The sequence below is a fragment of the Cajanus cajan genome, chromosome 10 (genome assembly GCF_000230855.2).
Source record: "Cajanus cajan strain Asha chromosome 10, NIPB_CcT2T_4, whole genome shotgun sequence".
Classification (NCBI taxonomy): Eukaryota; Viridiplantae; Streptophyta; class Magnoliopsida; order Fabales; family Fabaceae; genus Cajanus; species Cajanus cajan.
The window spans coordinates 15443344-15587522 of record NC_138526.1 but is presented as its reverse complement, the minus strand read 5'-3'; the positions used below and the strand labels follow the sequence as shown (position 1 = coordinate 15587522).

The window sequence follows — 144179 nt, the reverse complement described above, 5'->3', positions numbered from 1 at the left end:
CTTTGACTTACCTCTTCAAACAACTACCCAAGTATTATTTTCACAACAAGCCTCTCATAGTTTCACAACCAAGTATTCTTTTTTCACAACAAGCCTCTTTAAGCTCAACCAAGTATTATTTTACAGACAAGTCTATTTAGGTTCAACCAAGTATTGTTTCATCTCATTTAGACGTTATACAATCAATATAGCGCACTTAGCTTTTTACAAGAAAGAATGAAGTTTATATAGAAATATAATTTATAGAGTGTGTTTCTTCGTGTATATATTTGTACATGTGTATCTTATCTTTCTTGAGCTTTGAATCTTCTTATATAGTAGCTTTGGAGAAGATGATCATTGTAATACTTTGAGTCCAACTTACAAGTTTGTTTCGTCTGTTTTCAACATCTTTCCTTGAGATGGGAGGTAATCGTTAATTCGTTTAATGTAAGCATTAAATACATTTCACCAAATAGTACCTCTTATCTGATCAATAAAGTTACTTACATCTTTCCATACCAAACGAAGCTTTCAGAAGTAATGTTAGTATAGAGCAACAACAACAACGTCTTTATTTATTTTTCTCTGTGATCTTTGTCCTTGGTTCCGATGGAAATCATTATTGTTTTCTTCTATGATGCACGGATATGATACATATCCGATACGCCGATACGTCAAATTTTGAAAATATAGGATACGATACGTTTAGGATACGTATTAAAAAAATTAATTTAATATATATAAAATAGTAATTACAAATAAATATCATTCAAAAATTAAAATTAAGAATACATTTCTTGCTTTTTAAATTTTAAATATTACTAAAAAAATTATAAATCATTTTTTATTGTCAAGAAATAGAAATAGTATCAATTTCATCCCCTCCTTGACCATCATCTGTAAATAAGACAACTTCCATTTCTGGTTCATCAAGAGATAATGACGCCACTTCAAGATTTTCAACACCATCGAAGCTACCCCATGCATCTCCACCAATGTCCCACATTTTAGTACTCTCTTGCATATATTCTTCACTTTTCCTAGACAAGAGTCGCAAATTAGTATGTACATAAACCAAGTCTTCTGCTCTTTTAGGGTTCAACTTATTTCTTTTCAAGGAGTGAATGAAGGAATAAGTATTCCAATTCCTTTCGCAATAAGATGAAGAACTAGGTTGTACAAGAAGCTTTAAAGAAAGCTTTTGAAGGAGAGGGGCAGAAGAACCATGCATTACCCACCAAGATTTAGCATCTAATGTCCATCTATCTTCAATTGAGTCAAAAGAAGCAAAATTATGAGCTTTTGATGAAAAATCAGCATATTCAAGAGAAACCTTTCTTCTTTCTTCAGTTGTTGTGAAAAGATTTTTTAAACATTTATTTCTTTCCATAGAAATTTATTCATCCTCATGTGGGGAAATTCTATTTGGAGCCCCTTGAAGCCATTCATCACTGTAGTACCTGTGAATAAATAAAAAGTTAATAAATAAAAAAATTTAGTAACTATCAAATTATTTATAAATAAATAATGAAAACATAAATATTTAATAGGCTAATTTTACCTAGGATTCAAAGAGTGAGCCATGCAGTGGAGAGGGGTGCAACTCTTAGTCCACCTATCAATTAATATAATAAACAACTTCATAAAATGTTGATGTATCATTTAACTCTTTTCCTTCATATCTATATATAGACGTCTTTACTTTTTCTATCATACTATCCCACATCTCATAGACCAAATGAAGTGTGGGACTATCTGTGTCACAAGCCCTAAGCATACTATAAATAGGCTCGGTGAAATTAAGAATATATGTAATTTTGTCCCACCACACATCATTCAAAATAAATTCTTTTGCAGTTTGGGCCTTACCCACATCATCTTCTCTATAAGAGTTTCATTCTTCACTAATAACCATCGATTGCAAAACACCTTTCAAAAGTTTAAATCACTTTAACATCACTAGAATAGATGCAAAGCGTGTTTCAGCTATAGCAAGCAATTTTAGAGGTGAAAAGTGATTAAAAATTGCCAATCTCATTGAGTGATTCATGATAAAGTTCCTAACAAAAGAAACATCATCAACAACTTGAGTAATCCAATTACATTCAGCATAAGCTACCTCATTCCTTTCAGTATTTTTGGTAGCACATATATTCTTCAATGCAAGGTTCAATGTGTGAACAACACAAGGAGTCTAAAAAAAATTTTTAGGAAAAGAAATTTCAATAATCATTCCAGCACCTTTGCATACAGGAGCATTATCTGTTATAATTTGAACAACATTTTGTTCTCCTACTTCTTTTATAACTTCTATCATCTTATCAGCCATATAATGTTTGTTTTTAATCTCATCAGAAGCATTAATAGCTTTTAAAAATATTGGACCTCCTTTACTTGTAGCCATAAAATTAATTAAAGGTCTTCTTTAGACATCTGTCCATCCATCAGATACTATGCTAACACCTTTTGCATTCCAAGTTGATTTAATAGGTTTAAGTAACCTCTCAACTTGTGCCTTCTCTTGTTGTAAGAGAGTTGTCCTCAAGGCATTGTATCCAGGAGGGAGAAAACCATTAAGCATGTGATTTGCAACAAATGAATAAGAATTCACATAATAGGGATTTTTGGCAAGGTTGAAGGGCAATCCAGAAGAATAAAACATTCTAGCAATGAGAGCTTTGAGATTATCTCTATTTTCTAAATTAAATGCTTTCTCCAAAGGACCAACTTTTCTCTTTTTCAATAAAGAATTCTGATGCATTTTCTCTGTAGGTAATGGGACATTAGGTTTCACATTATTTTCAGCCAATTCAACAATTGATTTCAATTCAACCAAATATTGATCATTTACACTTGCGCACACAGAAATTCCAGTTCCATAAATCCTCAATAAATGAGCTTTAACTCTCGAATAAGAATTTTTATAAACCTTTTGACAAAAATTACAAGACCAACTCTTATTTCCTCCCCCTTCTGAACTTTTATCTAATATGCTAACATAACACCAAAGAGGAGCATGATCATCTTATACGACATCGGCAGAAACGAACTTACTTGAAATTTTAGAATTGTTATTAGAATCAGAACCAGAAGCATTTGTTGTTGACATTATAAATAAATAATTTTTATGCTTCTGCAAAAAAAAAATATATCTATGTTAAATTGTTAATTGTTATATAAATTACACAACTTAAAAATTTTAATCACTCTAAAATATGAATCATAAAAATATAAATTATAAAATATTAAGTAATTTCACAAAAGACACTATAACTTGAAAATATTAAAATAATAAATGAAATATTAACAAATATTTTTTTTTATTTATAATTTTATATTAATATAAAGAAATTATATAAAGATTGAGTATTTAAGTATTTAAATTATTTTAATATTATAATTTCATCTAAATTAGTATATATTAAAAAATTAAAATTAAGAAAGATAATTAAAATTTTAAAAAAAACATGTATGTGAGATTGAAATTTTGCTAGTTTAAAAACTAGAAATTAAAAATTTATTACAATTTTTTATACATTTTAGAGATCCTAAAAAAGAATTAAAAAATTATAATTATTATTAATTTACAGTTTTACATAAAATTAAAAAAAATTTAAATAAATTATAAAATTAAATATAAAAAAATGGTGATTAATTGTCCTAAATGTGTATAATTACTAAAATAATTATCCATTTTTTTTAATATTCATAAAATTAATAATTTTATGCTAACACCTTTTATATTTTTAAATAAATTATAAAATTAAATAAAGGTACAAACAGTACAGTTAAATATAAAAAAGAAAAAAAAGTGAAATGGCAACAGACTCAAAAATATTTTGCTTACATTTTAATTTTTATAATATTATATGCACCTTTTAATTAGTATTTAAGTATTTAACTTATTTTAATATTATAATTTCATCAGAAAGCATATGTCACTGACCACACAACACACTTGTCATTCAAAACTCAAAAGTGAAATATATTTGCACGCCACACAACATCAGAAAGCAATCAAAGCATAAAGCTAAAATAGGAGAAAACTGAAAAGGAGAAAAGGAGAAAAACATAAAGCCAAAATAGTCTCCGGTTTCCCCCAAAAGTCGAGACTAGAGAGTCGGAGACTCGAGGGAGATATTGGTGCAAGGTGCCGCACTTGTTGAGCTTAAGGGAGCCTGAACTTGATGAGGTCAAGATTATCTCTGAAGCTTAAAGGAGTTTTGATGATCAAAAAATGTGTGTCAAGGACAACAACAAACAACAACAACTTAGAAGACAAAAACAAAGTCAAAGAAAGTGCTATGTAATAGGAATTAGTGTATAAATTGTTTTGAATGATTTTATGTGTTGTGTGTGTTGTGTGCATAAGCTAAATCTATATCTAAACTGATTAGAGAGTGTATGATGATGAGTTAAAGGGACTAAAAAGTTATTTTGAGACTTAAAACGAAGTTTTGAAAACTAACTCAAAATAATCGATTATCATTAAATATAATCGATTATTCCAGTAATAGGCAAAATGGGATGCCTTGCTGCAATAATCGATTATCCCAGAAATAACTCTTTGGAATAATCGATTATCCAGCAAAATGATCGAGTATATTGTTCTTGGTTGGTTTCCAGATAACCTGAAGAACAAAATAATCAATTATTCTTTAAATAATCGATTATCTGGCTTTGAAACTTTTATAAATAGTTTGAACTTTTTGAAACTTCAGAACAGAGTTAGAATTGAGAATCAAATTTAGAAAAGCGTTTTTGTGGAGTCTTTGTGACCATCTTGGAGAGTTTTCTTTGTGAATCCAAGAAGAAAAAAGTTTGTGAAAAACTTTGAGAAAGGATCATCATCATCATCACATTCTTGAAAGGGGAAGATTAAGATTTGCTTCTGAATTCCAGGTGAATTCTTTCCTTAATTCTTTGTGAATACTTGTAAAATCTTGAGAATGGTTTCTCAAGTGGTAAGGATTCTTGTAGTGGGTTTCTACAAGGGGTGCTTTCTTGGGGTCAAGAAAGTGGTTATCTTTAGTGTTGAAGTATATGCATGTGTGGCATGCTTGTAAACCTTCTTCATTGAGATAGTGAAACAAATCTTGATCAGGTTCTGATTGAGGACTGGATGTAGGTCACATGTGGAGTGGTTGAACCAGGATAAAAGACTTGTGCAATCTTCTTCTACCTTTATCTTTTACTTTGAGTAATATCTTGATTGTACATTAAAGAAGATGATTCTTGATTAGCATGTGTGTGTGAATATTGATGGTTTAAACTGAATTAAAGCATTACATTTGAACCTCATTATTTTGTAATCAAGAAGGCATATAGAATTCATTCTTCTATAACAAGTCTTTAAAGAAACTTCATTGAAAATTCAGTCTTAGAAAAGTTTAAGTGAAATAAAGATCCTAAATACTCTGAAAATTTTAAAAGGTCATAGAATCCAATTCACCCCCCTCTTGGATTGTGCCATTCTTTTCTAATAGCACTCACTGCGCATCCTCTTTAGGTTTCCATCTCATTGCGCATGACTGGAAGAATAATGGAGAAAAGGAGATTATATGCTTTACCTGGGTCACTCGTGTGTGGTTGTTTTCTAAGTCCGATCCGGTGCCTAAATGCAGCAACGAATCCTATCTGACTTTGGAATGCAAAGTATCTCCCTCTCAAATTTGTGTTTTCTTGCTATTTTATGCTTGATTTCCGAATAATATTTTTGTACTAGAACAAATCTGGAATATATATATATATATATATATATATATATATATATATATATATTTAACAAAATCACTATGGATACGGATGAGATACGTATCTTTCACGTATCAAAACGTATCTGTATCGGATACGTATCCGATATGGATACGGGATAAGATTTCACGTATCCGTGCTTCAGAGGTTTTCTTTAATAGATATGTGAGTTTTAAGATAGTTTTCTAGTTTGATCTGTTAAGGAATAAAACATCCAAATGACTTTTGTTATTAGTCTCAATAAATAATGAACATTTAATGTATATGAGATAGATTGTATTTTTCGTCTGATTATCATTTGATATACATATTTGAAGACATTTTCTCTTGTAAAAATATTTTATTTGTTAACATTAAAATTCCCAAAGTTGAGAGATTCAAGATCGTTTTTTGACTTAATAATGATAAATACTTTTCGATATATAAATTATATCAAATGAAAATAATATTAAATATATTTTTATATTGTTATATAAATGTATTATAATTATTGATAATTTATTTTAAAAATATTAAAATTTAATTCAAAAAAAAAAAAAAGATTAAAAACAGTAGAGTTTAAAAGAAAATTCTCATAAAGGTTCTTATTGAAGAAAAATAGTCAAAATCATTCTTATTAAAGAATAATTTCTAAAAACGATTTCGTTCAAATAACTATTTTAATCTATACTAATTAATAAGGTTGAAAAGTCTTTTTGATGTAGACATTCTATAAATTGTTTTATTCTTAACTTTCAAAACACCATTTTCTTTTTCATATTTTTTTATTTAGTTATTATTATTTTTCTTTCTTTCACTTTTTTATAATTTTATTTTAAAACATCTCACACCCTTTAAATAATCATTTAAAACTACTCATATTATCTAATTATTAATTACTCACACATATTTAACATCAATTATTTTTTTTTTATTTTTTAATTTATATTTTACATCAAATATACATAAACTCGAAATACCATTTTGCTATAGTTTATATAACAAAAATTATTAAAATATAAAAATTATGGTAAAAGTGTATTAAACATAAATTTTTTTTAATCCTTCAAAACCAATTATTTAAATGGTTGAAAAAGTATAACCCGTTATTAAAAGTTTAAAACCAATTATTCTAAATCATATTTAATTTATAAAAATTGATTATGATTAAGTTATAATTAGTTATGATTAAGTTATAATAAATATTTATAAATATGACTATTAAATGATTATGATTAAGTTATTTAAATAACCTAAATATGAGCACTTCTAAGCAAGACTACAAAATAGGCTCTAATGCCAAATGTTAGAAAAATAAAATTTTAATGTATAATTTATAATAGATAAAATATATCTCTTATAATTATCGCTACTAAACTACTAATATATATAAAAAATATTTAGATATTTAACAAAATAGAAAGAATTCTTCTCATCTTAATATTTTCTCAAATCCATTGGACAATAGACTTTTATAGTCAAAACTAAAGACCATCTCCCTTATTATCATAATAGATTAGTTCTTCATTAACAACCACTAAAATATAGTTATTGTGATTCATAATAAATGATTATTATTCTATAATAACACTTTATTATCAACAATTAATTAAATTAATAAAATAATTAAATTAAACATAAATTATATGTGTCACATGTAACACCCCGAATTTTTAAAATAATATTACTAATAATTATTATTTATCTTGTATTTATGAAGGTTATTTCCTTATAATTATTTTGATTAATTAAATGGGTTTGATTGAATCTTTAAAGGTTTTTAATAATAATCATTTATAAAAATTATTTTGTATAATATTATTAATTATGATATTTTATTATAATTATTATTTGAAGAAAATCATGTTTTAATTTGTATTAATATTTTACTTTGATTTGATATATATATATATATATATACATACATTATTTATTTATTTATTAATTAACAATTCTGGATTTTCATAGTCCCGGAACGGACCATTCCAACTCGAGCTGCACGAGTAAAATTTTAACCCAGAACGGGTTGTTCCACTTTGGAAACGGCCGTTCTGGATGTGGTTTTATTGAACAAAATATTGACTCAGAACGGGTCGTTCCACCTTGAAACGGGTCATTCCAAAAATCCCAGAATGGGCCGTTCTGGTTTTGGAACGGGTCGTTCTTGGAGAGGCTTTTGTACGTGTTCTACAGGATCAGAACGGGCCGTTCTGGATTCGGAACAGGCCGTTCTAGCCGCGGCCTGATGCCTATAAATAAAGCGTTTTTAACTCTCTAAAACTCATTTTTTTTCATTTTCTAATCTTTTTCCTCCTTTCTCTCTGAAGACGAAGGGGAACCTAGAGGGGGCGACCAACAAGATTCAGCTCCTACTTATCGAGGTAAGGGGGGAGTGAGAAACCTCGCTCTAGGTGTGAGATTGTATGTTGGGTAGTGGGATTGGCTCCCAATCCTGTGTTTGCTGTATTTTTTGTATGCTAATGTATGAGGGGTTTCTCTCAATTGTATCTGTTTTGCCTATTATTTTTCTTATATGCAATTAATTGTATGATTTAAGATCTCTATGGGTACCTATGGGAAACCCTATGAGAAAGACAAAATATGAATGTTTTCTATTTTGCTATCTGATTGCTCTATTATATTCCTTGTTGAATGTAATGTGTAGGTATGTGATTAATTTTGAGAATAAATATGTTTTGATATGATTTAGAGTGCTCTATGGGTTCCTGCGGGAAATCCTATGAGAAATAGACAAAATATGAATATTTTCTGTTTTGATTTCTGATTATTCTATTATATTGCTTGTTTGATGAGAATTAAAAATATGTATTTAATTTTATAAATAAACGAGTTTTGATATAAATTAAAGTGCTCTATGGAGGCTCTGTGAATATGATGAGATAATGTGAAATGTGATTGAGACATGAGATATGAAATGTGATAATGAAATATGATGATGAAATATGATGATGAAATGTGATGACGAAATGTGATGATGTGAAATGACCATGTGAAATGATAATGTGATATGAGAATGCATAGAGTCTTGATTGACATGCATCATTTGTATAAGTGTTTTAAGGGTACGATATGGAATACACCGCCAGAGAAGGCCCCCTAGTGTAAAAGCTTTGGGGATTAGTCCTTGGGAATAGCTCGGTTTGGAAGTCCTAGTCTCGCCCATTGTGTGCATGAGATGTATCTTGCGCGGCTTAGCTATCCCGACGAGACTCTGGTAGTATATCCTTCTAGTGAGAGTACGCAGAGGGTGTGACCCGGCATGTACTCCTAGACTACTCTTCGTGTATTGCTAGCGGCAATATGCCATGTGATGTTTTACTGGCGCCACATGCATGATAATGTGAATTCCGTGTCCATGCATGTGCATTATTATTATTAAATGATGATAAATTACTATTTGTATGACTTGGATGATTGGATAAGCTATTGTTGTTGATTGACCTATGAGGTAACTGTATTGTTTGTGTTTGGCTATCCGGTATGCGTTCCTACACCGTGAGCCAGAGTGAGATGTTTGTCACTCCCTTCTTTTGTGTTGTTTCTCTTGTTTGATATACAGGAGACCATTAGTAGCATGAGGCTGAGGATGTGGACGATGGAGCTTAGGCTTCTGTGTGGGATTTTGCTCTGATAGGACATGTGACATCGGGACATAGATAGAATTAGAATATGACATTGTTTATGATTTATTAAAGTATATATTTTGGAAAATTAAATTTTTATTCTTTGTAATTTTATTTGCTATTTGGATTAAGGACATGAATGTGAATTCTCTACTCACATGATTATTGGAATTATCGTTTCATTTTTTAAATATGTTTTTTATCCTATAAGATATTTCTTTTTATTATTATATATATATATGTTGGGGTAGAGGGTGTCACATTAAGTGGTATCAGAGTAGGTCGATCCAATCGGGCGTGAGTTATGTACTTATCGTGATTCTGTTGTGTACTCTGACAGTGTTTTATTTGTTGTATACTTTGATGATGCTTTGCTTTGATAATGATGATGATGATATTCTCCTTGTGTTGATATTGTAGAGTTTGATATTGTTAAGTTATTTTGTAATTAGAGGAATGATAGTCATGATAGTGTTAGCCAATACCATTATGACCGCTGTTCTTCATTCTTATGATTGTTTATTTGTTTGATACTTCTTGCTTACGTAAGAAGTAGTGGTTGAGTGATATCGCTTGTGTTGCAAGCATATGTGCGAGTAGTGGTAAACGAGATATTGTGCTAATATTGTAGGAATTATTGAGGCCTTAGATTTGGGTAAGACATTGATTTTTTTTAGTGTATTAAGAGTTTACGATTGGTGGAATTTTTGAAAGCTATAGTTGTAGCGATTGAATCCAAGGATGATGTATGTTGAGAATTGGTGTTTTGGTATTCTTAAGGAGAGATTGAAGTGTTGATGATTTCTAGAGTTTGATGGTTGTATGTTGACCTTTTATGGTTTAGGTAGCATGTGAATTTTATTTTCTAAGCCTTTTGTACTGAATATGTGAGTTGTTTTGGTTTAGGATTATAGTGAAAAGCTTGAATATAAAGTTGAGGTGTGAGTTTGGAAGGGTTGAGGTATTTTTGTGGGCTTAGATATATTGATATACTATTGCTGTTTGGTATGGAGGATATTTTCGCTGCCGTTTTGTTGTGCCAGTATGAGTACCATATTGACAGATTTAGATTTTATGGTCTTCACAAAAGTTGTAGCCTTGGACGTTATCTTTCCAATGAAACTCGAATCAGGTAAAACGGAGGTCTAGAACTCTAGTTATAGCTACTTTGGTGATCAAAGGTCTTGCTGCAAGCGCTGAATATATCTGCTGCAGTTTTTGAAATTCTTAGCTAAGAAGATGATCTTTTTAGAATCTTATGTCTTCATAGGAGTTGTAGCTTATTCTCTTAGCTTTCGTTTGAGATAGGTTTGAGATCATTTGGATGAGTAGAACTCTTTGTGTGTTGTTTTCTTTGATAGTTGTTGAAAGGAGAAGTAGGCTGTACGTAATAATGTTTTCGGGTTAGTAGGCAATGCAAGGATAAAAATTGATTTTGTTAAGATGTTTTGAGGTGTTTTCATGTGGATTGAGAGGTTATTTAAGGTTGTATGATGCTATGTGGTAAGGGTTGTTCATGTACATGCTTATGGATGGTATATTTGAAGGTTTAAAATAGGTATTCTAATATGATTTAATATGCATGTATGTTGATATGTGGATAGATGACCTTAGGGATCAATTGGTGAATGTCGTGTGGTTAGTGAGATTGATCTTAGGGTGTGATATGATCATATTGTAGTTGAGGGTGGAGATATATCTAAGACGGTTGTATGTTAAGTTATCTAAGTATTACTATTTTATTTTATTTTATCTTTATTTTATTTATTGATTTATTGATTTATTTATTTTGATTGTATGAGATAAGTTTTCTAGTTCCTATAAATTCCAGTTGAGGTAAACATGGATATGTCTCAGGTAGAAGTTGTGTTTAAGGGGGGAGACATCTAAGCCAGTTAGTGAGAATAAGAGTTTTATGAGGTTAGCTTATTATTATTGGAGATTTATTGAAGAAATTTCTAAGATAGCATTGCCCTTAACTACATTCACTAGGAGGAGTATTGTCTTTATGTGGGATAGTAAGTGTGAGAGTAAGTTCCGAATTCTTAACGAAAGATTGACTAGTGTTGATATTATTGGATTTTAGTAAGCCTTTTGTGGTATATAGTAGTACTTATAAGATGAATTTGGATGCATTGTTGATGCAAGAAGGAAAGGTAGTAGCTTATGTTTCTATGCAATTGAAAATTCATGAGAGGAACTACCTTATCTATGAGTTAGTGGTTATGATATTATATTAAGATTTGGAGACACTACTTATATGATTCTAAGCTTGAGGTATTGAGTGATTGTTAGAGTCTTAAATATCTTTTGACCAAAGGAGATAGTTGGAATTTCTTAAGGACTAGGATTTTAATCTCAGTTGCTATCTAGGTAAAGGCAATGTGGTGACAGATGCCTTGAATAGGATGATCTTTCGTCTATCGTTTTGATGATTTAAAGGTTAAATTTGATTGAAGAGTTTAAAGATTTAAGCTTGATTTGTGAGCTTACCCTTAGAAGCATTGAATTGAGTATGTCGAAGGTAACTAGTGAATTAATGGATGAGATTAGAGGAGCCTAAGAGTTAGACCCTTTCTTAGTGAACCAAGTGGAGAGGATTGGTAAGGGTATAGATAGCCCATTTCGAGTGAAAGTTGATGGTGTTTTGTGGTCTCGGGATAGAATCTATGTGCCTAATAAATCCGAATTAAGGAAGATGATCTTAGAAGAAGGCAATAAGAGTATTCTTAGTATTCACTTAGGAGCTATTAAGATGGATTAGGACCTTAGGAGGGTGTATGAGAGTGGCGTAGCGGAAGCGTGGTGGTTTAAGGTGAAGAGAGTAGAAGAAGTTGTGAACTCGTGTCTACTATTCCAAAAGTCTAAGGTGGAACATTAGAATGTCAAATGCAAGAGACATATCCATTTTTATTTGCTTCAGGTAATATGGGGGACGAAATTTTTAAAAGGAACGGAGAATTGTAACACCTCGAATTTTTAAAATAATATTACTAATAGTTATTATTTATCTTGTATTTATGAAGGTTATTTCCTTATAATTATTTTGATTAATTAAATGGGTTTGATTGAATCTTTAAAGGTTTTTAATAATAATCATTAATGAAAATTATTTTGTATAATATTATTAATTATGATATTTTGTTATAATTATTATTTGAAGAAAATCATGTTTTAATTTGTATTGATATTTTACTTTGATTTGATACATATATATATATATATATATACGTTATTTATTTATTTATTAATTAACAATTCTTGATTTTCATAGCCCCGGAACAGGCCGTTCCACTTTGGGAACGGGCCGTTCCAACTCGAGCTGCATGAGTAAAATTTTAATCCAGAACGGGCTGTTCCACTTTGGAAACGGGCCGTTCCTGATGTGGTTTTATTGAACAAAATATTGACTCAGAACGGGCCGTTCCACCTTGAAATGGGCCGTTCCGAAAATCCCAGAACGGGCCGTTCTGATTTTGGAATGGGCCGTTCTTGGAGAGGCTTTTGTACGTGTTCTACAGGATCAGAACGGGCCGTTCTAGATTCGGAACAAGTCGTTCTAGCCGCGGCCCGATGCCTATAAATAAAGCGTTTTTCACTCTCTAAAACTCATTTTTTTTTCATTTTCTAATCGTTTTCCTCCGTTCTCTCTGAAGACGAAGGGGAACCTAGAGGGGGCGACCAACAAGATTCGGCTCCTACTTATCGAGGTAAGGGGGGGAGTGAGAAACCTCGCTCTGGGTGTGAGATTGTATGCTGAGTAGTGGGATTGACTCCCAATCCTGTGTTTGCTGTATTTTTTGTATGCTAATGTATGAGGGATTTCTCCCAATTGTATCTGTTTTGCCTATTATTTTTCTTATATGCAATTAATTGTATGATTTGAGATCTCTATGGGTACCTATGGGAAACCCTATGAGAAAGACAAAATATGAATGTTTTCTATTTTGCTATCTGATTGCTCTATTGTATTCCTTGTTGAATGTAATGTGTAGGTATGTGATTAATTTTGAGAATAAATATGTTTTGATATGATTTAGAGTGCTCTATGGGTTCCTGCGGGAAACCCTATGAGAAATAGACAAAATATGAATATTTTCTGTTTTGATTTCTGATTGTTCTGTTATATTGCTTGTTTGATGAGAATTAAAAATATGTATTTAATTTTATAAATAAACGAGTTTTGATATAAATTAAAGTGCTCTATGGAGGCTTTGTGAATATGATGAGATAATGTGAAATGTGATTGAGACATGAGATATGAAATGTGATAATGAAATATGATGATGAAATGTGATGACGAAATATGATGTGAAATGACCATGTGAAATGATAATGTGATATGAGAATGCATAGAGTCTTGATTGACATGCATCATTTGTATAAGTGTTTTAAGGGTACGATATGGAATACACCGCCAGAGAAGACCCCCTAGTGTAAAAGCTTTGGGGATTAGTCCTTGGGGATAACTCGGTTTGGAAGTCATAGTCTCGTCCATTGTGTGCATGGGATGTATCTTGCGCGGCTTAGCTATCCCGACGAGACTCTGGTAGTATATCCTTCTAGTGAGAGTGCGCAGAGGGTGTGACCCGGCATGTACTCCTAGACTACTCTTCGTGTATTGCTAGCGACAATATGCCATGTGATGTTTTACTGGCGCCACATGCATGATAATGTGAAGTCCGTGTCCATGCATGTGCATTCTTATTATTAAATGATGATAAATTACTATTTGTATGACTTGGATGATTGGATAAGCTATTGTTGTTGATTGACCTATGAGGTAACTGTATTGTTTGTGTTTGGCTATCCGGTATGCGTTCCTACACCGTGAGCCAGAGTGAGATGTTTCTCACTCCCTTCTTTTGTGTTGTTTTTCTTGTTTGATATACAGGAGACCATTAGTAGCATGAGGCTAAGGATGTGGACGATGGAGCTTAGGCTTCTATGTGGAATTTTGCTCTGATAGGACATGTGACATTGGGACATAGATAGAATTAGAATATGACATTGTTTAAGATTTATTAAAATATATATTTTGAAAAATTAAATTTTTATTCTTTGTAATTTTATTTGCTATTTGGATTAAGGACATGAATGTGAATTCTCTACTCACATAATTATTGGAATTGTCGTTTCATTTTTTAAATATTTTTTTTATCCAATAAGATTTTATTATTATTATTATTATATATATATGTTGGGGTAGAGGGTGTCACATCACATAATATATTTTAATTTTTTTTATCTAAATCAATTCATATTTATCATAAATTTTTTTATGAATTATATTTTAATATTTAAAATAAATTATCAATAAATAAATATAAAATATATTAACCATAAATAAAATTATAATTTTATATTTAAAATATCTATATATATAAATATTAAATATAATTTATTATAAATTTGAGTTAATAAACATTCAATCTATAACTAAAATAATGTAAAAAAAAAAAAATTAATGATAGGAAAATTGAGAAATTGCTAGTTTGAGCTTAGAAAGCATTTTAAGCTGCGCAGAGACATACATGACTTTACTTGAACGCGCTACAAAATATATATATATACAAGTGTTAAACGAAAGTTTCACCACTTTAGGGTTTTTGAGAGGGTTTAAGCGTTTTTACACTAATGGCTTTCGGTGTCAAGCAAAAGGAAGAAGAAGAAGCACCTTATAGAATGGAAGAAGACGAAGATGAAGAAGAAGAAGAAGAAGAAGAAGGAGAACACGTATGGGACGATTGGGAAGGTGAGGAGGGAGAGCGTGAATCGGAATTCGCTTGTCTCTTCTGTGATTCCCACTACAGTTCGTGCGATTCCTTGTTCGACCATTGCGCCTCCCTTCACCACTTCGATTTCCACACAATTAGAGCCACACTTAACTTGGATTTCTATGCCTCCTTCAAGCTCATCAACTTCATCCGCTCTCAGGTAAGGTTACCGATTTCTTTTATGCTTTTTCTGAGCTAACAAGTTTGCAAAGCAATTTTTTTCTCATGCTGACATCATTTTACTAGCCTAAGAGAGTCCAAATTCAGTTTTGTGAATGTTTCTTGAGGTTGGGATTTCTGGGGCTGAGGAAATGTGATTAAGGGAAATTGTATGTTTTGGATTTTAGATTTTAAAATGGCAATTTATCATGATTTAGGTGGTTGTCGCTTGTTCCTTTCGATGTCAATTCAGGGATTGTTCATGCAGATTTCCCTTTATTTACCTGTTGCTTTTGTTTATGGAAAAAATAGAAGAGGTGACTAACAAGATGCTGTTTTTCCTAGGACTTGTTTGGACAATATTCTCCAGAAGCACTTCTAGGATAGAGAAATAAGAAGGAAAAACGAAATAAGCTTCTCTATAAGCTGAAATTAGGTTATGCATAAGCTAATTTGTATAAGCTTTCTCCTATTAGCTTCTTCAAAATCTTATTTTTAACTCATGCATAAGCTAGTTTTAGCTTATAGAGAAACATTTCAATTTTCCTTCCTATTTTTATTTTTATTTATTTATTTTTAACTTATAAGTGTTTTTGGAGAAACTTATCCAAACAGGTCCTAATCGGCATTGTCACCACTAAATGTAAACATGATGCATTCTCACTTTGTTGGTTCTATCTTTATAATTTTGCTTATCTTTGTTTCCTCTGTTCTGGTAAATTATCTTTCCATGCTACTTAACGATGTGTAACTCTGGACTATATATGTTAAATTTCAATTATGTAGATTTTCTTACATATCTTGCTAACTGGTGTTTTTCTTCTGTATTTTTTTTCTAGGTGGCAGAAAACAGATGCTGGAGTTGTGGGTTAACATTTCAGTGCAAGCGTGACTTGCAGAATCATTTGCATGATGTAGTTGATTTTAACGAGATAAAGACTCTGTGGAATGATGATAAGTATCTACTACCTTTCATGCAAGACGATTCACTGTTGTACAGTTTTGGCGAATGTGATGAGGAAGGTGAAGATGAACAAATTTCTAGTATTGATGAAGATCTTATAAAGGATTTGATGAACATTGAAGAGAGTATCCGTGACGATCAAGATGCTATGAAGACAGTGGTAGTTGATGACAAACATGATGCTTGTAGAAGAAACAATATTGCTTCCATTTCTAATGATCATTTGAACAGGGCTAGTTCTTCAAACAAGGAACTTACTAATGGTGATGGCTCAAGACATGTTTTGTGTAGTGATAAGGATCCAGAAGGAGGGCATTTGATGGGTAATTCTCAAAATCACATTGTAAAGCATATTAAGAAGGTTAATGAAAGTTATTTTGGGTCTTACAGTTCATTTGGCATCCATCGAGAGATGTTAAGTGATAAGGTATAAGACATGCTTCTCATTTGTTGAATTCAAATTTAAGTAAATTGTTGTGTAACTACAATAAATTGACAAACTGAAGCTGTTTAACTGTGCCATCACCATCTTATTAAAGTAATATCTATCTTTATGTAGGAAAGAATGGATGCTTATGGCCAAGCAATTTTGAAGAATCCCTCTCTACTAAATGGTGCGGTGGTTATGGATGTAGGTTGTGGAACTGGAATCCTCAGGTGGGAAATATTCTTGACTTTTGTCAATGTATAATGTCATGCAGTATATACTCTTGCAAAATCCTGGATTTTATATCTTTTATAAAATTTTATATTCATAGAATGAGATATCTTATGATAATTAATGATGGGAAAGATGATGCCTTTTTTGTGAAACTTCAGGAAAAGTAAATTCCTTCAGATTATCAATGTTGTGTATATAACTTGGGAGTGCTAGTCTACTGTCCCATCAACCATAGATTGTGTATGTATGATTTTTACACAGTTGGGGCATGATGAATCTGATTCTTTATGTTGCTATGGCTTTTTTGCATTGGTTTGAGCTTAGATGTGGGTCTCTTTGCTTAATTCATCATATGCTTGCTACCCCTTTTTGGGCTATACTGTGATCTTATGGACTTTGATAAATTACTTAATTTGAAAAGTGTTAAACGTCTCACATTGGCTAGGAATACGGATATAATACTTCTTATAAGACTTAGGCAACCCTCCTCCCTTGAGCTAACTTTTGGTAGTGAGTTAGGCCTGTGAATTTTTAATAGTGGGTAGTGGCAAAGAATTGTCTTGTCTCCTTGTAAAAGTTTCCTGGAAGTGGCTTAGCCTCCTAAGCTTACCTCTTGCCTATGAAATGAAAAACAAACCTTCCCTTTTTTCATCGTTTCACCTTTGAGGGCAAGCGTTGGCGAAGTGGTAAGGTTGCTGCTGGGTGGTCCTGATGTTATGGGTTCAAATCCTAGAAATAACCTCTCCACTTGCGAGGTTAGGACTGTGAACTTGTATCCTCTCCCTATATTGTGCCTGGTGTGAGTCTCATGCTGGGTCACCCTTTTTCTTTATGGGTAAAATTTATTGATGCATGCTTAGTGACCATGTATATAGGATAATGACTAATGAGCACCCTGCATATGCATAAGTTTTTCTCAGTGAAGTAATCAAATGTAAAACTTAGTTATGTTTAAGCATTATATTTGTTTTATTCTTTTTATCAATGAAGATTGAAATCTTAACTTAATGCATGGTAGTCAAGTTATAGAAGCCATTAATCATGTTCCATATGCCTTTCTATGGCTGTTAATAAGTGCATATTCCATATTTAAGCCATTAACTTGTGGGCTCTTTCTGATTATTTTACTGGTTATGATGGCTATTGCTGTTATTAATTGCATATTCCTGTTATTTTTGGTCTCTGCTTACGTATCATTTACCATATCTAATTGTTCTGTCATTTGCAAGTTTATGACATATTTTGTTATTATTTTTTCTTTAGCCTATTTTCAGCAAAAGCTGGGGCTACTAGGGTTATTGCAGTTGAGGCTAGTGCCAAGATGGCAGCAGTGGCATCTCAGGTATAAGTTTCTCACTTGGTAGCTTCTATAATTATCGTTTCAACTACATGTCTAGTTCGATGTTCATTTTTTTTGCTCCATTTTTTTTTAATTTAGGTTGCAAAAGATAATGGTCTTTGGCTGAGTAAAAGCCACAGTGGAGTTGATGGCTTCCAAAATGGCGTCATAGAAGTGGTTCATGGTATGGTTGAGGAGATTGATAAAACAGTTGAACTTCAACCTCACAGTGTTGATGTATTGTTAAGTGAATGGATGGGATATTGCTTGCTGTATGAATCCATGCTTGGTTCAGTGCTTTATGCACGGGACCGGTGGTTGAAGCCTGGTGGTGCCATTCTTCCTGACACAGCAACTATTGTGAGTCTCTCCTCTGTCCACTGCTCAGCTATTATGTTTTCAGAATATTATCCTCTGCACTGTAAGTTTATGTAGTATATATAACTATTCTAGTTCCTCTTCTAGTTTGTTGCAGGATTCGGAAAAGGAGCCACAAGTCTTCCATTTTGGGAAAATGTGTGTGATTTTGACATGTCTTGCATTGGGAAGGAGCTTGTCATAGATGCTGCTCAAATTCCTATAGTTGATGTTGTGGACTCTCAAGACTTAGTTACCAGTTCTTCAATTCTTCAGGTTGGTATTTTTGGCGCATGTGAATATTTTGCAAGACATTATTATAGTAGTGACTTCATTTTTTCATTTTGGTAATCAAGTCTTCAATGATTTTGCAATTACTGTAAGGAAGGATATTGTCAGTTCTAATCTTTGGTTATAGTTTCTAACTGGTTATCTTGCAATTATGAGGTAGCTGAAGTGTTCCTTTATGAACTGTATGTAATTGTATCAAAATCCAATATTACTTGTATATAATGATTTGTTTTCGTTAAATGGTGAAAATTATTTTATTGAACAATAGATATCGATTTTTGAAAATTATTTTATTGAACATGAAATAGTAGCATATTGCCCCTTCCATTCCTTCTAAAATAAAAAGCCATTTTTTTTATGAGTAAATGTAAATGCATATAATCAAATGAAAATAAAAAGTATCATGCATTTATAGGGTCCTATTTAGATAAACTTTTCTTGAAGCATTTTTAGGAGAGAAAAATAGAAAGAAAAAAAAAGTCTTTGTAAATTAAAATTAGTTTATGCACAAACTAATTTATAAAAGCTCTCTTATTAGCTTTTCCAAAATCTTTATTTTAACTTATGCATAAGCTAGTTTTAACTAATGAAAAAGTTTATTTTATTTTCCTATTTTTTCTTCTTTATGTGTTTCTAGGGTAGTTTATCTATACAGACCCTAGAAATATTACTCATTTTTATGTGATTCTTTACTTGTGTGGTCTTAACTAGTATAAATGTGCTATGCCAAGCAATATCTGTTTTATGGGAAGGATGGGGTAATTCTCCAGGATATTTTTTAAAATAAATTCACAGCCCAGTTTATAGTTGCACACTGACTATTGATGTGCTTGTCTCCAGACCTTTGATTTGGCAACCATGAAGCCCAATGAAGTGGATTTCACTGCAACTGCTACTTTGGAACTGAAACCGAGTGCTTCACGGAACAAAGTGACACAGTTAAATTCCAAAACATGCTGCTGGTGCTATGGCGTTGTCCTATGGTTTGAAACTGGATTTACAAGCAGATTCTGCCGTGAAACACCGGCTGTGTTATCCACATCCCCTTACACACCAAAAACACACTGGTCACAAACAATCTTAACCTTTCGAGAACCTATTGCAATGGGACCTGGAAAAGAAAATGGGGGTAAACTGGAAGCAATCGGCACTGACGTGTATCCTGCTGTGAAGATTGATTTACGTGTCAGCATTGTCCGCTCTACTGAGCATCGCAGCATTGACATTTCCTTAGAAGCTGCTGGTGTTGGTCATGATGGTCACAAACGCAGTTGGCCTGCTCAGATTTTTACTCTGCAGTAGGAAGCATCATGCTATTGTAGCAAAGAATATTGTGCAACAGTTTCTCTTGTTGACAACAGTTAAAATCAATTTTCAAATGTTAGTTATAATTGCTAAAATGTAGGTTTCTTGCTCGTCGTTGAATGCCAGACTCTGCCCTGTCTAATTAAACAGGGAATGTATTTCTTCAATTCATATTTATGCATTTCACAAAAACATATGTGCAGTACCATGTGTTTTTATGTACTATTTTCTGATTAAAATTGGATTTTCATTTTAAGGGTTAAAGTTGGTATCTGGGTTTGTTATGACAAATTAACGGTTAATGGTCTCACTATTTAAAATTATTTAAATATATAAATATTATATTAAAGTCATATCTTTGAATATCATGAGTCAGTAAAACATTGTGCAAGAGGATTTAGACTTAACGGTGGGACTTGTCAACTAGGTCAACTATGTAACCTTGTGTAAAATATTTTTGTCACACTTGGGAAAATGTCTGGTCAATAAAACTTAACATTGATTAAAAAATGTTTTTAAATATATTAACAATCATAACATCATATATTTAGTAGTTGGTGCTTTTAAATATATTAACAATCTTTACATCGTATATTCAATAGTTGGTTTAACTTATTAGACTAATAAATATATTTTGATAAGGAAAGGAATTAAAATTCTTCAATAAATTTATTATGTTTATTGTGGTTAGAGTAATATAATTTTGTTCAAAATGATTAGTGATAATTAACTAATAATTTCACCCTCAATAATAAAATTGAATATATTTTTTTTTTTAAGAAAGTTTATAAAATTATGTTTCTTTTATTAGGATATGATAATTTAATTGGGTCCGCATTTAAAATAATTAGCTTGGTTAAATTTATATTATATTAAATTTATTACATAATGTAAGTGTAAAAATATATTTTTTTCTCGATGAATTCTATCATTCATAAACATAAATATATATAAGATTTGTATCCTATATACCTAATAAGCTTGAAGAATGAAAAACAAAAAATAATATAGAAAATTAATACTAGTTACATGCAGAGATTTCTTTTAAGACAACTATATTTGTTATAAGGGTTAAATATACTTATTTATTTAGGGACAAGGGTTAGCCAATATTCATTGTCATTTAAGTTTTATTTTCATTCTTAGGATTGGTTTGTATTTACTAAAGAGCAATAATTTTTGTTGCAAAGTTTAATTTGTATTTATTAAAAAGTTTATTTATTATTTTAGTGGCCTCAAACTTTGGTGAAATCATTATAGATAATTATTCAATGTCGAGTTGTTTCATATAATGTTTTAAAGAACATTTTAAAAAAGGAAATATATTACCATTTAAAGAAAATACCTGAGTGAAAATTTCAAGATGTATACGACATTTAGTTTTACTACTTTTACTCTATTTTTATTGCTAGTTTCCTCTACTAGAGCTTAATTTAAGATTCTTGAAGTAAGAAAGTATGGTATAATATTTGGCGAAGATATAACTTAGGTAATATTATATTATAGTTACAAAACATCGACAATTAATTCTTTGTATATAAGTTGAAATACAATTAATTCGAGCACAATTAATTCTTTATGTAAGTTGAAATGTAACTATCTAACAATATCCTTACACATTTTGTTTATAATTCTCTCATTTGAATTTTGAGTTTGATATATTTTTAGGCTTTGCCATTAATTTGCTTGGAAAAAAATTTGTGCATCCACTAGTCCAAGAAATTTTTTGATTCCTAATGGTACATACAAGTTGAAACAAGTGAATCTTAAAGGTCCATGTAAATCTCCTATCGAGGTTCAAGTTGATGGGACAATTTAAGCACTTGCGAACCCCACTACTCTTAATGACAATGTTCAGTGGATAAATTTTGGGTATACAAACTTCTTCACCTTATTAGGTTTAGGAACTTTTGATGGCATGGGTGAAGTTGCTTGGAAACAAAATGATTGTGCAAAAAACAAGAACTGCGAAATGCTTTCCCTGCTAAATAACATATATGTTAATTTATCTATTTCTTTTATTATTAATAATATTTCTCATCATGTATTGGAAAATCTAGTTACTTGTATATTTTTTCTCAAAATTTTGATTTCAAATTCCTTAAAAATCCAATTATCAAGGAATAACGTCAAAATATACCAAAAGTTTTCATATCAATGTGAAGAAGTTTGTATACCCAAAACTTATCCACTGAGCATTATCGATAAGAGTGGTATAGGGCTTGTAGGTGCTTCAATTGTCCCATCAACTTGAACCTCAATAGGAACTTTACATGGACCTTTGATGGCATTGGTGAAGTTTCTTGGAAACAAAATGATTGTGCAAAAAACAAGAATTGTAAAATGCTTCCCATGGTAAATGAAATATATGTTAATTTATTTAATTTTTTTTTTTACTATTAATAGTGTTTCTTGTCATGTATTGACAAATCAAGTTTCTTTTATATTTTTCCATAGAATTTTGGTTTCAACTTCCTTAACAATTCAATTATCCAAGGAATAACTTCAAAGGATAGAAAAAGTTTTCATGTCAATGTTTTGGGATGCAAAAATGTCACTTTTATAAACTTCTCTATAACTGCTCCATCAACAAGTCCTAACACGGATGGAATTCACATTGGAAGATCAAGTGAAATTAACATAACCAACTCCTTCATTAGTACCTGTGATGATTGCATTTCACTGGGAGATGGTAGCAAACACATAACTATATTAAATGTAACTTGTGGGCTAGGACATGACATTAGTGTTGGAAGTCTTGGAAAATATCCAAACGAGGAACCTGTAGAAAGTTTAACCGTTCAAAATTGTACATTAAACAACACAAATAATGGTTTAAGGATAAAAACCTAGCCTGGTACTCCAATAACTTCTCTTGTGTCAGATTTTCATTTTGAGGATATTATAATGGTTAATGTTACAAATCCAGTGATTATAGATCAAGAGTATTGTCCATGGAATCAATGCAATAAGCAGGTATTTACATAAATAAAAACGTTCTTTCTATTGATTAACTTTTAAATTAATACAAACTTTTTTTTTGGTAGTTTTGAAATACCAACTAATAAATGTTTGATGTGCTAACATATATTTTTTTTTTCCAATATGTTTTCAATGGCTATAGACTCCTTCAAAAATAAAGATAAGCAATGTCACCTTCAAGGATATCAAGGGGACTTCAGGAACTCAAAATAGTGTTACACTTATTTGTAGTAATGGTGTACCATGTGAAGACGTGAAACTTAGTAACATTGATATGACATTTAATGGGATTCCTACAATTGCTATTTGTACTATTGTTTAACCCACAATTGTAGGGAATGCACCAACTTGTAAAACTTAAACATCTAGAAGAACCATTGATTAACACTTATACGATATATAATATGTTAGTTTATAATCTTATAGAGTTAAAAAAAAAGTTGTTTATATTTATTTAACTTTGTAACTTGAGTGTGACACCCTTTAACCCTTAAGACATTTAACATGAAAATGCATTTTTTTTAAAAGATTAAAGAAAACAAATTTCTTTACAAAAACTTTAAAAGGGTTTACATGTCTTAATCTTATTGAATAAAACTTTAAGTTCATAACATAGACACAAACGAGCCTTTATAAAACCTCAAGAAAATAAAAGCATGATAAAATTAACTTTAAGTTCCAACATAAAAATAAACACAATGATGAGTTTGCTTAGTGTATTCAGAACATCAATTAAAGCAAACTCAAGATCGATTTAGAATGATTCTTAAAAGACGAATCATTATTAATATGACACAAATATCATAATGAAGCTTTAGAAGCAAGAACTCAAAATAGCTTAGAAGGAAAAATTATGAAGTTTATGTGTATAATATCTTGAGTTCTAGGAATTCAATTTGTTATAAAAGATGGCTTATCCAAGAGTAAGGGGGTGAATTGGATGTTAAAAAATTTATTTATGAATCTTATTGGTTTAATAACTTTTTTAAGACTTTCCAATGAAGTATATTGATATATATATATATATATATATATATATATGTATATATATGCATGCATGTATGTATGTATGTATGTACGTATGTATGCATATAAGATATGTTGTTGAGATATCTTATACATTCAATATTAGATTCTAATAGTTTTATAAGCAATGTTCATGGTTCATGTCATACAACATTAAACATATAATCATATTTGCAAGAATGTAAAGACAAGTGTGGGGATAGAGAATAATGCACAACAAATTTATATGAGTTCAACAACATTCACTTATGACCTACATCTAGTCCCCAATCAATTTGATTGAGACTTTCCACTAATCTTTAATGTCAGAAGTTTTACAATCACAATATCACATGCAATACACTTCTGCACAATTAAAGAAACTACTTCTTGCACTCTAGGAAACACTAACTTGTAGCACCTCCACTACAATATTTCCTTTTCCTAAGAAACCTACATAAAAAAAACTAGTTACAGAGATTAAATAATGAATCCACCTAATGTACAAAACATTTAAGAGTAAGTGAATCAAACTAATGTAGCTTAGCCTATATCGTCATGAACATGATGATCAATTCAACTCTTGAATTCTTTCTTGAGATTCCCACCAAGGGTATCAAACCTCTTCTTGCAAAGAGAAATGTTTTTCAGAGAGTATTTTCAAAAGTAATATCACAAAGATTTTAGTTCTTTGAGTTCTAAATGTGAAAAATGATATATAGAGTTTTCTAACAGAAATAAAGGATTGTTTCCATGGATAATAAATTATTTTGTTCTTCGCAGATCTGAAAATCAACGAATAATAGTTTAATCAATTCTTTAAAGTAATAATCAGTTATTCTAGAAAGTTGTTTATGAAATAATCAATTATTTTGCTAAATAATCTATTATTACAATAAAGTTTTATAAGTTACTGAGAAATAGAGCAAATAATCGATTATTACTTAGGATAATTGATTATTTTAAGTGAAAACTTAATATCTCAATTTTTCATATTAGTTCTTTTTTGAAATCATTTTAATTTTTTTTCATCATCAAACATCACCTAGATATATATTTAAAACTAAGTTACCTACAAAGAACAAAGCACACAAGTAACAAAACATAAACATAAGATATAATTTGCATGTTTATCATTCAAAAGGATTATATTTGTAATTATCAAAACTAAATGCAACATGTCTTCATCTTGAGCTTGGTCAACAAATTTGACGAGATCTTGGTGGCTATGAAAATCTAGAAGAAAAATCTACATTCTTCATGAAGTGTTAAGTCAAAAGACGATCTTGGATCCCTCAAACTTTCAAGTTTTAATGTTAACAAATAAAATGTTTTTCTAAGAGAAAATGTTTTTGTAAAATACTCATCGGATGAAATGTAAGACGCAATTTAATTAGACAGTTAATGTGTCATCAAATGAAGCATATAGTCTAACTTCATAATGTCATAAATGCATATCATTTATAATGACTAATGCCTACTTATTGCATGTTTAACTCCTTAACAGATCAAACTAAGAAAGCTCTTTGGAACTCACAAATCTGTTAAAGTGAATGAAGCATGCTTTACACCAAAACCAAGGACAAATAGTCCATGAAATCATTGAGAAAATTGGCATAAGTTGATGTAAAACCTGCTCCTCGTTGCCACATGCTATAGATAATCCATTTGGTACCTTAAAGATGATAAGTAGTCTTCTTGATTAGATAAGAAGTGACAATTTAGTAAAATTCATTTAATACATCAACAGACACTTCTTACCTCAAAAAACCTAAAGTGAAGATAGATGAATCAAGCTTGTGAGGAATCTTCAAGATTTTGCAATGGTCATCTTCATCTTGGCTACTATATAAGAAGTTTCATGAATATAAAGAAAGTAGAGCCACATATATAGAAGAATAACTCTTGTAATTCATTCATTTTTGTATAAAAACTTCTATTCTTAATTGATTGTATCACATCTTATGTGTAAGACAAAACAACATATGTAAAAATTTATCCAAATATAATTATTGTTATAAGGTTTAACCTAGAGAGACTTGTTTACGAAAGAATACTTGTTTGAGCCTGGCGAGACTTGTCTACAAAATAATACATGTTTGAGCCTAAAAAGGCTTGATTGTAAAAGAATTATTGTTTGAGACTGAATAAGCTTGATTGTAAAAGAATACTTAGTGTTGAGGCTTGGAGAAGTCTTGTGTGAAAAGAATACTTAGGTAGATTGCTTGAAGAGGCAATTCAAAGAACACTTAGGTTTGAACTAGAAGTGGCTTGGTGAAAGAATACTTATGCTATAACTAGGTGCATGATAAGAGGATGCAACCTTGGTGCCCTCCTCTTGGGCCTAAGCTTGCCAAGTCGAAAAATCAATCCAATGCTTACCAAAAACATGTCTAGGCCTAGTTTCCAACCCTAATAAAATACCCTAGTTACAAAATAAAATGCTATAATCCAAGGCACCCCAAAATATAAGGGTAAAATGGGAAATACAAGTAAAAAATAAATCCTATGACTAAGACACCCCAAAATACAAGGGTAAAATGGGAAATACAAGTAAAATTCCAAAATACAAGGGTAAAAATGGGAAATTAAAGACAAGGGCAAAATAGGAATAAAAATAAATTTTATGCTAACAAGACTTAGGAGAATGATCAATATTTTATAGCCATAAGGATCATGCATGCTAGAATTTGTTGCTCATTGTTGATGAATATAGTCATGCATGCTAGTTTAACTAATTGTCTAAAACAATGTTTTGGTTGATTTTGTCTAATGTAGGGGATTATTTTGGGTTTGATGTGTGCGTTAATTTGACTATATTGTGGGGTTAGCTTTGGGGCTATTCTATGTAGCTATTTTGGTGCTTAATTATGGGATTGTTTTTGGTGCTTATAATGCAACAAATTTGGTGGTTATTTGTGTTTTTTTGTACTTATAATAGAGGTGTTCGGGTACATAGTAATGAGTTATTTTGGGACTCATTTGAGAGTTCTTTAGTAGTTATAATGAACTTTTATATTGCTCTTTTAGAAAATGTTTGATAAATTTAACATAATGTACATAATTAAATAAATCCATAACATAATTTGGATTTATTTAACATAGAAATGTTTATTTTAGTTATCGATAATTTTAGGTTAATTTAGTTATGCATAAATTTAGATTATTTTAGGTACCCATATAAACATAATATAAACATAGATTATTTTTGGTACCCGTAAAAAAAATTTATTTAAATAAATTTTAAATTTATTATTGAGATAATTTAATTATATGTTTTAATTATATTATAGTTGTTAGGATTGATCAATAGTTAGTGAACCTCAATTTTCTGTTTTAGATTGAATATAATGCTTACACAATGTATAATCATTATATTGAATCTTAAGTTGTCCATTTGGACAATTGGGAAAGATATATAAATTTTTACATAAGTCTAATTTTAAATTTGATAAAATTTTGGTTGATTACATTTCTTGTTGTTCTTTGGGTGCATACTTGATTATTGTGAATTTGTGGTCATCACTTTTATTTTGTGTACTTAGAGGGCAATGTGAAATGCTACCAAACTTTTTTGAAATATAATGTATGAGACTTTACCTTTATGTATTAATTAAGTATAAATAGTTATGCTTCTAATTGTGGTAGGGCCACACCTTATATTAAAAGTGTTGTTTACACTATTTATGTCAAATGAACACAATAATGGATTAGAGCTAGATGGAATGTTTACACACAACTATTGAATATGAGAATGTAGTGGAAAAGTTTCTTCAATTTGTATAAAAGAATGTTACAAAAAATGATAGAAGATTCTGCTATCCTTGTGTGAATTGTTTTAATTTGCAAAGGCATTCAATAAAGACTTTATGTTTATGAGAGCATGTTTTGTGTGATGGGTTCCTTAGAAGTTATATAGTATGGACATGACATGGTGAATTGTTAAAGATGGATGATTGACTAGAGAGGGCATGATCCGTGATGTTGGGGCTGATTCTTTTAAATGCACGCAGTTGTATGATTGTTTGTGTAGTGATGCATAGAAACCATTGTTGAGGAAGGACGTCAAGATATTTTAACGATTTTAATTGGTCATCGATAACATCTGAGTCATGTTCATATGATTGGATGAGGTAAAGGCATTCGTCCTGTCTTTAGACCTCTTTTAGCTAAGGGTGTTAGTAGATCACATATTAGTGATGATGACTTGATACACCTTAAAGATGAACTTCAATGAAAGAAGAAACATGTATATAGACATGAAGGTAGAGCAATTAGTAGACCTCAAAGCAAATATTGCATCGATAGGTCATACTGCACGACCTCCTCCTCCTCCAAAGATTTTCCCTTTTACTAATGTTGTTAGCATGAAGAGGAGTTATGTTGCCCCTAATGCATCGAGGGAAGAGGTTGCTGATGAGGTACAATTGGAGGTGAACATTAGACATAAAGGACACCCCAGAGTAGTTGGTGGCCATAACTAAGGTGCACATGTTGGGGTCAACCATCCACCACCAAGCAATTCCAAATGATGTGGTACGGGTGAAGGTTGTCAATGTTAGAAAGCATGATACTCGAGTCTTTGTGCCCATTTTGGAGGTTCAAGTAGTGGGGTAGGCCTTGAGTACCTTTATTATATGGCCAAGTAGGCTAACTAGGGCCTACGTGCCTAAGGTAATCAATGTTTTAATTTACTAAATTCTAAATGATGTCTTTAATTGTGTTTTATTAAGTTAATATTTTATATTCTATGATGTTTAGGTTGATTCTAGAAAAAGAAAAATGGTTGCTGCTAAAATTGAAGCACCCCTAAGCTTTCTCCTATCTATCATTTGGCTTTGATAACATTGGATCTCAAGAAGTGTGACATAGAGATAACAATGCCTTCCGAGGTCATTATTAGGAAGGAGCCTATTCTGTTCTTTTTATGCCAGCACAATGTCATGGACATTGTTTCTAGTGGTGACCTCTTTTCATATCAGTGATGTAATTATGAAAGTTGTAAGTATTAATCGTAATTGTTTTATGCTAATATATTCAATTACACATTCCTAACATTATGTTGATTTTTTACAATTTATGGTGTCTTCATCATGTCTTTGTCAAGATGCAAAATGATTTTTATTATAGTTTCATTGACCTGGTTGTCATCTAATATGTTAGGAATAAAGACACTAAGGTGAAAGAGTATTTGCTAGATCAATTTAGGTTAAGAGGCAAGGAGGTTTACTTAACACTTATTTGAATAGGTAATTATAAATTTAAATTTTATTTGAATTTTAAAGTAACTTACAAAAAATAGGGTTCATTGGCAACTACTTGTTATAATTTTGAGGCAATTTCTTATAGTTCTATTGTGTTCATTACACAATAAAACTACTAAGATTTGGCTATTATACATTGAATTAACTGAGTATCTAATTTGAATACATATTCCTTTTTATTTAATTAAATAAATAATTATTTCATTCTTTAATTATTTTTGGTTTATCATTCATTGTCATAGGTCTTTGGATGTAAGCTTGATCTTATGAGGATTTCTCTGGTAGCTCGAAAGAAGCTTTAACCTATTGCCCTAAAAGTAAGTCAAATGTCAACCTAATATTTATAGTTGAATTAAAATATATTCTAACTATATTTCATATTCACTAAATTGTAATGCCCACATAAAGCGAGTAATCACGAGTGCAACTATTTCATGATAAAGTACATGTTCACCATTATTACCAGTAACATTAGGAACTCATGAAAGGAGGTAATACATATTTAAACTAATTAAATTACTTTATATAATTATTAAATTGTAAAATGATCAACAAATTTTTAATTTAACTCTATTTTGAAATTGTAGGTATTCAAATTCAACTCTATTTGACGATGAAAACTTGGAGGATATTAAGAAGCAATATTTTATTTATTTTATGGATCTTGCTCTAATTAGCGTAACATTGAGGCTAATGAAAAATTTATGTTTTATTTACTTCTTTTATCATAATCATATTTTTTTAGAGTTAAAGTTTACCTTATTATGTTTTGTTTCCTTTAATGGCTTGTAAAGGCTAATTTGTGGCTAAGTTTACATATATACATACATACACACACATATATATATATATATATATATATTATTAGAGTTTTATTATTCAGTTAATTAAGACGTGTGAACCCTTTTACAATGTGAATAAAAGAATTTCTTTATTTAATAATTTTTAAATAAACATATTTTCATGATAATATCACACTAAACGTTTTGTAGTCAAAGAGTGTTATAAGAAATAATAAATCTAAATTAGTGATTGGTTTTATGTAAAAAAAAAAAAAACCATTGGTCAATTTTCAATAGTCAATTAATGTCATTTAATTTTATATCAACATTATTTATTATTTCTTCTTATATTTATTTCTTTTATTAATTAACATTTGACATTCATTTCATTTATTATTTTTCACACATTTATGATAAACATTAAAGTATTTAAAGTTCAATTAAGACCAAAATATATTAATTGAAACTGATAAATGAATACATTATCTCAAACTTTAAAAATGATTAAAATTTTGTTTTGAAAATGACAGATAAGAACTATAGGAAGACAACGTTTGCTAAATTAAAATTGAATTATGATGATTACAGTTCGATAAATGAGAAATGTTAAGGAAAACAAACAGAGACTAAAATTCATGTTTCTCATAAATTACAACCCCCGACCAATACCTTGTCACTGTGTTTCTTGTCCCTCTCACCCATACCATGTTTTCTAACATGCTCATTCTCTCTTCTTCACACCCATTTTCTCTATTTTAAACACACCGAGATTATCATTTTCTAGTAACTAGCTATTTCTGGAAATCCAAATCACTAAAATACATTGAGTTTGTCATTTCTATTTTGAAACACAGTTCATACTTACAAATGGAAGAACCCACAAGCAAGAAGGAAAAGGTTATTAACAACAATATCAATATACCTTATGATGTTGCACTGAGTATTCTATCAAGGTTGCCCGTGAAATCTTTGAAGCGATTTGGGTGTGTGCACACTTCGTGGTCAAATTTGATAGAAAACCCTAAATTTTTGAGTATGTATTTACAAAACTGGTCTTCCAAAGATGACGATGGTTCACCAATTCTCTTATGGCAACAAGTCCCGGAAGGTCTTCCAAATCTTCTTTTGATTTCTGGTGAGAGGTTTGAGAAAAAGGTAAAATTTGATTGGCCACCTCCTTGTCTAGAGGAGGATGTCGAATTTATTACAATTCTTGATTATTGCGACAATGGTACAATTGGTCTTATTCGTAGCAAAGGTAGTTATGGTGATGAAAATGTTGTGTTGTGGAACCCCATAACTAAGGAACTTAGGGTCATTCCTTCTAGATTGTCCCAAGTGCAAGGTACAAGCTTTTCATTTATGGTTCATACTCCTGGGTTTTGGTACGATAATGTCAATGATGATTATAAGTTGCTTCAGCATGCTGCTTGCTTTTTAGATGATTTAAAAGAAACAAAGTACTTTTGGCAAATCTATAGCCTGAAAAGCAACTCTTGGAAAAAACTTGATCTTGATACAATTTGTGCTTCTAAGATATGCAAACCAATGGGTCCTATGGTGAACTTGAATGGGTCATTACATTGGTGGGGCACCAAGCACCATGACATAGCAACAAAAGAAGACCTGTTGATATCATTTGACAAGAGCAATGAGATGTTCCACATAACACCAATAGATTGCCCTACAAACTCTTATTATGTGAATAGATACTTGGCGGTGTTCAATGGGTCCATTGCAGTGATTTCTAACTATTTCAAGACTAATATCCTAGACATATCAATTTTGGGGGAGATTGCTGTCAAGGAGTCATGGACCAAACTTTTGACCATTACACCCTTACCCTGTTTTGAGTTGCCAATTTTTGTTGGAAACAAGGGTATTATATTCTTCATAAAAGAGGATGGTGAGTTGGGCTGCTTTGATTTTAGAACCCAATTGTCTAAGGAGATTGGTATTAGAGGAGTAAATTATAATTCTAAAATTTTAATTTATAGTGAAAGCTTTGTTCCTTTTGAAGGAATAAAGTATTAGTTTATGCGAAAAATTGTTTTTCTATGGAGTAATTGTATGTCAGTGTTTGAAGCTTGGGGTCATCGTTGTATGTGTTGCAAGAATGACTTGCCTAAAGTAAATTTTATTTTGCTTTACTGAAATTTATTTAGTAAATTTTCTAATTATTCCTTTTTATCTATGTTTATTTCCTAAAATCGTGTTACTTTTTATGAGTAGGATTGTAGGTTCAAGTAAGTTATTGATGCCCATTGGCAATTTGGCATTATTACATTATGATATTCAGGACATACGGGTTTTGCTTGCTGATTCAAACAAGATATTGTCACAAAGATTTAGTTATGCATTCTAGTATAGAAAATTGAGACTATGTTTCTACTTTAAGATGTGATTGTGCACTGTCCACACTAAAAAAGAAAAGGTTTATCATTTGCAGTTTAATTATGACGATTATATAAAACCTTGCAAAAATATTTCATTTTCTTAAGAATTGCGTAGTCGTCAAAATTTATACATGTCCAACACTTATGATCCAACGATACTAAAAATAAGTCAAGTTGAGACGAGCTCGGTTCAACTCAACTGATTCTATAACATTTGGCTTAGGTCACACATGACTTATTTTGATAAGAACTTATTTTTTCAGCTTGAATTCAACTTGGTTCAAGCTCGCTAGTAGCTTGATTCAATTTTGTTAGTTTAAATCATATGAACAAGAGTTATTTTTTAATCTTATACATTTAAAATTTCAATTAAATAATATATTTTAGATAAAATGATTGTTTAACTTTTTTAAATGACAAAGCGTAACTTTTAGCTTTACAAAGTTACAAGGTGTGACTCCAAAGAAACATATTTATAACCAAGTTTGATAGGTTCTAGACTGGGACTCTTATGCCCAACTCTCAAAGTCAATCCTTTTCTAGAGATTATGGATCCATATTGATGACTTTTCTTACCTTCGTTGTTTTATGGACTAGAGGTTGTTTACCTTAGGGACTTGAACACTACAAGAAAAACGCAAATTTTTGACAGACATAATCCGTCGAAAAGAAGGAAAATCCATCGAAAATTCTCTATTTCTGACGGATGCAAATTTGTAGAAAAAAAATCTATCGAAAAAAATTTAATCCGTCAGAAATTTTCGATGGATATATCCGTCGAAAATTGTTTGAAAATCTTTATATGATTTCAACAGATAAATCCGTCGAAACATTTTTTGTTTAATTTTAATAAATTTATTGTAACAATTCTCATATTTGGCCTCTCAAGGATTCTATTTCACGACACTTCACTTTTCAACATGTTTTACCCTTACTGCACAGTTTCTAGGAAACTTCCCAGAAGGTCACCAATCCCTATATTACTCCAAGTCAAGCACGCCTAATTGTGGAGTTCTGATGAGATAAGCTATAGAAAGGCAGATGCTTGTTGTCAGTATAGGTAGTACAAATTAATTCATTCAAGTCATCCTCAACTATACAATCTCATACTTATACTATCTTTGGATCCATCTCATTTCGGTGTATCCGGAACGTTATAAAAATATAATAATTATATTACCAATAATAATAATTATATTATATTTAATTAATCTTTATTTATATATATACTTACTTTTATAATTAACAATCTACTTATTTCTATTTAAAATTAATATTATGATAGAATTTAAATTATTTATTATAAATTTAAAAGTTTAAATAATAATTTATATATTTTAAAATGAGAAGGGTTATAATAAGACTGATGTAACTTTTACTAAGTATTACACTGTTCAATAACTTTATATTAAATGTGAATTTGGTAAATCCAACCGTTAGATTGAAAGTTCATACCATTTTATATGTTTATATCAAATTTTGTTAAAATTGAACAACAACGTGAAGGTAATCAAAATGTTCATATTTTAGTATATTTTGAAATGTATATATTACGTCAATTTTGTTTTACAAGAATGAAGTATCAAATCATCTTGAATTAATATAAAATTTTGTATATATGATTTAAGAGTAAAAAACTTTCAATCTAACGGTTGAATTTATAAAATTCATATTTAATATAAAGTTATTGAGCAGTGTAATACTTAGTAAAAGTTACATCGGTGTTAGTATAACCCTTCTCTTTTAAAATATTATTTTTATAAATTAAATTTTAACATTTTAAATAAATTATTAATTAACTTAATATATTTATTCATCTTAAATCTAAGATATAAAATTCAAAAAATATATTTATCCTTGTTTTATTTTCTAATTATCAACCATTAATAAAATACTAATTTAAAATCTTATCTAATTATATCATAATATTTTCATATCAAATTTAAAACCAGATATTAGTTAGACAAAAATATTAAGATCATATAATAAATTATCAATAAGACTCTAGTTAAATAATTTAAAATAATTAATTTTTTAACTATATTGTTTGCAAATAATTTATTCCAAAGCTAATCAATTTTTTCTATTAATTATTAGTAAAATTTAATAACTTTTAATTTAATAATTGGATCGATGAAATTCAACATACACCATGAGTTATTGAGCGGAGTAACTTTACTAAGAGTTACTTTGTGAGTCATTTGATTCCTCCTCCTCCTCTCTATCTCTCTCTCTCTCTCTCTCTCTCTCTATATATATATATATATATATATTTAAAATTTTAATGATGATCTTTTTTAATATATGATTGTCGATTTTCGTCAAAAATTCTTACATTTTTTATAAATATAAATTTGTCAAAAATATTCCATCAGTAATATAACTTTTCCTATGAATTTTTTTCCATAAGAAATATAAATTTTCCGATAGATGTATATTTGTCAAAAATTACCGACGGATAAATCCGTCAGAAATATAAATATAAATTTTTTGACGGATTTGTATCTGTCGGAAATTATCGACGGATAAATCTGTTGGAAATATAAATTTTTCGAAAGATTTATATCCGTAAGAAATTATCCGTCAGAAATATAAATTTGTCAACAGATTTTTTTTCCGTCGGTAAAATCCGTCAAAAATATAAATTGTTCGACAGATTTGTACCTGTCAAAAATTATCCATCAGTAATTTTCATTTTTCTTATAGTAAAAGTTATGAGTATGACTAGGCCTAGGAGGCACTTAATCCTCCAAATTTTCAAGGGCCATTAGGAATGCAATGAACACCAGACAACATTCGATGCTCTTCTATTTCGACCCTACCTTCGGTTGATTTGTTTCCATGGGGTAGGCTATTAAAAAAATAAAACTACTTCATCTTGCATAAAATAAAATAAAAAAATCTTAATTCATAATCATGAAGTTTTAAAATATTCACTTCTTTTATTATTATTAACTTATAACTAGGTTCTGAAGATTTTTTCAAATTTAAATAAAAAAATCATATATAAATTATATATTCATATGTCTAGTTGATTCATAAACCAAATAAGTCAAACTATCTACAACTTATGCTTGATTCATATTTATCAAATTCAATATATCTTTAGTTTAAGTTCAATTCATTTAATTCATGAACTAAATTCAACGAATTAATATCGAATTTTAAACTATTTTTGAGTTAGTTCGATTCATTGTTACCGCAATCCAATGGCCTAAACAAAAAGTACACTTAAATCAAAATCCTTAAATGTATTGGAACTTCCTTATTCAAGCGGCATCGGTGCATCACTCCCACGCTCTTCCTCTTTGAAATCTCTCATGAACATTTGAATAATAAACCTTTGCTCCTCCTTGTCTATTGTGTTAACATTTCTCTGTACTCCTTCTCCCTAAGGTCTCTGATCTCTCTCGGCTACTCCACTGCTCCTTCATTTATATGTTGTGTTTGCTCTCTAAACACAAGGAATTTGGTTATTTATCTGAACGCTTCTCTTTCGTATCTCTAGACTCTCATATTAATTGTCTAAACATATTTGCTTGCGTGTTCAATTTCCTCAATATTAGGGACTCATAGTTGGTTTCTTTCATCGATTTCTGAATTAGATAGGTTATGTAGCATTTACTGCTTTCAAAAGGAGTTTATTTTGCGTAGAGTTGAGTTTATTTAGGTTTATGCTATATTTGGCTAATTTTCTTATCACTTATTTTGTTTTGAAGACATGAAGTGAACAACACAAGTCGGGGCTCTAAAGAAGAATCCTCAGAGGACAATTTCTGAATTACGAGACAATTAATTACCCTTGATTCCATATACGAGAAGATTTTTCTATCCTTAATGGTACCCTAGAAGTTGTTATATCGATGCATTTTCCAGGTACTTTGAAAGTAAAGTATTTTTCCTCTAATCTGACCTTGATTGCAATCCCTGTGAATTTTAAGTCAATTACTTAAATCAGTGTGATGGAAACACTTTGTATCTAAAAATAAAATAAAGTACTAAAAAAATGTTGATTGAATTGCTGTCATTGTTTGTCCTTGAACCTCAAAGTCTTGATTTTAAGTCTTAGATTTGATAATTTTTTTTTAATTATTTTAACATTTTTTAATAATAAAAAGTATAATAATCAACTAAATGTGGAGATTAAGATATAATTATTAAAAGGGATATTTCTTTATATATTAGTATAGCTAATTTGGTTAGTATAGCTATTTTGTTCATTACAATATCAATACCAATATGATAGCTTCGCTAGAACGCCCCCCACGCCAAGGGGAATCCTTGAGTGGATTAGAAAGGTGGGGAGTGAGATCTTCCTTGGTGGAGTTAGTGTAGGGCAAGTGAAACATATTTTGAATGTTTTGGTTATGGAGAATATGGTGGAGTCATTCGCTATAATAAAATTTATTATTAGTGAGAATTATTTAATAATAATAAATTAATTATTCCTATTTTATTATTTAATAAAAATATTAATGACTAATATATAATAGTTACTAAAAATATATTTACATTACATCAAAATTTACTATTAGCGATGATTATTTATTAAAAAAAACTTAAGTTCTACATTAACTAGAGATAAGATAATTAAAGGTATATAAATGGATGATAATTCTTATCTTATAAGTTGGTTTTGTAAGATTGAGTTAGATCCATAATTCACTATTCTAAATTTGTAAGAAAAATCCTGGTAAAAAAAAAAATCAAAGTCTCTCATTGACTATAGATAAGACTATATAAGGAGAACAACTCTCACCCTAAAAGTTCCTCATCTCTTAGGAGAGAGTATATAAGTAAGAAATCATTTCTTAAAGAAAAACTCGAGTCTCACATCAACTAAAAATAAGGATATTAAAGAACATATAAGTAGAGAACAACTCTTATCTTACAAGTCTCACATTTATTAGAGATAAGATAATTAAAAAGTATATAAGTTATGAATCATTCCTTAAACTTTTAGTAACAATAGCAAAAAAATATTAAATGACAGTAAAAAAAATGCCACAAAACATACACATTTTTCTTGGCCAGTATAAGAATTTTTACCAACATTAGAACAATTGTTATTGTATATAATAACTAATGTGAAAATGTTGATAAATGATTTTGCAACTATTTTTATTATTATTAAAAATAATATTAAATATCACTAAACTTCATTTTGTTGTAGTGAATATTGAATTCATCTTTTCTAAAATCGAACAGTTTCATCACATAAAACTCAGACAGTATAGATTAGAGGAATTGTCCTACTAATTTTTGTTATACTTTTATTTATATAGATTTCTAGCATAAATATTGTTGCCTTATACTTTGCATAAAAATCAAGCTATAAAAATGGTAGGCCAGTACACTAGTGAAAATTAATATTTCACGTCCTGTTTTAAAGTAGGTTGTTTGTTGTAAATCGAGATGCGGTGGCATACTTAATTATAATTATTGTCAACCTTTTCAAATTAGTCCTTTAACAACAAACTTAAAATACAATATTGTAAGTTGGTTATTTTTATAACCAATGTTAAAATACATACATTGATTATTTTTGCAACCCACATAAAATTCATTTTTCTATGCAAAGACACAACTTCAACACTTTCTTCCTCTTTCTAGGAATTAATTTTCGGAAGGCTGGCAAAGAATTACTAGTTTAATAACTAACCAAAAGTGTCGATGTTGATAATTAATAATTATTTTATTAGCAGCTGAAATTAATCTTATGTAATATAGTTGAAAAGATAATAATTGTTTAAATTACTAAATATACTTACATGCATTCAAGGATACAATGTATGTGACACAACTAGCAAGTGGTAGCTTAAGTTGTTATGTATGCTGAGGAATGGCTCTACATCTAACGTGTGAAGACTAGCCTCTATATTAAATAATATATACCAGTTTAGTCTCCTGATTCAGAAATGTGAAGTAACGGTAGAGCAATTAAGCCAATATATTTAATGCAGTTAGGTTTCATTAAAAAGAGAAGTTTGATGTTGAAATCCAAGCCCCTATTCATTATGTGGATCCAACAAAAGATAATAAAATAAAATAAAATAAAAAAAGAAGGCTTTTTGAGTTTTGTCTTGAGGGACAACTAAACATAAACTCCTCCATCAAGCACAGATTATATATAAAATAAATAGTTGAAATGACATCCCATTATGTTGGTGGGTGGTGCTTACACATAGGATTATAGAGTGAGGCATAGCAATGGATGAAAGATTGCATATATGGCTTGGCTCTATTTACATTAGAAAAACAGTGATTTATTTACAACAAATTCAATTCTATAATATAATCGGAGTTTATTTTACGTACTATTGATGCTGCTTTGTTCTTTTGGTTTCTACTTTCATTTCTTTCTTAGTTGCACTGATTGATTTGGATCATGTTCATGTCCTCTAAGAAATCGATTTAATGCTTCTTATCTCGTTCGATCATCTCTCCTGTTCTATCTCATAGTTATGGTGAAAATATACCTTTTAAAAATATATACCATAAATAAATAAGTTACTTAGTTAATAGCCTAGAATTCAGAATCTAGATCAATATCATATCCAACTATAGATACGATAGTTTGATGTTTTATACGATAGTTTGATGTTTTATGAGAATATTCTGAGATATTAAATTTGAAGAGTGGTTTTCTAGCTAGACTAGTTAAGGAATATGAATCCCAAAAAAATCATTTTCTTAACAAAATGTCAAGTGGTCTTCAGGATTTTGTACAAGTTTTATGTTAGGAACCAAGAATTAGGAAAGAAAAAGAAAAGAAATATTTTATTGAATATGTTGAAAAGAATAAAAAATATAGGAGAGAAATATCTCCTCCAAGAATTTTCCCTTTACAAAGAGCTAATGCTCAATTTACAAAAATGTGAACAAATTTAAATCTTCTTCTCTAGCAAGTAACCTATTTATAGATGTGTTAGCCTAGTCCATGATATCTTTCTAACTAATAACTATTTTGATTTCCTTTATTCTATATCTTAACAATACCACCCCCTTGAAATTAACTTTGACCTGAAGGTTGGAATCTAGAAACCAAAAAACAAATGGCATCAAAACACAGTATAGTTGGGACTAAAGTGAAACAACACCCTTAAAATACTACTTTTTCTTAGGTTTGGGCAATTGGACCCACTTTGTAGAATTCCAAATCTACCCCTTCCTCTTTCGCATCCTCCAGGGTCAAATCACTTACTCTAAAAGAATGTATCTCTTTGTTGTCTACGCATGATGGACCAACAACGAACCCTTTGGCCACTGCATACAAACCCATGTCTGGCAACTTCGATGGTAGTAGAGATGAGGGTGGACTTCGTATAACTTAAATCACAATTGCTGCCCTGGTACTTTCCTTTTGCCTAGGCTCCATTGTCCTGTTGTCATCCATAGATGCAACGATGTTTAATGACGAAGGCTCGCCTAGAAAATGGTCTTCCCCACCACATGTTGTTCTTGATTATTGAAACTTCTCTATTTAGTACAAGAAAACATTGAAATTGTTTTAGAAAATAAGTGTCGACTAATAGCTGACGTAAATATTGTCAAAAAAGTTGATACTATTTTAAGATATATCGTCGAGTTTTTTGACACTAAATTTAAATTGAGTTTAGTGTCAGAAAAGTTGAGACTATTCTTTAAATATAGTATCAACTTTTCAAACACTAACTTAATTTAAATTAGTGTCGGAAAAGCCGATGCTATATGTAAAGAATAGCCGAAACTAACCTAAATTAAGTTTAGTGTCGAAAAAGCTAACAATATTTATTTAGATATAGTGCCGGCTTTTCCGATGCTAATTTAAATTAAGTTTGTGTCAGAAAAGCTGACGCTATGTGTAAAGAATAACATTAGTTTTTTCAACACTAAATTCAATTTAAATTTAGCGTCAGAAAAGCTGACGCTATATCTAAAGAATAACGTTGACTTTTCTTACACTATACATGCTTTGAGAAAGATAAAGATAATTTTTGCAATCTTATATACGCATAATGTGTCATGGTGCAGTTGGTTATCAAGTTAACTTAGCACATTGAGGTTCCAGGATCGAGTCTCGACAATGCTAAAAAATAAAAATGAATGAATGATAAGTTAGAAAAAGAAGATGAAGAAAAAATAAAATAAGTTATGTCAACATAGTGTCAGCTTAACCGACAATAAAAAATTAAAATAAATAAAATTGTAATCAACGACTTAGTCGACGCAAAAATTTTTTTATCAACTTATTTAGAGTCAGCTAAAAATCAACGAGTGATTGACAATAAATATAATGTTATGTCGAGTTTTATTATTTAGAGTCAACTTTTGGTCAACTCTAAAATGAAACATTTTTGTAGCGATTTCTGTTTTCTAACTTCAAGAATTGCAACGGGTTATCGTTACACCTTAGACTGCTACCCTTCATGTTAATTCTAGGTTCTATGTTTCCATCAAAGGTGGCTAACTCCGCTTGTTTTTTCCAAGAATGCACTAGGTCACCTCTACAATCTGACTCACTACCTTTGATATTTTCTGCATTTTTCTTGAATCTGTCTAGAACTAGGTTGCTGGTGCCAATGTCTTCTGTCAAGTCCTGTTTTTACAATAGGTGATCAAGATCCTCCTGAAGCTTATCCTTTTCTCCTAGTTTTGTTGTGATCTCATTAACGAGTTTCTTGATCTCTGAAACCTCATCAAGTCTCTTCTTAATCTCCAATTTTTCGCCACCACAATTCTTGATCTTCAAACTTTTTTTCCCTTTTCTTTTCTTGCTCCAAGAATCTTTTGATCAATAATGTGGAGAATGAATCCCAATCAAAATCTGGGTTCTTTTGGCTCCAAAAGTAGAATCACCGCATTGTCACTCCTTCCATGCTCATGAAAGCATATATATTGCAATTTATGGAAAGGATGAATTTCTTGCACTTCAAAGAATTTCTCAGCCTTAGCAATCCACTCCAATGGGTCTGTACCCATAAAGACGGGCAACTTCCCCTTGGCCCAAATATATACATTAGAAAAACAGTGATTTGTTTACAACAAATTCAATTCTATAATATAATCAGAGTTTATTTTACTATTCATGCTGCTTTGTTCTTTTGGTTTCTACTTTCATTTCTTTCTTAGTTGCACTGATTGATTTGGATCATGTTCATGGCGTCTAAGAAATCGATTTAATGCTTCTTAACTCGTTCGATCATCTCTCCTGTTCTATCTCTCATACGTATGGTGAAAATATACTTTTTAAAATTATATAGCATAAATTAATAACTTAGTTATTTAATAGGCTTTACATATTCAGAATTCAGATCTAGATCAATAGCATATCCAACTATAGATCCGGTAGTTTGATCTTTTATGAGAATACTCAGAGATGTTAAATTTGAAGAGTGGTTTTCTAGCTAGACTAGTTAAGGAATATGAATCCCAAAAAAATCATTTTCTTAACAGAATGTCAAGTGGTCTTTAGGTTTTTTGTACAAGTTTTATTAATCATAATTCTGATTATATTTGAATTCATTGATTGCTTCTTTCTACTCTGAACTGCATTATTTGTCTTGTCCATACAAATAATGGTACACTAATTTATATTTTCCAGGAGTTGTGTCAAGGCTAAGTTCTAATTTTTTAAAACTATTCTATACACAAAAGTTTTGGCTTATGAAATTACTTAGAGTGGATGAATTACCTTTCAACAAAATGATTTAATATATATATATATATATATATATATATATATATATATATATTACCAGCCTCGAATTTAAAATTAATACAGTCAGACTGGTGATGCACAATGAGACAATATTATAAGCGTATAAATGTGTTCCTAGCTAATTTTTGGCAATTGGTTGTGGCATGCATGTAGCAGAAAGAACACTGCACCAGAAGAGTTAATAGATAGTGCTATTTAAAAAACATTTAAATAAATAAGCACTTCAAATGAAGAATATTATGTCAGAAGAGTATATATATAGATAACGTTATTTAGAAAGCTTTTAAATAAATAAGTGTTCTAAACCAAGACATGTACATGTCTGAGGGCACATTCGTAATCTTCTGGGGTGTGAGAGGACCGAACGAGAGCTTCAAGTGGATTCTTCAGAGGGGGGAGGTACCTGCAAAAGGCACTCCGACGCTCAAGTCAGGACAAGCACGATTTTCTAGGGTAATAAATAAACAGTGACATACCTCGTTACGCGTGACCTATTTATAATACCTGACATAGGCCTGAGCATAGTGGGTCTTTTCTGACACTTACCAAATTAAGTAATACGATGTTAATCAGGGTTACACCTTAATCATGTTTCGTCTCTTATTAATCTGGATCGTTGTTCCAATTACTCTAATGACTTTCAGCCGGGCCGATACAGGATGGCCGAGACGTTGTGTTCGGCATCTGGCCGAGCCGATATGTGAGGCAGATGTGGATCTCGGTCCTGTGCCGAGCTGGAATGACATCTGGCTTGCGTCAATATCTGATAGGATATGACGTGCCGGTCCACGTGGCCGACCCACGTGGCCGATAGGATCCTTCCGGTACACAAGCCCCCCAGCCTTGAGGAGTGTAACGACGCAAAGGGTAAAATTGTCTTGACAGTCGTGACGGTTGGTTTGAAGTGTGCAGTTATAATTGCCAAGTATTAATTGTAGGAATGTGAAAAGTTGTAACTGTTGGGTAATGAACGTGGGAATATGAAAAGTTATAACTGTTGGGTTGGTAACGGTTACTTAATAATGAGAAGAATTTGAAGAGTTGGGGCTCGTGAGTCGTTGGATCAATTTGATCTGACAGTTCACGTGCAAGCAGCAGTTACGATTAGCGTTTATGGAAAGTGCTATAAATAGGAGGTAGTGGGGACCAAATGCTAGTGTGTTTACTTGGTTGTTTTGTGCGATTGCTCCGAGCTGACGCAAAGATTAACCTTGAGTACAAGTTATTGTCCGAGGCCGACTTCAAATTAAGGTACGTTTCGATGACTTCTTTAGATATAGATGTAGGGGATAGGGTTTCCGTGGCCGGCTCTACTGGGAGTAATAGGGATGCTTCTGTTGGCACGAGTTCACGTGAGCCTTCTCGCCAAGGGGGAGCTTTGGACTCGGCGACACAGAATTCGGTTAGCGTAGAAATTGTGGAAGGGTTTGAGCAGTCACGAAGTGTGGAGGAGGCTTTTTCTCTTGAGATGATTGAGGGCCGACCCAATACTCGCCGAGCCGGTCCGGCTTCATGTCGGTTCGACCCTATAGAAGTTCCTGGTTATAGGTGGGTGCATGGAGAAGTAGGTAGTGTATTTTCGTGATATATTGACAAGAACTCGATTGGTTTGCTGTTCGACTCGGAGAACTTTGTTACCCTTCCAGATGACGAAGTGCCATCTGGTTTTTTCTTCGAACCGTGTCGGAATGATGGATCATGGGAGTCGAATTTCATTTTTCTTGGCAGAGGGGAATGTAAATATCACTTCTTTTTTGTGTACGACTATTTGTTTCGGGATTTAGGGGTGACCCTACCTTTTGATAAATTTTTCATGGGTGTGTTTCGTCTGCTCAACGTCGCGCCGACACAGTTGCATCCGAACAGCTGGGCCGCGATGCAAGGGTTTCGGCAGTTGTGCCTGGCACTTTGTATGGAACCAACTCCCCATCTCTTCTTTTATTTCTACTCGTCTCGACCTACTAAAAAAGCGAAGTGGCTATCGTTAGCAGCTAAAGTTCTTGCGCCTGAGTGTGATGCACATATTCCTTCGTGAATTTCTCGTACAACGTAGTCGGCCTGTAGCTGGTTGAGGCATTTTAACAAGGGCGTGGAGGACCCCCGTCGGTATAGTTCACCGGTAATGACAGAGTACCGTGCCGCTTGAGTTTGGATTTTCTAGGCTTCCATCGGGTCAGACGGTTCAGAACCGTTAACGATGTAATTTATGATGTTGGTCATCCATGAACTTGTCGGTCCCTCGATCGACACGCACTCTTGTGGAATACTTGACGTAGGTAGTTCCAAGTGGATGGTTGACCGAAGTTGTCCTGGTTTTCGGCTACTGGCCAATCGAGCTAGCTGGTCAGCTGTCTCATTGTTACACCGTGGTGTGTGTCGGAGTTGTACATCCTAAAATTGATCCTTCATCCCCTTGAACATATGGTAGTACTTCAGCAGGTTCACGTCCTTGACTTGAAAGTTGTCATTGAACTGTTCGGCCACCACTTTCGAGTCGGTCCAACACATGATTTTTGTGGCACCCATCTCAGTGGCCAACCGCATGCTGGCAAGCAAAGCTTCATACTCTGCTTGATTGTTTGACGTTTTGAAGCCGAAGCATAGTGATTGCTCGAGGGTGATACCAGATGGGATTTCCAAAATTATGACGGCACCACTTCCTTGCTGATTGGACGATCCGTCGACATGCATGGTCCAAGCATTATCTTCAAAATGGCCAAGTGGCGAAAGTTCATTGATGAAATCGGCCAAACTTTGTGCTTTTATGGCTCCCCGAGGTTCGAAACGGATGTCGAATTCGGAAAGCTCAATCGACCATGCCATCATTTTGCCGGCAAGTTCTGGCTTTCGTAGAACTTTGGCGATTGGGCAATCTGTTCGGACCACTACGGTGTGGCTCTAGAAGTACTGCCGAAGGCGCCTTGCCGCGTATATCAACCCTAGTGCTACCTTCTCCAACAGTTGGTATCGGCACTCGGCATCTTGAAGCACTCGGCTGATAAAATATATGGGTTGTTGTTGGCCATCTTGTTCCTGTATCAAACTGACGCTTATGGCTTCTCCCGAAACCACCAAGTACAAGATTAGTTCTCGGCCGGGTGTCGGCTTGGTCAACACTGGGGGAGTGCCAAGGCATTTCTTGAAAATTTGAAAAGATGTTTCGCATTCATCCGTCCATTGAAACCGATTTGCTTTTTTCAAGAGGCCAAGGATCGACCTGGAAGTTTCGGCCATACATGGTAGGAAACGAGACAACGCTGTTAATCGGCCAGCCAGCTTTTGGACCTCTTTTAAGTTTGACGGGTTCCTCATGTCAATAATAGCTTGACATTTGTCCGGGTTAGCCTCGATGCCCCGGCTTGAAAGCATGAAGCCCAAGAACTTGCCGCCCGAGACACCGAACACACATTTGTCCGGGTTGAGTCTCATTTGGTGCTTCCGAAGTGCGTGGAAGACCTCGTCCAGGTCGGTGACATGAGAAGGTAAGCTGGCCGATTTGACCACAATGTCGTCTACATAAACCTCCATATTCTTCCCAATCTGACCACTGAAGATCTTGTCCATGAGCCGTTGGTATGTGGCTCCGGCATTCTTTAAGCCAAAAGGCATCACTTGGCAGCAATAATTGGAGGATTCCGTGACGAACGCCGTTTTGTCTTCGTCTCGAGGGTGCATACGGATTTGATTATAACCCGAGTATGCGTCGAGAAAGGTTAAGAACTTGTGTCCGGCTGCTCCATCAACCAACCGATCTATGTTTGACAACGGATATGCATCCTTTGGACATGCTTTGTTTAAGTCTGTGTAATCAATACACATTCGCCACTTCCCATTTGCTTTCTTAACCATGACGATGTTGGCCAACTATGTTGTGTACTGTATCTCACGAATAAAACCCGCTTCTAATAACTTGGATACCTCCGCTTCAACTGCCTTCTTTCTCTCTTCCCCCATCTTTCTTTTTTGTTGGGCAACCGGTTTGGCCTCTCGGCACACAAAGAGTTTATGACATAGGAAATTGGGGTCAATACCTGGCATGTCAGCCGGCCGCCATGAGAATGAGTCTTTGTTTCTTCTAACAACTTGTTCGATTTCATGCCTTTCCATCTCGGACAGGTTAGAACCCAAGTAAGTTACATGTTGGTTGGTCGACCCGATGACAATCAGGTGTCGATCCTCGATCGGCTCGACCCTCTCGTCCTGCTCCATTCGAGGGTCGAAGTCCACAATCACATCACGCTCTTGTGCTACTGCGTGTACAAGTTTTACTCCATGAGGCTTGGCCGTTTCGAGGCAGGGTAGCTGAAGGCTGGAGAAGTAGCATTCCCTCGCCGCTTTTTGATCGACATGGATTGTGACAATTCGTCCTGAATCCGAAGGGAATTTCATGGCTAAGTGGGGAGTCGACACAATTGCACCCAGTTTGTTGAGGGAAGGTCTGCCGAGGAGGATGTTGTACGACGTGTTGGCATGTACGACGACGTATTTGATTGAAATGTCTCGGGCTTCGGCCTCGTCGAAGCAGAAGTGGGTCAATAACTTGATGTATCCTTTTGTTTGTACACGCTCACCAGAAAATCTGACCAAGGGCTCATTATACGGGACTAACTCGGTCTCTGGGATGCTGAGCTGTTTGAATGTGTTCCAGTAGAGAATGTCTGTCGAGCTTCCCTGGTCGACCAACATCTTCCGAACGATGCAATTGTGTATCTCGACACTGATGACCATGGGTTCGTCTTGATCTGGGTCGATACCTTGAAAATCAGCTTCAGTGAAAGTGATAGCCGGCATCTTTCGTCGAGGGTGTTTGACAGCGTGTATGGCTGGGACGGCCTGCAAGTGTCTCTTCTGCGCCGAGGATGTGGAGCCTCCACCTGCAAATCCGCCAGCAATTGTATTGATAACCCTTCGGGGCTGGGTCATCGTCTCCTCTTCTTGTCGCCCCCTCGATCGGCTGCGTTCCCTGTAGTATCGCCTGTCGGACCTTTCTCGGTCAGGCTGGTCTCAGTGGATTCGATGGTCATCGTGTCGGGAAGGTTGAGGCCGATCAACAAAACGCTGAAGTTGTCCCTGTTTAATCAGGTCCTCAATCTTGTCTTTTAAGGTGGCACATTCCTCAGTCGAGTGGCCCCGGTTTCGGTGATACTTGCAAGACTTGGTCGTGTCGGCTCGCGGAGGGGTCGAGGCTCTCTTCGGAACTGCTAAAACTTCTGAGGCGAGTGCTTGGTCTAGTACGGCTGATCGATTAGTGTTTAGAGGAGTGTAATGAGAGTACCTTGGTCCTCGAATAGGTTTGTCTCTCGGGGCGAGATCCTTCGGACGATTACGATAGGAGTTCTCAGCCGGCTTCTCGACCTTGGTTGATACTTCCGCCCTGGCTTGATTGCGGAATTCTTTGAGTTCTTCCATCTGCATGTATTTATCGGCGCGGCGTCGCAAGTCATCCATGTCAGACGGGGGTTTCTTGCAGATACTGTTAGCAAACGGTCCCAGCTTTAGGGCTGTAGTCAAATGATGGAGGGCGACGACCGGATTGAGGTCTCGGATTTCGAGAGCCGCTTTGTTGAATCGACTCATGAAAGCCCGAAGGGATTCCTTCTTTTCTTGTCTTATGCTTACCAGCGCGAGGGAGGTCAAATGGTGGGGTCGGCTGGTAGCAAACTGGATGGTGAACTGGGATGCGAGGGTGTTGAAAGAGTTTATTGAGTTGGCCAGGAGACGAGTGAATCAACTCAATGCTCTTCCTTTTAGAGATGTTGGGAAGATACGACATAGGGCGGCATCATCGGTGGTGCTTAGAGTAACCTGGGTGAGAAAAATGTCGACGTGCTCGTCGGGGTCGGTGGTCCCGTCATACTTATCTATTGGGAAGGACTTCCAATGCTCAAGCAGGGAGGACTGCGTGATGTTTGAGGGGAAATGGTTTCGGTGTGCTCCGGTCAATGGGATGTCTGCGGGTCGGCCGGTTACCTGAGCAGCCGAGGCGTGGTTCCTTGGGGCGATAGTGGAAGTGTGGGGGAGAGAAGTGTGATGTCCGAGCGAGTGGAACGACCCCTGGGTGTGGGTCGGCTCGGAGGGTTTCCACGTGGGATCTCTATTTTGGTTTTTCAGGGCGACGTTCTCTTCCCTCAGGGCGGCCATCTCACGAGCGTCTTTCTCTCGTTGTTGCTTCATGGCGGCCATTTCCTCCTTCAGTTGACGTAGCATCTCGGCCATGTTGGTCTCGTCAACCGTCTCGGCATTGTCTGCTTCAGATTGGTGCTCATCTTCGGATCGGTGGTCTTCAGTGTGTGTTCTCCTTGTCTTTGCCATAACGTCTCTTCGTGGTAGTGCTCAGTCCGTTTCTTCCAAAAGCTATCGGTTCGGTCCCACGGTGGGCGCCAAAATGTACCTGTCTGAGGGCACACTCGTAATCTTCTGGGGTGTGAGAGGACCGAACGAGAGCTTCAGGTGGATTCTTCAGAGGGGAAAGGTACCTGCAAAAGGCACTCAGACGCTCAAGTCAGGACAAGCACGATTTTCTAGGGTAATAAATGAACAGTGACATACCTCGTTACACGTGACATCGGCCTGAGCATAGTGGGCCTTTTCTGACACTTACCAAATTAGGTAATACGATGTTAATCAGGCTTACACCTTAATCATGTTTTTTCTCTTATTAATCGGGATCGCTGTTCCAATTACTCTAATGACTTTCAGCCGGGCCGATACAGGATGGCCGAGACGTTGTGTTCGGCATCTGGCCGAGCCGATATGAGACAGATGTGGATCTCGGTCCTGTACCGAGCCGGAATGACATCTGGCTTGCGTCAATATCTGATAGGACATGACGTGCCGGTCCACGTGGCCGACCCACGTGGCCGATGGGATCCTTCCGGTACAAGACACAAAATAATAAGAGACCGTTTGGTCAAGTGAACGTCATAGAAACATTACCTATAAAAAGCATTTTAGTAATTAAGCGATGTCTTAAGTCGATTTATATTTTTAAATACAAAAAATAAAATTAGTATAATATTTATGTAAAAGGGTCCTTTTAGTGTAAACCGATAGATTGTGCTTGAATAGTCGAGGGGTATGTATTGGATCATCAATAGAATGTGCTTAAATTAGAAAAATGTTATCTTTTATTTATTTGTTTTTTAGATTAATATATATATATATATATATATATATATATATATATATATAATAATCAGTGGCGAAACATCAATAAAAAATTTGGGGGTGTTAAATTAATTTTTTTATATATAAATTAAATTTTTTATTAATTAAAAAATAACAAGATCTTTTATTTTTTCTACTCAAAATAAACATGCATGATAATAAAATATAAAAAAAATATTATCATTCACTAATCATTTCATAAAATGAATATATATATATATATATATATATATATATGAATATATATACCAAAAAAATATTTTAAAAAAAGTTTGGGGGAGCCATAAAAGGTCCGTCATTGATAATAGTGCTAACTTAAGGATAAAGAGCTCTTGTTTAGTTTATGGTTTATATTTATTTCTTAAATGGGATTGTGGAATGAAATTGTTGAATTTATTTGTTCTGTCATTATCGTTGTGTTGCTTTTTCTTCGTCTAAATTATTGTTGTTGCTATCCAAATCTTCCTAAGTGGTCATCAAATTTTTCTTGGCCTTCTTTCTATTGGTCCATCATTTTTATAAGGACATTTAATTTTCATAGGCTTCTTGCACTCATAGCATATTGCCTCTTTTTTGTCATCCTGAATAGGCTTTCTAAGTTTGTCCTTCTTCTTGTGGAATCTTCTTATACATCCTTTCTTTTTCAACATGTTCTTAAATGTTTTAGACATAAGAGATATCTCATCATCTTTCAATTTTTCAAAACTATCATCTAAGCCGTTAAGCTTAGATTCTACTTTTAGAACTTTCCTTTTTTTCTCTCTTCTCTTACTTGATTCACCAGCTCTTAAAATAATAGATTCATTTCTCTTTAAATGTTCTCTATTGTTAATATGAACCTCATGAACTCTTAGTGCACCCAACAGTTCATCAAGAGTAAGAGTTTTGAGGTCACGAGCCTTTGATATCGCGGTGGCCTTAGGTTCCCAAATATTTGGAAGACTATATAAGATTATTCTAAGCTTTAGTGAACTCAGTTCCCAGAGATTTTAGCCATTAAGAATTGTTTGGAATCTTTCAAACATTTCATCAATGATTTTGTTTTCTTTTATAGAGAACAACTCATAGTGCCTCTAAAGAGTAGTGACTCATCTAAGCCTAACATCTTCAATACCTTCACGAGTTACCCTAATAGCTTCCCGCATCTCCTTATCAATCTTGCAACTATAGAATTTGTTATTTTTTTCTAGATACGGAGCAAGCCAAGTTGTATATCTTACTTTTGTGTTGAGTTGCAAGGTGTTGTAGTCATCCTACATGTACTCGCTTTTTGCTTTCTTTGCTTCAACATCATCTCTTGTGATTGTTATCTAAAGTTGATATTGGGTGGACTTAATGAACATTTCCATTCTGTCCTTCTAATATGGGTAGTCTTCTCCGTTAAAGGTTAGAGGCCTTATAAGAAAATATCCTTCTAGTAGGTATTAAGCTTCACTGCTTTCCATCTTAGAATCATTTCCCTTAACACTATTAAATGCTTAACCCTGTCAAATGGTGAGCTTTGATACCAAACTATGGAGAAAAGAGAGACATAAGAATGAGGGTTGAATAGTGTCACTCAAAAGCTCACATTTTCATGAAATAGTGAATAGTAATAACATTGTAATAAGAAGTGTAGACAAAAAGGTAAATAGTAAGAACACAAGGTATTTTCATACTAGTTTATCTCAACCATCAAGACTACGTTTAGTTCTTGATCGAACTAAATCAAGTTCCACTATCTTATCCAAGATACAAGTATTCTTTACCAAGTCATTTTTGGCTCAATCTTATGTGTTCTTTGACTTGTCTCTTCAAACAATTATCCAAGTATTATTTTACACAAAGCCTCTCCAAACTTCAAAATTAAGTATTCTTTTACAGATAAGCTTCTCTAGGCTCAAACTTGAGTATTCTTTTACAAAAACAAAAAACCTTTCCAAGATCAAAGTTAAAAAGGTTTATAGAGTTGCTTCATTTTCCTTTCAAAATGTGATACAACAAAAGTGCAAAGACTTTTTACAAAGAATTTTCAATTGATTGTTTCTATTTTTTTCATTGTGACTTTTTCTAAAATTCAAACTTTCTTTTATAGGGATTCAATAAAGATGATCATTACAAATCCTAGAGCTTTTCTCTCATGGCTTGCTTCATCTATCTTCATAATTTGCTTCTTGAGGAGAGAAATGTTTGTTGGTGTAATGAATGTTTGCATTAAGTACTTGTACCAAATTTTCACTTCTTATCTAATCATAAAAGCTACTTATCACCTTTTGGGTACCAAGTGGGTAGAACTATGCGTGTGTCAGGATGTGGTAGTGATGAAATAACTTTTAACTGCAACTTTTCATGTTTGTAGGGATCTACTTGTCCTTTTCTGACACAAAGCATGCCTTCTTTTTCTTTTTGTAAAATGTTGGTACCAATGAAGTATTTTTAAATTCGATTTGTTAAGGAAGCTTTCAAACATAGCCAATTCCTTGTTTAGAGATCATAAATGCTAAAGATTTAATACATATATCTTTCTATTACTAAGGGTTCATCTTAGTTAGTAAGAGAATCATCATAATGCAACTTTCATCTTATACAAATATTTGTCTTACTGATGAGTTGCATCTTAGTAGAAGATTTGTCCTAGTCATTTTGAAAACTTATTCTTTTGATCAAAAACCTTTTTGTTTGGTAACAACAAAACTTAAAACTGGAAGGATCTAAGACTGTCTTTTGATCCAACATTATACTATTTACAAGTTCTATAAGGGATGAGAAACCTACGGAGTTGAGGAATATCCTTTTCAAGAGGGAGGGAATGATAGAAGAGGCATGACCAATCTTGTATTTCTTTTTGGGCCTAGGAGGTACAATTTAACTTGAGCCTTAGAGTAACATTTGAATTGATTGAAATAAGTCATGTGATCGACCATGTAGTGGGCACACATGGACTTGTCCAAAACAAGAAAAACCAAATTTCTGACAGATATGGATCCGTCGGAAAATTTATATTTTTCGACAAAATTTTTTGACGAAATTATATTTTCGTCGAAAATTTCTGATATAATTTTTCGTCAGAAATTTTCTGTCAGAAAATAAAAAGTCGTCGAAAATTTTCGACAAAAACTTTTCGACGGAAAATTTTCGACGAAATATTCTGTCCAAAATTTCTAACGAATTTATATTTTCGTCAAAAATTTTTGACGGAAATATAATTCTGTCAAAAATTTCTTATTTTTAATTTCTTATTTTGATTTTATTTTTAATTCTTATTTTCATTTTCTAAAATTGAAATTTTTATTTTTAATTCTTATTTTTTATGTAATCATTTTTAACTACTTTTTATTTTTTAAAAAAAAAAGATAAACAATTATCTTAGGTGTCACCTACAATAATTACGTACTATTATTGTATTGATATTTAACACCTCAATTTTTTTTTTGTTTTTTAAAATAAATATTATTTATCTACCTTAAAATAATCAAAATAGTGAATTTATATTTTAGAGGGATGAAAATAAAAAAAATATATTTTACTCATTTTACAAGTAGGAAACAATCTTTATAAATCTTACATGGATGAAAAATAAAGAAAAAAATTTACAAAGACCAAAATCAAAATCACCCATCTTATAAGGACCAAAATATATCTAAACCTTCTAAAATTAATATTTTCGATCTTAACAATTATTTTAAATAAATAATATTTATTTTTAACTATTTATAAACTACTTAGAGATGTTAGTATATTGCCTTTAAAACTATAGTAAGCAAATTCAATTGTGAATATTTTCATATTTGTGTGTTTCATGAGTTTTTTATTAAATAATTAGTGCATATATTAGTTTATTTAACATAAATAGTAGTTTTATATTTTAGAAGAAAAAAGATAAATTTTTTATTTTATAGAAGTAATAAGCTTAAAATTACATATATATATATATATATATATATAATATAGGAGGTTATAATTATACCGGTGTAACTTTTACTAAGTATTACGTCACTCAATAACTTTATATTAAATGTAAATTTTGTAAATCCAACCGTTAAATTGAAAGTTCATATCACTTTATACATGTATATCAAATTTTGTTAAAATTGAACAACAACTAGAAGGTAATCAAAGTGTTCATATTTTAGTGTATTTTGAAATGAATATATTACATCAATTTTGTTTTATAAAAATGAAGTATCAAATCATCTTGGATTAAAATTTTGTATATATAATTTAAGAGATATGAACTTTCAATCTAACGTTTGGATTTACCAAATTCACATTTAATATAAAGTTATTGAACGATGTAATACTTAGTAAAAGTCACATTTAATATATATACACACACATATATATATAGGGGGTTATAATTACACCAATGTAAATTTTACTAAGTATTACACCGTTCAATAACTTTATATTAAATGTGAATTTTTTAAATCCAACCGTTAAAATTAAAAAATGCTTTACTTTTAAATCATATATACAAAATGTTATATTAATCGAAGATGAATTCTTATAAAACAAAATTAAATTTGTCAGAAAATTTATATTTTCGATAAGAAAAATTTTGTAGAAAAACCTATATTATTGATGGAATATTTCAGACAAATTTATATTTGTCGAAAATGTAAGAACTGGTTTTAAATTTGATATGAAAATATTATATGATATAATTAGATAAGATTTTAAGTTAGTATTTTATTAATGGTTGGTAATTAAAAAATAAAACAAGGATAAATACATTTTTTGAATTTTATATGTTTGATTTAAGATAAGTTACAGAATAACTCTTGGTAAAGTTATTCCCCCCAATAACTCATGGTGTATTGAATTTCATCGATCCAATTAATTGTTAAATTAAAAGTTATTAAATTTTACTAATAATTAATATATAAAAAATTAATTATCTTTGGATTAAGTTATTGCTAATTAACAATATAATTGAAACATTAATTATTTTAAATTATTTAACTAAAATCTTATTGAAAATTTACTATATGATCTTAATATTTTTGTATAACTAATATATGGTTTTAAATTTGATATGAGAATATTATGATATAATTAGATAATATTTTAAGGTAGTATTTTATTAATGGTTGATAATTAGAAAATAAAACAAGGATAAATACATTTTTTGAATTTTATATGTTTAATTTAAGGTAAATAAATATATTAAATTAATTAATAATTTATTTAAAATGTTAAAATTTAATTTATAAGTATGTAATAAATAAATATTTATAATTTTATAAATTATATTATCATTATAAATTATAAAATTAAATAATTTAAATTATAATTTTAAATAGAAATAAGTAGATGTTAATTATAAAAGTAAGTACATATAAATAAAAAATAATTAAATATATTATTATTATTATTATTATTATTATTCATAAAATAAAATTATTAGATATTATTATTATAGTACAAGTATGAGATTATATATTTAAGGATGACTTAAATGAATTAATTTATACAAGTTACACTGACAACATATATATATACATTTCGGTAGCTTACTCATTAGAATTTCATAGCATAGTTTTAAAAACCGGACCGGTCATCAAACTGGTTAGGGTACTGGATCAGTGGGTCAAAGGTTAAACTGGTGGGTCACTAATTGAACCGCATGACTCAGTTTTTATTAATTTTTAAAAAAAAATATTCATGTTAAATATATTTTATACTTATAAATTTTAATAAATTCATATCTTATTTTAAATTTCAATTTTTATCTTATTTAAAATTATCTTTATTTTTATTTTGTATAAAAAAAATACATAAAAAAGTGCATGTTAAACTGTATATTAATACAAATTAAAAATATAAATAATATGTATATATATAATATGCTTAATTACAATTGATATTACAAAATAATATATGTAATATCTACATAGATATTATATTATTAAATATATAATTTAGAATTAATAATATATTATAAAAGTTATTTAAGTTGCATATATTATAGACAAATATATTAGAATAAGTAGTTATTATTATGCTTAATAAGACTCTTTGCTCTTTCATTAACAAATTCAATTCTCATTGTTATTTTTGTGGTTTGTGGTCTTTTAAAAAAATTATAAAAAAAAAATTATGGTTCAATCCGCTTTAAAACGGGTCGAATGCATAACCGATCCAACTTAAGATTTGAACCAGCTGGACCACCGGTTCCCGGTTCAACCGGTCTGACTGGCCAGTCCGATCCAGGTTTCTAAACACTGCTTCATAATTAAACGTGCTTGACTTGGAGTAGTACAGGGATGGGTGATCTTTTGGAAAGTTTCCCAGAAATTGCGCAAGTAAGGATAAAACATGCTAAATAGTGAAATGTCGTGAAATAGAACCTTTAAAAGGCCAAATATGAGGATTGTTACATTAATAAATTTATTAAAATTAAAAAATATAATTTTTGACGGATTAAATTATTTCTGACGGATTTTTTTTCCGACGCCACTTTTTCTGACAAATTTAAATCCGTCGGGAAATCCGTTAGAAATTTACTTGTTTCCGTAAAAAATTAGCATTTTTCTTTAGTTAAATCAAACTCAAATGCAACTTACATAGCATGCAAATTAATTAAGTTATAACTTCATTAGATCTAGAAGCACATGGATGCACATGGTTAAACCTAAGATTGGCCAGATTTGAATTTCAAATTCAAATTAGGCACCTAGCCTATAACCAAGGTTAGACTATCATGGTTCAAATTGAACCTAGGTTAGTCTAGCTTACTTCATAAGTTTCCATTGTCTATATAAGCCTAAATCCTTGATGTATGCGTCACTTTTAAAGCTTATGGGAATTATATTTCTTAATTCTCTCTCAAATTCTCTCAAAGGTCTCTTAGGAGAATTCTCTCCTTAATCATTTTCATCAAGGAAACTCTCCTTGTGGCAAGTGCATCTACTTCTTACTTATCTCTTATTCCTTGAAGAGTGGGCACCTTATCCCTTGTCTCTCCACCATTTTCAACTTCAATTTAAAGGGGCATTTAGTATGGGAGAAATTTTTTCATACTAAGAATCATGATTCCTAGGAATTACAAATCTTGAGTATCATGATTCTTGGAAATAACTAAAATATGTTTGATTACTCATAAAAGTTCCTTGGAATATTCATATATGATTCCTAGGAATTAAAGATTTTCATGTTTGATTGCAATAATATATTCCTAGGTTTATAAATATTTTTTACAAAAATATCTTTTATTAAAAGAAACTCATTATATATATATATATATATATATTTAAAATTTATTAAAATTATTTAAATACAGAATTCAACAAAAAAATAAAAAAAATACTACATTATAATTAAGAAAAATAAAAATATATTATTTTATTTCATCCAAATAAAATAAAATAAAATAATTTTTTTAACAAATACCATTAAAATGTAGAAACAAAATAGATTTTAATAATATTATTAAAATTAACAAGATCAATAAATAATAATATACAAGAAAGAAACATAGGGAAATAGAGATATGGGAGAGAGAGAGAGAGAGAAGGGAGGGGGAGAGCAAGAAAGAGGGAGAGGGGCGGTGAGAGCGATAGAGGCAAAGAGTGAGAAAGAGAAATAGAAGGAGAGAGAGGGGAGAGGGAGAGAGAGAGGAAAAGAGAGGGGGAGTGAGAGAGAGAGAGAGAGAAAGAAAGAGAGGGAGAAATATAAATAAGAGAGAGAGAGAGAGAGAAAGAAATATTTTTTGTTTTAAAAAGGATACTATGATCTTTTTATATAGATAAAACTTTCCCTCTAACTTGGGAAAATTGGATTATCATCCCTCCTATGGGAATGCTTTTGTGGAAAAATGGGACAGAAAATTATATTCTTGAGAATCTCTCTTTTTTAAAATAGTCATCAAACATGGGAAACTAAAATTATCATTTTAAGATTCTCAAGAATGTAAAAATATTTCGTGTATCAAACAACTCATAAGTGTCACGAATCCATGGAAAGCAACTTGAGAATTTCATCAAATTATATCCTATCTCATTCATGGTTAGTAAATTTTGATGACGAAATTCCTTAAAGGAGAAGAGTATTGTAATGTTTTCATTTCTTTCGTTCTACTATTATTCTAATATTTATGATTATTAATATATAATATTATATATATATATATATATATATTTTGAATGTAGATTAGAAGAATTAATTTTTTAAGGGTCTTAAATAATATATAAAATATTATAATAATAATAAATGCTATGTATATTTAATAAAATTTTAAAATAAATAAATAGATAATCCACAAGTTGTATACTGTACTTAATGTTTACGCAAAATTGAAAATTACATGGGAAAGGTATTGATTTTTTATTATTTAAGTACAACTAACTACAAAAATTCTAAAACAAAGTTCCTACTTTCTTGCCTATAATATATGAAAATTGATTGAATGAATTGAAACCCTCTCAATCTCCTAAATGTCGTAACCCGAAAAATTATGAATCTTATGACTAATGATTTGGACTACAATTTTTAAAAATCTCATTAATCGATGAATGTCTAGACACTAGACTAATCCTCAAATAATAGTTTTGAAAATAGGTTCTTGGAGTCGTTACCGATATTTTACTCAAAACGTTGGAAAGAAAAAGTTTTTGAAAATTCAATAATGGCCTTAATAACCAATATCGAGTTCGGGAGTTGATTACGTGTATGGAAGGTATTGAACACCCTCACAACACCCTAAATCGATACCCTATGACAAAGTTAGCATAATGATAAATAATATTTTAAATATCTTATCCCCTTTATTGATGGTTGTTTATATGCATGAAATAAAAATTACACAAACTACCCTAAGACGTCTATATGGTTGTTCCTTTTATTTAGAACGATATTTATTAAAATGAGAAGATAGAGGAGAGAGAAGAGTATTGACTAAAATACCTCTTAATCGAGCTTTATTGGACCTTCAAATGAGGATATTTCTTAGGTACTTTTTGGCTATCTTTCACACTACAGTATGTCTCACAAATCTCAAGAAATACAAGGAGATGGAGAGAGAGAACTTTCGAGTTATCTAGGACTTCGTAGATAATATTTCTGGCCCTTTGAGCAGTGTCTGATGCTGTTATTTATAGACATCAAAATTGACCAAAACGGCCTGTTCTGGACTAAACTATTAAGAGTAGAATTTGAATCTAGAATGACCCGTTCTAGATTTGAATTTTACTCATAACAACCTGTGTTGGAACATTCAGTTCTGGACTGGGAATGACCCATTCCAAACTAGGGTTTCTAAGCCTTTTTAGTAGTTTGAAATAGCCCCTTCTAGATTCAGAACAGTCCATTTCGGACTATTAAATCACCTTTATTGAGCTTTGGGTATTCTGATGTCATATCATATTATTTATAGACTTTCGGGAACTCCTTTTCTTCATGCTAGAAGTTTATTCTTTTGTTTGTGAGTTCAAACGAAATTAGGTGTCTACACTTAATAAGTAATCTTAGGCCTTCTACTTAAAGCAAAAACATCTTTTATATATATATATATATATATTATTGTGAAGAAGGTGGTCGATGTTAACACCATAAAAACCACCGCGGGGGCGTTGAGCTTTAAGAATATAAACAAAGGCTATTTTTGGGAGGCCGTGGTGACTTTTTTGTACGTCGACATTCTCCATGGCTCGCTTCGCCGGCTTCACCAACGAGAAGGGGAATTTCGAGGGGCAATACTTTGCCTTCATGTCCGACGCCACGTCCATCGTGGTGGGCTCGCTGCTCGGGACCTCTCCGGTGACGGCGTTTATTGAATCCTCGATGGGGATACGCGAGGGCGGGAGGGACCGGGTTGACGGTGCTGACAGTGGCTGCGTATTTCCTTCTGCCATTTTTCTTCATGACGCTGCTGGCGTCTATTCCGGCATCGGCGGTGGGGCCACCATTGATTCTGGTGAGGGTTTTGATGATGAGATCGATAGTGGAATTAAAGAAGAAGAAGAGAAAGAATATCTAATATGCATTTACTTCACATGTCATCAATATTTAATATTATTTATAAAATTTGGATGAAAGTCCTGTATTGATATCTATTTTTAAATAATTTAGAATCAAATTAATATTAAAAAATTAAAGTAGGATTAAATCTTCAAAAATAATAACTATCGTAAAACGTCTTCATATCGAAAATAAGCATTTAACCTTTTATTTACTATCTTAAGTATTTAACTGTTAGTATTCATATTTACCATCAATTTATTAGGAAGCGCTAAATCTTCGAAAATAATAGCTATCGTAAAACGTCTTCTAATAATAAAAGGAAGAAGAAAATAATAATAAGAAAAACAGAAACGAAAAGGGAAAGAGAGAAGAAAAGTACTGTAAGTAGCTTCAAGTGAAGGATTCTTCTTCTGCACCATTTCTCAGAGATATGTAACACATGTTCAAACACGATACGAAGATACGATATGGACACAAATATCAAGATATGATAAAATCAAAAAATATAAGATGACATAATATATAATATATAATATAAATAATATGATAAATAAAATTATATATTAATATAACAATAATTTATTAAATTTTAAAAATAAATAAATTATTAAGAGATATCACATTCTATAATAAGAATTTTTTTTTAAAAAATTTTGAATACTACTTTCATTATTTCTATTTATATTAAAAAAATTTCTTTTCTATCACGTGTAGGTTAAGAAGAGATGAGAACAATTCTCTTCCTTGTTTCTATTTTTATCAAAAAAATTTTTAATCTCAAATCTTTCCTTCTTTATTTTTATTTTTATCTAGATTTTTCCTTTTACGAAAAATATATCTCAAATTCTCTATTTTTTATTTTAGTATTTATTAAGATTTATTTTTAAAAAAAATCTTAAATCCTCCCTTCTTTATTTTTATTTTTTAATTAAGATTTATTGTTTTTTTTTAAAAAAGATTTTGAATTCGAGTATTAAATATTATATAAGATTGAGATGTATTCATGCAAATAATAAAGACAAGTGAATTTTTATAGATATTCACGATGAAAACTGTCTAATTTTAATACACATGATTCGTCAAAAATGTCTGAGGCGTGTCCATTTCTAAAAAGTGTACACCTGTCCCATACAATATCCATGCAACATAGTATCCAAGAATGATATATACTACTGAGCCACATTGGTTCGTTATTCTATTACCTATTTGTAAATTATGGTTATCATTATTTAAATTCTGATATCCGTTTAAATTTTATTTAAATTCTGTTATTATTTAAATTTCAATATGCAGATTTAAATTATGTCATCCATTTAAATCTATAATTTAAATTTTTTCATTATTTATTGTTCCAAGTAATTGTTAGACGAAAAGTCTCATTAATGTTACAGTTTTTATTTTAAAAAAATGTTTTAAATTTACGGAAAATGTAAATTAAATTAATTAACTTCCTTTTTTTTTATTTCGACAGAATTTAACCAGCTTCTTCAATAATTGTGAATTAGATAATTTGAGTTTTCTAAAAAAATTCAAGGAAATAGTAGGTTGGTTCTATCTAAACATATTAAAACTTCTTTGCAGTTATATGGTTGATTGAATTGGGATAGCAAATAAATCAACTGCAGTGAAGTGGTGAAGATATATATATATATATATATATATATATATATATATATATATATATATATATATATATATATATATATATATATATAGGAGGATTCAAACGACACCGGTGTAACTTTTGTAACGACCCGACTGGTCACTACGCCCGGCATAGCACACTAGAAACACCAGACAGATAGAACAAGTATATGAATATATGATCTAGAATATATAGATATACAAGGTTCCAGTCTGACTAGAGTTAAAGTGCACTAAAGAAAAATACAACCAAATGCTACTATCCCACGTAGCCACAAGCAAAACAACATCGCCAAGCAAAACAGCTGCAAGGTCCACCAACCTCACCACAAGACGCACATCTATTCCTGCCCTGCTCCCATACATAGTATGATCATCGCAGTCCAAAAACATGGAAAACAACAAAAGGGTAAGCTAGTGAAATTAAAATTCAGCATACAATTATATAAATGTCAATATAAATAACAACAGATACAGTTATCAGCACACTTGTAAAGCTTATACCACTCAACAATATCAGCACCGCAATACGGCAATATCAGCATTGCTTAGTAGCAACAACAGCACCACTCTAGTGGCTATAACGGCACCGCAAAGCGGCAACAACAGCACTGCCTTAGCGGTTAGAATCAGCACCACATGTGTGGCTAACAACAGCACCGACTTAGCGGCTATAATATCACCCAACCCAGCATATCTCAGCATAGTACAGCACAACACAACACAGCAATTCAACAAAATTATTACTTTCTACAATTCAGCCCAACGGTCTATAATTCCGCTATACTATATAATTTCTCTTATTAATCCATTGATTCCAGCTCAACAATACACCTCTAATACAACTAACATATTTATCTCAGCTTTATCCCCTAATCATCACAACATATTCATCAAATTCGCTTGGTTCAGCATATAACATCATTGATTAACAATTTCGGCACAACTCAACAGTCAACATCCTATAGATCATCATCTCCTTGCGCGCCCGGCGCACTCGAGGTTGCGCCCAGCGCGACTCAACCCGAGAGCACCAAGGCTCTCCCGCGCCTGGCGCAATTCCAAATTGCGCCTAGCGCCTGTCTGGCAGAGACTCAAGGAGTCTCGTGCGCCCAGCGGAGCCTAACCCGCGCCCAGCGTGGGGAAGGCAGAGACCTACCAGGGTCTCGCGCCCAGTGCAATTCACAATTGCGCCCGGCATGCCCTTGGCAGAGACTCCCAAGGAGCCTCCGCGCCCAGCGAGTCCAAAAGTGCGCCTAGCGCAGTCCAAGTATCCCAAAAACATGTTACTCTTGATATCGCGCCCAGCGCAGCTCGAGTCACGCCCGACGCGGGCCAACCAGAGACCCCCATTTGCAAGCTCGCCCAGCGCACACAGCCTTGCGCCCGGCGGGCTTGCCTAAACAGAGTCTCCTGGTGGTCGCGCGCCCGGCGCGAAGAACAGCGCCCAGTGCGAACTCATCAGTAACTTCCCCAAGTTCGAAAAATTACTCAAAACCTGCAAATCTTAACAGCAAACAAGCATGCAATCCAGCCAAAATGTCACATTCCCATCAAACATCAAGAAAAATACCTCATTTTCCACATGCAACCACAATCCAAGAATTTCCTCAAAATTTCTCAAAAATCCCGAAAACCCCAAAATCTTAACTTTAGAAGTTCTCAACCAAAATCATCAGTTCTCAGCCGGTTAAATGAGTCCCCAGACCCCCTTTTAACCAAACCACAGCATAAAACTAACTTCCCTTACCTTGAATCCAGAAATTTGAGCTCCGGGCACTTGAATGAAGAAGGAGAACGAAAGGGAGTTTGAACAAAGAGGAAGAACAAGCTTGGGGACTCAGCTCTCGGACAAGGAATCAGTTCTCCTACCGCTTGCACCTAGAGTCACCAAGATTCACCACAAGGAATTTTGAGAGAAAAGAAATGAGTAAGGGTTGAGGAGAAGAAAAATAAGTGAAGGAGGAGGTGAGTGGGAGAGAGAGGACGGGGTCTCACATCCTCCCCAACAACGCGAGTTTTCGTCCCCGAAAACAGACTTACTTGGGAAAAGAAACGGATACTGATCTCGGCACTGCTGCTCAACTTTTCAAGTAGCCTCACCAGTAGTTGCATCCCACAACAACTTTACCAGAGGAATGGATTTGCCTCTCAGCTCCTTCAGCTTATGATCAACCACCGCCACCGGCAACTTCTCAAATGTCAGATTTCCCTTCACTTGAACATCATCCAGCTCCACCACATGACTCGGGTCATGAATGTACTTCCTCAGTTGAGACACATGAAATACATCGTGTAGGTTTGAAAGAGACGGTGGCAAAGCCAACCGATAAGCGACCGGACCCACACGCTGTATTATCTGATAGGGACCCACGAATCTTGGTGTTAACTTCCGAGCCTTCAGCGCTCTACCCACACCAGAAGTCGGAGTCACCTTCAGAAACACATGTTCCCCCTCAGCAAACTCCAAAGGCTTACGCCTTTTGTCAGCATATGATTTCTGCCTACTCTGGGCAGTCCTCATTTTCTCCTGAATCATCTTCACCTTCTCAGTAGTCTGTAGGATCAACTCCGGTCCCACAACCACTGACTCACCATCCTGATACCAGCACAGAGGAGTCCTACATCTCCTGCCATATAAGGCTTCAAACGGCGCCATCCCAATACTAGCATGGAAACTGTTGTTGTAAGTAAACTCCACAAGCGGTAATACTTCCTCCCAACTACCCAAGTGATCTAACATACAAGCCCTCAGCAGATCCTCCAAGGACTGGATTGTCCTCTCCGACTGACCATCCGTCTGCGGATGATAAGCAGAACTCAGCTTCAGCTTTGTGCCTAAAGCTTGGTGTAGACTCTGCCAGAATCTGGAAGTGAACCTCGGATCTCGGTCGGAAATAATACTGGAAGGCACCCCGTGCAACCGTACTATCTCCCTCACATACAATTGTGTCAGCTTCTCTAAGGACCACTTCATGTTGACAGGCAAGAAATGCGCACACTTGGTCAACCGATCAACAATTACCCAGATAGCATCACTATTCCTAGCGGACCTAGGCAACCCCACAATGAAATCCATAGTAATGTTATCCCACTTCCATTCCGGAATTTCCATCAGCTGCATTAACCCACTCGGCTGCTGATGCTCAACCTTTGCCTTCTGACAGGTCAAACAGACCACCACATACTTAGCTATCTCCCTCTTCATACCAGACCACCAGAAAGTCTTCTTGAGGTCTTGGTACATCTTAGTCATACCTGGGTGTATGCTAAGTCTACTTTTGTGGCCCTCCTCCAGCACAGCTCTCTTCAGCTCAGCATCCTGAGGTAGGCAAATCCTGCCCCTAAACCTCAAGATCCCATCTTCTCCCAGCTCAAAACCAGCAGCTTTCTCGGTGCCCAATAAACCAAGAAGTCTCACCAATTCCTCATCCTGCAACTGCTTGAGTCCAACCTGCCTCAAGAACTCATTAGTTATGGTAACTGCCCCACAACTAATGTGATCCTGAGCTAACTTCACACAGAGATTCAAATCTCTGAACTTCTCAACCAGCTCCAGCTCCCTCACCATCATGTTCGACATGTGGATGGATTTCCTACTTAGTGCATCTGCCACCACATTGGCCTTGCCCGGATGATACATCAACTGAAAATCATAATCCTTCAGAAACTCCATCCACCGCCTCTGCCTCATGTTCAGCTCTTTCTGATCAAATAAGTACTTCAGACTCTTGTGATCACTAAAAACGTTGAACCGAGCACCATATAAATAATGCCTCCAAATTTTCAAGGCAAACACCACAGCTGCTAACTCTAAGTCATGAGTGGGGTAGTTCCTCTCATGAATCTTCAGTTGCCTTGAAGCATATGCCACCACTCTCCCGTTTTGCATCAGCACACACCCCAGACCCTGATGAGAAGCATCACAGTACACGTCAAAAGGCTCACCAGAATCCGGTAACACCAACACAGGAGAAGTAGTCAACCTTCTCTTCAACTCCTCAAAGCTCCGCTCACAGGCATCTGTCCAAATAAACGGCTGCTCCTTCCTCGTCAACTGGGTCAGAGGCGCTACTATCCTAGAGAACCCTTCAATGAACCTCCGATAGTAACCCGCTAAGCCCACAAAGCTTCGTATATCCGTGACAGTCCTCGGGCGCTCCCACTGCAATACCGACTCCACCTTAGCCGGATCAACAGCAATCCCCTCAGCTGAAATCACGTGGCCCAAGAACTTCACCTCATCCAACCAGAACTCACATTTTGAAAGCTTAGCATACAATTGCTTCGCTTTCAAAATCTCCAACACTGTCCTCAAGTGCTCTCCATGTTCCTCCGGGGTCCTTGAATAGATTAAGATATCATCAATAAACACTACCACGAATTTATCCAAGAACGGCCGAAAGATCCTGTTCATGTAGTCCATGAACACTACGGGGGCGTTGGTCACACCGAACGGCATCACAACATATTCATAGTGACCATACCTAGTCCTGAAAGCAGTCTTCGGTATGTCACCCTCCTTCACCCTAATCTGGTGATATCCTGACCTCAAGTAAATCTTAGAAAACACCGACGCGCCCCTCAGCTGATCCATTAAGTCATCTATCCGGGGAAGTGGATATTTGTTCTTAATGGTCAATTTGTTCAGCTGCCGGTAATCAACACACAGTCGACTACCCCCATCCTTCTTCTTTACCAACAACACAGGGGCACCCCACGGCGAAACACTCGGTCGCACCAACTGCTTTTCCAATAAGTCCTCCAACTGACCTTTCAGCTCAGCCAGCTCAGCAGGAGCCATCCTATAGGGAGCTACTGACACTGGTTCCGCACTTGGAACCAAGTCAATGCTGAACTCCATCTCCCTAACAGGAGGCAACCCAGGCACCTCGTCAGGGAACACCTCGGCATACTCCCTCACCACATCGATACCAGCTAAGATCCTCTCGGTCTCCACACTCGTGGCAGCAAGCAGAAGATAGCACTCCGCCCCATCCCTCAGCAAGGACTCAGCTTGGACAGCTGAGATCAACAGCTCATCCTCCTCTTGAGGAAAGATTAACCGCCTATTGGCACAGTCTATAAGGATGCGATTGGCAGACAACCAATCCATCCCTAAGATTATGTCAATATCCACCAAAGGTAAACAAATCAAGTTCACCTTGTACTTCTTCTCATTCACCACAACTGGACAACCCACGCATAATTCAGAAGCGATCACAGAAGTAGAAGCGGGCGTCGACACAAGTAGTCTCAACCCCAACTCACACACAGGCACACCCAACAAAGCAGCACATGCATATGATATAAATGAATGCGTAGCACCAGAGTCAAATAGAATCATCACATCCTTACCAGCGGCCTTGCCCTTCCCCTTCACAAGATCAGAAGAAGTCGAAGCCTCAGCACCCGTCAAAGCAAATACCCTACCAGCAGTAGTAGGTCTGTCACCCCTCTGTGTATCAGCTCTCTGTGCACTACTCCTCTGAGTATCAACCCTCTGTACATTACTCCTCTGAGTGCTCCTCTCTGGTCTATCCCTCGTAGGACAATTTTCCGATTCGTGGCCCATTTGATGACATCTGAAGCAATGGCTCTCCGTGTGCGGACAGTCGCTGATAAAGTGGGGCCCAGCACACCTAAAACATCTCAGAGTAGCACCTCCACTCTGTCTACCTCCACTAGCAGCACTGGAAGATCGCCTAGAAACAGAACCCCCTTGCTGTGGTTGGGGCCTGTCATATGGTTTCCTTTGACTCTCACCCTTCTTGGACCCAGATGGTCCCCCAATAGTCCTCACCGCACGGTTGCCACCTTCCAACTGCTCAACTACCTTCGCCTTCTCCACTAAGGCTGGGAACTCCGTGATGGCCATAGGCACCACCATCCTCTTCAGCTCATATTTAAATCCATCTGCAAATTTCCTGCATTTCCAAGCCTCAGGCATACCCTACGAATAAAAACGGGCTAGGTGCTCGAATTTTATCGCATACTCTGATACTGTCATCCCACTCTGATGCAATCGCATAAACTCTGCCTCCTTGGCATGCCTCACGCTTTTCGGGAAGAACTTCTCCATAAACACTGTCCGGAAGCACTCCCAATCAACTGTAACTCCCCTAGCAGCAAGCATCTGATAGGTGCCTCTCCACCAATGTTCAGCCTCCCCAACAAGCATGTATACAGCGTATGCTAACCTCCTCTCTGGAGGACATCCCAGTACTGTAAAGATCTTCTCTAATTCACGGATCCAGCGGTCAGCCACTTCTGGATCCGCATCTCCTGCAAACTGTGGAGGATTACACTTTCGGAACTCAGCAAGATCCCGGCTCTCCTGTGGCCCTGTAGGTCTTGCTGCACCAGCTGCAACTCTCTCAGCCTCCATCCTAGCAAAATAGGCATTTTGCTGTTGCATAGCCATGGCCAACATCTCTAGGGCACGGGCTATCTGCTCATTTGTCCTAGTCATCTTCTACAAAGGTAACAACATCTTTAGTAAACAATAACTAAACCACACAAAATCAACAGCACAACAAATCACCACAACAATTTCAGCACAGCAATTTTCAGCACAGCAGACATCACAACAAAACAACACAGCACAGAGCTAACACAGCAAAAAGCCTAAAGGGACCACCCCCAAAGAGTGTCCACTAGACTCGAACTGCTTTGATACCACTAAAGTGTAACGACCCGACTGGTCACTACGCCCGGCATAGCACACTAGAAACACTAGACAGATAGAACAAGTATATGAATATAGGATCTAGAATATATAGATATACAAGGTTCCATTCTGACTAGAGTTAAAGTGTACTAAAGAAAAATACAACCAAATGCTACTATCCCACGTAGCCACAAGCAAAACAACATCGCCAAGCAAAACAGCTGCAAGGTCCACCAACCTCACCACAAGACGCACATCTATTCCTGCCCTGCTCCCATACATAGTATGATCATCGCAGTCCAAAAACATGGAAAACAACAAAAGGGTAAGCTAGTGAAATTAAAATTCAGCATACAATTATATAAATGTCAATATAAATAACAACAGATACAATTATCAACACACTTGTACAGCTTATACCACTCAACAATATCAGCACCGCAATACGGCAATATCAGCATTGCTTAGCAGCAACAACAGCACCACTCTAGTGGCTATAACGGCACCGCAACAACAGCACCACTCTAGTGGCTATAACGGCACCGCAAAGCGGCAACAACAGCACCGCCTTAGCGGTTAGAATCAGCACCACATGTGTGGCTAACAACAGCACCGACTTAGCGGCTATAATATCACCCAACCCAGCATATCTCAGCATAGTACAACACAGCACAGCACAGCAATTCAACAAAATTATTACTTTCTACAATTCAGCCCAACGGTCTATAATTCTGCTATACTATATAATTTCTCTTATTAATCCATTGATTCCAGCTCAACAATACACCTCTAATACAACTAACATATTTATCTCAGCTTTATCCCCTAATCATCACAACATATTCATCAAATTCGCTTGGTTCAGCATATAACATCATTGATTAACAATTTCGGCACAACTCAACAGTCAACATCCTATAGATCATCATCTCCTTGCGCGCCCGGCGCACTCGAGGTTGCGCCCAGCGCGACTCAACCCGAGAGCACCAAGGCTCTCCCGCGCCTGGCGCAATTCCAAATTGCGCCTAGCGCCTGTCTGGCAGAGACTCAAGGAGTCTCGTGCGCCCAGCGGAGCCTAACCCGCGCCCAGCGTTGGGAAGGCAGAGACCTACCAGGGTCTCGCGCCCAGCGCAATTCACAATTGCGCCCGGCATGCCCTTGGCAGAGACTCCCAAGGAGCCTCCGCGCCCAGCGAGTCCAAAAGTGCGCCTAGCGCAGTCCAAGTATCCCAAAAACATGTTACTCTTGATATCGCGCCTAGCGCAGCTCGAGTCACGCCCGACGCGGGCCAACCAGAGACCCCCATTTGCAAGCTCGCCCAGCGCACACAGCCTTGCGCCCGGCGGGCTTGCCTAAACAGAGTCTCCTGGTGGTCGCGCGCCCGGCGCGAAGAACAGCGCCCAGCGCGAACTCATCAGTAACTTCCCCAAGTTCGAAAAATTACTCAAAACCTGCAAATCTTAACAGCAAACAAGCATGCAATCCAGCCAAAATGTCACATTCCCATCAAACATCAAGAAAAATACCTCATTTTCCACATGCAACCACAATCCAAGAATTTCCTCAAAATTTCTCAAAAATCCCGAAAACCCCAAAATCTTAACTTTAGAAGTTCTCAACCAAAATCATCAGTTCTCAGCCGGTTAAATGAGTCCCCAGACCCCCTTTTAACCAAACCACAGCATAAAACTAACTTCCCTTACCTTGAATCCAGAAATTTGAGCTCCGGGCACTTGAATGAAGAAGGAGAACGAAAGGGAGTTTGAACAAAGAGGAAGAACAAGCTTGGGGACTCAGCTCTCGGACAAGGAATCAGTTCTCCTACCGCTTGCACCTAGAGTCACCAAGATTCACCACAAGGAATTTTGAGAGAAAAGAAATGAGTAAGGGTTGAGGAGAAGAAAAATAAGTGAAGGAGGAGGTGAGTGGGAGAGAGAGGACGGGGTCTCACAACTTTTACTAAGTGTTACACCGCTCAATAACTTTATATTAATTTTGAATTTTAAAAATCCAACCGTTAGATTGAAAGTTCATATCTCTTAGATCATATATACAAAATTTTATATTAATCCAAGATGATTTGATACTTTATTTTCATAAAAGAAAATTGACGTAATATATTCATTTCAAAATACACTAAAATATCAACACTTTGATCACCTTCAAAATACACTAAAATCATCTTGGATTAGTATAAAATTTTGTATATATGATCTAAGAGATATGAACTTTCAATCTAACAGTTGGATTTTCAAAATTCAAAATTAATATAAAGTTATTGAGCGGTGTAACACTTAGTAAAAGTTACATCGGTGTCGTTTGAACCCTCCTTATATATATATATATATATATATATATATATATATATATATATATATATATATATATATATATATATTTCATAAAATAGCTTTTAAGTTTCTCATTTTATTTTTTAATTCTTATTTTATAATAAATAAATATATATTGGTTGAAAATGTGTAAATGAATTATAAATTATGCAATTTAAATTTTTTACATACATATTAATTAAGAACACTAATAAATACCACTTTTTGATACAACTTTATAAAAATAGTTTCACTTTTTTTATAAATACATTATTTTTAATTGTTGTAAATGAAAATTTTATAAAGACGTAAATTAGGGGAAAAAAATAATACTACATTTTAAGACTTTTCAAATATTAAAACTATTAATATTGTAGGTCTAAGGAAGTATGTAAAAAAATAAAAGTATAATGGTAAAATATTTTTCTAGTTTTTCAAAATGTATGTCATTATGCTTTAGTTCCTAAAAAAGTAAAACTTCAAAAGGAGTCTTCAAAGTTTAAATGCTACTCACTTTAATCCAAACTTCAAAAATATTATGACTTAAAATATAATATTAATATATATTTAAGGACTAAAGTGATAATAAATAATTAATTTTAAGAACTTAAATGAAACAGTTAAAATTTTTAAAAATTTATTCATAATCTTTTTTTATTTAAAAAAATTAAAGTGTTAATGATATGCAATTTTAAGGATCTAAATGATCCTATATTATGTTGAAATTTGTAAATAATAAATAAATTTGAAACAATGCTCTCCGAAAAAAAAATTACAATTAAAAAGAAACGGTAGGTTATTTTTTGTTGACCTTTTGCTTTTGCTTTTTTTTTTTTTTTTTTTTTTTTTTTTTTTTTTTTATATCTTCTTCGGTGTCTTGAAAGCAGGATATTTCTTCGCAAATTCTATAACGGAGTTGATACGAAATCGTATACAAAGTGGACGGTGAGCTGGTGGGCATTTAATTGACTTCTCTTTAACTTTTGATCGGTTCTCACTATCAATTATGGGGCCACACTCTATGTAACACTCAGGTTTGGGAGGGGTTTCCAGATTATTTTTAAAATAGTGAAGTTAAAGTGAGAGATACATTACAACACAAATAGCTTTTAGTAATATTTAAAAAATGTTACTTAATTATGTATAAATGTTACTAATTTGCATTAACAACATATTATCAAATGTTGTATATAGTCCATGTTGCTAAAGATTTTTAATAATATTTTTATATAATTAGGTAACATTTTTCAAATGTTAGCAAAGTAGTATTTTTGTAACATTTTAATGATGTTACTAATATTTTGTTAATTTATAAAATAATAATTAATTTTAATTTAAATATATTACTATTAATTATTATATTTTTATGCCTTTTAAAGGCCTAGGATTGTTAGTTACTTTTTAGGGGAAGACATACTTAATTAGTCACTACTAATTATATATAAAATATCAAATTTCATTTATCTTAGGTATAACTATATGGTTATATATACTCTTTATGAGTCATTAATTTATTCGATGTGGGACTTTAGTTATGGATAATAATTAGAGATAAGAGAAATATACTTTTTTCTACTTGATGTGGGATTTTGATTTTTGAAGCAATTATAGTAACATTTTTCAAAAAAAATGTTGCAAAATAACCTATGTAAATTTTTTTACTCGATATGGGACTTTGACTTTGAAAACAATTAGAAAGAATAATATTAAAATAAAAATGTTACTTTATCTATAATGACATTTTTTTAAAAAGTGTTGCAAAATAACCTATTTGTTTAATATTTAGTAACATTTTAACAAATATAAACAAGAAAATGTTGCTAAAGAATTAAAATCTAGTAGTGATAGATTGTTTGTTCCTTATTCTTAAGATCTTTTTTTTCTTCTCCTTTCTTTGTATAGTTGGTGAGTAGTTGTGAGTAGAGATGATAAGTATAATCTCGTATTTGTGGGTAATGTCTAAATCTACCCCATCTTTATTGACGGGTACCCGATTTGACCAAACATGGGTACGTGTACGAGTAATACATGATTCATTTAATCAAATACAGGGATAGGGATGAGTATATACATACCTACTTAAAATTTATAAATATTTAATTTTTTTTAGAATTTACTTAAAATTATTTGTAATTTCTTACTCTATTTTTAATTTATGTCAAATAAATTTTAATTAATGTAATTTTGTAATTATTATTTTATGTAGAATTTTTTTTTAATTTTTTTTGCAAAAAAAATATTTAATTAATTTTTGGATGTGTACAAATATATCTGATACTCGACAACTACAAGGATGTGGACACAAGTTTCATACTCGTAAGGTCTGGGGACATGGATGGGTATAGAGCATGATAATAGAGACGGGGACAAAGAAATGCATACCTGTCCTACCCCGTTGCCATCCCTGGTTGTGAAAGTCCTTCCTCAAGGTGTGTTATGGAGCCAAACTCCGATCTGTGCGTAGTTTCTTCTTCCCTATTTCCCTCTTGGCTGATATTGTTTCTCCTAAGATATAAGAAAAGATAGAACTCGAATCATTGTTATATTTTGAGTTACATGTGGTTGAATCATCATCAAAGATGTGATTGTTGGCTGAGTTGGTTGAATTTAAGTAGATTACATTTGCAAATAGGGTTGTGAATGTTCTTGAATGAGTTGGGCAAAAAAATGGGTGATCTTGACATCCTTGATCATTGCATGTGGTATTTTATGAATTTTTTGAGTTGCATGTATGAATCTAATACTGGAAAGGAGTTTTAGATGGTGTTTAGGAAGAAAATTTATGAAAGACAAGTGAGAAACGAAGGAAAAATCATGAATATGCAAAAAAAAAAAAAAAATCTACAGTTCGCACTGTGGCAATTATTGAGCATTACAATTGTGGGAAAAATAGGGTCTAGCCAAGATCCAGTGTTGCAACCATAGTTGAGCATTGCAGCCATGGGGAAAACTGGGCTGGCAGGGATCCAACACTATAGCCACAGTTGAGTGTTGCAGTCATGGAAAAAATTAGGTTGGTAGAAATTCAACACTAAAGCATCGAATTGAGCATTATAGTGGTAGGGGTAAATGATCAAATTTGGTAGTGGGGTTTTCATAAAAGTTGTATCCTTGGATGTTAGGTTGCCAATAACTTTGGAATAACCTAAACAAGAGGTCTAGAACTCTAATTATGACATTTTTAGTAAGTAAAGATCAATCTGTCAACATTTAGACAAATTGTTGTAGCTTTTATGATTTTCAACATGGTAGATGATGAAATTAGAACATAAGAACTTCAAATTTGTAGATAATATTTTCTTTCATATGAGATAAAGATGAGTTTGATTTGATTAGTAGAACTCCAATTATGTTGTGCTATGTGGAATTTGTCGTTGTATGCTAATTGATGATTACATGTTGAAAATGATGTGTTAATTCTCTTATAGCATATGGTAATATGTGATGTCCTAAGTTATTATGTGATGAATTGTTGATATGGATGATAATGTATGAGAATGTTTAAAGTTGTTTACGTGGTGATTGAAGTTGTTATGTTGAGATTACTATACATGTTTGAAGTTGTACTAGTTGTTGGAAGTTGTGTTTTAAGTTATTCAATTGTTAAGTTGTTTGTCTATTTTCAGTTTCTTGTCAAGATATTGCTTCTATTGATGTATGATTAAAGTTGTAAAGCTACCTTGATATTAAGTTAATATATTGCTTTGATGTTTTAAGTTGTCTTACGGTTGTAAGATAGATGCTAACAATTGTTAAAGTTGAAAGTTATAAAGTTGTATATTGTATAAAGTGGTAAACTTGTGGGCATGTGGTTGAGACACGTGTCTAAGTTGAGACACATAGATGCTAGACGTGAATTAAGTTATTTTGAAAGTTGTTTCCTCTAGGGTTTATGTGGTTTTGGTATGGAAGTAGTCAAACGATATCTTAGTTAAATGATCAACCGAGTAAAGTACAAAGTTGAAGGTTAAAATCCTTAACCTAGTATCGGAGGGTTATGGTATTTGGAGGGTAGTCGGTGGTTTAATCCCATGAGTTACTTAGTTAAGCTAACTAATGCCATGGTAGGCCCATACCCTAACTATTCTACCTTTGACATAGTACCATACTTCCTTGTTAAGTGGCAAAGCCTGAGAAATCAAAATAAGTTGTCTATACTTGGCTTTCTTATGAGGTTTAACGTTGTCCAATACTTGAACTGACTGAGATACGTCTAACATTGTGATTCGATAGGGACAAGCCACTTAAACTGTTCACCTTAGTTGTAGAAGATACCTTTAATTGAAATGCATGACAATGCATATTGTTGCTGTGTAGAAAATATTTTGTTGTTGTGATGATTAACTGCTTTGAGATCACTGTTGTGATGATGAATTGATATTATATTGTTGTAAACTAAATTATTGTACTGGTATGTGTTGTGTATTGTGATGTATTGCGTTGTTGGTATTATGGATGAGATGGTGATGTGAAGATGTAACTAGAGTTGTTGATGTTGTGTATTAAATATATGTTGTTTCTTTTTACTCTAGCTTATTCTTGTATGTTTTCATGTGGTTTGGACTGTGATGATCATACATTGCATGAGAGTAGAGCAGGGATAGGTGTGTGATGCTGTTGTTGTGGTGGCCGTCAAGAGGAAGGCGAAATTGGATATATTTTTGTACTACAACAAGGTAGTGCTATGAGTAGAAGTTACTTGTTAGATAGTTGTAGGTGTACAATTTACCTTGTTGTTGGATCAATGTATTTATATCATATATTTTTATATAGTTGTTTTACATGTGTGGTATATAGTACATGACCTGATATTAGTGAACTTACACTTTTGAGGTTTTTAGTAGATATTCATTCAAGTAGTTGTGCCATTAGTGTAAGGACCATCACAAATCGTTATACTCTAAAAATAAAAAATAAAAATCTTTTGCATTTTATTTGACAGGAAAAATGGAAATTAATTAACTCCATACAAGCAACTATCTTTATTTTTCCTTACTTTCTCCGAAGGAAGAAAAGATTTACATTTACTCGGTGTTGTGTATAGAACAGACAACAGAGTAATATAATTGTAAAATATGCAATAAATGTTCCAACTTTGGTTCTCAATTATTCCATGGAACAATAATGGAGATTAGGGTGAATTCTCTGAAGGACCACTTATATAAGTGGTGTATGGGTGTACCATGAAAAATTACCATTAGATGCATCTAAGTGTACTGGTTATCATGCACCCTATCATACAAGATCTAAATTTCTGAATTTTTTATTAAATTTTTTTTTAAAAAAAATTTCCCAAAAATTCGAACTGTCACACATTAGTTTTCACCATAAGAACGGGCCGTCCTAAAATCAGAACGACCCATTCCCGATGAAAAAAATAACACATACAAAATATACCAGAACAATCCGTTCCAGATTAAAAAAAAACATGAAAAGTTGAATCAGAACGGGCCGTTCTACATTTGGAACGGACCGTTCCATCAACCAGAACGGCCCGTTCCAGTTTCAAAAATAACAAATGACCAGTTAAACCAGAACAGGTCGTTCTGAATTCGGAACGGGCCGTTCTAACTACATATTTGTCATACAAACTTTTTTTTAAGCAAAATAATATATTTTTTTTCATTCTACTAAATTACATTTAAAATTTAACTATAGTATTTCAATTGATAATGTCTTTTATTAGGATTAGAGGTTTATATTAATTATATGCGTAAATTTCTAATTCTAATTAGAAAATAACAGCTTCTGAGTTTAGTGAGCCCAATGGGTTTAGTGGGCCTAGGGTTCTCTTTAGTTGGGCTTTACATGGATGACCACCTTTCTCATATATTTGATATTATAGGAGTTTATATTATTTGGTCTTGTATTATGGGCCTTAGTATAATACTTTTTAGGTTTTAAGTTTATTGGGCCTAGTTTTGGGCTTCATGGGCCTTTAGGCTTTTGATTGCTTCTGAGCTTAGTGAGCCCAATGGGTTTGGTGGGCCTAGGGTTCTCTTTACTTGGGCTTTACATGGATGGTCATCTTTCTCATATATTTGGTAGTATAGGAGTTTTTATTGTTTGGTCTTGTATTATGGGCCTTAGTATAAAACTTTTTAGGTTTTAAGCTTATTGGGCCTAATTTTGGGCTTCATGAGCTGTTGAGCTTTTGATTGCTTCTGAGCTCAGTGAGCCCAATGGGTTTGGTGAGCCTAAGGTTCTCTTTACTTGGGCTTTACATGGATGACCACCTTTCTCATATATTTGGTAGTATAGGAGTTTATATTGTTTGGTCTTGTATTATGGGCCTTAGTATAAGACTTTTTGGGTTTTAAGCTTATTGGGCCTAGTTTTGAACTTCATGGGCCTTTGGGCTTTTGACTGCTTCTGAGCTCAATGATCCCAATGGGTTTGGTGGGCCTAGGTTCCTCTTTACTTGGACTTTACATGGATCACGACCTTTCTTATATATTTGGTAGAATATGAGTTTATATTGTTTAGTCTTGTATTATAGGTCTTAGTATAAGACTTTTTGGGTTTTAAGCTTATTGGGCCTAGTTTTGGGCTTCATGGGCCTTTGGGCTTTTGACTGCTTCTGAGCTCAGTGAGCCCAATGGGTTTGGTGGGCCTAGGGTTCTCTTTACTTGGACTTTACATGGATGACCACCTTTCTCATATATTTGGTAGTATAGGATTTTTTATTGTTTGATCTTGTATTATGGGCCTTAGTATAAGACTTTTTGGGTTTTAAGCTTATTGGGTCTAGTTTTGGCTTCATGGGCCTTTGGGCTTTTGATTGCTTCTGAGCTCAGTGAGCCCAATGGGTTTGGTGGGCCTAGGGTTCTCTTTACTTGGACTTTATATGGATGATCACCTTTCTCATATATTTGGTAGTATAGGAGTTTATATTGTTTGGTCTTGTATTATGGACTTTAGTATAAGACTTTTTGGGTTTTAAGCTTATTGGGCCTAGTTTTGGACTTCATGGGCCTTTGGGCTTTTGACTACTTCTGAGCTTAGTGAGCCCAATGGGTTTGGTGGGTCTAGGGTTCTCTTTACTTGGGCTTTACATGGATGACCACCTTTCTTATATTTTTGGTAGTATAGGAGTTTATATTGTTTGGTCTTGTATTATGTGCCTCACTATAAGACTTTTTTGGGTTTTAAGCTTATTAGGCCTAGTTTTGGACTTCATTCATAGGATGCTTGATGTCATTGAGGAAGGGGCTTCATATCTCACTCACAATTAGCACCAAACTACCCGCACCTAATGTCATTGAGGCAAAGAGTCTCCTATTCTCTCGTGTCTGGTAAGACAAAACTCACGCCCGACCCTAATTAGGCAGAGGGCCTTTGTCTAAGTTATGTTTAACGCCACATACATTAGCTCCCAATGCAAATCCAAACAAAAAATGAGTATCTCTCCTCACACTAGGTGACATTTAATCAATGCCTAATGTTTGTGACATTGGCAACAAAACCACGAAAGTCTATGCACCTTAAAAGTAATTAAACTAATATAAATCAAATTTAAAAATATTTGGTAACATCATTTTTTTAAGAGTAAAATGTCGAGATATAAAACTAAAACTGACAAATTTTTGCAATGATTTAAATGAGAGAAAATTATATTTATAATAAAATTTTGTTTGTTGTTATTTTCTAATTAGAATTAGAAATTTACTCATATAATTAATGTAAACCTCTAATTCTAATAGGAAAACATTATCAATTGAAAAAATATACTTAAATTTTAAATGTAATTTATTAGAATAAAAAAAATTATTTTGCTAAAAAAATTCTTATGACAAGTATGTAGTTAAAACGACCCGTTTTGAATTCAGAACGGCCCGTTCTGAATTCAGAACGGCCCGTTCTGGTTTAACTAGTCATGTGTTATTTTTGAATCTGGAACGGACTGTTCTGATTTCGGAACGGATCGTTCTGATTTCAGAATGGGCCGTTCTGATTCATTCGTCATGTGTTTTTTTTCATCTGTAACGACCCGTTCTGATCCGTTATTCATGTGTTTTTGTTTTATCTAGAACGACCCATTCTGAAATCAGAACGGCACATTTCGAACGTAAATAGCAGTTGCGTCAGTGCATCATAACACTTGTTTTTTTGGATAATTTAAAAATAATAATTTCAATAAAAAATTTGAAAATTTTGATCCTATGTGTGAAGGTGTATAATATACTATTACTCATTAAATAATAATCTCAACCTTTATTATCTTTTATATTATATCTATGATGATTATTGATAGAGTACCTATACACCACCACTTATAAAAGTGGGCTATCAGAGACATCACCAAAGATTAGTTGATTTCACAAAAGCAACTTTATTTGGTTGGCTTTTTCCCTTCTTGTCCAAACGATAAGACATTTAGATGACGTACATCACAGACTTGGTGGTTATTATAAAGAATTCTTAACTAGTAACCATGGTTAGCAGCTGGCATAAAAGTTACAAAGAAGAATAAACTAGTTCCACACTATTTTTATTGTTAACCTATTCTGCTCTGTAGCACCATATTGAATCCTTAGGCGACTAACATATGGCCTCTGTGGCAAAAGTTTTGCGCTCAGCTGCTGTGGAGGTGCTATTGGACAAGATCGTTTTCCATGTGACTCATATTGTCACTGCAATGGGGCGGGGTAGGTACATGTTTCATGATACTCGTTCCTGCTCTTGCGAGTCAAATCCATTCCCGCTTCTGTATCCGTACTCGTCGAGTATGTAATTTTTATCTTCATCTTCGTTCCCATCGGGTATCGGGTATACCCATACCCGTACCCGTACCCGTCAAAATTTTAATTTTTTATTTTCTTTTAAAAATATAATATTTTTAAATTATTTTTTTAATTATATTATAATTATAATTAGGTTATTTCTCTATCTCATATTTTTAAATTATTTTTTTAATTATATTAAATTATTCTTTAATATAATTAAATTGAAAGTAGGTATTAAATTAAAAATGGGAACAAGGACGGGGTATAGGGACGAGTATAGAACGGGTAAGTACATTGTGACACCCTTACTACCCCAACATATATATATTAATAATAAAACTTATAAGTAAATTTTCCAATTTTGGTAAAAGGGTTCACATGAGAATCTTCAAAATTATCCTTCAATAACCACAATAATAAAAATGAAACGCAAGAGTTTTCAAATTATTTTTAAAAATAATAATTACAATTCCAAATCCATATAAAAACTTATGTTTTAAAAATCCTTTGCCCCGATGTCACAATATAAGAGCATCCAGACAATTCAACCGTTAGCATTCTAGATACTACTCGTAGCCAGATCTTTTTCACCTAAAACATCCACAATTTGTACGGTGAGAAAAGAAAACATTCATATATAAAGTACATACAAACACACAATAATATAATCTCATTACATAAGGAAATATTTACAAACATTTCTATATATCATAATTTATCAATCATTCATCATCTTCACATCTCAATTACATCAATCCACACAAATCCTATAATTAACTCTATGTCAAGGCCACGCCACAACTGACATAAGTGATACGGGTTAATTGCCTCACTCATCCCACACCAAGCCAGGGTCACGCCCTCCCTGTAGCATCACTTACCCAGGGGCCATGCCATCCCTAGTCATTGATGTGAAGAACCACAATCACATCACAATCCACACAATCTCTTGCAATTAACCCTATGTCAAGGCTGCCATATTTGACATAAGTGATACGTGTTAACTGTCTTACTCATCCCACACCATGCTAGGGTCACGCCCTCCCTGTAGCATCACTTACCCAGGGGCCGTGCCATCCCTAGTCATTAGTGTGAGGAACCACAATCATATTCACATCCATACAACATCTCATCTCATAGCTCAATTCCATACACACATCAAATAGGTCCAAAATAATGGGTTTCATACATATCAAACAATTCACATCTAAATTATCAATTTTTATCAAATAATATAACAATGATATCCATAAATTAATATAATAATCAATAAAATTAGCAATTTAATATAATTTCAACATAAACAGTAAAACTCCAATTGTTCCAAAACCTAGCTCACATGCACTTTTCTACAATTTCGTTCTCTCTCCCGGATCATCATTCTTACAAATTAAATATATATTTCTAATCCTCAACACATACGAAATCTAATGGTATAATTAATTCCTCAAACAGAAATAATCTAATTTTTCCAAAACCTAACTTACAGGCACTTTTCTATAATTTCGTTCTCTCTCCTAGAGTATCATTTTTACAAACAAATCATATAATCATAGTCCTAAATACATACAGAATCACATAAGACCAATAATTCTCCAAACAGAAATAATTATAAAATTGCTCATAATCCTAAGGGTTCTTCTTCTACCCAATTCCCTCATGTAACTCCACATATAAATAATCCCTTTTTCCTCGGTACCTGGATATGTAGAAGCTGAATCTAGATATGTAGAAACTGAATCTACACTAGATCTGGTTGGTCTCCCTCGTTGGGTTCCCCTCGGTCTGAAGCAGAAAGTAGAGGAAAGAAGAGAGAGAGCAGAAGAAAAGAAATCAGAAAATGAAAGGTGTGCTTTTTGGGAGTGGCAAACAGCTCTATTTATAGGCATTCTACGCCAGAACGGCCCGTTCCGGACCCATAAACCATGGGTAAAAATCACATCCAGAACGGGTCATAATTTTGGGAACGCCCCGCTCCAAGCCCGTTCCCATTTAGGGTTAATGGCATATTTACTAGTTTGGAACGGCCCGTTCCATCCTGAGAACGGTCCGTTCTGGGCTATTAACTCACATACAATTTGCTAGTTTGGAACGGCCCGTTCCAATTCCGGAACAGCCCGTTCCAAGCTACTAAATCACTCCTATCACCTTTATAAAATTACCAAAATACTCTCAATTAAAATAAATAAATAAAAAGTGAAATAAAAACTGGGGTGTTACAATTCTCCCCTCCTTTAAGAAATTTCGTCCTCGAAATTACCTGAAGCAAAGAAAAATGGATATGAAGCTTTCATCTTCTCCTCTAACTCCCAAGTAGCACTTTCAGGTGTAGCTCCTCCCCAAATAACTTTCACCAAACGAATTTCCTTACCCCTAAGTTGTTTCACCATTCGATCCTCGACTCTCACTGGGGTAGCTTCCACAATTAGGTTCTCCTTAATGTAACGACCCGCCATGGTCTCTACACTTAGTGGAATCGTACTACTACTAGTGAACTAAGAAAATATTAAGTTGGATAGCTCATACATACAAGTATAGATAAGAATAAAATAACTAAATTTCTTAAAAACAAAATAAAACGCCATATATGTACAGTCATCCCAAAAATAATATTTCCTAGTGCCAGTCAAGCACAAACAAAACCGTTACCTAAAATGGTAACCCTAACACGAGGATCAAACTCCCCGTCTTACAGCGGACACCTCAACTCCAAGCTAGCCCTGACCTGCTCCCATACCAAGTATGATCATCGCAGTTCCACCACATGGAAAACAGAAGGGTAAGTTAGAATCACAAATCAATCATACAAGTATAGAACAATAATCCATACTACACAATCAATCAACTATCAATCATATTCATAGAGTTACACCATACACTCTATCCAATACTACTCATGCATAAAGTACAATCCACCAATCATGAAGTCAAACACCACACTTCATCATATTAATAATCATGCAATAAATGCATCTCATGACAGATATCAATGCATATCAATCATCTAATGCGTCGTCACGCATGCACCTAGGAGATCTCCATAACAATAGAGCTGTATAAGTGACATTCCATCCTACCGAAACCACCCCAACCGTTTTCACGCCCAATGCGCCCGCTCGGTCACAGCTAAACAGGATATATAATCCTCACTCGGGTTTACTCGGATGATGTCACTTACACACTTGGAAGTCCAGATCCACCGTTAGGTATAACATAGCTAGGTACGGGCTTACCACGACCTTGGCATGCATTAACCAAGTGAATTGTGGATTTCGCCCACCGACTATCTACAAGGATCCACGCACCTTCCCGAGTACTTTGTTAAGGGAATAACCCTCAACCTCATACCCCGCTCCAACACTAGCTAAGGACTTAGAGGAGACTCACCCAACCTAGTGGCCTATCTGAGCACCACTCTCCCAAATTCAGTGGCCTCCCAGAGCACCACTCTCATATATCAGTGGCCTATCCAAGTACCACTCTCAAGAGACTCTATGTGAGCTCTTCCAGTTCGAAAATATTTTTCCTCTCCTCAAGTCCTAGGCTAGACTCATGCCATAAGGCATCACATGCAATCATGCATCATACATCATATATGGTCTGCCCATATATATCATACATACATGATCCAAATCTTCAACTTTAAACATGCATAAGCATCAATTATTTATAAACATATTCACGCTCGGCGTAGCCTGAGCTCGCCCAGCCTATTTTCAACCTAAGAGTCCTAAGACTCATCCATGCCCAGCGCGTTCAACTCACGCTCGGTGTCCTTGAAATAGAGACTCCTAAGAATATCCATACTTGACACAACCAAATCATGTCTGGCCTAACAACTAACCCGAGAGCCCTAAGCTCTTCCACGCCTGGCGCGCTCAACCTGCGCCTAGCCGACTCCTAGTCAGCGAGTTCTGTGAAGTCCCACATCGGTTAGGAAGGAGAACGAAGCATGCCATATATATGGGTGTGGATACCTTCCTTGTGTGGAGGCCTTTTGGGGTGGCATGCGTGCCATTGCCAGAAGCAAAACCGTGAGGGCTGCGGCCAAAGCGGACAATATCCACATGCGGGTTGCTGGGCTGTTACATTTGGTATCAGAGCCGGGACCCAGGCAGGTGTGCCAGCGAGGGCGCTGGGCTCCCCGAGGGGGGGTGGATTGTGAAGTCCCACATCGGCTAGTAAGGTGAACGAAGCATGCCATATATATGGGTGTGGATACCTTACTCTTGAGGACGCGTTTTGGGGTGGTGTTGGCCATTCCCGAGAACAAAGCCGTGAGGCCGTGGGCCAAAGCGGACAATATCCTCATGCGGGTTGCGCGGGCTGTTACAAGTTCAAAACTCACATCTAAACTAACAAATCCAACCACATGCAAACACAAAACACAATGCATAGGCTCCATACAACATATAACAAACTCAAAATCAAAATGCACCTCAAATTCACCAAAAACCCCATTTTTTTCCCAAGACCGCGAAAAATGAGTCAATTCTCCGATCCAGCCATGGATCTTCAACTTTCATGCATCAATTGAGTTTCTAAACTCACATGCAACCTACACAACAAACATTCTAGCTTCCCTTACCTGAAAATCGGCTCAAAAAGCCAACAATTGTAACGAAATAAAATTCCTTTCCAAAGCTCAACCCAGAACTTCAATCCTCCCAAAGCAAGCTTTCTAATCTGAATTTGAAGAAAAGTCAGAAAGAGTTAGTGATCTAGAGGAGAAAAGGAGTCAAACAGAGAAATTTGGGAGAGAAAGGAGCTCACTGACCCAGAGACCTTCTCTCTAAAACTTCTCTCTAAAAACTTACATTTTCCTGAAGGCCCCCAACCCCTATTTATAGACTTTCGGATTGCCCCAGAACGGCCCGTTCTCCCTCCGGAACGGCCCGTTCTCCCTCCGGAACAACTCGTTCTCCTTCCAGAACGGCCCTTTCTCCTTCCCAGAATGGCCCGTTCTCAACTGCATTGTATAGTTCAATTCAGTAGTTTGGAACGGCCCGTTCCAGTTTGGGAACGGCCCGTTCTGGGCTACTGAATCAGTTTTTTTTTAACTATGTTACAATACTCCCCAACAAACAGGAATTTTCGTCCCCGAAAATAGGTATACCTGAAAAGAGGAATGGGTACTGTTCCGTGAACTAACTCTCCACCTCCCAGGTAACCTCACTAGTAGTTGCATCCCAAACAATCCTCATCAAGCTGATGGACTTGCCACGAAGCTTCTTCAACTTGTGATCAACCACAACTACCAGTCTCTTCTCATAGGTCAAGTTCTCTCTAACTTGCACCTCATCCAACTCTACCACATGACTCGGGTCTCTGATGTATGTAGTTCCTCAACTGTGAAACGTGAAACACATGCTCTCCCTCTTCAAATTCTAGAGGTCTCCTCCTCCTATCAACATAGGACTTTCATTAACTCTAGGTAGCCCTCAACCTTTCCTGAATCGATCTCACCATCTCAATAGTTTAAAGAACTAACTCTGGACCAACCACTATTGACTCACCCTCCTGATACCAACATAATGGAGTCCTACACCTCCTACCATATAAAGCCTCAAAAGGAGCCATGCTAATACTCAAATGATAACTGTTATTATAAGTAAACTTTACCAATGGTAACACCTCCTTCCAGCTACCCAGATGATCCAACATACAAGCTCTCAAGAGATCCTCCATTGACTGAATTGTCCTCTCCGACTGACCATCTGTCTATGGATGTTAAACGGAGCTCAACCTCAACCTTGTCCCCAAAGCCTGATGCAGAGTCTGCCAACCTGGAAGTAAACCTTGGATCTCTGTCAGAGATAATACTAGAAGACACTCCATGCAACCGTACTATCTCTCTAATATACAACTGTGCAAGCCTCTCCAAAGACCACCTCTTGTTGATAGGAAGAAAGTGCGCACACTTTGTCAACTTATCAACAATCACCCAGATAGAGTCACTGTTCCTAGCTGTCCTAGGCAACCCAACCACAAAGTCCTTAGTGACACTATCACACTTCCACTCGAGAATCTCCATCAACATTAAGCTCAAAACCAGCTGCCCTCTCGGTACAACGCAATCCCAAAATCCTCAACAACTTTGGATTCTATAATTGCTTAATTCCCACCTGTCTCAAGAACTCATTAGTTATGGTGATCATACCACAACAAATTTGATCTTCAACAACCTCCACCTCTAGTCTCAAATCTCTGAACTACTCAATCAGCTCCAACTCCCTAATCAACATAACTGACACATGAATGGATTTCCTACTCAATACATCTGTTACCACACTCGCCTTCCCAAGATAATACATCAACTAGAAATCAAAGTCCTTTAGGTATTCCATCCACCTTTTTTTGCCTCATATTCAACTCCTTCTGATCACTAAATACACTGAATCTCGCACCATACAAATAGTGCCTCCACGACTTCAAGGCAAACACCACAGCTGCAAGCTCCAAATCATGAGTAGGATAATTTCTCTCATGAGTCTTAAGTTGCCTCGAAGCATACACTACTACTCTCCCTTCCTGCATCAACATATAGTCTAACCCCTGGTGAGAAGCATCACAGAACACATCAAAATACTCACCAGTGTTAGGTAACACCAAAATTGGAAAAGTAGTCAATCACCCCTGCAATTCCTGAAAACTCTGCTCACAAGCGTCCATCCAAACAAAAAGCTGATCCTTCCAAGTCAGTTAAGTCAAAGGCCTTACTATTCGAGAGAAACCTTCTATGAATCTCTGATAGTAACCTGTTAACCCAACAAAACTCCTAATCTCCGCAACAGTCCTCGGACGCTCCCACTAAATCACAGCCTCTACCTTGGCTGGATCCACTACAATCCCCTTTGTCGATATCACATGCCCCAAAAACCTCACCTCAGACAACCAAAACTCACCCTTGGACAGCTTGGCATATAACTAGCTCTCTCTCAGCACCTCTAAAACCAACCTTAGATGCTCACGGTGATCCTCCAAAGATCTAGAATACACCAATATATCATCAATGAAGACCACCACAAACCTGTCCAATAATGACCTAAAAATCTTGTTCATGTAATCCATGAACACTATTGGAGCATTAGTGACACTGAAACACATCACTACGTACTCACAGTGACCATACCTAGTCCTGAAAGCAGTCTTCGATATGTCACTTTCCTTCACCCAGATCTGATGGTATCTGGATCTCAAATCAATCATCAAAACATTGAAGCTCCCCTCAACTGATCCATCAAATCATCAATCCTCGGAAGTCGATACTTATTCTTTATCGTCAACTTATTCTGTTGCCAATAATCAACACACAAATGGTCCCACCATCCTTCTTTTTCACTAACAATACTAGGGCACCCCAAGAAGAAATACTAGGCCTCACAACCTGTTTCTCCAACAAATCCTCATTCTATCTCTTCAGCCCTACCAACTCAGCTAAAGTCATCCTATAGGGAGCCACTAATACAGATCTTACACCTAGTACCAGATCAATGCTAAACACAACATCACGCATAGGTGACAATCCCGACACATCATCTAGGAACACCTCAAGAAACTCACTGACAATCTCAATTCCAGTGATGGCCCTCTCCGTTTCAACACTCAAGGAGGCAAACAACATGAAGCACTCAGCTCCATCTCTCATCAACTACTTAGCCTGACCCACTGACAACACCACCCAATCCTCCAACTGAGGAAGTACCAAATCTCTTCGAGCATAATCTATAAGAATGTGATGGGCAGATAACCAATCCATCCCTAAGATTATGTCAATATCCACCATGGGTAACACAATCAGGTTCACTCGGAACCTCCTACCAAACACCTCTATCGGGCATCTCACACACATCTCCAACGTCACCATAGAAGCTGAAGCTGGAGTAGACACAGATAAATCAACATGCAATGAAAATACTGACAAACCAAATCTCCCTACACAATCAACAGAAATAAAAGAATTTGTGGCACCAGAATAAAACAAAAATAAAACATCCTCACCTGCTGCCTTCCTTTTCCCCTTCACCAAGTCTGATGAAGTGGAAGCCTCTGCACCTGACAAGGCAAACACTCTCCCTGTAGCTGTAGGCGTGGGTGGCCTCGGGGCACTCCCAAATGAAGTCAGCGGTGTCTAACAATCTCTAGAGATGTGGCCTGGCCTACCACATCTGAAGCAAACATTCCCCGGATGGGAACAATCTCTGCCCACATGTGCTCCTCCACATCTGTAGCACCGCACCGACTGTGCTCCACCCTGAGGAGTAGTTGGGCGAGGTCCCTTACTAACAGCTACTCTTTGAGACTGCACAAGTCTATCATAGGGTCCCCTCTGCTGGCCTCCCTTCCTGGACCCAGATGATCCCTCTTGAACTCTAGCAGCCTTACCACTACTACCACCACCTTCCAATCTCTCAACAGTCTTTGCTTTCTCAACCAAAGCAGGAAACTCCACTATGGACATAGGGACTATGACTCTCTTCAGTTCATGCCTCAACCCCTCTGCAAACTTCCTACATCTCCAAGCCTCAGATATGGCCTGAGAGTAGAAACGAGCTAAATGCTCAAACCTCATGGCATACTCAAAAATAGACAAGCTCCCTTGATGTAGTCTCATGAACTCCGCCTCCTTAGCGTATCTAACGCTGTCCGGGAAATACTTCTCTAAAAAGACCCTCCTGAAGCAATCCCAATCAATAAGTACACCCCTGCTCTCTAGCATCTGCCTAGTGCCTCTCCACCAGTACTCAGCCTCGCCTCCCATCATGTATACTGCATAAGCCAACTTCCTCTCCTCCGAAGATCCCAGAACACTGAAGATCTTCTCCATCTCACTCAACCACTGATCTGCCACATCAGGATCTGCATCCCCCTTGAACTGAGGAGGCTGACATCCCCTGAACTCTGCTAAATCTCTCTCATCCTGAGAGACCACTGGTCTAGCTGCCTCAGCCACAGCTCTAGCTGCCTCAGCCGCAGCTCTACCTGCCTTCATCTGAGCAAAGTGAGCACTCTGTTGTTGCATCGCCATGGCCATCATCTCTATGGCCCTAGCAATCTGGTCATACTGAGGCCTCACCATACTACAGGAATTCAAACATCTTTCTTTAATAAGGTAATATCACAACAAATCACTAAAAACCAACACATATCAGAGATATGACACAACAGAAACCTAGAAGGATCACTCCCCATAGAGTATCCCAAAAGACTCAACCAGCTCTGATACCATAAAAGTGTAACGACCCGCCATGGTCTCTACACTTGGTGGAATCGCACTACTACTAGTGAACTAAGAAAATATTAAGTTGGATAACTCACACATACATGTATAGATAAGAATAAAATAACTAAATTTCTTAAATACAAAATAAAATGCCATATATGTACAATCATCCCAAAAATAATATTTCCTAGTGCCGGTCAAGCACAAACAAAATCGTTACCTAAAATGGTAACCCTAACACAAGGATCAAACTCCCCGTCTTACAGCGGACACCTCAACTCCAAGCTAGCCCTGACCTGCTCCCATACCAAGTATGATCATCGCAGTTCCACCACATGAAAAACAGAAGGGTAAGCTAGAATCACAAATATATCATACAAGTATAGAACAATAATCTATACTACACAATCAATCAACTATCAATCATATTCATAGAGTCACACCATACACTCTATCCAATACTACTCATTCATAAAGTACAATCTACCAATCATGAAGTCAAACACCACACTTCATCATATTAATAATCATGCAATAAATGCATCTCATGAAAGATATCAATGCATATCAATCATCTAATGTGTCGTCACGTATGCACCTAGGAGATCTCCATAACAATAGAGTTGTATAAGTGACATTCCATCCTATCGAAACCACCCCAACCATTTTCATGCCTAATGCGCCCGCTCGGTCACAGCTAAACAGGATTTATAATCCTCACTCGGGTTTACTCGGATGATGTCACTAACACACTTGGAAGTCCAGATCCACCGTCAAGTATAGCACAGTTGGCTACGGGCTTACCACGACCTTGGCATGCATTAACCAAGTCAATTGTGGAGTTCGCCCACCGACTATCCGCAAGGATCCATGCACCTTCTCGAGTACTTGGTTAAGGGAATAACCCTCAACCTCATACCCCGCTCCAACACTTGCTAAGGACTTAGAGGAGACTCACCCAACCTAGTGGCCTATCTGAGCACCACTCTCCCAAATTCAGTGGCCTCCCAGAGCACCACTCTCATATATCAGTGGCCTATCCAAGTACCACTCTCAAGAGACTCTATGTGAGCTCTTCCAGTTCGAAAATATTTTTCCTCTCCTCAAGTCCTAGGCTAGACTCATGCCATAAGGCATCACATGCAATCACGCATCATACATCATATATGGTCTGCCCACCATAATGATCAACAATCATACACATGTCATAAGACATCACATGCAATAATGCATCATACATCATACATGGTCTACCACCATTATGATCAATAAACATACCATATGAACATATACACATGTCATATCATATTCAAACATTCATATATATCATCACTATGCATACATATGAATCACACCTCACCATACATCATATATCATACATACATGATCCAAATCGTCAACTTTAAACATGCATAAGCATCAATTATTTATAAACATATTCACGTTCGGCGTAGCCTGAGCTCGCCTAGCCTATTCCCAACCTAAGAGTCCTAAGACTCATCCATACCCAGCGCGTTCAACTCACACTCGGTGTCCTTGAAATAGAGACTCCTAAGAATATCCATGTCTGACGCAACCAAATCATGTCTGGCCCAACAACTAACCCGAGAGCCCCAAGCTCTTCCACACCTGGCGCGCTCAACCTGCGCCTAGCCTACTGCTAGTCAGAGAGTTCAAAACTCACATCTAAACTAATAAATCCAACCATATGCAAACACAAAACACAATGCATAGGCTCCATACAACATAGAACAAACTCAAAATCAACATGCACCTCAAATTCACCAAAAACCCCATTTTTTCCCAAGACCGCGAAAAATGAGTCAATTCTCCGATCCAGCCATGGATCCTCAACTTTCATGCATCAATTGAGTTTCTAAACTCACATGCAACCTACACAACAAACATTCTAGCTTCCGTTACCTGAAGATCGGCTCAAAAAGCCAACAATTGTGACGAAATAGAATTCATTTCCAAAGCTCAACCCAGAACTTCAATCCTCCCAAAGTAAGCTTTCTAATCTGAATTTCAAGAAAAGTCAGAAGGAGTTGGTGATCTAGAGGAGAAAAGGAGTCAAACAGAGAAATTTGGGAGAGAAAGGAGCTCACTGACCCAGAGACCTTCTCTCTAAAACTTCTCTCTAAAAACTCATATTTTCCTGAATGCCCCCAACCCCTATTTATAGACTTTTGGATTGCGCCAGAACGGCCCGTACCGTGTTCAGAATAGCCCGTTCCGAACTCCCAAATCACGCACAAAATCCATGCCCAGAGCGGCCTGTTCTGAAATCAGAACGGCCTGTTCCGGGACTCATCCGGAATAGCCCGTTCTCCCTCCGGAACGGCCCGTTCTCCCTCTGGAACGACCCGTTCTCCTTCTAGAACAGCTCGTTCTCCTTCCCAGAACGGCCCGTTCTCAACTACATTGTATAGTTCAATTCAGTAGTTTGGAACGGCCCGTTCCAGTTTAGGAACGGCCCGTTCCAGTTTAGGAACGGCCCGTTCTGGGCTACTAAATCATTTTTTTTTTATTTTAACTATGGTACACTTAAACTCAAGATGATTTGACTCAATCACATGCGAAGGATCATGGATGTATTTCCAAAGTTCGGAAATGTGGAAAGCATCATGGAGATTTGCCAAATTAGGAGGCAAAGCAATTTGGTAGGCAACACTACCGACTCGTTTTAGAATTTGGAAAGGACCAATAAATTAAGGAGTAAGTTTTTTGGATTTCAATGCCCTGCCAACCCCAGTCCACGGAGTGACTTTCAAGAACACATGGTCACCTTCTTCAAATTCCAAGTCCTTTCTTCTCCTGTCAGCATAACTTTTCTGTCTACTCTAAGCTGTTCTCATCCTCTCTTGTATCAATCTAACCTTATCAGTGGTTTGTTGCACAATCTCAGGTCCTAAGATAACATTATCACTAGGTTCGCACCAACACAAAAGGGTCCTACACCTCCTACCATACAAGGCTTCATAAGGTGCCATACCTATACTAGAGTGGTAACTATTATTATAGGTAAACTCTATCAAAGGTAAAAAACTATCCCAACTACCCCCTTGGTCCAACACACAGGCTCTAAGCAAATCCTCTAAAGATTGAATAGTCCTCTCAGTCTGACCATCAGTTTGAGGGTGGTAAGCTGAACTAAGTCTAAGTTGGGTCCCCAAAGCTCATTGTAGGCTCACCCAAAACCTAGAGGTGAATCTAGGGTCTCTGTCTGACACTATACTAGATGGTATCCCATGCAATCTCACAATCTCATCAATATACAGTCCAGCCAATCTCTCTAGAGAATACCTAATGTTAATAGGTAAGAAATGTGCACTCTTAGTCAACCTATCAACTATAACCCAAATGGAATCATGCCCTCTCCTAGTCCTAGGCAAAGCAACTACAAAATCCATAGAAATGCTATCCCATTTCCACTCGGGTATACTCAAAGGCTGAAGTAGTCCTGAAGGTTTCTGATATTCTATCTTAGCCTTCTAACACACTAAACAGGCACTCACAAATTCAGCTATATCTTTCTTCATCCTAGGCCACCAAAATATCTTCCTAAGGTCTTGATACATCTTAGTTTCCCTTGGGTGAAAACTAAGCTTGCTCCTATGACCTTCCTCTAGGATCAAACATCTAAGTGTAGGGTCACTGGGCACGCACACTCGGTCTTTAAATCTTAATACTCCATCTACACCCAAGGTAAATTCTCTTCCAATACCTTGTCCTATAACATCACGTATAGCCACTAGAAATGAATCCACTAACTGTGTTTCTCCAATTTCCCTCAACAACTCACTAGTCACCAGAGTCATACCTAGTCTCGCACTACTAGGGGTCACCTCACAAGTCAAACTCAAGTCTCTAAATTGAGTCAAAAGGTCCATCGCCCTAATCATAAGAGAAGACAAATGCAAATATTTCCTACTCAATGCATCAGCCACGACATTAGCTTTACCCGGATGATAACTAAGATCAAAATCATAGTCCTTAAGGAACTCTAACCATCTCCTTTGCCTCATATTTAATTCCTTTTAGTCAAATAAATACCTAAGACTCTTATGATCACTAAACACCTCAAATTTTGAACCATACAAATAATGTCTCCAAATCTTAAGTGTGAATACCACAACTGCTAATTCAAGATCATGGGTGGGGTAATTCTTCTCATGTATTTTCAATTGCCTAGATGCATAAGATACGACCTTTCCCTCTTGCATTAACACTCCACCCAAACCCACCTTAGAAGCGTCACAATAAACCACAAAAGTCTTACTAAGGTCAGGCAACACTAAAACAGGTGCACTAGTCAAATTTTCCTTAAGGGCTCGGAAACTATTCTCACATTTACTATCCCATACAAACACAACTCCTTTCCTAGTTAAACTTGTCAAGGGTAATGCTAACTTAGAGAATCCCTCTATGAATCTTCTGTAGTATCCAGCTAATCCAAGGAAGCTCCTAATATCACTAATTGACTTAGGTGTCTCCCATTTAAGCACCGCCTCAACTTTAGATGGATCTACTGCTATACCCCCACTTGAAATCACATGTCCTAAGAAACTCACCTCCTCTAGCCAAAAGTCACACTTAGACAACTTGGCATAAAGTTGTCTCTCCCTGACAATTTGAAGTACTACCTTTAAGTGTTCCTTATGCTCCTCTTTAGTCTTGGAATAAACTAGTATGTCATCTATGAAAACAACTACAAACTTATCCAAATACAGATGAAAAATTTGGTTCATGTAATCCATAAAAATTGAAGGAGCATTTGTCACACCAAAAGGCATTACTAGATACTCATAGTTTCCATAACGAGTTCTAAATGTTGTCTTAGGTACATCCTCACTCTTAACTCTAATCTGATGGTACCCCGATCTAAGATGAATTTTACTAAATACATAAGCACCTGCCAACTGGTCCATAAGATCATCTATCCTAGGCAATGGATATTTATTCTTAATGATCACCTTATTCAACTGGCGATAATCTACATACAATCTCATGCTACCATCCTTCTTCTTAACTAATAGTACGGGTGCTCCCCAAGGTGATACACTAGGCCTCACAAACCCCTTCTCCAACAAGTCTTCTATTTGTTTCTTAAGCTCCACTAACTCTACGGGTGACATCCTATAAGGTGCAACAGAAATAGGTCTTGTTCCTGGTACTAAGTCTATGAAAAACTCTACTTCTCTTGTAGGTGGTAAGCTAGACATATCATCAGAGAAGACATCTGAAAAATCACACACAACAGGCAGTTCATTCACCAAAATATTACTCTCAGAATTTAAAGAAGCTAACAACATGTACACTTGGGCATCCTCTTGTAAAGATACCTTAACTTGGTTGGCAGTCAAATAATCCTTACTCACTTTTTCAACAGGCTCACCAAAGACAATAGATTTATCAGGATAATTCAAAAGGACATGATTAGAAGATAACCAGTCCATACCCATAATAACATCTAGCTGACTTAGAGGCAAACAAATTAAGTCAACCATAAAATCTCTTCCATCCATAATCAAAGGACACTTTAAACAAACATCAGAAGTAGACACTGAACCACTAGTTGGTGTCTCTACTATTAATTCAAAAGACAAGGAAGAAATAGGTAATTTTAATTTGGACACACACGCATGTGATATAAAAGAGTGAGTCGCACCAAAGTCATACAAAACAATTAGAGGAGTTCCATTGATGAAACACATACCCTGGATTAAGCCTTTGGATTGAGTGGCTTCAGCACCACTCAAGGCAAACACACTTCCTGTCGCTCTAGGTTTACTAGCGCTCCCTCCAACCTCTGTTGTTCCTTTCTTGTTATTGGGGCATTCATTAGCTTTGTGTCCCTTCGCTTGACATTTGAAGCATGTTATAACTCTTTGCGTTCGACACTCAACTGCCCTATGACCTGGCTGCCCACATTTGAAACAGTTGTTGTGTGGAACAGAACCCACACTTCCCCCACTTGAAGTTTGGCTAGCCGTTGGAGCTTGGCTCCTTTGTTGCACAAAATCTTGATTATTCACTTTAGAACTCGAATTCCCGGCAGACTTGGTGTAAGTTTACCCTTACTAGATGACCCAAACTTATTATTGCTCATGGGTCCTCCACTCTTATAATGAGTTACCCTAGCACGGTTATCCTCATCACGTACTCGACACTTGTTTACCAATTCGTGATAGTGAGTGATCCCTTGATAATTGAAAACTTGTTTAATCTCAGGTCGAAGACCACTCATAAACTTTACACATTTTTCCTCCTCATTGCCCACACCATCATACATAGGGCAGAATCTAACCAAGTCTTCAAACTTAGTCACATAATCAGCCACAGAATCTTCTCCTTGCTTCAATTCAAGAAATTCCACCTCTTTCTTATGTCTTACATCTTGGGGAAAGTATTTCTCCAAGAATAGCTGCTTGAAATTCTCCCAGTTCACTTGGGTACCTGCAGCTATCATTCTTTGCAAAGCACCTTGCCACCAGATGCCAGCCACTCCAGAAAGCATGAAGGCAGCCAAAGTCACCTTCTGTATCAAAGGACATCCCACAGCTTGGAATATCTTTTCAACTTCAAATATCCAGTCAGCAGCTCCATCAGGATTATAACCCCCACGGAATCTTGGCAGATTATTTCGCTGGGATCTCTCTAACCAATCTATCTCTGGTCGTTGGTTCAAATTACCAAGAGCCTGAGCCATCGCTTATAGAGCATCAGCGATTGCACGATCGTTCCTACCTCCTGCCACTACTTTTCTGGCCTCCAGAAAAGTTAACAATTATACTATAAGTAAACAACTAACTTAATCAATCATAATACTAACATATCAACAAATTCCAGAATCAAATCATTCCATCAATTATCTAGCAAACAAGCATAGTAGACTCATAACTCACGGCCGATTGGATCGACCTGCTCTGATACCACTAAATGTGACACCCTTACTACCCCAACATATATATAGTAATAATAAAACATAAATAAATTTTCCAATTTCGGTAAAAGGGTTCACATGAGAATCTTCAAAATTATCCTTTAATAACCACAATAATAAAAATGAAACGCAAGAGTTTTCAAATTATTTTTAAAAATAAATTACAATTCCAAATCCATATAAAAACCTATGTTCTAAAAATCCTTTGCCCCGATGTCACAATATTAGAGCATCCCGACAATTCAACCGTTAGCATTCTAGATACCACTCGTAGTCAGATCTTCCTCACCTAAAACATCCACAATTTGTACGGTGAGAAAAGAAAACATCCATATGTAAAGTATATACAAACACACAATAATATAATCTCATTACATAAGGAAATATTTACAAACATTTCTATATATCATAATTTATCAATCATTCATCATCTTCACATCTCAATTACATCAATCCACAAAAATCTTACAATTAACATTATGCCAAGGCCATGCCACAACTGACATAAGTGATACGGGTTAATTGCCTCACTCATCCCACACCATGCTAGGGTCACGCCCTCCCTGTAGCATCACTTACCCAGGGGCCATGCCATCCCTAGTCATTGATGTGAGGAACCACAATCACATCACAATCCACACAATCTCTTGCAATTAACCCTATGTCAAGGCTGCCATATTTGACATAAGTGATACGTGTTAACTGTCTTACTCATCCCACACCATGCTAGGGTCACGCCCTCCCTGTAGCATCACTTACCCAGGGGCCGTGCCATCCCTAGTCATTAGTGTGAGGAACCACAATCATATTCACATCCATACAACATCTCATCTCATAGCTCAATTCCATACACACATCAAATAGGTCCAAAATAATGGGTTTCATACATATCAAGCAATTCACATCTAAATTATCAATTTTTATCAAATAATATAACAATGATATCCATAAATTAATATAATAATCAATAGAATTAGCAATTTAATATAATTTCAACATAAACAATAAAACTCCAATTATTCCAAAACCTAGCTCACAGACACTTTTCTACAATTTTGTTCTCTCTCCTGGATCATCATTCTTACAAATTAAATATATATTTCTAATCCTCAACACATACGGAATCTAATGGTATAATTAATTCCTCAAACAGAAATAATATAATTTTTCCAAAACCTAACTTACAGATACTTTTCTATAATTTCGTTCTCTCTCCTAGAGCATCATTTTTACAAACAAATCATATAATCATAGTCCTAAATACATACAGAATCACATAAGACCAATAATTCTCCAAACAGAAATAATTATAAAATTGCTCATAATCCTAAGGGTTCTTCTTCTACCCAATTCCCTCATGTAACTCCACATATAAATAATCTCTTTTTCCCCCGTACCTGGATATGTAGAAGCTGAATCTAGATATGTAGAAGTTGAATCTACACCAGATCTGGTTGGTCTCCCTCGCTGGGTTCCTCTCGGTGTGAAGCAGAAAGTAGAGGAAAGAAGAGAGAGAGAAGAAGAAAAGAAATTAGAAAATGAGAGGTGTGCTTTTTGGGAGTAGCAAACAGCTCTATTTATAGGCATTCTACGCCGGAACGACCCGTTCCAAATCCAGAACAGCCCGTTCCGGACCCTTAAACCATGGGTAAAAATCACATCCAGAACGACCCGTTCCCAAACCAGAACGGCCCGTTCTGGTGTGCATTAATTACTCACAACGACCATAATTTTGGGAACGCCCCGCTCCAAGCCTGTTCGCATTTAGGGTTAATGGCATATTTAATAGTCCGGAACGGCCCGTTCCATCCTGAGAACGACCCGTTCTAGGCTATTAACTCACATACAATTTGGTAGTTTGGAACGGCCCGTTCCAATTCCGGAACTGCCCGTTCCAAGCTACTAAATCACATACCTTTTGGTAGTTTGGAACGGCCCGTTCCAATTCCGGAACAGCCCGTTCCAAGCTACTAAATCACCCCTATCACCTTTATAAGATTACCAAAATACCCTCAATTAAAATAAATAAATAAAAAGTGAAATAAAAACTGGGGTGTTACATACATACCCGTACTCGTACACGTACCCGATTTAATATATCGGGTTTTACCCGTACCCGTACCTGGTCAAACCGGGTATTTCCCATCAAAGTCGGGACGGGTTTGGGTATTACCCGTAGATACAGGTTTATTTGTCGTCCCTAGTCACTCTTATAACTCATTCGTTTATTAACATTTTTAATGTAACTAGATATTGATCCATATTTAAAAATTAAAAATAAATATTATATTAAATATTAAAATTAAATAATTGTAGAAAAGTTATTAAATTTATGGATAAAAATATATTAATTACTCAAAATCATATTAATTGTAAAAATTGTTTTTTAATTATATTTATATATGATATAATTTAGAGTTTTTATATAATGAATGAAAAATTATTTGAAATTGAAGTATAATAAGAAATTATGCATGAGTTTTCAAATTTAAATATATATTAAAAGTATACATTTAAATAATATTTTAAATTTATTAGTTAATTTAAATATATGTATAGGTACCAAATATTGAAGAAAATAATAAGAAAATTAAAATTTGTATCGAAATTTTAATTACAAATATTAATTTATGCAATCAAGTCATAAAAAATAATTGATAGTCATAATAAAATATTTTTATATATTACAATTACAACAACAAATAATTTTAAAATGTAATCAATTATAACGATTATAATTTGTAGTTTATACATTCATGTCATAATTGATAGTCATAATGAATGTTGTTATAATTTATAATTAATAAAATAATTTAAATTGTAATTAATATGAAATTATTGTCGATGATTAATTTGTAATTAAGAGATATTTATTATAATTGTTTATGCGTATATTGGTTATAACTTAATTTAGCAAATAATGGAAAAATAATTTATTTTATTTTTACTTGAAATTTTATTTTATTTTTAATTTTTTTTCATCACTTTGTGCAATTTCATCTAATCTCTTTAGTATTGTACATTTTTTTCAAAGAAAAGAGACGTTTAGAAGAATTTAAAAGAGGCTAAAATAACAATAGAGATTAGATAAAGACAAAAATTAAAATATGATTTATAATTAGAATGAAGAAAAATAAGAGGTAACAATTTAAGTACCAACTACAAGGAGTGAATGAAATATTAAAAGGAGTGAATATTACCAACAATTACAACAAAGTGCAATGACATTCAAATTATTTTTTATTTTGTTCAATTAAAATTATATAACAAAAATTTATGAAGATTCTAAAATAGAATTTGAATAATTCTAAAAATATAGATTCAAAAAGTAATTCTAAAACTCTTCTAAACAAAGAAAAATATACAATTAAAATAATGGAGGAAATTTGTAAAGATTAAGAAAAATTTAGTTCCATAATTTTCCCAAAGTTTGGGGTTCTTAGGCTAAAATGTTACGATTTTGTATTTTTTAAAAATAGTAGGTGGCCTAATTAGCTCTTGGGGTAAAATTACAAATTGGATATGATTGTCTTATCTTTCTAATAAAATTAAGATTAACTTGATATCATATATATATATATATATATATATATATATATATATATATATATATATATATATATATATATATATATATATATATTATAGATAGAACATTTGGATCACACGATGTCTTAAAAGGTTAAGTTGTGAAAATGTAGTTTGTGAATGAAGATGATCAATAACTTCACCTTTTAAGTGTTTGATTTTATGAATGATTTGAAGTACTTATATCAATGTTAGGAAGGATGAATTATGGTATAAAAAAATTGTTAATAGGTTATGATGCAAGTTGATTGTTCATGACTTGAGGTATTTTACAGATAACGATGTCTAAAGACTTCATGTGTGATAATGATAAAGTTGCTAGACTAGTTAAGTTACTAATTTAAATTCTTAATGACATCAATTTCAGTGACTAGGGTTTAGGTGCTAACAAATGATTAAACGATCTAATAATGATTCTTACTTGAGGTGTATTGGATGATGTTGTGTAATCATTATATTACTTAATAATTGGTCGTAGTATGTGAGTATGCCATTGATATGACATATTGTGAGCTTTATGAACTGATTGATGTGCTTTGACATTGATGCATTAATTTAATGTGTATGGATCTTTTCATGGTCGTATGATGAGAAGTCTAAGCGAGGCTTAGCCATGATAAGATATGATATGATCAATTGTGTGATGCGTTATGGTATAAGACTATGTGAATGTAATGCATAGAGTTTTTTTAATATCATATGCATAAAATTGTTTTAAAGGGTACGACATAAAGTATATCGCTAGGGAAGGTCCCTTGTGTAAAAGCTTGGGAACTAACCTTGGGGATAACTCAGTTTGGAAGTCCTAGTCTTGCCCTCGTGAGCATGAGATGTATCTTGTGCAGCATAGCTATCCTGACTAAATCCTGACAGCATGTCCTTCTAGTGAGAGTGCATAGAGGGTGTTGTAACACCCTCTGATTTGACCTCTTAGTGGCTCCACTCCATGACACTTCATGTAACTTCTCGTTGGTCAGAACCCTTTAACGGTTAGAACCTTCCATGAGTAACCCTTTTTGAGATTCCCATCCACTTTTAGGATCAACGATTGACCCCACAAACCAATATAAGACTTTACAACATGCTTTGTCCTCACTCACATACTTTTTGGGAAACTTCCCAGAAAGTTACTCATCCCTAAATTACTCCAAGCCAAACACGCTTAACTATGAAGTTCTTATGAGATAAGCTACCAAAAAGTAGATGCATCTTGTTGGTATAAGTAGTACAAATTAATTCCTTTAAGCCATCCTCAACTATGCAATCTCATACTTGTATAATCTCTGGATCTCTCTCATTCTGGTGTGTCTAGGTTGTTACAAGCCCATTAGTTTTCGCTTGGTTCACCCCTGAACCACACCGGACTAGAAGAGAGGACTTGCTTTAACACCATTTGCAACACCCCTCAGATTTGAGCTCTCAACAGCTTCACTCTATGACACTTCACATGATGACACTTCACATGATGACACTTCAAGCAACTCCCTATTGGTCAAAACCTTTCATCGATTAGAATCCTCCATGGGTAGCCCTTTTTGAGATGGTCATCCACTTTTAAGATCAATGACTGACCCCACAAACTAACATAAGACTTTCTAGCATGCTTTGTCCTCACTCGCACACTTTCTAGAAAATTTCCTAGAAGGTTACCCATCCCTAAATTACTCCAAGCCAAGCATGCTTAACTATGAAGCTCTTATGGGATAAGCTACCAAAAAGTAGATGCATCTTGTTGGTATAAGTAGTACAAATTAATTCCTTTAAGTCATCCTCAACTATACAATATCATACTTGTACAATCTTTAGATCCCTCTCATTTTGGTGTGTTCGAGCTGTTACAGGTGTGACCCATCATGTACTCTTAGACTACTCTATGTGTCATGCTAGCGGTAATGCATGTGTGATATATGTGATAATTTTTATTGGTGCCACATGCATGATAACATGTAGTTCATGTCCATTGCATAATGCATCTTAATGCTATGTGTTATTTAGTTGTTCTATTGTGAATGAACGGAATATGTTATATGATCAATATGTTTATGTTTTAGTGATATATGTATTATTTGTGTTTGTTTGCCTAGCTACGACTTACATTGTGAGACAGAATGAGATGTTTCTCACTTCCCTTTTCTTGTGTTGCTCTTCTTATATGTTGTTACATGTGATCTTCAGCATGATGTTGAGGATGTTGGTGACGAGGCTTAGTCCTCAAAGAAGGGTTATGCTCTGATAGGACACGTGACACCGAGAAATTAGTTAGGACTAGTTAGGATTAATTTGATTTATGTTATTTAATTTGAGTAGTTTCATTTTAATTCTTTTATAATTTACTATTTCTGCTAAGTCTAATTTATGTTAAAATGTGATTCTCTCTGCCTGTATGATTTTGAGCTTATCTATTATATTGTAGGTTATTCAGTTATTCAATATATTATGTGTTATGACATGCAGGATAGAGGTTGTCACAACCTCATCCATCAATAATCCATAGTTCAAATCCATAAGAGATTTGCGCAGCGTTACCTAATCCATCAAGATCTGAGTGCAGGATTGTGTCATCCACCAAGAATCTCATATACAATGCTATCTCATCCATATAATAAGTTATGAAGATATTTAGAAATAAGTCATTAGTAAAATTGAAAGAGAAAGAAAATAATATAATAGAAATGGATGACCTCTTATCCTTATCGAGCATGATTTTGACACAAAGAGGTTGATGTCAGCGTCATATTTTGTCGAGGCAAAGACAGTGGAGAAAAGGATATCATAGGCATCATATTGTAGAGGAAGTGGTCGTTGAGGAAGAGGTGGAGCATGACAACACCAATGGTAGGGTTGTCAATATGCCCGAAAGAGAAAGAAAAAAAAGTAACACTACAAGAAAAATACAAAATAGCGACCGAAATTAGCGACCGAATTTTATCGGTCGCTGTTTAGCGATTGAATTAGCGACCGATTAAAATAGCGACCGATTTAGCGACCGAAATTTATCAGTCGCTGTTTAGCGACCGATTTAGCGACTGAAATTTTTCAGTCGCTGTTTTGCGACCGAATTAGCGACGGATTAAAGTGGTAGCGAGAAAATCGGTCACTAAATCGGTCGCTATTTACTTGTGTTTCATGAAAATATAATTTGCGACGGAATTAGCGACCAATTTTAAAAATAATTATCAAAGAATTGCGACCGAATTAAATTCGGTCGCTAATACTGAACTTTTGAATTTTTTAGCGACCGATTAAATTTCGGTAGCTAAATTTTTTTTATTAAATTTTGAACCAATGTGACTTTCCCACATTTTTCAACTAAAATTACAAAGCTAGGATTCGATCCTAGGTTGTGGGGGTTATGAGCCAGCAGCCATACCGTTATACCAACTTGATTTCTTAGTATTCTTGGGAAAGTAATATGTATATAATACAGAAGCTTATAATTTTTATTATCTTATAATTTAATATTGGATTTCTTTTGATTATAAAACATAGTAAATAAAATCTAAAATTTGTATTAGTTTCTTTGATAAAAATATTTAATTAATTTTAATATATAATAAATTTAATATCAAAATATTTATTTGGATTTGAGTTATAATTATTATAATCTTTTTGATTTAATATTAGATATCTTTTGATTATAAAATATAATAAATAAAATCAAAAATATGTAGCAATATCTTTATACAAATATTTAATATCAAAATATTTATTATAATTTTAATTATGATTTTTATAATCTTTTGATTTAATACTGGGTTTCTTTTGATTATAATATTTTAATGTGTTTTATTTGAAATACCAGTTAAAATATTTTATTATCTTTTTATTTTAATTTATTATAAAATAATTAGAATATTTAATTTAGTATTATTAAAAAATAACCATTATAAGATTTAGTTTATTTAATTTCATTATTTATTATAATACTTTTAGTCATTGTATTGATAAAAAAAATATTTTTAATTAAAATATATTTAAAAATTTTAGTTAATTTATTATCATTCACTTACTTTATTAAAAAGTGATAAAATATAATTTATTTTCAATTAATTTAATAAATAAAAACTTTAAAATATATATTTAAAATGTGTAACAATTCCTTAAATATAAATATTGAATTAATTTTAATATATACTAAATTTAATATTAGAAAATTTATTATGATTTTAGTTATATTTTTTATTATCTTTTAATTTAATATTGGATTTCTTTTGATTATAAAATATAGTAAATAAAATATAAAATCTGTATCAGTTTCTTTGATAAAAATATTTAATTAATTTTAATATATAATAAATTTAATATCAAATTATTTATTATGATTTGAGTTATAATTATTATAATATTTTAAATTAATATTAGATATCTTTTGATTATAAAACATAATAAATAAAATCTAAAATCTGTAATAATTTCTTTGATACAAATATTTAATATCAGAATATTTATTATAATTTTAGTTATGATTTTTATACTCTTTTGATTTAATGCTGGATTTCTTTTGATTATAATATTTTAATATATACTAAATTTAATATTAGAAAATTTATAAATATTTTAGTTATAATTTTTATTATCTTTTGATTTAATATTGGATTTTTTTTTATTATGAAAGATATTTACCTAGATTTGAGTTATGATTGTTATAATCTTTTGATTTAATATTGGATTTTATTTATTATAAAACATAATAAATAAAATCTAAAATCTAGAGCAATTTCTTTGATACAATTATACAAATATATAATTAATTTTAATATATAATAAATTTAATATCAGGATATTTATTATAATTTTAGTTATGATTTATATAATATTTTGATTTAATATTAAATTTCTTTTGATTATAATATTTTAATATATTTTATTTAAAATATCAGTTAACATATTTTATTATATTTTCATTTTTATTTATTATAAAATAATTAGAATATTTAATTTAGAATTATGAAAAAAATAATCATTATAAGATTTAATTTATTTAATTTCATTATTTATTATGATACTTTTTGGATAATATTTTATAGATATGTGGTTGATTTTGAGAATGATTTGATATGTATTAAAGTGCTCTATGGATTCTTACGGGAACCTATTTATGAGAAAGAGATAAAATAAGAATGTTTTGATCATGTTTACGGGAAACCTGTTTAATGATAACGAGAAAAAACATATTTTTATCACGTAAATTAAAAAATACTCGTAGTAATATATTTGAAAATAAATTTATTAATTTTTTTAAAAAGTTAAATTTATTAATATCATTAATATATAATAGACTTTTATTAGGATAGTCTAAAATTTGCTTATATTTTTTAGGGTTTTAAGTGAAGTAGGAATGGTCTAGGCTCCCCCTCGCATGCCCCCTTCTCCCTCCAAACCCCCTGGCCCCCAATCCATGCCGCAGGATCCCCAGAGCGGTGCTTGGGAGTACTTCTTCCCCTCCATCGAGAACATCGCTGGCCCCACCCTCAATGTCGCCGAAGAAGATGCCCTCCCCAAGGTTCAGGCCAAGGTCTTCCATGAAAAGCCCGCCAGGGTTGTTCACGAGGACCAGGTTATCACGCCTCAGAAGGATCTTCGTGTTCCTCAGCCTCAGCCTCAGCCTGAGCCTGAGCCCAAGCCCGAGCCTGAGCCCGAGCCTGTTCCTGTGCCTGAGGAAATGATGGAGACCCCGTTGCCCAAGGGCACCAAGATCAAGCAACAGACGCCGAGTTCTATGAAGCATTCCGTCAATCTGCAACAGATATTTGCTGATCTCGATGATCATTTTCTCAAGGTTCCAAGAGTGCTCATGTTGTTTCCAAGTTGCTTGAGGCTACGCGCTTGCACTATCACTCCAATTTTGCGGATAATAGAGGTACTCTCCATACCTTTGTTGTTATATTAATCTGTTGTAGAGAAACTAAGTCTTTTTGTTCTACCATTATAAATCTTTCAATATGTAGTTATATTCTGAGAAAGCAAATGATTAGTTAGTTGGAGTGCTTCTTAAATAAGTTTCTCTAGATCGAGAAGGTGAACCTCTATTTGCTTTTATATTGCTGCTTCTTGTGTGATTCTGAATGGTGAACCTGACTGTGGTTTAACGTTAGAGAAATCTAGGCAACAACATCCATATTACTGCTCTTGTTTGCTATAGTTGTTGATGTGCTTAATCAGATGGCCTCAGGTATTCAATTCATTGATGTTTTCAAAATTAAAATTATGTAGATGCATGCTTGCACAGTTGAAAACTCAACTGTTTAGCTTCACGTATAGTGCGCTAGCACTACATCCATGATCTCACTCTCTCACAGAGATAATGAAAGAGAAGACAATATGGTCGACTGGCTTAACCAATGAGTCTACAGCTGTTGTTGACATAATGAATCCTAATCAGTTCACACTCTGGTTAGTTGCTAATTAATTAAATTAAATCTCAAGTAGTAACTATGGTTTTTTTATTAGATGTTAAAAGAACCTTCCCATTTGTAGGGTCATTAACAAATTTTGGCTCTGATTGTACCCTTGATTTGTGTGCGTGTATCTTTGCTTTTGGTTCCCTGTCATCATCAATTTTGGTGTTTGCTAATGTATTAATTTCTAAATCTGTGGCAGTGGTAAATATGCACGTAGTAGTAACAGATTTAGGTATCTGCATTATTGTTCTAATAATAATAAAAATAACCATTTGGAGTTTTTAATGTTTTGGGCTAGATTTTGCTATTAGCTAGTTGCCTAATTGAATATGAAACATAATATTCAAAAAACATATTTGTTTACTCGCAATGAATACTATATTAGTCCAACAGTTTTGTATGTTGGTGCTGGCTCAATGATTTATCTTTCATAGAGAAATTATATTTCATTAAATTATTTCTATATTAAAGAAAAGAGAATTGTGTGATAAGCGATAATAACTGATGGAATAGGAGAAAAAATATGATGTAACTCTTTTATGTATGATACTCCTCTTGAAAGTGACATTTGGATTTGGAATATCAAACGGCTAGCGCTTAACTATGAAGGCAGGGGAATTTAACTCTATTTGTTTTCATTTTCTACAATATAGTATTCAAATGCCTTTTCCTAAACTATTACTTATCAAACTTCCTGTAGGTGCCTATCATAATGCACAATGAGAGTGAACAAGCAAGGGAATGGAGTCAAGTTTTTAGTGAAGATACAAAAAAGCAATCGATTCCAGTCATAGCAGCTTGGCAATTGAATGAAAGAATGTAGTATTTTGTTTCCTACTTTCATCGTTTGTTATTACTGCTTCACAACCTTATGTACAACATATAATCTATAAGTTATACTTGTAATGATTTCAGGTACGGGGAACTACAGGGTCTCAATAAGCAAGAAACAGCAGACAGATATGGGAAAGAACAAGTACATGAGTGGCGAAGAAGTTATGACACACCTCCCCCAAATGGTGAAAGTTTGGAAATGTGTGCTGAAAGAGCAGTTGCCTATTTTAGAGACCAAGTAGGTGGTTTAGTCTTTTGTATCAAGGTTCCTTTTTATGAAAATTTAGAAAGACCATATAAGTTCTATCATTAAAAAAATTAATCGGTGTTATGTGTGTTAAAATTTGACATTATTGCATTTAATATAAAAGACTATTTTTTCTGGCACTGGATTAATATAAAAAAAATTAATTACTATAAAATGTTTAAGATAGTGCTTTATGTGCATTGAGTTTGCCTGGACCAATATGCATTATGTGTGTTGGAGTCACTGTTGAATTGCATTGAGTTATGTTCGCTCACTTATCACAAAAAAATTGTTACCTTTGAATTTGTTCACCAATAGTTGTATTTTGATACCTGGATGTTCATGACATAATTCAATATAATATAATCGACTTTCTTTTTTGTATTGGAAATGTTGCAATAATTATTTTATAATCAAAAGGAATGCATAGTCTCTTGGAATATGCTCCTGTTCTTTTCTGTAACAAGTAATTTGCTTTATTCTAAAGCTGCATCAATTTTACTGTTTTATAATTTGAAATGTTTTTTCAGAAGAATTTAATTTTGATTTGTTGTCAATTTAAGTAAAACAGGTGCCACTACATGTACACTGTTATTAGGATTGGGCTAGTTGTGAATAGCTTGGATAGTTTGTACGAGGTGCTACATCATTTTGGTTAAAATGGGCTACCACATGATATATGTATAAATCCCATTGCCACCAAGAAGGTGCTACGTCATTTTGGTAAATATGAGTTTTCATTTATAGTAAAAGCTTTTTAGTGTTTTTGAAATAGTCGGAGCTTAAGATATATATATATATATATATATATATATATATATATATATATATATATATATATATATATATACTTTTTGTTGTATGATGGAATTTGGTATTATTTTTTCCCCCAAGAAAAAGTAAATAATAACATCTGAAGGTGTTGTGACTTTGTTTACACAGAAAGTTCTTTAAGTGAAGATCACTATGGAGGAAGAGAAACCAACAAGACTCGTTCTACTGAACAACATATGGGTTCAGATGTAAGATTATTTCTCTTTACTTTTTATTTCCTTTCATTTTTAATGGTTTCATTAATTGCTTTAGAAACAACATTTAAAGTGTGATTATGCTATCCTAGGGAAATAATTTATTTGTGAAACAAAATCCAAACTTGTTTACCTGCCAAAAGGATTGGCAAGATGAGGGAAAGGAAGAATCTAAAGAACTTTTTCTTTAGATTATTGTGTTACTTTTAAGTGTCTGTTGCCTTTTGTTTTTCCTGAAATGATATGAAGAACATGGGAATACAATTTAGTTTTTATAGAAATTGTCAAAATTTGCTTTTATCAATCTGTGCTATTAATAAATGTTCAATATTTTCATTGCTGAAATTTCCTTTTTACATTTAGGAATTTTCATTAATAAAATTGTCATTAATTTTAAAGTTTGCTGCATATATCTAATTTTGATATATCAATTTTGAAGGTTCCTGCTTCTCCATCTGGATATGACAGGGAAGATCATAGGAGTGAGAGGAGGCATCGCAGGGATGATTCAAGAAGTGATAGTGGAAGAGTGCGTCAACGGAACTACTATGAGAGTAAAAAATCTTATTCAGAAAGGGATTCACATAGTAGGTATGACTGTGAACATAGTATAAGTGAATATGGTAGAAAGCGGGACAGATATGAAGGTTCCAGGAGAACACCTGGTATATAATTGTTAATTTTCTGTTTCTTGTAATTTTTATGGAATTAATCCAAGTATAGATGCTAGGGAATGTCATGGATTTATCTTTACTTGAAATACTATAAACCTTTTGCTATGTTTTTCCAATTATATAGAATTGACATTTAATATATTATTATATTAAAAATATAATTTTGCAATTAACCTCTACATTGGGAAAACTAGCTATTCTTATGATCCAGGAATTACCAATTTTTGTATATGCAGGCAGGTATAAATTTATAATTAAAAAAGAATTTAAAAATACTGGTATATTTTAGCGACCGAAATAGCAACCGAAATTATTTGTAGCTATTTCAAATAATTATTTTGTATATGAGAAAGAGGTGGAGTGTGACAGCAACAGCGGTAGGACTGTCAATTTGCTTGGGAGGTACACGAGATGCTAGGTTTTCTAAAGTGGATTTGTAGCTAGGTTTTTAGAAGTGAATTTGTAGCAAGATTTACATAGATGGAAATATATTAGAAAAGGGAGAAATCTTAGAATGACATGTCAACATTTTCGCTAACATGACAACAACTAAAGTTTATTTTAAAATGACGTGTTGTCGTAATATAAAGTAGCTCATCTTTTATGTTATAAATAGATAGATAGGTAGATTCTTGAGTCTAAATTGTAGCCCCAAATTTCTACTTTCCAACCTAACAAATAGAACCTTATTTGGTTAATTGCATAGAGAGCATTCATCTAAAAACCTAGATGCGTTTGTACCATAATTTTTAGAATCAAGCAAATCACATCAAATCTCTAAATCATACACTCAAATCCCACAAAATTCATACATAACAACCCTAACCCTCAAAATGCACAATCTTAATATCAATTTAATCAATCTAAACCAATGTCAATCATAACATACACCAGTAATACAATTTCATTCAATTTCATACTCAAGAAACTCCCTCAAAAAGATAACCTAAGAGACTTATTAGGGTTTGCCTTTCTACCCTTATCCTTCATAAATGTTAAGAACTTGATCATTTCCCTCCCCCTACTTGGGGTGATGAGTCGTCTCCTCTAGTTCTCCCCTTGTGACTATTAGGGTTTTGGAAACATGCATAAACTAACTTAACCCTATTTAACCTCTTGTATTTGAATTAGCCTCCAAGTTAAACCCAAAATCTAATACAAATGTTTTTTTATGAGATCACTTATTTTATTAATAAAGTATATTTATTTTTATTACTCATTATTCTAATTAATTATTTATTTATTAAAAAATAAGATGTTATATTTTGTATTTATAGTGACACATTTTTATAAATCTTAGACATATTACGAAAATCAAAATTATATAATTAAACAAAGAATACTGCAAGTTTATTAATGTTCTAGGGAGAGAAAAGAAAATTACTTTTTAAAATTCACTGTAGCAATTGTAATGATGAGAGAAAATCTTTATTATGTTTAAATATCATGTTTGAAGTTTTAAAAGCATAACTGATGCTCATTTAAAAAAAAAATTAATCTCATTATACTAGATAATACATTTCTACCTTAAATAAGGAAATAATATCGTAATTGTTTTTGTTAATTAAAAATTATTAAAAACGGAGAATTCTTAAAAATTTATTGGAAATGGGTTGTATACTTAAGAGGTAAGAGATACAGAAATAAGAAAATAAGAAAATGCGAGATGAAATAGGGAGAAGCGGATGAAAATGGGAAAAAAAAGATATAAAAAGAAAAAGAAAATGAAGGAGTTATAAGAAATACAATTATATAAATTTTTTAGTGAAAAGTTACATATCCGTACTGTGTATATATATATATTTTTACTTTAGGGAGCGTAACCTTATATTATATATAGTTATTTAGTATACGTAATTTTGTTTTGGAAATAAATTGAATATTAGATGATAACATTGGGGAAAAGAAAAACTGAATAAAAAATGCACTATATCTTTTTAAGATTCGTTAAAAACTATTTATTATTAATTAATGTAATAAAAGTATTGATTTTAATGAAATTATTTGTATGCTTTTGTATAACACTATGTCATCATGGGTCATGACTCGTGACTCGGTAGGTTATTTCTCATTGGTAGACATGTTCTATACAAATATAATCATTATATTAAGAAACTAATTTATTTAACCCTTGTTTAGTCCTTGTTTAGTCACATAAAAGGAGATCTCGACTGATTGAATTTGGAGTTTGGCTAGATACTAGATTCATGAAAGGAGATACTGAGTCATACAAGATCATTGAAGAATTTGGATGTAGGATGACTGGGATTTTAAAGGAATGGTATGCCAACGTAGGACCAGTTGGTCAGAACACATTTCATGAACTAGGAAACACAGCTACAGTCCTAGGTGCACTCCATGAAGAATTCATAGGAGATGGAGCTCTTACAGACAGAAAAATCAGACAACAATTCTTAGAGATGAAATGTTGTTCACTCAAGATGAAAGATCTTGATAAGCATTATCTAAGAATTCTTAAAAGATTCTATCTTCTTAATGGTCTTAATGATCCAAGCTTGAAAAGAACTTATGTCAGTTCACTTCCTGTAGAAATCCAGCCAGAGTTAGCCAGAATGGCTACTGCCATGAATAAAGAATTTACAGGTTTAACGATGGGTCGAATCCACCAGATGACCCAAGAAGTTGTAGACAAGCTTTGCCGACAACATGAATACTTCTCAAACATGCTGAAAGATAAAAGGAAGTATGCCAAAGCTTGTAGAAAACCCTTCTTGAAGATCAAATGCAAAGACAAAGACAGATGCCACTGTTCAAAGAAAACATTCAAGGGCAAGAAGTTCAAGTCTCACTACAAGAAGAAGAAGTATAAAAAACCTTATAGGTTTTTTAAGAAGAAAGAAACTCGTGCAAAAAAACCAGGTCAAAGATGTTACATCTATGGCAAAGAAGGACATTTTGCTAAGTCTTGTCCAAACATAGCTCAAAAAGCCATAAAGATGATTACATCTTTACATCTAAATGACAAGGATGAAGTAGAATCCCTCTACTCAGAACAAAGCTCTGCAGACGAAGATACTGCGTTTGCACTACAAGATTCTTTCTCAGACTATTCCAGTAGTGATACAGATGAGGAAGAACCAGTCCCAATCTTTGCTGTTGATCAATTCGATAGCTTGACAGCTGTTGTTCCTTCACATCCCAATGTGGAAATCGAGGTACTACCATCTAAATATGAGAAGCCTATTAAAGTTATAGGTTTTGTTGATACAGGAGCACAAAAGACTATGATGAACCCATAAATCCTATCATCTCATTTCTGGAGAAAGGAGACTACCTACTTCATAGCAGCTGACGGAAAAACCTTCAAAACAGATGTTATTTCTCGAGCACCAATAGGTATTCGACTCTTCAAAGATTGTATAATTTGGTCCAAAGTCATTGAAACTCAATTGCCCAACAAAGATATTCTGATTGGAATGGATGTCTTCAGTCAAGCACAAAGACTATTCATCCAACTAACTGGGCTCAAATTTAAAGGAGAATTTAAACCTTTCGTGCCAACCAACAAGCTGTATTCTCTCTCAGAAGCCCCACCAGAATTGAAGAAAATCAAGATACAGTTAAAGTCTTTATGTGCTGATAGTCATGAGAATTTTTCTCATCCGAATCCACTTTGGAAAAATCCTGATTTCTTCATACAACTGTCATTCAAGCTGAATGAAGATGTGAACCCTACAAAGGCAACTCATCTAGGAATGTCTCCATCTGATGTCAGATTAGCCAGGCATAAATGCCAAGAATTGCTCAAACAAGGTCTAATAGAGCACACAAAATCAAACTGGGCATGTCAAGCCTTCTATGTTGAAAAAAGATCAGAAGTACTTAGAGGAAAGAAAAGATTAGTCATTGACTATAAACCTCTCAATCATTTCTTGAGGGATGACATATTCCCTCTCCCAAAAACATCCTCCTTGCCAATCTTGTTAAAAGAATCCAACATCTTCTCCAAGTTTGATCTCAAATCTGGATTCTGGCAATTAGGAAATGAACCTAGCGAAAGACACAAGATAGCTTTTTGCATACCCAATGCACAGTATCAATGGACTGTCTTACCTTTCGGGTTGAAGGTAGCACCTTCGCTATTCCAAAGAGCTATAATAAAGATACTTGAACCTCTCCTTGATAATGCTATCATCTACATTGATGATATACTCTTGTTTTCCAAGGATATGGAAAGTCACAAGAAACTCTTGAACCAATTTTTGGAAAGAGAAAATATGCATGGGATCATGTTTTCAAAAAAGAAGATACAACTAGCCCAACAGGAAATTGACTTCTTGGGAATGAAAATCTCTCAAGGGACTTATCAACCTCAACCCCATATTGTCGAGGAGTTATTCAACTTTCCAGAAGAAAATCTAACTATCAAACAGGTTCAACAATTTCTTAGAATCATAAACTACATTCGGGATTTTATCACCAAGGTTGCCAGATACACGAGTCCTCTCTCAAAAATGTTGAAGAAAGATCCCCCTCCATGGGGACCAGAACAAACCCAGGTTGTTCAAGAACTAAAAAAGATTGCACATGATCCTCTTGCCTTAAAAATTCCAGGAGATGGAAAAAAGATTCTCCAAACTGATGCAAGTGACCATTACTGGGGTGTTGTCTTCATTGAAGAAGTGCAAAGAAAGAAATTCTATTGTGGGCATGCTAGTGGACAATTCAAAGAATCAGAAAAGCATTATCACACCACCTACAAGGAAGCCCTGGCCGTGAAAAATGGAATCAAAAAGTTTGACTTCCATTTGCGAGGACACCAGTTTGAAGTCCAGATGGATAATTCCTCATTCCCCAAAATTCTAGATTTCAAGAACAAACTACCACCAGAACCTCAAATCTTAAGATTAAAAGATTGGTTTTCCAGGTATGATTTCATTGTTAAACACATCAAAGGAATACACAACCTCATTCCTAATTTTCTTTCGAGACCACAAAAGCCAGTCTTAGTCATATCATCCTCCTATAGCTTTCCACTGATTTTCATGGTAAAACCTCTACCTGATATAGCAAAAACAAGAAAGTTATATCCTCCTGGTTTTGAACCAAAAAGTTCTAAAGAAATTATCCAATTTGCTAAAGCTCATTATTTTTATTATCTTCATGAAACTTTAAGGTTTAAAACAGTTCCTCCATCCATGTTTGATCCTACAGAAGAACATCCCGGAATCTTTGAATTATTCTGTGAAATTGGGTGGGATTTGTGTGAACTAAATCTTTGGGCCATATGGTGTAAAACTGTCCAAAATCCAATTGCAATTGCCCTAAAGACACAATTAGCTTATAATATTCTAATAAATCCAGATAAGACTAATTTTTTATTCTGGACTTTATTAGAATGGTTTTCACCTCTCCCATGGTGGAGAAGTGAGTTAAAAAAGGTTCTTGACTTCCAAAGAAATCAAATGGGACAGACCAAAAAACAATGTGAGTCCTTAACCTCCATAGCCATTGTCAGCCGTCCTTATTTCCAGAAACCAACAGGACAATTGTGGTCAAAAAATGAAGCATATTTCTGGGGAACTTTTGAAACATATCCTCCAGATCAAAGTTACAAGGCACAGTTAATCAACCATCTCAAGGAAGTAAAAATCCAACAAGAGCGCCAAGGAAAAGCCAGTTCATCACATAGTCATCTAATCCTTTCTCAAACAAGCCATCAAGGCATCAATACTTTCATGAGCAGACTGAATACTACGTTCCTGATGAACAGTTCCAGACAGCTAATGATTTAGGAGAAAACGACGAAGATCTTTACTATGCTGAATTGATGATAAACAGCTGTTTTGATTCAGATGCATCAGATCCGAATCTCTCTCCTAGTCACGAACCCATCATCAAAAGAGGATAGGAATCTACTTTTCGTACAAGATGCCTTCCATCTGCATTATGTCGGTCACTAGTTGTGTAATAAGTGTGTATGTTAATTTGTATTTTGTGTGAATCAGACCCATGTAGATCCCTCTTTTTATTCATTCTTATCGTCTTAGTCAGACTAGCTTGTCTGTTTGTATGAGTCACACCCCACGAGGGGCCTTTTCTGCATGCACCTTTTAGTTAGCTAATGAGAATTGGCCCATGTGTAAAATGTCTATTGTTTGTAAGTCACACGAGAACCCCTTCGAGTCTATATAAGGAGGCACTCTCTCAGTTTGTAAAAAAGTCAAGTTTGCAATAAAAAACTTCTTGTGTGTTTATTACTCATGGATTGCTAAACCTCTCTTCCTCTCTTTCAAAAACTCTTGATCCTATTATAGTATTATGTTCTCAGTAGCATATGTCTAAGCAAGTATGCTCTATACTCGCCTCTTTATGAGGATCTTGTATAATAGAACGCTTTGAAATCTTGATCCAGTATTTTTTAGTCCTTAGGATTTATGATAAGTTTGTTTGATATAAGACAGAGGCTGAAAATAGTAGGCAAGGGATGCCGAACAAGTAAGCGAGTTTCTTATATTAGGCAACTGGCTCATTTGTCTCTAAGGCTCCCGACATGTTGACCACTCCTTTGATGAAATGGAAAATTTCTAAATTGTTGAAAAATATTAGTTAATATTAGCCTTGAAATGGAGGTCTGCCTTCAACTTTTTTTTTTTTTTTTAGTAATCTAAGAGCATGACACTAAATTTAGATGTTCAACTCTTGACATCAATATAAAAATTATAGATAATTTTCAACTTTTAAATAAAATTAAGATTAATTTGATAGCATAAATATAATTTGAGATATAGCTAGTGTTTGGATCATATCAGATCATGGAAGATTAAGTTACGAAAAATACTTTGTAAGTGGTGATCATATTTACTCTTTAAGTGTTGAATCTTGTAAATGGTTCAAAATACCTATAAATTGTGATGTAAATTGATTATTAGTGACTTAAAGTTTTTAAAAGATAGTGATGCCTAAAGAATTAATGTGTGATACACCAATAACCTTTTGAGATTAGTTAAGTTATTAATTTAAATGTTTAGTTTGATATTGATTTCCAATGACTATGGTTGAGGTATTAATATATGGTGAGATGAGTTTATAATTGTGAGTTTGAGATAATTTGATTACGTTTAGCTTAGGGATATAACCCTTGTCTTTAATAACATCATGAAAGTGATTAGGATAATGATTTTATAATGACTCTATTTTAGGTGTTATTAGATGATGTTGTGGACATTGTTTTGTTTGAACGGTTAACATATGACTCTTGTTAGCTACAAAATGTTATGTTTGTCCATGGACTATATGATAAACAAGCAATGTGAAATCTAAGTTGAGGCTTAGCAAGGTTAAAAGTCTAGGCATGAATGCCTAGTAATGATACATTAATTGTGAAATACGAATGGTGTGTAATTGTGATGATGATATGATGTAAATTGTGCATTGGGTCTTGTGTGACATGCATTATATGCATAAAGCATTTTGTGTAAAGGGTGTGTTGCAAAATATGCTACCAAGGAAAGCCCCTTGGTGTTATCTTGGGGATACATGACCTTAGGGATAATGGGATTTAGGAGTCCCAGTTTTGTCCATTTGTACGCATCGGGTGAATTTTGCATGACATCATTGTCTCGATGCGCCCTAGCCTTTCTCCCCCTAGTGTAGAATGCCATGATGGGTTTACCTCAAAATGTTTTCCTAGGCTACTATATGTGAGCCTTTGAGAAATGTTGGTGTGTTTCACTGGTGCCTCATTTCATTCGTATGATTTATGAATATCGTGATAATGGTTTTATTGTTAATTTATTGTTTGCCTTGTAACGATTATATATTCATATATACATGTTTATGCTTATTTGTTTGTGTGTAACTATCTAACACTATCTCACATCGACAGTCAGAGTGAAATGTTTCTTGCTCTCTTGTTGATTTTTTATTTATTTATTTATTTATGTGATTATTTTGCAAGAGAGGAACAGAATGACGATAATGCCCTTTGTGACATCCAAAATCATTACTATTAGATTTAGATTTTTAACATTTAATTTATTTAAATGTATTAATTCTGAAAAAAAATATAATTAATAATAAAATTTCTGAAAAACATGTATAAACGTAACGATATTTAAATAAGTGCATATTAAAACATGTAACTAGAATTATTTCAATTACACTTCCCAAAATATTTTGATAGATTGAATTTTTATAAAAAAAAATATAATTAAAGGAGTATGATAAATTAAAAGATATATAATCTTATATGCAAGAACCTAAGGTGAGTCATATCTTTATACATATAAAGTTTGTTGTATACATCGATATCTGTTTTTCAAAAAGAAGTAGAAGATGCAGCCCTTTATAAAATATAAGGTAAATACACTAATTATATCACTAGTATTAGAAAACAGAGTATAGAAAATTTTTCACCCCAAATATACATCCAAAAAAGAAATAACCTATACTCATAGTATTCTACTCAGAATAAAAGAAAGATGGAAAACCTATGGAGACTAACCCTCCCAGAACAAACTATCATAGTACTCTCGATCCTTTGAAGTCATATCGTTGAGGTCAAAAGTCCCCTCATCAGCATATACTTCAACACTAGTATCTTATTGAAAAAAGTTGGTTGGGTAGGTGTTCGATAAGCATCGTGATCAAAGAGTTCTTGAAGAAACCTCAATGCATTTGCAAGTCTCTCTATGCCATAGTAAACTTAGTAGTATCGTACATGATGAATCCTCAAACTAGGTGTCTACCCAAAAGGCATCATGTAAGTCACATTTACCTTTATAGTAATCTAAGGTTGGGTTTGTTCTCCTAAGGTATTTACTAAGAACTTATAATAACTAAAATGTACATGATTTCTAGCTTTACGAGCTTCCTCATATTTGTGACAAAACTCAACAAGATGAAGGGTCCTTTGGGGTGTCGTCATCTCCCGAAATATGGGTTGTAAGGGTGAGTTTTCCCCACTCTTCAAACTCCATAAACACAATAACAAGCATACAATAATATATTTTAAAATAAACAAATACATTACCACTCAATAATCTCTAATAGGTTTATCAACAATTTACTATCAACTATCATAAAAGGTTCATCAACACATTAATCTTACGCCACATGTGGATAATCGTCAGCTGGTCAATTCTCCATACAGATACAATGTCAGTGCATATGACCCCTTAGCTATAAGTACAGTTCGCATTAGCATTAGAAGTGAAACGTGAGGTCTGTGATTTCTAACACGTCAAATGTGTACACCAAATGCCGGTTAGATTCACCACTTTCCAACTTCCCCAGTCAAAAGACCTCTTTTCCTGTACCCCAGTGTATCTCTGTAATTATCCACACATCCACCTAATGTTTCCTTATATTATAACCCAAACTTTAATTTATTGTTTAATACATAATTCCCTATTTCATAATAATCATTAAACCAATTGAAAGAAAACAATACAAAACATTTCTAGCATACTAATATTCAAAAGAAACTAAAATATAAGAAGAGCCACACAAACATACAAACAACATAATAGTTGTAAATTCATATATTTCAAATAATTTAGATCAACCAAGCAATGATTCTGTATTACAATATCATTCTAACCAATATGTCGAAGGTCAGACACCTTCGAAATCAGCTAAACTGCACAATCTAATATATTCAAGAATTAAATTCGCACACCGCGGTTAGATTGTCGAAGTTCACACTCACGATCTTATCAATTTGAAAAAAATCCTAGGTTCCAAAGTAAATACTTCATATCACAATCATAAATTTTATATTATAAAACAATATATATCATGGTTCTTCAAACTACACAAAGCATAGAAAATTCATAAATTAACTGTTTTATCGATTAATACATATTATTTCAAGTCTTCTATTAAAAACAATTAAAATAAACATTCATATTTTTGCAAAGGTTATCCATGTTCTAAATTCATTTTTAAGGTCAAAATAAATAAATTAAATCATTTTAGAAACTAACTATAGAAAACAAAACAAGTGCATCAAAAGTGCCAAAACTTGATTATAAGTACTAAATTGCTCATAAATCGATTTTTCACAAAATAAATGAGTAAGCATACATTTTTACACTTGGTAAGAATATTTTAAATACTAGAAACTATATTAAAACAGGGTTATCATCCCCAAAAATTACAACCTTTTCGTGCTAAAGAAAGAAAATTTTATAAAAGTGTTCAAAACTTGTTTTAATCATATCTTTTGCTAGAAAACTCTGTTTTTAATGATCTTTGAACCAAACCCTAAGTTTTCATAGACAAGGAATCCATTTTTTATATCAAAAATTGAAAATAACCCATATATCAATGCATACCTGATCAGGGCAGTCACGAGCTTTTTTTTCAGATTTTATTTTCCAATATCAAAAGAAACTACAACAAACAAGAGTTCAACGAATTGGGATCAACTACCCTTATCTCAAGGAAGCTTTTTTCAATATGGAATGAATAAAACAAGCTTCTACACAATTTCCCCTAAGGAGAACAAACTTGAGGTAAGTTCAAAGAGAAATAGAAGAAGAAAATAATCAAAGGAAGACAAAGTAGGAAGCTTAAAAACTTAGTTGTTTACCTTGTATTTGAGTAGAACTAGAAGAAAAGCTCTAGAGAAGAAGAATGAATGGAGAAGGTGAAGAGAAACTAATCTTCTCCTTTCATAGAGTGGTTGCATGTAAGCGAGAGTGGAGAGGAGAGTGAAAATTTAAATTTGTTTGAAGAAGATAACTTATGAGATAAGCTTTAAGTCATTTCAATGAATGGTGACCTTCTCTCTCTCTCTCTCTTTTCTTTCAAATTTTAAATCCTTCTCTTTTTGAATTCAAATCCACAAGACTATAAAATAATTAAAGGAAAGAGAAAAGTTAAATTAAAATAAAAATAAATAGGTATATAAAATACTTGTTCTAAATTAAAAGTTATAAGCAAATTTTGTTTGAAACTAAATTTTGGTTCTTATTGAAAATATTCTTTCAAGCCAAAATTAATATCTCTCATAATAAATATTTAAATTCATGTCCTAGAACAAAGAATTAACAACAAATAATTAAATTCATAGATATCAAAAAAATTATAATTTAAATCATACATGTAAATAGAACAAAGAAATTCACATACCACATAAAATAGAATTTTTTTATATAATTCATAACATAATATTTATAATTAAATAAATATCAAATATATAAGAAAAATTAGGGTGTTATACCCTCGAAGAGGCTTAGATCTATCTTATGGATTGAGCTTTGATAAGATATAAGATCGGAGTTCATAGTTTAAGACTTGTAATTTGATTATTTTGGTTTATTTTATCTAGTTAGTAACCTTTGTTTGGATTTGGAAGAGACATTGTTTCGGCATTGTTTTGATTTCTTATTTTTCTATACTACTTTTCTTAGAACTTGTATTCATATTGGCTAAATGTGAATCATGTATCTTTATAGGTAGCTGATTTATGAAATATTTTCTATTTCAATTAATTAAAAATTTTATCTAGACCAAACATCAAAATTATTATATATTTATGAATATTAGCATGATTGAAGATGTCACATAATTAAAAATTAATACTACTCTAATGCATATTACAATTTCAAAATCGCTTAATTACGCATACAAAAATGAAATGTTATAAAACTTGTTTTTGACAATCACAAAGGAGTCCACTAAAAATTTGTCTATATAGAATTTAATGAAGCGCACACTTAAGCACTTAAAAATATGTAAATGCCGTCCTCTCTAATCAATACAAAATCTTGACTGAGTTATCTTCTGTTAGAAATATAAATTTAATAGAACACAAAAAAAAATATTTAGATTTTCCAATAAAATCAATATCAACAACACAATGAATATTATAAAATTAGAACAGAGCAATCAGTAAGAACTAATTAAACACAAAGAACAACTTAGAATATTAAATAATAAGTTTAGAATAGCCTGAGTTGAAGCACGCAGAGCGCTATCCTTAGAGAGAAAATGCCTCCATTGCACTGGTAATTTAGAGTCTTATAGTGCGCTCATCTCCCAAGATACGTTAACCCGTTAGACCGTTCGAGTGTAGCGAAAGATCCCTGAACCAAAGAACACCGCTCCAAAATTATAATTTTATAGTAGAAAAAATATTGACGGAGAGATAAAAATGAGCTTGCTGTGTATTTTTCTTATCTTTTTCACGTACCAGGGTCTGTATATATAAGCACAATATATTTTTAGATAAAGGATGTGTCCCCCCGTTTTGCAAGTTTTTTCGGTAACAAAAGGTGTACGTTGTGTGTGGATGTACACTATCTTTTAGCTAGCTTTTCGGTAACAGTAAAAGTGTACGTGGTTCACTTTACTAACTAATCAAAACTGCAGGCTTGGTCAAGGTGAAGAAGGCCATAACAGTTTTTTGGCATTTTGCAAATTACAAATATTAAATAAAACAAAGATTAAGTAAATTAAATATTTAAATTAAATTTTAAATTATAAGATAATTTTTTAACAATCCCCCACTAATTTAAAATTTAAATATGAAAAAAGAATGATATATATATATATGGGAAATGCTAATTTACTCCCACCTATTTTTTAGTGGGAGTATGTTAGCAACCTACACCAAAATTTTAGGATAAAAAAACCACTCATTTCTTTTGATTTGGTTAATTCGTACAAAGGATATTATAATAATTTAATTTAATTTTAAATAAAAATAAAATATTTTCTCTCTCTTATTAATTTCATTCTCCAATTCATTTATTTAATAGGAAACATCATGAGAGAGAAATGAGTTAAAGAAAGAATTTAATAGGAGAGATAAATAAGTTAGAGAAAGAATTTAATAAAAAAGAGAAATGAGTTGGAGAAGAAATTTAATAAGAGAGAGAAATGACTTAGAGAATGAAGTTAATAAGAGAGAGAAAATATTTTACTTTCATTTAAAATTAAATTAAATTACTATAATATCCTTTATACAAATTAACCAAATAAAAAGAAATGAGTGGTTTTTTTGTCCTTAAATTTTGGTGTAGGTTGCTAACATACTCCCACTAAAAAATAGATGGGAGTACATTAGCATTACCCTATATATATATATATATATATATAAACTTAAATATTTTAATGGAGCATGATATATTATATTTTCAGTATAAGGAACCTTCCGGGTTTGAGCCTTATACCTAGTGCATATGAACTTCCATTTGAGAGAATACAGAGACATATAATTGTCTTGAGTTATATCCCTTTAACTAAATTTTAGAACATAACACGTATAATAAAGGTGTTCATTTGAGTTCTAATCAGTGGAGCGCATTACGGCCTTGCATGTATCTTGTTTCATGAGTGTAATTTAGAGATTGTCCATATATCTCACAGTAGCGGCCCCACCACCACACTCACTAGGTGAACCCTTCTAAGGGTGGTCTGTGACACCCACCCCTACAACAATTGTCATTGGATCCATTAAGAGGTATTTTTAATTTTAACACAATAAATATAAATATTTGAATACCTCAACCTTATTACTGTCACAGTTTACTTTAGAGTACACATCGCCATAGGAATGGAACATGCAATAATTTTGCAATTTACAATGGTGTACTTAGTTAACAAACAATTTCGTTATTACCCATTGAACTCCATTTATGGGATCGCCATTTATGTGGAGACGGGTATCCATTGTTGCAACTAGTTGATGGACTTTAGTCCCATTCCTCTCGACAATTCAAGTACTTGTTGACGTGTTAACCCTTTTGTGAGTGGATTCGCAAGATTATTTTCAGACCTGATAAAATCAACAGAAATAATACCATGAGTTATCAAATTTCTAATAGATTTGTGTCTTATTCTCAAGTGCCTTTTTTTTCATTAAAGTTTTTGCTAGTAACTTTAGCAATGTCAACTTGACTATCACAATGCATTGAGATTGGAGGTATAGGTTTATTTAATAATGGCAAGTCATATAGTAAATTTTTAAGAAATTCAGCCTCACTACTAGCAGTATCTAAGACAATTATTTCAGCTTCCATAGTAGAACGAGAAATAATAGTTTATTTTGCAGATTTCCAAGCTACTACACCTCCAACTAAAGTAAAGACATAACCACTGGTAGATTTAGTTTCATCAGAGTCAGAAATCCAATTTGCATCACAAAAATCTTCAATTACAGCAGGATAACATGCATAGTGAATGCCATAATTAATAGTTCCTTTGCGATATCTAAATAACCTTTCTAAAGCAAGCCAATGTGAATGATCAGGATTATGAGTATATCTTCCTAACCTACTAGTAGCATATGCAATGTCCGGTCTTGAGAAATTAGAAAAATGCAACAATGAACCAATAATTTGAGAATATTTAAGAGGAGAGACACTTTCACCAATATTTTTATTCAATTTAATACTAGGATCAAATGGGGTAGAAACTGGTTTCACATCAAAATAATTAAACTTTTTAACTATTTTTTCAATATAATGTGATTGTGTCAAAACAATACCATCATGATTCTTAATCAACTTAATACCTAAAATAACATCAACAAGACCAATATCCTTCATTTCAAAATTACTAGACAAGAAAGACTTCACATCATTTATAACATGTAGATTACTACCAAAGATTAAAATATCATCCACATAAAGACATAAAATAACACATGAATTATCACCAAATTGTTTCACATAAACACATTTATCACTATTATTAAACTGAAATCCATATGAAGAAACAACTTGATCAAATTTATCAAGCCATTGTTTCAGAGCCTGTTTTAAACCATACAAGGATTTAACAAGCTTGCAAACTTTATTTTCCATTCCAAGTTCTATAAAACCTTCAGGTTGATTCATGTAAATTTCTTCTTCCAAGTCACCATTTAAGAAGGCAATTTTTACATCCATTTGATGAATTTCCAAATTAAAAACACATGCAAGTGCAATTAAAACTCTAATAGTAGTAACTTTAGAAATAGGAGAGTATGTATCAAAGAAATCTACACCTTCTACTTGTTTATAACCAATAACAACAAGTCTTGCCTTAAACTTATCTATGGAGCCATCTGTTCTTAATTTTTTCCAAAAAACCCATTTACAACTATACTCTTGCAACCAGGAGGAAGGTCAGTCAAAAACCAAGTTTTATTGATTTTAAGAGAATCTATTTCTTCATTAATAGCTTCTTTCCAAAAAGGTACATCAACATATCTCATAGCTTCACACACTACAAGAAAAATACAAAATAGCGACCGAAAATTATCGGTCGCTATTTTGCGACCGAATTAGCGACCGAATAGTTTAGCGACGGATTTAGCGACCGAATTTGATCAGTCGCTATTTTGCGACGGAATTAGCGACGGATTTTATCGGTAGCAATAAAATCGGTCGCTAAATCAGTCGCTGTTTAATTTTGTTTCATGGGAACGTAGTTTGCGACGGAATTAGCGACCGATTTTGAAAAAATTATCAAAAAATTGCGACCGAATTAAATTCGGTCGCTAATACTAAACTTTTGAAATTTTTAGCGACCGATTAAATTTCGGTAGCTAAACAATACAAACAAACTTAGCGACCGAATTAAAATCGGTCGCTAAATTTTTTTATTAAATTTTATGAATAGACTAAAATTACTCATTAAAGTTACACAGCCAGGTTTCGATCCTGGGTCCTGTGGGTAACCATGGGCCAACTACGAAACCGCTACGCCAGTTTGATTCATTGATATATTACTGAAAATAATTATATATATATATATATATAATACAGAAGCTTATAATTTTTATTATCTTATAATTTAATATTATATTTCTTTTAATTATAAAATATAATAAATAAAATCTAAAATCTGTATCAGTTTCTTTGATAAAAATATTTAATTAAATTTTAAAAAAATATTTAATTATATTCTTTTGATTTAATAGTGGATTTGTTTTGATTATAATATTTTAATGTGTTTTATTTGAAATATTAGTTAAAATATTTTATTATCTTTTCATTTTAATTTATTGTAAAATAATTAGAATATTTAATTTAGTATCCTTAAAAAAATAACCATTATAAGATTTAATTTATTTAATTTCATTATTTATTAAAAAGTGATAAAATATAATTTATTTTCAATTAATTTAATAAAATAAAAACTTTAAAATATATATTTAAAATCTGTAATAATTTATTAAATACAAATATTTAATTAATTTTAATATATACTAAATTTAATATCAGAATATTTATTATAATTTTAGTTATGATTTTTATAATCTTTTAATTTAATACTGGATTTGTTTTGATTATAATATTTTAATGTGTTTTATTTGAAATATTAGTTAAATTTTTTTATTATTTTTTCATTTTAATTTATTGTAAAATAATTAGAATATTTAATTTAGTATCATTAAAAAAATAATCATTATAAGATTTAATTTATTTAATTTCATTATTTATTATAATTTTTTTAAGTCACTGTATTGATAAAAAAAATATTTTTAATTAAAATATATTTTCAAATTTTAATTAATTTATTATGATTCACTTACTTTATTAAAAAGTGATAAAATATAATTTATTTTCAATTAATTTAATAAAATAAAATTATTATAATTATTATAATTATTATAATCTTTTGAATTAATATTAGATATGTTTTGATTATAAAACATAATAAATAAAATTTAAAATCTGTAGCAATTTCTTTGATACAAATATTCAATAATAGAATATTTCTTATAATTTTAGTTATGATTTTTATACTCTTTTGATTTAATACTGAATTTATTTTAATTATAATATTTTAATGTATTTAGTATTTTTGATTTCTTTTGATTTGAATTATAATTTTTATAATCTTTTGATTTATTATGATTTAATTTTTATAATCTAACAACCCAACATTTAAAAATAATATTATTTTTAAGATAAATATTATTTAATTATTTATAAACTTTATTTATTAATATAATTATTTAATTATGTTATTTTTAAGATAAATATTATTTAATTATTTATTAATAAATATTATTTAATTATTTAAAATAATTCCTTTATTTTAATCTAATTCAATAATAATATGTTTGATTCAAATTAAATTTTAAAATAAATGTTTATTTATTTATTTATTTTAAATAAATAAGCACAAATTAAAATTAAAAAAAATCTCCTAAAGAATTTTTTTTTTTATTCTTATAATTTAGTTTTGTGAAACCTTCCTCCTTCTCCTTAATATTTGTTATACGAGTGAAATTTGTTGTGAACCTTCTGACTCTTGCCCTAGCACCCCCTTCCTCCTTCTTAATTTCTTCTCTGTTCCAACACTCCCTCGCCGGCCACCACGCCTCCTTCTCCGTTAAATTGCTCCAACAGCCCCTCGCCGGCCACCACGCCTCCTTCTCTGTTAGGTATTTCATCGCTTCTCGCTGTTTCTCGCTTTCATTCTCCCTCACTTTTTATACTTTTATTTATTTAAACTCATTCTTCTCGCTGTTCTAACGATTGATTTACGAACATACCTAATTATTTGCCTTTTTGTTAAAGGAAAATTACAAATTAAACGATAGCAATTTTCTTTTCCTTTTATGTTTTTACAATATTTGCCTCATTTGAGAAATCTGAATTTCTGGCACTCCAAAAATCTTGTCGCAACGTCAGACTTAAAAAGGTTGTGACATCTTCAGCAATTTACTCTTAAGGGATGTGTAGAAATGGTGCAGATTGATCCATTTATTGATATATATATATATTTTAAAAATTTTCTTGGATGCATGTTTAGAACAGTCTTTTTACTAGAAAGAAAACTCTATATTTTAAGTAGAAAAACTCAAAAAATTTCTCCTTATATCTAAACAGCTCAGCTCCAGCGGTTGTACATTGTTTGAAGTATAGTATTATGAAGAAGTGTGATTAGTGGAAGTGTCTGTCTTTTTATTATCACAATTAGTATGCTGATTTGTTTCTTGGTTGTCCAATATCGTGTTGTTGCACTGCACTTAAAAATCGTTGTTCATAATGGCTACAAAATTTGGTATTTCTAGAATTTGGTGGGGAAAATTTCAAAAGTAAAGCTTATTTCAACTCTTTGCAAAAGTATCCATTTTTTTATGCAAAATTTGAGTTTTTGGTCCTGCGAACAATTGATAAAATTAGTATCTCCTGCTTTTTTTTTGTTGCTCTACTTTCTGTGGTGTGATATTGAGAAGTTTGCTTAAGTTTGATTTCTGATATGTATTACTTTTTTCAACATCTTGAGTAAATAAATAAAGAGTTAGGAGATTACCAACTTCTGCAATTATTCTCTACAAGTAAATCAATTTTTTTATAAGGTATGCTATTCAATTTCTGGTTCGAGAAGAGTAACTAGAAACTTTGCTCGTCTGATGTAAATCAACAACGGTGCCTTCTTTTACTGCTACTAGGTATATTTTGCTGCTGACTGTTGTAATTTAAGCTGAACTTTTGTGGATATGTGAATGGGTTCTTTAGTAATGCAGTTAGCTAGTTTTAGTGACTATTTCTTAATCCAAAATTTCTTCCGAATTATTAAAAAATTGATTTAAATAATAAAATGTAAAATTAAATAATTTCTTACATTATTCTCCCAAATCAGACTCTTGTTCAAGTTTCCTGCTTGAGAAATATAACCATCATAAAACTGTATATACCAACAACAAACTACGCTAAAAATAATTAATCTTTAATAATGTTGACTAAGATTCAATAAAATAGATAGTAAACAAGACTAGAAAATGCTAAAGGGAATCGGGCTATTTTGGATCAACATTGGGCTTCTGAAAAATTTCAAAACAAAAGTAATACTGCTAAAGGGAATCGGGCTGTAGAGAATGGAGCAACAGCTTACACTGGTGGCTCCATATCTGCAGGAGCCCACTTTGAAAAATTGGTAAGTTTATTTCAATTCTTTATTTATATTTAGTTCAATTTAATATAATTGATTGGTTGAATTGCAATATTTAAATTTATATAGGCGAAGGAGCTAAATCGTCCCCCTACTGCTTGGGAATTAGTGGAAAAGACAAAAAAACTTAAGACTGGAGAATGGGTCAGTGATAAAGCCCGCAACATTGCTGTAAGTTCCTCTCCATGTTTTGTTTTATTCTGTAATTTTTGTTGACTTTCCTTTTTGTTTGTGATCAATTTTTATTTTGTCATATGATTCGTTCCATTTATCAATTTATCTTTATTTCTTCTTCTATTTTTTTTACACCGTACACCCAGAAATGGGATGTAGCCGCGTTAACATTTTCCCTTTTCCTTTGGGTGAGTCGTGTATAAATAAAATTTAGGCCTTGTTTAACATACTTGACTGACCTGTGAAATAGGGACCCAATTCTATGAGAATACGACTATGAGTATTTTTAAGATTTTAGAATACGACTATGAGTATTTTTGAGATTTTCTGAGTCTTGATTAGATTAGATTCGGATTTTGAAAAATGGTTATTTAAAAACTTGGGTTGAATAAGTCTGGTCCAACCTGACACTCCTATTGAATTCAAAGTTTCTATTGTTTTGTTGTTTTTACTTCAATTAAAAAAACATGTTTTATTTTTTATTTGGCTAATTACATTTTTTATCCTCTTATAATATCAAATCTACAGTTTCAATCTTTCAAAATTTAATTCCATTACTTTAGTATCTGAATTTTATAAATTTGTAATTTTAATTCCTCCACTGCATATTTAAGTTTCAGTCCACCTCTAGCAAGTAAGCCAACCCACTTCACCCTATTTTTTGGATGGGTTGGTGGAGGAGTGGGTTAAAACAGAGCAAGCTACCTGTTTTGTCACTCCTACTTTAAAATAATTGTCATTAAAAAAACTCTAAAAATGCTATAATTTAATAGATTGAATAGGAGACGATTATTCAAAATGACTATTTTATTTATTGATCCTATTATATGGTTCACTGAAAGATTATGAAAAATGTATCAGCATTTCATACTAGTAGTAAGTAAACACCAAAAAGACATCGGAAAACAGGGAGATGGATCCAAAAGTTTGTTAAAGGAATAGGCCCGAAAAATATTAAATATTATATTATAATACTTAAAAAATTTTATTTAAATTATGCACGTTCTTTCATATCATATAATTCACAAACAATATAATTTATATTAATTTTTATATTGATCACCACTATATTATAATAACTACTCATTATCATAAACATGATAAATTATCCCCTCTAGATATAAGAGAAAACAACCACAGAGCCATATATCATTTGAAGTTAGCCACAGGTTATTTTGACAAATCAAATAAATAAGCTAGCTAAAAGCTGATAAGCAAGTGGATTGAATTAAATGCGTTTGGTAAAACTAGCCATTGAATTAACTAGAATTATAAAATGACAGTTAATTACTGGTGGTAACTATGTAAATTTTTTTTAAAAAAGATAAATTATCACTTTCCAAATTTTAATTTAATTCAAATAATTTATCATTATTTATTTTAATTATTAAATAATTTATTATTAATTATTTTAATCAACCCAACTCGTGAATTCATTATACATAGGTTGAGATTTTCAACTCAAAGAAATTAAAAATTAATCTAATATCAAATCAACTCATTTTTTTTAAGCAGGTTAAAGGTGAATTGAGTTGAATTAATTACATGCTATATATCTGACACCAAATTACCACCGTCCCTTCTCACACACGATTGAGGCATTATGTTAATGTATTAAAAAGGTGAGAATTGTTAGAAAACATTAGAGGACTATTCGTTAAACTTTGTGCCTTTAAATAGAGGGAGAGAGTGGTTTAATGGACAATTATGGATTGAAGTTGTAAACTACGGGACTGCTCACCATGTCTTACTTTTCTGAATCAGTTTTGGATTTGCTCTATATTTTCATGCACGTTTGTTCATTCATTTGTGTAACAGCTTTTGCAATTTATTAATAAGCTTGCCAATTAATTGTTTGCTAATTGTTCTGGCCATGGGAAGGCAAACTGATTTTGGTTTTTACTTTGTCAACGAGAATAATTGGCCTGAAATATTCATATTAGTTAATTATATTAATTAAAATGAATTGATATATATGCACTATTTAATAATGGAGTAGAAGTCTTGGGCTTATTTGACATGAAACTTTCAAAATATTTACTTTCAAACGGCATCTTAGTTGTAAAATAGGATGAAATAATTGACCCTTTGGTTTCAGCAATTCCACCATTTGTATTTCTCTTGGTTACGCATGACATTTGTCCAGAATATTGACTGGAAAATACAGTGACAAGGAGATTTTCCTTTTTCCTGTTAAGGCGATGATTTGATTGGCCACATTAATTTTCTTTAACTAATTGTTGACTTTGGGATAAAGATACATATAGGGATATGCTTCTTTTAATAGATAATCATTTAAGGAATTATATCTCTCTTTGTAAATATGGGTGGCACCCGCCCAAATATTAATATATTTTATTTTCTGTTTCAATTTTTTTTAAAGGAATTATACATATTAGAAAACTTTATAATAATTCATGTTTCTACGCATGTTATACTTATAACTAGTTCTATAGATTCATACAAAAAAAGCCCCTCTGGATACGTGTTCAAGAATCTATATTTGCTTTAAGGATATATATTGTGTGATTGGTTAATCCTGTAGAAAATATCATGACGTTGACTAGGGTGAATTATTTGCTGAATTATTTGCTGTAAAATAACAATTATTTGCTGAATTAAAATCAAAGAATATATTGTCTTGAAATTTTTGTTGAAATAATATTTTTTATTTTTTTTAGGAGAAATATAACGAGCGTCTAATTGAAGTCAAGCAACAAGCTACACAGGATGACACAGAGGGCTCTGCTTCTACTTGTATTAGTGATAATGAAGTTTATTTGCAGGTGGTTAAAAAGAATCCGAAGGGGAACTTGTATGGGCTTGCTGGATTGACCGATGATTTCATTCGCTCAACACTTCCACAATCTTCTAAGTCACAGCCATCACCAGTCACTGCAGGGGTGATTGAAGAAATGCAAAATAGGATAACTAAATTAAATGCTGAGCTTGCTGCAAAGGAAGCAAAGGAAAAAGCATTGGAAGAGCATATACGACAGCATGATGAGCAGATGCAGTATATACTATGCCATCTCAACATTGACCCTTTAAGGCCAACCCCTCCTGCACCGAGTACTAGGCCAGATGATCCTGACCATGCTGTTGATGATGCTCTTGATGACATAGCAGAAGACCCTTAATTAAGCTTCTTTATTTTACTTGTTTCAGGATATTTTATTGTATTTCACTATTACTTTGTTGAAGTTTAAACGTTTTATGTTATTATTGTGTTTTTAGCATACTATATTGACATACTTATATTTTATTTAGTTTTCACTATAATATAAATTTTCATCGATAAGATTATGTCTTTTAGTATGTTCTAGTTTATTATTATAAATTGTGTAATAAATATATTGTTAATTTCATATTCGTTAACAGGTATAAATTAATAATTAAAAAAGAATTTAAAAATACTGGTATATTTTAGCGACCGAAATAGCGACTGAAACAATTTGTAGCTAATTCCAGTTATTAGCGACCGAAATAGTGACCAATATAATTTGTAGCTATTTCAGTTTTTTAGCGACCGAAATAGCGACTGATTTTATGCGTAGCTATTTTAGTTTTTTAGCGACCGAAATAGCGACTGATTTTATCCGTAGCTATTTTAGTTTTTTAGCGACCGAAATAGCGACCAATTTTATCCGTAGCTACATCAATTTTTTAGCGACCGAAATAGCGACCGATATTATCCGTAGCTACATCAATTATTTAGCGACCGAATTAGCGACAGATTCATAAAATGGTTTTATTAAATAAATGCAAAAAATAGCGCCGGAAATTGCTACCAAAAAATTCGGTCGCAAAATTGGTCTCCAGAAGTTAGGAGACCAAAATTTTAGCGACGGATTTGTATTGTCTAGCGACTCATTTTTCGGTCGCTAAATTGCGACGGAAAAAATTTCGGTCGCTATTTGAAATAGCGACCAGGGTTTTAGCGACGGAATTTTTCGGTCGCTATTTCGGTCGCTGAATGAAATAGCGACTGAATTTACCTAAATAGCGACCGATTTTGGTGGTAGCTAAAACTTGATTTTTTTGTAGTAACTATAAGTTTTAGGATCATTTTCAAGTAAAAAAGAATAAAATTCAGGACCAAAATCTTTAGCTTTTCTAATTCTTTTACTAATTCTAGGTTCAAAATCCTTGTCAACAGTACTACTAGAAGGTAAAACAGAGCTAGAAGTATCATAAACAGGTTTAGACAATTTATTCTTCAAAGGAAAAATATTTTCAAAGAAAACAGCATCTCTAGATTCCATAATTATATTATTAGAAATTTCAGAAACTTCATAATTAATAACTAAAAATCTATAAGTAGTACTATGTAAAGAGTATCCTAGAAAAACACAATCAACCGTCTTGGGACCAATTTTTCTTTTCTTATTAATAGGAATATTCACCTTTACAAGACACCCCACACTTTGAGATATTTCAAATTTGGTTTTCTATTTTTCCAAAGTTCATAAGGGTTTATCGATATTTTTATAAAGAATTCTATTCAAAATGTGACATGCAGTAAACAAAGCTTCCCCCACAAATTATCAGGCAAACTAGAACTTATAAGCATAGCGTTTATCATGTCTAATAAAGTACGATTTTTTCTTTTAGCAATTCCATTAGATTGAGGACCATAGGGAGGAGTGACTTCATGAATTATGCCATGTGTTTCAAAAAAATTCACCCATTTCATTAGAAGAATATTCCCCTCCTCTATCAGAATGAAGAATTTTAATACTCCTTTCTAATTGATTTTCAACTTCTGCTTTATAAACCTTGAATTTTTCAAATAACTCACTTTTATGAATAATCAAGTATACATAGCAATATTTTGAAAAGTCATTAATGAAGGTAATAAAGTATTTCTTTCCACCACGAGTAATAACACCATTACTATCACATATATCACTATGAATGAGTTCAAGCACACAAATTTCCTTTTAGATAGAATTTTGAAAAGATTTTCTAGGTTGTTTGGCTTGAACACAAACTTCACATTTTTGTTTCAATTCATTAAAAGATTTAGGAATAAGATCAAGTGTCATCATTCTTTTAATAGAATTCAAGTTAACATGTCCAATAAGTCTACCATGCCAAATGTCACAACATTCAACATTTGAAATAGAAGATGAAGAAATGCTAGAATTTTTATTAATAAAGGAAGACATGATACTAAGTTTAAATAAACCATCACAAATATATCTTTTCCCAACAAAAGAACCATGTTGAGACATTACAACTCTATTGGATTCAAAAACAACTTTAAAACCTTGTTGAACTAACAAAGCAGCACTAATCAAATTTTTTCTAATTTCAGAAACAGGAAAAACTTCATCTAAAACAGGACAATTTCCTAAAGATAATTCTAATTCTACTCGGCCTAGACCAATGACGCGTGCTAGGCTCCCATTCCCCATGCTTACAGTACGTGTGCCACATTCTTGATATGAAGAAAATAATTTTTTATCAGCACACACATGAACATTAGCTCCAGAGTCAATCCACCAATCATTTGAGTTATAAATAAAATTTAACTCTGGGCTAGTGACATGATACCTGTTAGATGGGGAATCCGAGCTAGCATTAGCGGTAATAACATTAGTTTGAGGCTGAGATGATGATTTGGGATCAAATGTAATGCCTTTTGGTTGACGACGACGATGAAAATAATCTTTAGCAAAATGATTGTTTCTTCCACAAACAAAGCAGAAGGACTCATTTCCTTGAATTTTACTCTTTGGTTTGCAGTTGTTATTAAAAGCTTTGTTTTTATTTTTAGAGAAATGAGAGCTTTGACCAAATTTATTATTATTGGAAAAACCATATTTTTTGAAAATTTTTTTGTTTAGGCTTATTAGCTTTTCCACTAAATGAGCCTTAGCCTGAAAAGGAGTTTTATTAGAATCCTTTTGTGAAATACGATGTTTATCTTCAATTCGCAAGGTAACCAATAAATCAGATAAATTGAAATGATCGGGTTTATGCTTAAGGCTTCTTGCAAATTCAAACCAAGAAAGAGGCAATTTAGAAATTAACGAACTAACAAACATTATGTCAGGCAAAGTAATTTCTTTCATTTTCATATCATAAATAATATTTTCAAATTCATGAACTTGGTCAGAGAAAGGTTTTCCATCTTCCATTTGAAAATAAATCATTCTTTTACAAGAGTATTTTCTTAAACCATTTTCAGCACCATACTTTAGTTCAAGAGCGTCTCATAACTCCAAAGCAGTTTTTGTATGACAAAATATTTTATAAATATTATCAGATAGAGCACTCAAAATATGACCATGACACAAAATATCTTTATCACTAGAAGAACCAGCCTCAAACAAGGCACAATCAGGACAATTTTCAGATTTTCCATTTAAAATAATAGAAAATAAACTCAACTCTATAAGCCAAAATTTCATCTGTTGTTGCCAACATAAAAAATTTTCACCATTAAATTTTCTGGCTTACTACTCAAAGAATTTAAAATGGTCATTGTAGACATGTTGATATTGAACAAGAAAAGAAAAGGCTTTTTCTCTCTAAGATTGTTAGAAATATAAATTTAAAGAACACAAAAAAAAAATATATTTAGATTTTCCAATAAAACCAATATCAATAACACAATGAATATTATAAAATTAGAACAGAACAATCAGTAACAACTAATTAAACACAAAGAGCAACTTAGAATATTAAATAATAAGTTTAGAGTAGCCTGAGTTGAAGCACGCAGAACGCTATCTTTAGAGAGAAAACGCCCCCACTGCACTGGTAATTTAGAGTCTTATAGTGCGCTCCTCTTCCAAGATACGTTAACCCGTTAGACCGTTCGAGTGCAGCGAAAGATCCCCGAACCAAAGAACATCGCTCCAAAATTATAATTTTATAGTAGAAAAAATATTGAGGAAGAGATAAAAATGAGCTATGTATTTTTCTTATCTTTTTCACATATTAGGGTCTGTATATATAAGCACAATATATTTTTAGACAAAGAATGTGCCCTCCCATGCAAGTTTTTTCGGTAACAAAAGGTGTACGTTGTGTGTGGATGTGCACTATATTTTGGCTAGCTTTTCGGTAACACTAAAAGTGTACGTGGTGCACTTTACTAACTAACTGCAGGTTTGGTCAAAATGAAGAAGGCCATAACAATTTTTTGATTTTTTGCAAATTACAAATATTAAATAAAACAAAGATTAATTAAATTAAATATTTAAATTAAATTTTAAATTATAAGATAATTTTTTAACATCTTCGAGTATACATCTTGGTAGTTTTAATGTCAGTAACTGCATACACATTGAACTTCAAACACTTTTACAATTGGAAATTGACATATTATGGATCCCCGAGACCTCTTTGATACATCTTTCTTTCTCAATAAATATATATTCCTAAATATATTATTTTAATTATGATAATGAAGCAAATGAAAAAAAAAAGTAATACTAATTGAAAATTGAGAAGTCATTTTAGAACTTTTTATATGTTAAAACAGCAAATACTATAAAATGGTGTGTGTAAAAATGTCATGACATAATTTTAAAACAATAATTAACGTTCAACTTTGAAAACAACAAACAAATAAGAACAGACAATGTGAATAGAGTAATAAAATAGTAAAATATTAATTTTCTCACCTTGTCCAAAGGATAAAATATTTACATCCATAGACCTGCTGCTGTGTGGGAAAAGTTAATGGTCTTAATTAATAATTGTATACTAACTATTAACCGGTAACCATGGTTAGCAGCTTGCATTATAAGTTATAAAGAAACATACACTTGTTTGTTCCACACTGCTTTTATTGTTGACTTGCTGTGCATCGTTGCTATGGCTCTTGTGGGAGAAGCTTTGCTTTCAGCTGCTGTGGAGGTGCTCTTGGACAGGATCGTTTCCCATGACTTGTTTCGTAGTAAGAAGCCTGACACTTCACTCCTCGAAAAGCTTAGAATAACACTGCTGAGTGTTGAAGCTTTACTCAATGATGCTGAAGAGAAACAATTCACCAACCCTCCAGTCAAGAAATGGCTCCATGCTCTCAAACAAGCTTTCTTTGATGCTGAAGATTTGCTTGATCAAATCAACACTGAGGCTTTGCGATGCAAACTGGAAGCCAACTCTCCGACTCAATCCACTACTCATCAGGTCCTCAACTTCCTTTCTTCTCCTTTCAACAAGTTTCAAAAAGTTATCAATTCTAAAATTCAAGACTTGTTTCAAAGATTAGAGCACTTAGCACTGCAAAAAGACATCCTTCAGCTGAAAGAAGGTGTTTCAAGCAGTGTTTGGCATGGAACTCCTACAAGTTCTGTGGTAGATGAATCTACTATTTTTGGCCGAGATGGTGACAGAAAGAAACTTAAGAAATATTTGATGTCTGAGGATGCTGGTGGTTCTAAAATAGGAGTGGTTTCCATAGTGGGCATGGGAGGGCTTGGCAAAACTACACTTGCTAAACTCCTTTACAATGATCTAGATGTACAAGAGAAATTTGATCTGAAAGCATGGGCTTATATTTCAAAGGATTTTGATGTTTGCAGGGTTACTAAAACCATTCTTGAATCTGTCACTTACAAATCCATCGATACAGATAATTTGAATATTTTCCAAGAGAAACTGAAAGAGAGCTTGAGTCATAAAAGATTTTTGATTGTATTGGATGACATATGGGATGGAAGCTATGTTGACTGGAACAATCTAATGGACATTTTTAGGGCTGGAGAAATGGGGAGTAAAATTATCATCACAACACGAGATAAGAGTGTTGCAAAAGCCATGCAAACATATTTGCCTATCTACCGTCTCACACCTCTTCCTAGTGATGATTGTTGGTCTTTACTTTCTAAGCATGCATTTGGAGCAAATAATTGCAGCAAACAATCCAACCTAGAATTAATTGGTAAAGAAATTTCAAAACAATGTGATGGCTTACCATTAGCTGCAGTGGCACTCGGGGGTCTTCTTCGCACCAATTTATCAGAAAATTATTGGAAAAAGGTATTAAAAAGTAACGTTTGGGATTTGCCAAATGTTAAGGTGCTACCAGCTCTACTATTGAGCTATCATTATCTTCCTGCTCCTTTAAAACGATGCTTCACTTACCTATCTATATTTCCAAAGAACTATAGGTTAGAAAAAGATATGGTAGTTCGGCTATGGATTGCCGAAGGCTTGGTTTGTCAGTCCAAAAGTGACAAAACTATAGAAGAAATAGGTGATGAATACTTCGATGAACTAGTATCAAGGTCACTAATACATCGAGGGTCACGTTCGGGACAAGCAATCTTTGAAATGCATGACCTCATCAATGATTTAGCCACAATGATTTCATCTTCATATTGTCTCAGGTCTGAGGAACCAATTTCACATGCAAGCTTTGAAAGTGTTCGTCACTTTTCATACAATAAGGGTTTCAATAAATTTGATTTCCCTTATGGATCAAAAGGTCTGCGTACGTTCATAGCATTATCTAATCTTTATGATCTTCATCTATCAAACAAGGTAGTACATGACTTTTTACCAGTAATGAAACAGTTAAGGGTGTTGTCCTGGTCAAGGCATGCCCATATCACTGAATTGCCTGATTCTCTTGGAAATCTAATTTACTTGCGATACTTAGATCTATCTCGCACTAAAATTCAGAAATTGCCAGACGCAACATACAAGCTCTATAATATGCAAACCTTGTTGTTGTCCAATTGTAGGTTACTCACTAAATTGCCCGAGGACATTGGAAATTTAATTTACCTGCGATACTTAGATCTTTCTTACACTAAAATTCAGAGATTGCCAGATGCAACATGCAAACTCTACAATATGCAGACCTTGTTGTTATCCTATTGTCAGTTACTCACTGAATTGCCTGAGGACATTGGAAATTTGGTAAATCTACAACACCTAAACATCAGAGGGACTAATTTGAAGAAGATGCCTATACAAATAGCCACACTACAAAATCTTCATACCCTATCTGACTTTGTCATCAGCAAAACGCCAGATGGATTGACGGTTAGAGAGCTGAAAAACTTCTCCCGTCTACGAGGACAACTTTCCATTTTAAAGTTACAAAATGTTACTGACCCCTCTGAAGCTGCCCAAGCCAATTTGAAGAAGAAAGATCAAATAGATTCTTTAGCATTAGAATGGGATTGCGGTATGACTGAAAACACGCAAATTGAGAGGCTTGTACTTGAACAGCTACAGCCACCAATAAATTTGAAGGAACTGAGCATCAGATTCTATGGTGGAAGCAGCTTCCCTAATTGGTTGGGTGATTCTTCATTTGGTAACATGGTGTCATTGTGCATCATGCATTGTTATTATTGTTGGTCATTGCCTCCCCTTGGACGATTGGTTAGTCTCAAAAGACTCTACATTTGTGGGATGAAATCAGTGAAGACTGTTGGTACTGAATTCTATGGAAGTAATTCAACTTCATTTCAACCATTTCCCTCCTTGGAGACCCTAAGCTTTCGAAGAATGCCAGAGTGGGAGGAATGGAACTTGATTGGAGGTACTACTATAGAGTTTCCAAGGCTATCAAAACTATTTCTCAATGATTGTCCCAAACTTAAAGGAACCTTACCCAACAATCTTCCTTCAATTAGTTTTGAATTATCCGATTGTCCTCTATTGGTTCCAATGGTCTGTCCCCAACTCCGAGAAAACTTATCAACCAATTCCCTTTCCTCAATTTTTCTCGAGTCCACCAACTGCATGGTAGACTTAACTATCTCAAACATTACCTCCCCAGCATCCTTAAGAGATGGTCTGCCCACAACATTGCAATCTCTCACTTTACATGATTGTGAGAAATTGGAATTCTTACCTCATGATTCCTTGCACAATTACACTTCACTTAAGAATTTGGAAATGCATAGAAGCTGTTATTCACTGACTTCCTTCACCTTAGGTTGTCTCCCTGTGCTCGAAAATCTTGAGATTTCTGGTTGTAAGAATTTGAAATCCATTTCTTTTGCAGAAAATGCTTCCCAGAGTCTTTCACTTCTTCGACATTTGGTCATAGAGGATTGTCCTGAACTCGACTCACTTCCCGAGGGCGGATTGCCCACTCCTAACCTCATTGATTTGATGGTGTCCAACTGTGGTAAGCTTAAATCACTCCAGCTACAAATTAACACTCTTAATTCCCTTCAACGTTTGATAATCAATGGTCTCCCAAATCTCGAGTCTTTCGCAAAAGACGGTTTGCCTATCAAGCTACGGCAATTAGAAGTCGGTAGACTTGGGGGGAGTTTCTTGACAACAATTATCCGCGACTGGGGTTTGCAGAGGCTAACTTGTCTTTCAAAGTTGTATATTGAAGGTGAAGTTTTGAATGTGCTCATGAAGATGAAAATGTCATTGCTGCCCACTTCTCTTGTGCGGTTAGAGATATATAATCTTTGTGATATAAAAAGCTTGGATGGGAAGTGGCTTCAGCATCTCACCTCTCTTAAAGAGCTTCATATTGAAAATGCTCAACAACTTGAATCCTTACCTGAAGAGGGATTGCCTTCTTCTCTTTCAAAGTTCACCATCTGGACATGTCCATTACTAGAAGCAAGTTGTGTCAAAGGAGGGAAAGAGTGGCCTAAGATTTCTCACATTCCATACATAACTATCAACGGTGAAACGAACACATAATTAATGCTCAGGTGAGTAACTTAATAGCTACTTGCTTGGTTTTTTCCATCATGTATTGTATTTTTCAGTTTTCTTACAATGTTAGCTCCATTATGGATTTATGTAGGAAAGCCTTTTATTTCTAGCCATCATTGGTAGTCTACAATATTGATGCAGACTCTGAAGCAAACTTTTAAAGCTTAATACAAAGTTGAATCTCGAGATTCTTTCTGCTGAGTTAAAGATTCTGTCATCATCCACATCTCACTTTAGGATCTGGGCGGGTCATTGTAAAATGGTGACAAATATTGTCTCTACTTTCCTTTATTCTGTAAACATCTGTTGCAGTTTCCATTTGCAATGTTGTACCAAAACCTCTGTCATTGTCCTATAATTTGTTTGTGAGAGTGTGAGACCTTATATTTTTACAGTCATTTGTACTTCTTAAAACTGGAAATTTTCATTATTGCTTTCACTCAAATATTCCTCCAATCCTCTTTAGTCTTTATATCAAATCTAGTATTTTAAGTGAGTGCTTTTGTGGCTGTTGGTATCCTGGGTTTGCGTTCTAAATCTTTGTATCTTTCTGTCTTTTGTTGCTTTATGATTGTACAAACTACGTGCGAGCATATAAGTGAATTATTTAAATTTTGTTTATGTTAAAAGTATCTTAAATAATAATTTTATTAGGTTTAATTATCCTCATGATTTTTATAGTTTCATGTTCATAAATATAAATTTATGAAATTATAAAAATTAAAATAAATAAATATATATATATATATATAAATTAAAATGATTCGTTTTTAATTAGAGATTAAAAGACAAAGTTCATAAAATTAAAAGGACAAAATTGATAAACCATTTTATATATTTAATGTGTTTATTCATATGTAACTTACTTTGTTTATAATTAGAGAATTTCTACGGTACCCTCTGTAAAAGAAGGGTACCGGTACTGTCGATGACGTGTCGATGATGTGTGATCCAAATCACTTATAATTTTATAATTATTTACAATTCAATATCCACGTCAATTATAATGAAATTCACGTTTTTTAATATTTTTTCGGAGTGTTTGCTTCGTGTTTCTTCCTCTCTTTTTTTCGAAATGTTTGCTTCGTGTTTCTTCCTCTCAGCGGTAATGGTCCCCAATAGGGTTATCACAGGGCTTGGGAGGGGAACCAGTGAGGAGCAAGATGCGAGGTTTACCTCTCACGAAATTAGGGTATTCGGGGTTTTGGAGGAGCCAAGCCTTGCGTTCTTCGTCCCAATTGCGGATCTTGGGGCCCAGGCTGTAGGTCACGTTAGGGTTCAAGGGGGCTTGCTCGTCGGGGTCGTTGGGGTCGGCGTCGGAGCGGATCTCGGCCAGGATGCGGTTGGTCTCCTCCACGAGATTCTGGTTGACGGCGTCGGCGTCGGAGGAGCCGAGGTTGACGCCGATGGTGCCGCGGAGGACGAGGATGTCGTCAGAGACAAAGGTAACCTTGGAGGAGTCATGGTCGACGGTGGAGAGGAGGGAATAGTGGAGGGCGGAGGAGGAGGGGAGGGAGGAGTGGTAAATGGCTGTGGCGAGGGAGTTCAAGAAGTAGGGAGAGGGGTTGAGGCGGAGGGGAGGGGAGGGGAGGGGAGTGGGAGACGAAGGGGCAAGGGAGAGGTGGGAGACGGAGGGAGGGGAGAGGAGATCGTATAATTATAAAAATATTAATAAAAACTTAAAAATAAATAATGTAAAAATTTAAATATAAAATAATTTTTATTTAAAAGGTTGACATGGCATTTGACATGGTATTTAGATGATGTGTACATATACACATTAGCTACAGTACCAAAACCCCTCATTTATCAGGGGTACAGTAGCAACTCCCTCAAATATGTTTTCAATCTCTCAAATTTAGGATGAATTTATTTTTGATCCCTCAAATTTAATATAATATTTTTAATTTTTATAATTTTTAAAATTTTCATTTTAGTCTTCATGTTATCAATAAAATATTAAAAACTAATATATTAAAAAATTATATAGTATTAGTTGGGTTTAATGTGATGCTTAGACTAACAGGGATTGTAACATCCCGAATTTTTTTACTAATACTATGAATAATTATTAGTTATTTTTGTATTTATGAAGATTATTACCTTATAATTATTTTGATGAATTAAATGGGTTTGATTGAATTTTTAAAGGTTTTTAATAATAATCATTTATGAAAATTATTTTGAATAATATTATTAATTATGATATTTTGTTATAATTATTATTTGAAGATAATCATGTTTTAAATTGTATTGATATTTTATTTTAATTTGATATATACACTACAAGAAAAATGATAAATTGCGACAGACAAATTGCGACGGTTATCTAGAAACCGTCGTCGCTTTGATATTGCGACCCTTCATACGACGGTTTTTCAAAACCGTCGCAAAATTGTTCAACATTGCGACGGTTTATCATAAACTGTCGCAAAATTTGTTTAACATTGCGACGGTTTATGATAAACCGTCGCAAGTTTAACATTGCGACAGTTAATCATAACCGTCGCAAATTTAACATTGCGACAGTTAGTCATAAACCGTCGCAAAATTTTCAGCATTTTTTTTATTAGAATTTAAAAGTTTTTTTTTAAGTATTATGTATATTATCTTAACGAACTTATATTTTATTAACAATTTTATATATACTTTCTTTAAAAATATAAAAATAAATATGTTAAAATTTATAAAAATCCAGTTTAATTTATTTATGATATAAATATGTTTTTAATATCTAATATATATTTTTAGATGATAATTTATTTTAAAATATATCTTATAATAACAATTCTAAATGGAACATAAATCTTCTGATTTTTCTTAGTTTGATTTTTTTAATCAATATATATAATTTTACTATTTTGATTTTTTCAATCAACGTATACAATAAAGAAAAAACACAAAAGATAAACATGCATAGTAAAAATTTTATTTTATCAAAAAACTTTTTATTTTAATATATTACATTATATATGTGAATATTAAGACATATATATATATACATATATATATATTATAATTAAACTTTTTTAAAAAATTAATTCATTATTAAGAAAAAAAAATTTATTACATGAGAATTAATTTCTTTCAAAAATTTGATAGATATAAAATAAATAAACATTTTTTCTGAATCTATATTTTTATTTTATTAGAATATAATTTTTATTTTTTAAAATATATTATTTTTTTAGATAAAAAATTATGTATATGTCAAATAGTAGTGGGGCAAGTGCCCACTATTCCAAATGTACATTTGTCCCTATATATATATATATATATATATATATATATATAATATAGGGGGTTATAATTATACCAATGTAACTTTTATTAAGTATTATGTTATTCAATAACTTTATATTAAATGTGTATTTTGTAAATCCAACCGTTAAATTGAAAGTTCATATCACTTTATAAGTGTATATCAAATTTTGTTAAAATTGAACAACAACTGGAAGGTAATCAAATTGTTTATATTTTAGTGTATTTTAAAATGAATATATGACATCAATTTTGTTTTATAAAAATGAAGTATCAAACCATCTTGGATTAATATAAAGTTTTGTATATATAATCTTTGAGAGATATGAACTTTCAATCTAACAGTTGGATTTACCAAATTCACATTTAATATAAAGTTATTGAGCGGTGTAATACTTAGTAAAAGTCACATTTAATATATATATATATATATATATATATATATATATATGAGGGGGTTTATAATTACATCAGTGTAAATTTTACTAAGTGTTACACAACTCAATAACTTTATATTAAATGTGAATTTTGTAAATTTAACCGTTAAATTGAAAATCTTTTACTGTTAAATCATATATACAAAATGTTAAATTAATCGAAGATGATTTCTTATAAAAAAAAAATTAAATCTGTTAGAAAATTTATATTTTTGATGAGAAAATTTTTGTAGGAAAAACTATATTATTGATGAAATATTTTAGAAAAATTTATATTTGTCGAAAATGTAAGAACTGGTTTTAAATTTGATATGAAAATATTATGATATAATTAGATAAGATTTTAAGTTAGTATTTTATTAATGGTTGATAATTAAAAAATAAAACAAGGATAAATATATTTTTTGAATTTTATATGTTTGATTTAAGATAACTTACAAAATAACTCTTGGTAAAGTTATTCCGCTCAATAACTCATCGTGTGTGTTGAATTTCATTGATCCAATTAATTGTTAATTTAAAAATTATTAAATTTTACTAATAATTAATATAAAAAAATTAATTAGTTTTGGAATAAATTATTTTCTAATTAACAATATAATTAAAACATTAATTATTTTAAATTATTTAACTAAAATCTTATTGACAATTTACTATATGATCTTAATATTTTTGTATAACTAATACTTGGTTTTAAATTTGATATGAGAATATTATATATAATTAGATAAGATTTTAAGTTAGTATTTTATTAATAGTTGATAATTAGAAAATAAAACAAGGATAAATACATTTTTTTTTGAATTTTATATGTTTGATTTAAGGTAAATAAATATATTAAATTAATTAATAATTTATTTAAAATATTAAAATAATTTATAAGTATGTAATAAATAAATATTTATAATTTTATAAATTATATTATCATTATAAATTAAAAAATTTAAATAATTTAAATTATAATTTTAAATCGAAATAAGTAGATGTTAATTATAAAAGTAAGTACATATAAATAAAGAATAACTAAATATATTATTATTATTATTATTATTATTATTATTTGTAATATAAATTTTTTATATATTATTATTATAATACAGATATGAGATTGTATATTTGAGGATGACTTAAATGAATTAATCTGTACAAGTTATACTGACAACATACATATACATTTCGGTAGCTTACTCATCAGAACTTCACAGTTAAGCGTGCTTGACCTGGAGTAGTACAAGGATGGGTGACCTTCTGGGAAGTTTCCCAGAAATTGCACAAGTAAGGATAAAACATGCTAAACAGTGAAATATCGTGAAATAAAATCCTTGAAAGGTCAAATATGAGGATTGTTACATTAATAAATTTATTAAAATAAAAAAAAATTATAATTTTTGACTGGTAAAAAAAGGATTGTAATATTAATTTAGAGGCAGTTGGTGCGACAGTTGATGAAAGGGTCGCAATGTTAATATAGAGGCATTTGGTGCGACAGTTGATGAAACGGTCGCAATTCCAATTTTGCGATGGTTTGTGCAACGGTTCTGATAACCGTCGCAAAATTGCCTGGTGACGGACGAGTCTGCGACGGTTCCCAAACCGTCGCAATGTTGTCTTTGCGGCAGTTATAACCGTCGCAATGTAGGTCATATAACCGTCGCAAAATCGTCATTTTCTTGTAGTGATATATATATATATATATATATATATATATATATATATATATGTTATTTATTTATTCATTAATTAACAATCCTGGATTTTCATAGCTTTGGAACGGGCCGTTCCACTTTGGGATCGGGCCGTTCCACATCAGGCATGCGTGGGTAAAATTTTAACCCAGAACGGGCCATTCCACTTTGGGAACGGGCCGTTTCCGGATGTGTTTTTAAAGGACAAAGTCTTGACTCAGAACGGACCGTTCTTGATTTGGAACGGGCCGTTCTGGGAGAGATTTTTGTACATGTTCTATGTGCTCAGAACGGGTCGTTCCACCTAGAAACGGGCCGTTCCGAAAAGCCCAG

General features: G+C 33.2%; 7 protein-coding genes and 1 pseudogene across 10 annotated transcripts; 6 read left to right on the top strand and 2 right to left on the bottom strand.

Moving 5' to 3' along the window:
• The first annotated feature begins 14942 nt into the window (after positions 1–14942).
• On the top strand, positions 14943–20476 carry PRMT3 (protein arginine methyltransferase 3). The gene is made up of 7 exons (XM_020351487.3): positions 14943–15296; positions 16135–16686; positions 16819–16916; positions 18184–18262; positions 18359–18619; positions 18725–18892; positions 19748–20476. The coding sequence occupies exons 1-7, from the start codon at positions 14997–14999 to the stop codon at positions 20207–20209; spliced, it is 1920 nt and encodes a 639-aa protein (XP_020207076.1). The 5' UTR covers positions 14943–14996; the 3' UTR covers positions 20210–20476.
• A 1417-nt stretch (positions 20477–21893) lies between these two features.
• Positions 21894–23881, top strand: LOC109792108 (polygalacturonase pseudogene; annotated as a pseudogene).
• Positions 23882–31007: 7126 nt separating this feature from the next.
• On the top strand, positions 31008–32539 carry LOC109792107 (F-box/kelch-repeat protein At3g23880). The gene has a single exon (XM_029270066.2). The coding sequence runs from the start codon at positions 31113–31115 to the stop codon at positions 32277–32279; it is 1167 nt and encodes a 388-aa protein (XP_029125899.2). The 5' UTR covers positions 31008–31112; the 3' UTR covers positions 32280–32539.
• Positions 32540–44732: 12193 nt separating this feature from the next.
• Positions 44733–45167, bottom strand: LOC145952333 (uncharacterized). The gene has a single exon (XM_083064679.1). The coding sequence runs from the start codon at positions 45165–45167 to the stop codon at positions 44733–44735; it is 435 nt and encodes a 144-aa protein (XP_082920805.1).
• An 18013-nt stretch (positions 45168–63180) lies between these two features.
• Positions 63181–86465, bottom strand: LOC145952332 (uncharacterized). Its single transcript, XM_083064678.1, has 6 exons — positions 86304–86465; positions 85848–85996; positions 67954–68029; positions 67059–67566; positions 64187–66947; positions 63181–63358 (listed from the first exon to the last, which is right to left on the bottom strand). Exons 1-6 carry the CDS (start codon positions 86463–86465, stop codon positions 63181–63183), a joined length of 3834 nt encoding a protein of 1277 aa, XP_082920804.1.
• Positions 86466–100218: 13753 nt separating this feature from the next.
• LOC145952897 (uncharacterized) lies at positions 100219–108125 on the top strand. 3 transcript variants are annotated; one of them, XR_014430395.1, is made up of 6 exons: positions 100219–104434; positions 105676–105794; positions 105891–106047; positions 106620–106779; positions 106999–107078; positions 107524–108125. XR_014430395.1 is itself a non-coding variant. In XM_083066003.1 (4 exons), exons 1-4 carry the CDS (start codon positions 103934–103936, stop codon positions 106620–106622), a joined length of 780 nt encoding a protein of 259 aa, XP_082922129.1. In that variant the 5' UTR covers positions 100219–103933; the 3' UTR covers positions 106623–106825. The 3 variants fall into 3 exon arrangements, 2 of the variants coding, with proteins under 2 accessions (XP_082922129.1, XP_082922128.1); XM_083066003.1 differs by lacking the exons at positions 106999–107078; positions 107524–108125 and having other exon boundaries at positions 106620–106825; XM_083066002.1 differs by lacking the exons at positions 106620–106779; positions 106999–107078; positions 107524–108125 and having other exon boundaries at positions 105891–106516.
• Positions 108126–125718: 17593 nt separating this feature from the next.
• LOC145952331 (uncharacterized) lies at positions 125719–129939 on the top strand. Its single transcript, XM_083064677.1, has 4 exons — positions 125719–125734; positions 126534–126610; positions 126695–126796; positions 129481–129939. The coding sequence occupies exons 1-4, from the start codon at positions 125719–125721 to the stop codon at positions 129937–129939; spliced, it is 654 nt and encodes a 217-aa protein (XP_082920803.1).
• Positions 129940–134269: 4330 nt separating this feature from the next.
• LOC109818743 (putative disease resistance RPP13-like protein 1) lies at positions 134270–139084 on the top strand. 2 transcript variants are annotated; one of them, XM_029268913.2, is made up of 2 exons: positions 134270–138459; positions 138605–139084. In XM_029268913.2, exon 1 carries the CDS (start codon positions 134633–134635, stop codon positions 138446–138448), a length of 3816 nt encoding a protein of 1271 aa, XP_029124746.2. In that variant the 5' UTR covers positions 134270–134632; the 3' UTR covers positions 138449–138459; positions 138605–139084. The 2 variants fall into 2 exon arrangements, with proteins under 2 accessions (XP_029124746.2, XP_029124745.2); XM_029268912.2 differs by having other exon boundaries at positions 134272–138459; positions 138555–139084.
• The last annotated feature ends 5095 nt before the right edge of the window (positions 139085–144179 follow it).

Excerpts from the sequence above, each read along its gene's own strand:
- PRMT3 (XM_020351487.3), top strand. The coding sequence starts at position 14,997 with ATGGCTTTCGGTGTCAAGCAAAAGGAAGAAGAAGAAGCACCTTATAGA. Across the intron at positions 16,917-18,183 it reads TGTGGAACTGGAATCCTCAG|CCTATTTTCAGCAAAAGCTG; the intron begins GTGGGAAATATT and ends TTTTTTCTTTAG. Across the intron at positions 18,620-18,724 it reads TTCCTGACACAGCAACTATT|TTTGTTGCAGGATTCGGAAA; the intron begins GTGAGTCTCTCC and ends TTCCTCTTCTAG.
- LOC109792107 (XM_029270066.2), top strand. The coding sequence starts at position 31,113 with ATGGAAGAACCCACAAGCAAGAAGGAAAAGGTTATTAACAACAATATC.
- LOC145952333 (XM_083064679.1), bottom strand. The coding sequence starts at position 45,167 with ATGATGGCATGGTCGATTGAGCTTTCCGAATTCGACATCCGTTTCGAA.
- LOC145952332 (XM_083064678.1), bottom strand. The coding sequence starts at position 86,465 with ATGAGAGATGGAGCTGAGTGCTTCATGTTGTTTGCCTCCTTGAGTGTT. Across the intron at positions 68,030-85,847 it reads TTTAGGTCATTATTGGACAG|GGCAGGAATAGATGTGCGTC; the intron begins GTTTGTGGTGGT and ends GTATGGGAGCAG. Across the intron at positions 67,567-67,953 it reads TTGGCGATGTTGTTTTGCTT|AAGATGACTAGGACAAATGA; the intron begins GTGGCTACGTGG and ends TTACCTTTGTAG.
- LOC145952897 (XM_083066002.1), top strand. The coding sequence starts at position 103,934 with ATGCCCCCTTCTCCCTCCAAACCCCCTGGCCCCCAATCCATGCCGCAG. Across the intron at positions 104,435-105,675 it reads CAATTTTGCGGATAATAGAG|GTGCCTATCATAATGCACAA; the intron begins GTACTCTCCATA and ends AACTTCCTGTAG. Across the intron at positions 105,795-105,890 it reads TGGCAATTGAATGAAAGAAT|GTACGGGGAACTACAGGGTC; the intron begins GTAGTATTTTGT and ends TAATGATTTCAG.
- LOC145952331 (XM_083064677.1), top strand. Across the intron at positions 126,611-126,694 it reads GAGCCCACTTTGAAAAATTG|GCGAAGGAGCTAAATCGTCC; the intron begins GTAAGTTTATTT and ends AAATTTATATAG. Across the intron at positions 126,797-129,480 it reads ATAAAGCCCGCAACATTGCT|GAGAAATATAACGAGCGTCT; the intron begins GTAAGTTCCTCT and ends TATTTTTTTTAG.
- LOC109818743 (XM_029268913.2), top strand. The coding sequence starts at position 134,633 with ATGGCTCTTGTGGGAGAAGCTTTGCTTTCAGCTGCTGTGGAGGTGCTC.